The sequence below is a fragment of the Mytilus trossulus genome, chromosome 4 (assembly GCF_036588685.1).
Source record: "Mytilus trossulus isolate FHL-02 chromosome 4, PNRI_Mtr1.1.1.hap1, whole genome shotgun sequence".
Lineage (NCBI taxonomy): Eukaryota > Metazoa > Mollusca > Bivalvia > Mytilida > Mytilidae > Mytilus > Mytilus trossulus.
Genome location: NC_086376.1, coordinates 29369832 through 29514010, shown reverse-complemented (window position 1 = coordinate 29514010; position 144179 = coordinate 29369832). Strand labels below are relative to the sequence as shown.

At 32.6% G+C, this 144179-nt stretch overlaps 7 protein-coding genes and 1 long non-coding RNA gene across 13 annotated transcripts; 4 read left to right on the top strand and 4 right to left on the bottom strand.

Moving 5' to 3' along the window:
* Window positions 1-4634: 4634 nt before the first annotated feature.
* Window positions 4635-7211, bottom strand: LOC134716544 (uncharacterized). The gene has a single exon (XM_063579554.1). The coding sequence runs from the start codon at window positions 7209-7211 to the stop codon at window positions 4635-4637; it is 2577 nt and encodes an 858-aa protein (XP_063435624.1).
* LOC134716543 (uncharacterized) lies at window positions 7211-9730 on the bottom strand. Its single transcript, XM_063579553.1, has one exon. The coding sequence runs from the start codon at window positions 9728-9730 to the stop codon at window positions 7211-7213; it is 2520 nt and encodes an 839-aa protein (XP_063435623.1).
* Window positions 9731-12586: 2856 nt separating this feature from the next.
* Window positions 12587-31202, top strand: LOC134715058 (uncharacterized). Of its 4 annotated transcripts, none has more exons than XM_063576920.1 (5): window positions 12587-12772; window positions 16591-16682; window positions 18869-19032; window positions 27661-27735; window positions 28188-31202. In XM_063576920.1, the coding sequence occupies exons 2-5, from the start codon at window positions 16658-16660 to the stop codon at window positions 28956-28958; spliced, it is 1035 nt and encodes a 344-aa protein (XP_063432990.1). In that variant the 5' UTR covers window positions 12587-12772; window positions 16591-16657; the 3' UTR covers window positions 28959-31202. The 4 variants fall into 4 exon arrangements, with proteins under 4 accessions (XP_063432990.1, XP_063432991.1, XP_063432992.1 ...); XM_063576921.1 differs by having other exon boundaries at window positions 12587-12776; XM_063576922.1 differs by lacking the exon at window positions 12587-12772 and adding an exon at window positions 12836-13242.
* An 18592-nt stretch (window positions 31203-49794) lies between these two features.
* LOC134715057 (uncharacterized) lies at window positions 49795-55147 on the top strand. Its single transcript, XR_010106608.1, has 3 exons — window positions 49795-49967; window positions 54084-54178; window positions 55128-55147. It is a non-coding gene; the product is annotated as an uncharacterized LOC134715057 (long non-coding RNA).
* Window positions 55145-67572, top strand: LOC134715056 (uncharacterized). Its single transcript, XM_063576919.1, has 3 exons — window positions 55145-55282; window positions 58036-58122; window positions 62933-67572. The coding sequence occupies exon 3, from the start codon at window positions 62954-62956 to the stop codon at window positions 63617-63619; it is 666 nt and encodes a 221-aa protein (XP_063432989.1). The 5' UTR covers window positions 55145-55282; window positions 58036-58122; window positions 62933-62953; the 3' UTR covers window positions 63620-67572.
* Window positions 67573-72907: 5335 nt separating this feature from the next.
* LOC134715054 (non-lysosomal glucosylceramidase-like) lies at window positions 72908-100948 on the bottom strand. 2 transcript variants are annotated; one of them, XM_063576914.1, is made up of 18 exons: window positions 100728-100948; window positions 98154-98242; window positions 97174-97289; window positions 94756-94974; window positions 93839-94078; window positions 93386-93488; window positions 92209-92319; window positions 90342-90495; window positions 87760-87885; window positions 86884-87056; window positions 86402-86506; window positions 84260-84367; window positions 83140-83291; window positions 80007-80113; window positions 77825-77967; window positions 77293-77405; window positions 75934-76125; window positions 72908-74938 (listed from the first exon to the last, which is right to left on the bottom strand). In XM_063576914.1, the coding sequence occupies exons 1-18, from the start codon at window positions 100910-100912 to the stop codon at window positions 74741-74743; spliced, it is 2634 nt and encodes an 877-aa protein (XP_063432984.1). In that variant the 5' UTR covers window positions 100913-100948; the 3' UTR covers window positions 72908-74740. The 2 variants fall into 2 exon arrangements, with proteins under 2 accessions (XP_063432984.1, XP_063432986.1); XM_063576916.1 differs by lacking the exon at window positions 92209-92319.
* LOC134715055 (electron transfer flavoprotein subunit alpha, mitochondrial-like) lies at window positions 100947-120461 on the top strand. 2 transcript variants are annotated; one of them, XM_063576917.1, is made up of 10 exons: window positions 100947-101080; window positions 104484-104633; window positions 106306-106387; window positions 106756-106838; window positions 107703-107802; window positions 109173-109283; window positions 110388-110492; window positions 114867-115018; window positions 119075-119221; window positions 120250-120461. In XM_063576917.1, exons 1-10 carry the CDS (start codon window positions 101039-101041, stop codon window positions 120286-120288), a joined length of 1011 nt encoding a protein of 336 aa, XP_063432987.1. In that variant the 5' UTR covers window positions 100947-101038; the 3' UTR covers window positions 120289-120461. The 2 variants fall into 2 exon arrangements, with proteins under 2 accessions (XP_063432987.1, XP_063432988.1); XM_063576918.1 differs by lacking the exons at window positions 119075-119221; window positions 120250-120461 and adding an exon at window positions 118484-118549.
* Window positions 120462-123108: 2647 nt separating this feature from the next.
* On the bottom strand, window positions 123109-135810 carry LOC134715053 (F-box only protein 33-like). Its single transcript, XM_063576913.1, has 4 exons — window positions 135394-135810; window positions 132386-133074; window positions 131873-132030; window positions 123109-131135 (listed from the first exon to the last, which is right to left on the bottom strand). Exons 1-4 carry the CDS (start codon window positions 135777-135779, stop codon window positions 131004-131006), a joined length of 1365 nt encoding a protein of 454 aa, XP_063432983.1. The 5' UTR covers window positions 135780-135810; the 3' UTR covers window positions 123109-131003.
* Between the last annotated feature and the right edge of the window lie 8369 nt (window positions 135811-144179).

Sequence of the window (144179 nt, the reverse complement as noted above, 5' to 3'; positions counted from 1 at the left end):
AAGCAACACGACGGGTGCCACATGTGGAGCAGGATCTGCTTACCCTTCCGGAGCACCTGAGATCACCCCTAGTTTTTGGTGGGGTTCGTGTTGTTTATTCTTTAGTTTTCTATGTTGTGTCATGTGTACTATTGTTTTTCTGTTTGTCTTTTTCATTTTTAGCCATGGCGTTGTCAGTTTGTTTTAGATTTATGAGTTTCACTGTCCCTTTGGTATCTTTCGTCCCTCTTTTATTCTAAAAAAAACATCAGCTACCCTTACTTCAACGAATATATTCATTGCTATTGTTTAAGGTTCTTTTGAGTATACAACTCTTCAATTGTTTCGGTACTTATAATTTCTACATACTTGGATTTCAAATATTCTGCTATGAGTGTTACTGGTGAAGGTCAATCCAGAGAAGCTCTTCAGACGGATGAAATTTATGACGTGTTTTTTTTTTACAGTACTGAGTCGATACCTCTGCTAATAGTCTATCAGTCCACGGTGGTATGATCAGCTCAGTAGCAGATACTTAGGAACTGACGTGATTAAAAAAAAGTAAAATAAAAAAAGATACTGAATTCCGAGGAAAATTCAAAAAGGAAAGTCCCTGGTCATATGGCAAAATCAAAAGCTCAAACACATCAAACGAATGGATAGCAACTGTCATTTTCCTGACTTGGTACAAGCATTTTCTTATGTATGAAATGGTGGATAAAACCTGGTTTTATAACTAGCTAAACCTTTCACTTGTATTTACAACGATGTATAAACAAAAAAAAATGAAACATATACAAAAATTTTGAAATACTAAGACGTTACGCGCAATGTTAGTACCTCATTGGAAAATCGGTGTAGTTGGCAAGATGCAAGTCCGAAATATATAATTTTGTGATATCATATTCATAGCTATTGTACGTATTTTGAAAAATAAAGTTTTTTTCAAATAAAAACGAAAATAATAATTGTTGAAACTATGTTTTATGTTGCATGCGACAAGCTTCATTTTTGAAAATAGGCTATTTTTAGGCTGTCCCGCGTAACATATTTCATTTGTTGTAACCACTAAACTATGATTTTCGTCTAAACTATTTATTATTTTGAAAAACGGTTTTTTCCACTATTTAACAGAAAGATTCCTTCAGTCTTTTATGCATTTTTTATGACGTTATGATGACGTCATAGAAAAAAGAAGTGTTCCATAATACAAGGGCAAATCTGTCCCACGGGGGAAACAAATTTGGATTCCAGATTTGAGAATCAAAAAACATTTATCTAAAATGAAAAAGGTTAGTATTTGTATTTACTACATCAATGTTAATTTGCTTAATTTTATAAATTTAAAGACAAATATCCTGAAAAATGATATATGGTAATTTATGAGCGATTTTCCAAAGGCTTACAAGGTTGTCGCACCGCCATTATTTTACGTAAAAACGAACTCAACTCAAATTTACGTCAATTGTTCGCTTATCAGAGCTCTTATAAGGGAAGAATTTTATGATTTTTTAAAATGTTATTTTTCTTTATTTTTCAAAGACCTAAAATACATCAATTTTCAATAAGTAGTTGAAAAGCACCGTCGATTTTGCGGAGTCTTACAAGAATGTCGCACTGGCTTAAAAACAACGTTTCAGTCGAAGTTTTGGTTTGAACGTTACGAAATATTCGCGACGTTGTGTTACGCTTACATGTACGAACATCGCGCGTAGCGTCTAAGGCTTTTCTACCTCAGGGATAGATTACCGTAGCTTTATTTGGCAAATTGTTTAGGAATTTTGGTCCTCGGTGCTCTTCAACTTCGTGCTTTATTTAGCCTTTTTAACATTTTTTTAAGCGAACGTCACTGATGAGTCTGGCGTAAATATGAATTTTCAATCCGGGTATCTGTGATGAGTTTATTAACAACCACTGGGTCGATGCAACTGCTGGTGGAGATTTATTTCCCCGAGGGTATCAGAAGCTCTGTGTTGAATTGAGTTATCATTGATATGTTCGTTATCATAAATTAAGTGTGAACAAAATTTGTAATTTTTGAAATACTAAGTCTTTTCTACCTCAGGAATAGATTACCGTAGCTTAATTTGGCAAAACTTTTAGGAATTTCGGTCCTCGGTGCTCTTCAACTTCGTGCTTTATTTGGCCTTTTTAACATTTTTTTATTCCAACGTCACTGATGAGTCTTTTGCAGACGAAACGCGTGTCTGGCGTACATATGAAATTTCAATCCTGGTATCTGACTATCTGTGATGAGTTTATTTCAACCACTGGGTCGATGCCACTGCTGGTAGAGATTTATTTCCCCGAGGGTATCACCAGCCCAGGAGTCAGCACTTCTGTGTTGATTTGAGTTATCAATGATTTTTTCGTAATTATTAATTAAGTGTTAACAAAATTTTGAATTTTTGAAATACTAATTGGCTTTTTTACCCCATGAATAGATTACCTTGACTTTATTTGGCTAAACTTTAGGAATTTTGGTCCTCGGTGCTCTTCAACTTCGTGCTTTATTTGGCCTTTTTAACATTTTTTTAAGCGAACTTCACTGATGAGTCTTTTGCAGACGAAACGCGCGTCTGGCGTAAATATGAAATTTCAATCCGGGTATCTGTGATGAGTTTATTTACAACCACTGGGTCGATGCCACAGCTGGTTGAGATTTATCTCTCCGAGGGTATCACCAGCCTTGTAGTCAGCATTTCTGTGTTGACTTGAGTTATCATTGATATGTTCGTAATTCAAAGTATAAAATTATGCATGGAAGATTTATATGTATGCCATTTCGTACATATTGGAAGATTTATAACTATACCATTACGTACCACATAGAAGATTTATATATAACACATTGACGGGATGTATAAGTACAGAGCCACGACATACGTAAGAAAGAAATACAAAAAGGCGCGCGGGTTTTTCTGGGTGTATTTTCTCGCTTTTTCATATGGACAAAGCATATTAGCAAAAATGAAAGACAAGAATACGGAAATTTTATACTGAACAACCAGTAACACAATGACGGGAGTTATAAATATATATTTTACCACTGCATCGAGTGTGATACCATATTTATCCACTCGAGACAATTAAATGTAACAAGGAATCACAAAAATGCATAATATCATAAATGAAAGACAACACTACAAAAATTATCATACTTTTATTAGAACAATACCACTATAACGGGATGTATAAGTACAGAGCCATGTCAAATGGACACCATCAAAAGCAGACTTAACAGTTAATTTAATATTAATAAAGACAAATATAAGAATACCGTCTATAACACGTTATTAAAAGATGATAAACAATGTCAGTACCTATAATCTTTTCTTAAATACTATCGTGTATTGTTTTTGAAGTTGATACCGAATATTTATCAACAAGGTCTTGATTGGCTTCCGATGAACTTTTATAGAAAAGGACGAGACGTTCTTTGACATACCACTATTATATGTATAACTTTAACTCGACAACATAACCTATCCACTAGGACTGAATCCTGACACTGTTGTGTACATTGTGCAAATTTCACCTCTAACCCAGGATTTTATAAATACCCGGGAATTCTGAAAATAGCTCATTTTCACCCGGATTATCGAGCCTTCAGACTGATTTCGTTTTAATAACCATTGTAATATCGACAAATAAGGTGACTTTTGAAAGAATGTGCAAGTCAAATTACACCAGGACTGACAGCATTCAAAAATCTATAGACACTGGAACCCTTCCACAAAATTGACTCAACGCAAACATACCATGTGTTTTCAAAAAATGCGATAAACATGATGCTGAGAATTACAGACCTGTATTGTTAACATCAGTACCATGTAAGATCCTGGAACATATGATATGCAGACATATAATGAAACATCAAGAAAAACATAATGTGTTAACATCTTTAAACCATGGTTTTAGATCCGGTTATTCATGTGAAACCCAAATACTTGACAATATGAACGACTTCATGAAAGCATATGATGCCGGACTTTAAACAGAACAGTGAAATCTCAGAAAGACCACGACATACTTCAAGACAATCTTAAAAACCTAGAAGTATGGGCTGATAAATGGGGAATGAGGTTCAGCGCAAAATAATGCTACACCCTAAGCATCAGAAACAAGAGCCACAAATACTACAGTTTAAATGGACACATACAACAACAAGTCCACACATCAAACGTGTCAAAGAAAGCAAATTCAACACTAGGCTTTCTAAGAAGAAATTGAAATACTGCCCACAAGAATTCAAAAAAAAAAAACCAGCATGCATCTCGCTCGTCAGATCAACGATGGAATATGGAGTCATAGTATTGGACCCCTATCGTGAAGGAAACAAAAGTTCTAAGGTGTATATTTGTATTGCAGTAGCCACATTCATGTATAAAGTAACAACAACAAAAGAATGACGTTACAATTAAAGTTCCTTACCGACGTCCGCAGGACGTCACGTTAAAGTTCGTGGGTTTCTCAACATTCTCCGGGGCCGCAGAAAGTGTCTCAAATATACGGAATAAATTAAATGAATTGTTCTAGAACTGAATGAACTTTTACGAATAAATGAAATGAAATATTTCTTTTAAAATTAATGTCTCATATAAATTAAATAATTTAAATTTACTGTCACTTCACTTGAATATAATTGAAAAATGTCACTTTAAACACTCTCTGATTTTCTCTACGGCATCTGTCTTGGCTCTTCGCGGATATCTTTCCGTCTGTGTAGTAATTGAGTCGGATTCACAAATCTCCAAAGGATATAACTTGACAATTGGTCTGTTTAGTTTAGAGTTAGATGTTCGGACCGTCGCAGATCGCACAAGGTTATCGTTTCCGTATGTAAGTTCTTCAATAACACCGAGTTTCCAAGTCGTACGTGGAGAATTATCATCATATATCTGGACTACATCTCCTTGTTTTACACTTTGATTGTTATTTCCAGACACTCGGTGAAATTCACGTAAGGAGGTCAAATACTCGTATTTCCATCTTGCTAAAAATTGTTCAATAAGACGGAATCTCCTTTTCGCTTGATCATTCATAGTTTCGTGATTGGTTGTTAAATCGGCACTATAACTGTCTGTTTCATCTGTATATAATGGATACGGGAAAGATTTAATTTGTCTTCCATACAATAGATGCGACGGGGTAAGCGGCTCTGGATCGGCAATGTCCGACGATATATAGGTAAGCGGTCTATTGTTAAGGTTAGCTTCAATTTCCACCACTAATGTCTGTAACAGAGGTAAATCTATACATGCGCGTCCAAGAATCTTTTTTAGACAATTTTTAGTTAGTCCAACCAGTCTTTCCCAAAATCCGCCGTACCATGGAGCACGTTTTGGTATGAATTTCCATGTGGTTCCAAATTGGCACAATTTGTCATGTAAAGATTTAGAGTCCGTTAACTTACGTATTTCCTCCGCGGCGGCAACAAATGTTGTAGCATTGTCTGATATCATAACTCTGGGTATCGATTTTCTGCTTATGAATCTACGAAAAGCGAGCATGAACGATTTTTCAGTCATATCTGGAACTATTTCAAGATGAATAGCTCGAGTATTGGCACATGTAAACAAACATATATATACTTTTCGAAGTAGTCCATCGTCTCCTTTGATGTTAAGCGCACCACTGAAATCGACGCCTGATATAGTAAATGGTTCTTCGGACGATAATCTATCTTTTGGTAGAGGTGGAGGATCTGGTGCTTTGTATGCAACTCCTGTTACTTTTCGACAACTTACGCATTTTCGAATTACGCATCCAACTTCTTGTCGTGCTGAAGGTATCCAATATTTTTGCCTCAAATAAGTTACGGTAGCTCCTATGCCGGAATGTAAATTTTCAATGTGAATATCATTTATAAGTAGTTTTGTTAATCTATGCTTTGTTGGTATTAAAAACGGGAATTTTGCATTCTCTGGAAGTGGTGCGTTATTAATGCGTCCACCACATCGTATTAATCCGTCTTTGTCCAGATACAAACGTAATTGACGTATCAAACTATGCGTTGACTTTGTACATAGGCTTTCAAAAACATCACTGTATCTTTCGTGTTGCACAGCTTCAATTAACTTCATTGTTGCATTATGTATATCATGTGGTGTTAGATATGTTGTGGTCAGTCTTCTAGTATTAGGAGCTGTATTACGGCAGTTATCTATGAATTTCTGTACGTAACCTAAGATACGCGCGGTTTTGTTGAATGAATGGTATCTATCAACGTTGATTATGTTCAATACGTTGTTCTTCGTCCGTATAATGTCATCTTGCGTTTCTTGATTCTCATAGTCCTTACAAGTTGTGGTCATCACTTTATTGTCGATTTGAAACTCATTCGGCCATTGTTTCTCGTTTGTTAACCAGTCCGGACCATGCATCCATAGTTTGTTATTTTTCAATTGTTCATACGATAAACCACGTGATAATAAATCAGCAGGGTTGTGTTCTGTAGGGCAATATTTCCAGCTATGTTCACATGTGAGCTCTTTGATTTCGATAACTCTGTTTGCTATAAAGGTTTTAAGTTGCTTCCTTGAAGATATCCAGTGTAAAATAATTTGACTGTCGCTCCATAGTACACACTTTTTAACGTTCCGTAAACTTGACATTATATGTGACGTTAACCGTCCTCCGACTAATGCTGCCATAAGTTCAAGTTGTGGTATAGTCAACTTTTTCAAAGGTGCCACTCTATTTTTAGCCATGACAAAGTTAGACTCTTCCCCTTTTACTAAGTACGCACAAGCGCCGTACGCTACTGCGCTTGCATCGGTAAATACATGTAAGGTAGGTTCATCGGCAGTGTCCATATTTTCAAAGTAACGTCTCGAAAATTCAATCTCTGTGCATTTTTTCAAGTCTTGATCGATAGAATGCCACTGCGGTCTAATTGCATCAGGTATTTGTTCGTCCCACCCTAGTTTCTGTGTCCATAAATCCTGCAATAGTATCTTGCTGCTACGCACTGTAACTGGGCTTAGAATTCCAAGTGGGTCGTAGATTTTTGACGATCTTCTTAGTATTTCTCGTTTTGTGATTTGATAATCTGGTAGCATAGACAATGGTTTGAATCCAAAACTAAAACGGTCATCTTTGGTGTTCCATCGTAATCCTAAAACTTTAATACATTTATCTCCATCGTTAACGTTTTGAGATGTAGCTAAATCGTTAAGTGCTGTACAATTCGATGCCCATGAACGTAAGTTGAATCCACCTTTGGTCATCAGTGTTCTTGACTCTTCAATAGTTCAGTTGTGTTGTCGAAGCCTGCAATTATGTTGTCTACGTATAATCCATCTATGAGTGTTTCAGATGTATGACTAGACTGTTCACGTAAATGCTTTAATAAGGTCGCATTCAATATAAAAGGTGAACACGTTGCGCCGAATAGGATAGCTTTAAAGCGGTAAGTAATCAACTTTGATGTAGGGTCTGTTGAGTCCTTTAGCCAGAAAAATCTCGTCATATCTCTGTCTTTCTCGTCTAGCGTGATTTGAAGAAACGCCTTCTCTATATCGGTAACAACAGCATATCTATTCTCTCTAAATCGCATCAAAAGTGTTGATATGTCATTTAAGATCGGGGGTTCTTTGCGCAAACAATCATTCAGACTGGGCGTGTCTTGTGATCGACGACAGCTACAGTCATAAACAATACGGATGGGTGTCGTCGCTGAATCTTTCTTGACTGAATGGTGAGGGATATAATGCGCATGTTCTGTGCTTGTTGTTGGGTTGTCTATGCGTTCAATAAAACCTCTCTTTTCCTGGTCGTTTATAATCTCACCATATTTTCTAAGTAAAAACGGATCGTTGCTGAGTCTTCGTACTACATTTTCTGTTCTTCGTCTAGCTATGTCGATGTTGGACGGAAGTGGTTCATGGTCGTCTTTCCATGGAAGTTTTGCTGTGTATTTACAAGTATTGGCATCGTACGATATATTTGTAGATATGAAGTTTTCCAAATATTCTGCGTTTGATTTCTCCTTATTCTGTGGTGTTATTCCTAATGACTCGATTTTCCAGAAGTTTTCTAAATCATATTCCTCTTCTTTGTGTCCAATTAAAATGTTCATCATTGAAGTAGTTCCTTCTGTTGATTTCTGTGTCGGGCCGGATAGCAAATACCCTATTCTTGACTTGACTGCAGTTGGACCGTTGCCTCGTATTATCTTATCTTCCATGAAATCCCAATAATGGTCAGCGCCTATCAATAAATTTACGCAGAAAACGTCATGTCCTGAAAGCGGGTGTGCCAATTTTAATCCGCGCAAGTAAGGTAAGTTAGTTGTCTCGGTAGTATGTATCCGTATCGGTGAAGCTATTTCAGGAACAATGAGTATATTCAGCTGTATGCGGCTTCCGTCTTCCGTGAGTACAAATATGTCAGCGGTTTTCAAATGGCGTATTGATCCGTTACCTCCTCCAAATCCAGAAATTGATATGGCTTCTGTTCCGTTTTGTTTTAGTTCTAATTGCTCCGCTAGACTTTCTGTGATAAACGAGCGCTGAGCCCCTTCGTCGAATAGTATGTTTGCGTCCATACTGACTTGCGCGTTTGAGTGCACCGTAGCTATCGCGGTCTTGAGAAGTACTTGTGAATATGTAGTACAGTGCATTGCTGATGCGGTTTCGGCTATATCTTGCTTATCTGATGAAGCGGGTTTATTATCTTTATTGTTACGATTCGAAATACTGTTGCTAGAAACCGAAGACTGACTCTTATTTAAACAAATACTGGTATGATGTTTTCGTCCACATTGTTTACAAGTTCCTTTAGACTTACAATCTGTAACTCGGTGGTTGCCAAGACAATTAAAACAAGCTTTCTTTTGTTTAAGGATTTCTAGACGGGCTTTTTGGTCAACAATTTTCATACATGTATTAGGGCTATGAGACTCACCGCAATAAATACATGGTTTCCGCGTGTGAACGGCTACCTCACTTCTCTGTGGCTTTCTGTTATTGTTATTGTAGTTATTTTTTGTGTCAGTTTTTGCGAGGTATACTGTGCTATGCAATGTTTCATCTGATTCTAAATTAACTCTTTGTCCGGCTTCTAATATACTTATCTCATTAAATAAGTGTTGTCTGAGTTCATCAAGCGACCACTGTTTTAAACCATGTTCACGGGTAATATTCTCCTTAATTCTACTTGGTAATTTGTTGAGCATAATAGGTATAAGTAATGCACCATATGATTCCTGACTTTGACCTAGTGATTCTAGTCCTCTTATGAGCGTTTCTGACTTGTCATAAAATCTGCGGCATGATTGAACTGTACTATCGGGTGCGGGTAGAGCTAACAAAGTCTGCATGTACGTGTGCGTGATTTTTTGAGTCTGTCCAAATCGCTGGTGTAACAAATCTATTGCTTTACTGTAGTTTAAATTTGTGAGCGTAAAACCCGAAACTGTAGTCAAAGCCTCGTTTTGAAGTAGTGTTTTCAAATAGTTGAATTTCTGGGCGTCTGTTAATGAGGGATTACTGTGAATTGCTGTGTCGTAAGATTCCCAGAATGCTTGCCAATTAAGAATGTTGCCGTCGAATTTAGAAAGTTCTAACTTTGGTAATTTGTGAAATTGGTTGTTGCTGTTTGACATATGAGGAGCGTACATTAGTTGCGAATTGAACGATGCTGTTTGGTTTCTATTGACATCAAAACTCTGAGCTAAGGGGTTAAGTGAACTATCTGTTACTGGGAGTGAATAGCTACGGGCGGTTGGTTCTAGAAATTTACGCATTTTGCGTATTTTTGTCTCTAAAGTTATAGAATACTCATCTGAATCAGAAATTTCCACTTCAAGTTCCTCTTCCGATAATTCACTAATAATTTGATTGTTCAAGCCCTACACGGTCGTCAAGCGGCAAGTTTTATCACCATAGATTACAAGTCAAGAGAGGACGGATGTGTCTCCAAAATGCTTGCCCAACTGGAACTACAAGACCTCCAGACAAGACGAACAAGCCAGAAGTTAATATTTATGTACAAAGTGGTTGAGGGGCTGACTTCCGCTATTGAACCTGAGACGAACTTCTCAGAAAGGCACGTCCTAAGAGAAACATAACTGCCAAGAAATTTGAATATATCAAGCAACAAATATTGTGGAAAAGCAAGCAAAGAACAACTGTAAGTGTTTTGATATTCCACCAAGCAAAACACCACAATACTTAAACTCATTCTTTGTAAAGACAGTGATCGCGTTGAATCAACTATAGACGACACTGTTCTGAGTGGGCGCATTAAGCTAGAGAGCTTCAAATCTGCTCTTCTGGTCCGTCAATAAATCGGCGGCGCTCTCTCAAACCGTTGTATTAAAGCCAGTATTGGTATCGACAACGTATTCATACAGATACAGATACCATTCAGTGCATGGCTTCACTTGACAGCTTTTCAAATACACTGTTAATTAACAGCAGCACCGTACCAATTACCTTAGCTATAGGTCGTTAATTATTAGTATATTTGAAAATTATACCCAAGGGCCGACTGAGCAAGGACTATACATATATAGCCAGTCAATGTCGTTAATCAAAGAGCAAATTGCTTTGAGGGATACGATTGCCATTGTTTACATTGATACATGTATTAGTATTATTTTTAATAATAATTCAGCTAGATATAGGAAGATGTGGTGTGAGTGCCAATGAGACAACTCTCCATCCAAAGTAACTATTTTAAAAAGTAAACCATTATAGGTCAATGTACGGCCTTCAACACGGAGCCTTGGCTCACAACGAACAACAAGCTATAAAACTGCACGTTTAAAATACTCGTGAAATGTACTTTACGTAATCTGAATAGTTATTTAACTTTAAAAAAAGCCAATCCTCGATACAAGTGTATGAACAAAGTACTTATTGTGTTGTGTTTTTGTACTTTGAATTCCAAGTTGACTTTCCACAGCAGTCACTGAGAGTGAGAGAATGTATTTCACTTCGTACCTTATCAACTATTTTCTTACGTGAATTATAGGTGGAACCCCATTCCTAACTCTTTGGGTGAGTGAGCATGACTCCTTTTCGTACACATTCCTCTGTTTAAATTGCGATCGGTTTTAATATAATATGACGTCTATCGATAGAACGAGTTCATTTTTCTCGACGTATCGTCGTTTGACGAAAGTTACTTACGGAAGGGAGGCAACTCGAAGCGATAATATGGAGGATATAAAAAAGAAGATGTGGTATGATTGCCAATGAGACAACTATCCACAAAAGACCAAAATGACACAAACATTAACAATTATAGGTCACTGTACGGTCTTCAACAATGAGCAAAGCCCATACCGCAAATAGTGTATGGGGACATGTAATTGGAACACCCCCCCCCCTTTTGTCCTGGGTTATGACCCCCCTTTTTAAAATGGCTGGATCCGCCCCTGGGTGCATTGAAACAATGATATATATATAGTTTAAAAATTATTTTCAGTGCATATGTTTTGGCCAACTGTTTGATTTATATATAAAAAAAATAATCCCTAAATACTTTATATTCTGCTTGAAAAAGTGTGTACGCGTTATGGCCTGCGATTTTATTCGTCAGTGCAAGTATTAACCTGCATTTTAAATTTCATAGGTGACCCCATAGGTAGACAGGTATGCCCACTATATATATAAGTTCGTAAAACAAAAAGACGAGACTACTATAAATGCAATCGCATCCATACACTATACAGCTACTTTTGCATATGTACTATTTCTGTACTAAAAATTTGTAGTACTGGAAATTTACTTTTAATATTCAGTACTATTGTGTTACTCTAAAACTATTGTAATATGTAGGTAACTGTATTTTAAAGTACTTTATTTGTACTTGAAATTTAAGTACTACAAATTTTTGGTTACTACCGTTACATTTTCAGCATTTTGAAAGTTTTTCTATTTCAAATCTCTTAAAGTTATGATTTTCAAACATGGAATATTGTATTATTTCTGTACCGTGAATATTTAGTACAAATCAAGTACTGTAAAATACAAGTACCTAAGCCTGGCTATTTCAATAGTTTTAAAGTAAAGAAATAGTACTAAATATGAAAAGTAAATTTCCAGTACTGCATTTTTTAGTACAGAAATAGTACCAAAAGATAGAACATTTTTTGTATATAGTGTATTTCATCAGTTTACTGTTTTTAATATAAAAGAAGCAACTTTTATATTTGAATAATGGACGACTTTTAGTGTATACCAGAATAGTGTAAATAATGGTGATATCGATGGTCACATCCCCCAGAGCAGATAATTAATATCTCTTTTATAGTTTTAAAAGTTTTATCTTTTGAACATAATCCAGAGAATTTTAACCGTGTGAGTGATATTACATCGATTCTAGGATTGGTGGTTCTCCTGACATAGAAGGGAGTTGCAGTACAGGTAAACAGGTAGTACCTATGCACAAGTAGCTGTGTACGTTCTCGTGTCAATATCATCTGAATAGTTTCACATATAACGTATTTATTTGGTCAAAAGTCCATGATTGATAAATATTTTTGAATAAATAAAAAAAATATTTTTTACAGTTACATCTTCATATATTTTTATGATCTTTTTATATTGATACTGCGGTGCTCCTAAATATATGATGACATATAAATGAACCAAAACATATCGTTTCATTCCCCACTACCAATATAATCTAACTGCGAAAATAGTTTGTTTACATTTGTTTGTATCCTGTTTTAATAAAAACCTCGCACTCCTGTAGAGTAAAGTAGAAGAAAACGTCAGTACACATTGAGTTTACAGTAACAGTGGGATTTTAGACTAGAATGAAGTTTATTTGTGCAGTAAGTAAGTTTGTTTATAATTACAAAAATGTATCAAGGATAATCGATATCCCCTATTACATCACAAAGGCTTGTTAAGCAGGTCAGGAATAACCACCAAATGGTGGATTATACCTCAATTGACGTATAATCCACCAATTGAGGTATATTGGTATAGACCAATTGACGTATAACGCATTTTTTTGGTAATAAAATGCTAGTGTGAGATAGGAGCATGATTTTGCAACTTGCAACCTATTTTATTACCCTTATTGGGTCCTCCAAAAGTTTTAGTTTAGTCAAAGCCTGCTGCATCTCTTGAGAATGCATGAGTACAACAATTCTTTTGTTGAATCATTTGTACTATTGACCATGATTGACTCTTTATCATGAAAGTCAAGTATTAACAAAGAGCTCCATTCACCTGTTGAGTTGTACTCATGATCACATGACTGCAGACAGTAATGATGTCCATTGAAAGGTGATTACAGGTAAATTTGCCAATCAAGAATTGACAAGATAACAATAGAAGAAACTGGAAATACAATTATTGATTAAATGCAATATGTTATGTCACTATACTAAACTAGGAATGTTTGACAAGTTTTCATACCATAATACAGTTTTAACAAAACAATGCTCCATTTTAATGGAATAATTTGTTTTGAAAAACAAACAATTATACACCAATTGGTCTATACCATTATACCTCAATTGGTGGATTATACATCAATTGAGGTATAATCCAACAATTGTTGGTTATTCCTGACCTGTTAAGTGCCACTAAACAAGCCCTTGAGATGTTAAGAATGTGCAACGTGTCAGATACATGTAGAAAAGACAAAATTGTTAGTTTTTAATAGAAATCTGACAGCATGTTGTCATCAAACGTTTATAAGAATTGAAACCACTGTGGGTCAGACGAATCCGGGTCTGTTCGCTCCCATTCCTGTTCGCACCCACTCATGTTCGCCCCCTTTCACTTTCGCACCCTACATGTTCGCACCCAAAGTCTGTTCGCACCCTACATGTTCGCGCCCAATTTTAATTGCTTTTGGGTTTAATAACTTTGTAATCCAGTTTTGGCAAGTAGTATTCTTATAAGTATAATTGTTTTCGTTGTCTCAAAATAAAGTGATACAGCATTTTTTATTGAGTTGAATAAATCTTAAATATGTTTTGGATAGTGTATTGTTAAAAAAAAACTTTCTAAATAAAGTGAAATAATTCTGTTAAGGTTTTATTTTGTGTTGAATAACTCTTAATCATGTTTTGGTTAGTGTATTACTATAACTTTGTTTCATTGACTTGTTTCAAAATGGAGTGAGATTCTGACTATGTTTTTTGGTGTGCTGAATAAATTTTATCATGTTTGATCATGTTTTGGTTATAATAGTGTATTGCTATATATTTTATTGTTTCATTGTTTCAGATCAAAGGGACCAAGCTGTTAAAAACAGTTATCTTTTGTGTTTTTCATTTAAAATCTTCAATCTTCAACCTTTTACTCATACCAAGCTATAAATACATTCAGTATTTACACCAAAGCAATTTAAAACAACAATCATGATTTTGGAACGTGTAGAGTGCGAACAGACCTTGGGTGCGAACGTGCAGGGTGAGAACGTGTAGGGTGCAAAAGTATATTGGGCGAGAACGGACCTGATACCGTGTCAGACGAGGTTTTACTGGCGCTATCCTTGTCTGACCCACTATAAAATAACAAGCCCCTGTGATGCTGGCCTGAATTAAGAAATGCTCAATATTAACTTAAAACCTTAATTTAAGGTGGCTCGGGCCTACTCGAAGTTTCTATCAGAAGTGGCACATTTTTTGTTATATTCTTTACAGAAAGTAAATCAGATTGGTCCGAAAAAAATAGGGTGTCACGGACCATTTAAGCTCAAAATTTTACTGTAAACAGGTATGTAAAAGGGACCATTTTTTAATGAAATGATAGGGAAAATAGAGGTGTTGACATATTTTTATTGGAATATCAAAAAAACGTTCTGTGACAGTTGGTCCAAACTGTAAATTATTATGTAAAAAGCTGAACTATAGCTTCAAGAATGAGCAAAAAAAACAAATGTCACCGATAAGGGTAAAAAATTATTCTGCCTTAAAACCCAAATTTTGGCGGGAAAATGGTTGAAATGTCATTTTGACCCTTTAACAAATACGGATAATAAAGAAAATATTCTATTACACAATGATTTAACATTTCTAATCAATCAAAATAATTTTTTTATTTAAAAAAATTATATCAAATTTACGAAAAATACTTTTATAATTCATACCTGAAATTATGGGCAGTCAAATAGTCCTAAGCCACCTTAAACAGGCATTTAAATGATTTAAAAATGGTATAAAAGCACACATACATACCTGCCAACTGTCACTATTGGGGGAGGGGGGGGGGTATTTCTCCCCATGGAGGCTCCCAAATTGAATTTTTTAAAGAGCAATTATGTCCACAATTTTAACAATGAAATTGAGGAATATCACATAATATGTTTGAGGACTCACTGAAAAACTTTTATAAATGCAAGATTTTGGGTCAACTTGAGAATATTAAATCTAATAACACAGGTAAACTAAGATTTTATAGTAAAATGTGCTCATCATTTGACTTGAAAGCTTACTTAAGATTTGATATTAAAAAATATGATAGGTCACTGCTTACAAAAATTAGAATAAGTGCACATTCACTTGCAATTGAAACTGGGAGGTATAGCAAACCAAAAATTTTAGCAAGTGAAAGATACTGCAAACTTTGTAAAGATAAAGTGGAAGATGAAGTTCATTTTCTTTTACATTGTCCTCTATATAAAGACCTTCGAGAGAAGATTGATATTTTCAAAAACCTTAATAATGATGATGATATTAAATCAACGATCTATTTACTTAACCCAATAAATCTAGTTAACACCAGACAAATATGTAGTTATTTAAGTCAAGCTTTTGAAGCTCATAATAATAATCTAATGTCAGTTGGTCTACCATAAGTATAATACTATGTAATACTGTGATATTATATATAGTATTGGTACTTCAAATGTTTTCTTTATGTTGTATTTGCATAAATTGTCATGTTTAATGTGTTTATATCTTGGAATACGCATTGTATCATATGTGCTTTGTCCAATAAAATATTTGAATATAAAATTATGAAGAAACCAAAAAACAACATAACACTGTATTTGAAGGCCCCCTTGAAGGTATTTACGCCTCAAAAACTACTCTAGATCTGTGTACATACTTTCCTGTGCAGTTTAAGAAGTTTAAAAATCGGGCATCTACTATATATATATATAAAAGATTTTAAAGTTAAATGCATTTTGCATTTCAGAAAGATAGTTGCATTTAATACTGCCCACTGTTACACTCTTTAACTCACCCATAGTTGTGAAGATTTCTATTGAATGTCTATTGTCCATGCCAATACAGATCAATCAATACAATACAAACCAGTTGTTACCTGAGAGGGAGTGTCTCAAAGTTGCATCCAAACTCAATTCATTTTTAACTTCAACAGGTTCGAAATGCCAATTAGCACAAAAGATTTTATGATTTTAAAATATAAATTGCATTTAACTTTTATGTTTTATCTAGTGGATGCCAGGCCTTAAAACTTTTTAAACTGGATAGGCAAGTCTAAACTCAGAGTAATTATTGAGATGTAAATACAGCCATTTTTGTCTATTTGTAATGATGAACTTAAAGTAATTAAAAACATATTCAAATGCTGCATAGAATTATTTTTCTGAATATATGCGATCTTTTCTATATAAGATAAGACACCAGTCCAGAGAATTACATAACAGAGTTTTATTTTTCAGTATAAAAGATAACTGAATATTACACAAGTTGATATTGAAAAATCATATATAAGCTGATTTAGTTAAAATGGCAGACAGTTCCACCCAAGAGGGTAAGTACATGTATTATTAAGTATCCAAATATTATTACCACAGACAGCCACAGTTGTACTATTTTTATATGACCGCAAACAATTTTGCGGTCGTATATTGGTATCACATCGTTTTCGTCTTCATCCACGTCAGCGTCGTCCAAAGACGGATGGTTTCTGGATAATAACTTTAGTATAAGTAAATAGAAATCAATAGAATTTTAACACAGTGTTTATAACCAGAAAAGGGAGTTTGGGATTGACTTTGAGGGTTATGGTCCATGAGTGTTAGGAATTAGGGTCCCAAAGGGGCCCAAAACAAGCATTTATCTAGTGTCAGGACAATAAGTTGTGTATAAGTATTTCAATTGTTCTGTGATTGTACCACAATTAATACCATAAATAGAAGGTTGGGATATATTTTAAGGGTTATGTCTATGAATAAAGGGCCAAAAACAAGCATTTTTGTAGTTTCAAGACAATAAATTGGAGTTATCCAGAATGGTTGTTGAATCACCTAAAACCAATGATTTATGAAATCTTCTTTGAAAATTGAAGTTATCTTTTTTGTCCAGAATAATAGTTGAATCAACTTAAATCATTGCTATACAATATAGAATGCAAATTTCACTTTTACTAATAACTGATGAATTAAAGCAATCTTTACCATTCAGTGATTACAAGCACTTTGATTACCATTCAAGGGTTATGCCTCTTTACAAGTGGAAAAATTGGATGTGTTTTAGTTGATTTTAGTCTCTGATGCATGATTTTTTATTATTTTAAAATTGTTTTTGGCTTTTAATTATATAACTAGCTGTCAGTAACAGTGAGTACTCTCAAATCGTATTTTCTTGTTAATTCGACCTGTTGATACTGTTTATACTGCTGTTTTGTTATTTTATAATAATATGGAACTATTCTATATACCAGCTTTGGTTATTTGGAATATCTTCTAATTTTCACTTACTACATTTGTATAAATCTTCAAGATTTAACTGTATTATTAAAACCGGTTTTTGAACTTTGTTCAAAAGTGATAATTTTCGAAGGGTTAAATATTTTGCAGTGGTGTCTTGTTATGGCTTTGTTTGGACTTGTTTGTTTGCTTTTTGGCCTTGAATGTTTGTCCCTATTATTTTATAAACTGTGCATTTACATTCAGATATTGCAGATTAAATTTATTCGTTCATAGTGTATTAATTTACGTTTCCATTCAGAGCTCGTATTTGACCAAAATTATAGTGTTATGATTATCAACCGTTTGGGATTCATATCAATAACAGCAAATTTTAGAAATTAAAGGTACATAAATTAACAGCCTGTGATATGTGAGAACAAACAAATAGCATACACAAAACAAAATAAAATTGCACAGAGGGTCAAATACAATTTGTGTGATATATGATTTTGACAAATTATACTTATATACAACAAAATGACTCTATATTGGGTCTGTTGTTTTATAGTAATGAGTTGTTACATGTACATGTAGCCAACTTCCTTTTTGCTGATACTTTTAATTTTCAATATGTTTAAAATATCATCACACATATATCTCAGAAGGTTCTAAACAAAATGACTTTGTATTTTGTCAGCAGCTCAATAATAAGTAGTTATCAGATGGCTACTCAATGTACAAATGTATCTTAAAAACACTGAATTCTCGTTTCTGAATCTAATGATTCTGGGTTAAATTTCAAAACCGTACACCAGCACGTTGGGATTGGTTTAGAAAGTTATAAACAATGGACATTCAAACAATGTCATTACATTAATTTTGTTTTGATGTTCAAACAAAGAGATTTCCAATAGTTCTTTATATTTCAAAAAGTCGATTTACGAGTGGGGTTATACTTTGCTGATCACCATAAATATTCTTAGATATAGGAAGATGTGGTATGAGTGCCAATGAGACAACTGTCCATCCAATTACTAATTTATAAAAGTAAACCATTATAGGTCAAGTTACGGCCTTCAACACGGAGCATTGACTCACACCGAACTTGTTCACTTTGTCATTGACACGGCATGAACAGAAATCACATTTATTCGTAATAAATCAGTTGAAAATTCGTGATTATACATGTACATAATAATTTCATTAATATTCAAAAGTGATTTGTTATTGAATAGGTAGTTCAAACTAATTAGATAATTTCAGCAAACAATGTCAGACCAATGTAGCTTTTATTGTTGTCTTGCAGGTTCAGATAGGAAGGAAGTATTTCAGAGGTTTAAGATAATTGGTATTTTAGAAATGATATTTGGCAGTTCCTTACTGATTTGTGGAATAGTAGGTGCTGTATATGGAGATGGAGGATATTTTGGTCCTCCTTATTTTACTGGATCATTTATTACAGGTGTCTATGTAAGTACTTTTACAAAATATCCTATTTGTTTTTTTAGTAAAATATACTTTATTTGGTGATAGAGGAATTTTGGCCTGCCATTTCTTATTAGTTATTGTTTTTGGAAAGATTAGAATTTGTTCTAAATCTTTGCTTAGGCACTGGCCTCCCTATCAACAGGACAGGTTAGCTGCTGTTACTAAATGTATTCACGCTGAAATATAGTTCCCTATGGTTCTCATGTATGTGCACATAATACACATATGAACTAAAAAAAACTGGGTATATTATTGGAGCAGTTCATTCAAGAATGTATGTCATTAAGGTGTGTTGATGTGCATGCTTTTTTAAAAACATTTTGATTAGGTAAGTGGATATTGATTCAACTAGTATGATTGACAACTGTCATTATCACTAAACAATCAGAGACAAGGTGAACCTTTAATTACAATGCCCCACCTCCTAAACTGACAATCAAATTGACCACATTACCGATCAACCTCAGGCTTACATAATTATATAGACCACTCAATATGCATCTAATTCTTAATACACAAGTATTTGATCTCATAATTGAATACACAAATGTGTATATTCTTCAATTATGACACGCTCTTACCAGGACCAGTCTTCGATCTTACCACGTTTATACAGCAATAACGTCGACATCATGTTCCATGTAAGTACTGTCCATTCCTTCTAATTGTCATTAATACATAAAATTCTCGAAAACACCACAAACAAACCACCATAATCTACCAGAACTCGAGGGTTGTGTGGTAGGGTAGGGGTAGAGTCTGCGGGTCCTTTGATACGAATCATGATCCAGAAGAGATGTTGGATCAACCAATCCCACCTGAATCACAACTTATTGCTGATCAATCAAGAGCAAATGACGATATTTTATTGAGCAGTAGTGAGAATGATACAGATGTGTCAAGCATGGATGAGCTGTATGTTAGTCAAAATAACATACAGACAAAAAAACTTGAGAGCTTTTATATATTTAATGTGACAATGGGCATGGCTAGAGCTCTAAATGGTCGTATCATGAACGTAGTCCGGTCGTTATACGAGTGAAATAAAGATGGCATGATCGTAAATCTTGAACAGCGTAGCATAAACGTGATATAGTCGTAGTAGAAGCATTGTTGGGTTATGTGGTGAATGTGATTGTCGAAGTGAGGTCATACTAACGTCGATGTGAGATCGTAGTGCAATCTGTTGGGCAATACTAGTTCTAGTAATTGCAATTTCACTACGCTCTCGCTTTAGTGGTACAGCGATCTTTTGCGATCTTACCACGACTTTACTGTGCTCTTTATACGCTTCTACTACGACCTGATTTCGCCACGACCGCACCACGATTGTTTTGAACATATGTTAAGTTGGCCACGCTCTTCACGATTCTGAAGACCTCACCACAACCGTACGACGACCATACTGCAATCTACAGGATTGTTATACGATCGTCAAAATTTGCCTTTTTTCAGAGATCGTAGTGCGATCGACTCAGGCGCGTAGCTCCCTATACGCTAACATGCAGTTGCGTGCACATCGGTTCGGCATGCCAAAAAAATAAATATTGCAAAATTGCAAAATTATAAATTAAATTTTAAAGGAAACACATATGTTATCACTTTTTTAATTCATGAAATGTCATTAAATAACGGCATTTGATTTCAAAATAGAAGTTTTGTTGGAGATCATGCATGACAAAATCGGACGGTAACTTTTATCTTTTACACAATTTGAATTTGTTATACTCAGTCTAATACACGTAGTTTCGGAGTACATTTTACAGAGTACGGTTTATCTGTTTGAAATGAGAGTACCAATCGGCATTAGATTTATCAGAACCCTTCGATATCGTTGAAATTATGCCACGGCGATGTGTTCGACGGACTACCAGAGCCACTCATCCTGCAAACATGCCAAAACAGTATTGGAAAGTCTCATTATATTTTGCGTTTATAGACCATATGATAATGGAACTGGAGAGTGGAGTCGCGTCTGGTATTATCAGAAAATCGCTTCTTTGTGCCGTATCTGCTTCCTCGTGTCATAACAAACGAACAAATCTCAACATTGTCTGAGACATACAAAACTGACCTGGTATGTAATTTTGACGAATTCAATTGGGAGGTCGCTCGATGGCGAACACGTACACTGGTTTATAACATCTCGCGAGTGCTACCGTGGAAATTTATCAGTGTACTACGTCTGTTGAAATCAAATGTACGATCAACAATGAACAATCACATGTTATCATTGCTAGCATTACTGCATATTCATCGGGATTTCAGTATGAATATTGACAAATAAATAGAGAAGCTTGTTTCTGCCTAGACCCGAAGAGCAGATTTTGGACAATTTTGAGTAAATTCTGTATCAGAAAAATGTGTAGTTTATGTTTTCAATTACTAGTAACCATGATTTACTCTATCCAGAATCTTTATGAATAGTTTTACATTCATAAAATGTTTATAAATCCTATCTACATTAAGCTCGTCTTTCAACTGTCCTATGACTGAAAACCGGAAAAAAAACATTTTCCTGCATAAAAAGGTCCCTAATTTTTTCGTCTCGATCGGGTCGCGGTATTTGCTCCCACATCGTTTCTTTCTTGCTACGATTCTGATCGTGGCCTAGTGAGACTTGGGTATTTATTAGATTAAAATCCCCGTCACGCTAGACCACGATCGCACCTAGATTGCACCACGATGTAAATTAAATTCGGATCGTAGTCATGTCAGTAGCGGCATGAAATTGTACGTTTTCGTTGTTTTCACGATGCTACTATGTTCTTATTACGTGTCTATAACGATCCCGCTACAATTATATCACGGTTTCACCATGATTAATTTGCGACCTTGGTACCATTATCACTATCTACCATCACGTTCTTAATACTACAATACCACTATTCGTCCGATTGCAACACGAACTTACCATGTTCTACTGCGATTTATTATAGTACGCTCTTAACCAGTCGTGTTATGACATACCACGTTCATACCGCTATCTTACTACGCTCTCTGCAATAACGTCAACATCGTGTTCCATATATAAAAATGTTCCTTTCCCTTTACTTCTAATTAGTACGTAGATTTCTCGTTTACAACACAGTCATGCTACCAATATCTACCAGAACATACTGCAAGGTGATATACTTGTCACCCATAGCTAAATGTCTGAAAAGAGGGACGAAATATACCAGAGGGACAGTCAAACATATTAATCGAAAATTAACTGACAACGCCATGGCTAAAAATTAAAAAGACAAACAGAAAAACAATGGTACACATGACACAACATAGAAAACTAAAGAATTAGCAACACCCACCAAAAACTAAGAGTGATCTCAGGTGCTCCGGAAGGGTAAGCAGATCCTGCTCCACATGTGGCACCCGTCGTGTTGCTCATGTTATAACAAATCCGGTAAATAGTCTAATTCGATAGGTCACATTCATGAAAGGAAAGGGGATAGTTGTTACGACGTAAGGGACATATCCGATATCATCTGTAAAACGGTTATTCCATAACGATCAACATATTCGTGAAGACTTCCGTAAAATTTACGATGAGATGATTTCAACTTCGCCATTTGGAACTCTTGGTTTAATAGCTTCCTTGTGAGGAGCAACCCTCTATCACGAAAAGCATGATAGGAAATATAAGCACTGGAATATCGTATCAATTGGGCGATATGTACCCCATATGCAGGTGCTGCTGAAATGTTGCTACTTAGAAATAGAAAGTTCACAATTGGAAATTTGAAAACATCTCTTTTGTCGTAAAGTTTTGTTTTCAACCGACCCTCATTGTCAATTTCTAGATGTAAGTCAAGATATGAGGCCGACTTAAATGTATCTGTAGTATCCTTTTCTCTAGTTCGATGGAATAGATGCGTTCAACATAGTCACCAAATTTTGAATTATTTAGTGAGAGAACATCATTTATATAGCGAAAAGTAAAGTTAGAGGTTATAAATCCTTATCTTTCTTACTCAGAAGTTCATGTATGAAGTCAGCCTTATACTAATAAAGAAAAAAAGTCGAAAAGAATAGTTGCACAATTGGTGCCATTGGAATGCCGACAGTCTTGAAAAAAACGTAACAAGTATGTTGTCAATCAGGAAATCAAGCATCTTGATAATGCCAATTTCAGGGATTTTTTTGTTTGAATCAGAGTGATCTTTTTTAAAGAAGGATTTATTCCCCCTAAGACAAGATACTTGTATCTACGTTGGCCATTCTTTTTTATGAAACAAAGCAATATCAACTCTTTCATTTTTTTTTTTTAATTTAGGATGTGGAATACTTGTGTAAAGTGTAGAAAAGTCAAATGCTTCAATACTATTTCAAGATGAGAGAGAGTTAGATTGTATGTACTCTAAAAGATCTTTGGAATTTTTCAGTATCCACATCTGATTTACGCCACCTCTAGAATAGGCAGTTTTACAATAAATTTGAAGCCCGGCTTTATTTGCTGATAAAATAGATGTTCTTAAATTAGAAAGAGGTTTCATGGAGCACTTGGACGACCCAGCAATATAAAGGGGGGATAGGACCTTTATCGGGACTCCAGGATCGGGTGTTTTTACGCTCGGGATTTCGGGATTGAAACTTTCGGGACATCGGGATTTAAATCTATTAAATTCTGGACCTCGGGATTTCGTGTTCTTAAGCCCGGATTTCGGGATCAGGACCCCTCCTGTCCCCCCTCAATATACCGTTGTTTGTAGGGACACTTTTGTAGTTTAGGTATCCATACAGTGATGGAAGATCAAGTTCATCATCTTTGGTTGAAATTCCAAAGGAACATGGAACAGACCTATGATTATCCATGATTTCCTCTTTGGTAAGTGTCGTGATGGTATATTTGAGTTTCCAAGTGAATTGTCAATACCTGATTCGTTTATCAAACAGTCAATTAATGAGTTTTACACACAAAAACGATGTTGTTTTGGGCTTTATCTGCGGGGACAACAACCTATGTGTCATGGAAGTAGGATAAGTGTTTTGAAACATTTGGGTCTTTAAAGATTGACGTAGCATGGGCATTGATAGCCCCATTCAGTTTCAACGACCTCACAGCCTTATTCCATTTGGAAAGAGTGTCTACGTCTTCCCTCTCGCGCTAAGCCCATTGCCTGGCAGAATCCTCGACTGAATCCATCAAAATTTTGAGGTTGTATTTCCAATTGATGGATGTAGGCTAACGATATTTCGGACCTTTCGATAACACATTTCGCAGGGAAGTGTTATTGACAATGTTGAGGTCACCGGTATTAACGTGGCCAGCCGGGTTATATGTGAATTGGGAACTAGCACAAGTGCAATCAGGAGGTTATGACTTGCAGACGTCAATATTAAGATCCTGCAAAACGTGTTTGTAATTGAAAATTTTATTTGCAATACGTTTGATATAGATAAAAGAAATGATTGATACAGACTGATCCTTGAAAAAAGGAGGTATTTTCGACTGAACTAATTTATGATGAAGGATAATGCCTAAGTTGACGTCATCGAGACCTTTGTTGGGATAGGAAAGATTAAGAAAATATCTCTTCTCTTTTTCATCTTTTCCAATGCGGACTGGTTTTAAAAGTCTGTGACTTGCTATATCCGAAATGATAGCTGTAATTTTGTATTGGTTTGAATGAGGGTTTGTAACAGTGGTTTCCAAACATAAATTGAACAGAGAATGAAGTTTTGAAAGGGATAATGAATAAAGTTTCATGAGAATGTGCTGAATACCTAACGGCTGTTGTATAAATGGCAGCAAGTCATTAGTATAGACATCATGCAGAGTAGGTGATGTTTATTGACGATGACCGTAACTGCGTCTACGTCGAGGAGTAGAGTTGAAAATATTCATCACATTCACCGAGCAACACGAAGGACTAGATAGAATACCTACATGCATACCATCAATTTTGTCATTGCAACTATATGGTGTTGCAGTTCCCAGTTGTCTAATCCAGTAGTCCACTTTTTGTCTACGGAGAGGCGTTGCAAGATGAGGATTGTTAGTGCTGTTGTATATTTTTTTTTCAATAATGCCAACTGTCATAGAAACGATGGAATGATCAGGACGTGAGGCTGATTAAAATGCTGGTAAAGAATGTCGTTTGCAATGAGGTTAATGTCTGATTTATGACCGCACATACGTTTGTTTAGCCTTCCTTTCGTTTCACCATGTCTGATTTATGACCGCACATACGTTTGTTTAGCCTTCCTTTCGTTTCACCGACGTATACCGATCCGCAAAGGTTACACTCTAATCCGTAGACGACATTGAAAGTGATGGCAAGTTTACGACCAGGCAACAGGCCTCTTCTAAATAGAGAATCTGTATTCTAAATTCTTAGTTCAACTCTTAAGAAGTTCATCAACTGATCATAATGACCAAACTGGAGTCTCCTTCGGTTGATAACCAGAGACGAACACAACAGGACCTTCACTGTCTAATTTGTGTTTTGATCCATTTATACGTAATATAGTCGTAGTAGAAGCGTGGTTGATTCGCAATGATAACATGATGGTCGTAGTTACGTCGCTGTGAGATCGAAACAGTCTCTACTTTTAGAACTGCGCTTTTTGTACGCTCTCGCTACGATGATACAGCTACATTTGTGATCTTACCACGAGCTTACTGCACTCTAACTCTCCTTTTACTACGATCTGATTTCACCACGACCCTTACATAATAAAACTAAGCTTGTTGAAACTTACATTGTGTACTGATTAGGATTTCTAACCATTCATAGGGCCTAGGTGGCCGAGTGTCTAAGTAGTTTCTACTGTAATCACAGGCCACTCAACACTAAGGTTGTGAATTCTAACCCCCTTCTTGCGGCCGGGTGCACTCGACTCCTATCTTAATTGACTATGATTGTTCGTTTTCCTATCCAAGATCGGTAGTTTACTCTGGTCACTCCGGCTTCCTCCACCAATAAAAAATAGCCGCTACGAAATTGCCTAAGTGCGGTGCTTATAAGTGGCAATAAAAAAATCAACAACCAAAATCAATCAAATCAAACCATTCACTTACCTCATGTGTTCCTTGACAGGGGTCTAAGACAGATGATTCATTTAAAACAACCCTTGTATGACTTAATAAGGCCTAAAATAAAATATTGTTTGTTTCCCCAATCCCGACCGACCCTGCAAAAATGAACCTACTCATAAAATTTTATTGTCAAAACTAAGCCAAATATTATTTTATCAATTCTGATTTTCGGGCTTGCCGGATCATCCGATAATATTCAGGCTTTTGGGGAAAATAAAATTATTTACGTACCTACCTACCCACACCTGGCTTGTCAGGGTAGGGATTGGGGAAACACACAATATTTTAATTTAGGCCTAAGGTATAAAAATTATCTTAAAAGAGGCAAAATATACCAAGGTGACATTAGCATACCATTAAAACAATGAACCTATTATATACTTATTATATATTAGTTGACCTACAATACTTTACTTTTACAAATTGTGACTTGGAAGGAGAGTTTTCTCATTGGCACTCATGCCACATTTTCTTATATCATTCCCAGTATTGAATTCATGTTTACCCTGACATATAACTCTAACGATATGATGTTAATAATGTAGCTTTTTAAGATTATACCTCGGGACTTTATCGCAAGCTCCAATCCTTTGTCATGTTCAAGTTTTCTCAAATATTAAAAGAACGATGAATAGAAGATACACTTTAAAAAAGCCAATGTTTAATCATCACTTGTCCTTTGCCTGTTAATTTAAAAAAAAAGAATCTACGCTAAAAAATATAAGGCTAATTGGAAAAAAAACATAACCGCAATCTTCCTCTTTCTTAAGTTACTATTACTCTAAACACACATGGTCCAATCTTTAAACATATAAGGAACGAAAATTTGTGTGGTGATAGTATACATGTTATTTCATCAACAATTTAGATGTTAATGATTTTTTATACCCCACCTTCGATAGTAGAGAGGCATTATTATGTTTTCTGGTCTGTGCGTTAGTCCGTCTGTCCCGCTTCAGGTTAAAGCTTTTGGTAAAGGTAATTTTTGATGAAGTTAAAGTCCAGTCGACTTGAAACACATGTTCCTTATGATATGATCTTTCTAATTTTAAAACCAAACTAGAAGTTAACCAAACTAGACGTTTGTCCCCAATTTCACGGTCCACTGAACATTTAAATAGAAGTGCCAGTTTCAGGTTAAATTTTTTTGTTCAAGGTAGTTTTTGATGAAGTTGACGTCTAATCAACTTGAAACCTAGCACACATGTTCCCTATGGTATGATCGTTCAAAGTTTTATACCAAATTAGATTTTTACCCAATTTCACGGTCATTGAACATGGAAAATGATAGTGCGAATTGGGCATCCGGGTACTTTGGACACATTCTTGTTTATTAGTTTTTTTTAGAATTTTGTTTTTTTTCATTTATACTGAAGCATTGCCAATGAAAACATGGAGGCTTCATCAAATGTAACGAGATTTTGCATAGTTGTCAATCACATTATAAGATATTGTCTCTGTGTAAAGCAACCAAATTGAAACTCTATTTGATACATTAGTTGCGGGCAATGCATTTCTGTTGCTTTGATTTCAGTTTCACAAGGGCAAAACGATTTTTGTTTTATTTTCAGTTTCTACTGAAAGGGATGTTTTTCATTAACTTATACAAGAAAGGAACATCAGGTTCAACGGCTCTAGCTCAATTGGTATGTACTATTCTTATGTTTTAAAAGTGAAACAAAAAGCATCTTTTTGCGCTCTATTTACTTGAGTCCTTAAAACATTGAACACAAAGATTTAGCCTAAAAATGAAGCATATGACTGAAATATAATTAAAACTAAGACAAGTACAACACCTGATAGAATTTCAAGTTTCTGCATAATAGCACATTTAGAAAGCTTCAGCTGTTTATTATTTATAAGATTTTAACTTTTTAACAGGAAATTAATTACTTGGTTTAATTGTGACATATGATTTCATATTTCTTATTTTAGTGATTCTTATTTGTTTGTCATATGAGTTATCAGTAAAGATATATGTAGTAAATGTCAATGGTTTATAAGAGGTAATGATGAACATAAAACTGAAGACATAATTTTCTGTTAAAATAGTGTTTTTAATGGTTGATGTACAAGCGTTTTCCCTATTTTTTTTCAGTTATCTTGTAGTACAGCTATAATCATGTTTGGTTTCATGACGTGTCTTATGGGGATTATCTTTTCATCTATCTCGGGAGTTTTTTCAAGTTGCGATAGAAGCTGGTTCCCAGATTCAGACATAGCATGTAATTCTAATATAGGAAAGTATAGAAGTGTTGCTATACCTATTTTGATTCTTGTGATTCTTTGTGCAGTTTTGAACATATATACGCTTTTTTATTTATGCTCAAATCAAAGAAAATTTGGTGTAAATTTTCGTATGGGTAGAATGACCACTCAACAAATGGCAGTGAACAACCAAGTGCTAATGATGCAAAACCAGATGCTAATGCAACAAATGGCAGCTCAAGGGCAAGGTGGACATATAGCTGGTCAACACTATCCTGGTGCTCATATGGGAACAAACCCAATGGGAACTTATCCAATGGGACAAAATCCTGGCTATCCTATGGGTCCTGCTGCAGGCTATCCTATGGGTTCAGCTGCAGGTTTTACTATGGGTCCAACAACAGGCTATCAAATGGGTCCAACAATAGGTTATTCGATGGGTCCAACAACAGGTTATTCAATGGGTCCGACAGCAGGTTATCCAATGGGACCAGGTATTCCTCCTCCCGAGCAGCAGTTTCCTGGACCGTATCCACAACAAGAAGCTTCATACCCATCAGGACCAACTGGACTATCATCAGATGTTAAAATTGATATAAATCAGCCACCAGAACAGCCATCTGCTCCTCCACCATCTTATGATAGTGTCACTAAACAGTGAAACACAACATGAACATTTGCATTGTTTTAAAAAAAAACTAACTTTTGTATTTGATAATACTTATTAGAAATCACTTTGTTATAAATCACTGAAGCGTTTCAAGGAAATTAAAGTTAACACTGACATAAGAGGCAATTACAATAAGCAGTTTGGATAATTATAAACCTCAGTAAGAAACGCCATGAACCTTATTCTAGAGTTACAGCTAAAAATACATGAAGTATGAATTACAATTAACCAAATATTATTTCAGTGAGAGATACTATAAACATTATTTCAATTGGGAATACCTCAAACATAAGTTCAGTGAGAAATACCATTCATTCTAATGAGATATATCATTATCTTATTCCAATGAATTTTATTTATCGAAAAGTGAAAGGTGAAAATCAACATAGGTTGATTATTATTTATCCACATTTTGTTTGTACGTATAAGCTGTAGAGTTAAAATAAAAACACCTAGAGTTGCTATCCTTCTGTTGAAAGTCCTGACTTCATGATTAATAACGAATCATATTACTTGATAATTAATCATTTTTAAAACCTGTATGTCACAAGATATGCTTGTATCTATGTTTTATATGAAAGACTAATTTTATATACCCTACACAAGTAATGTTGACAAAGGAAAAGTAAAATAGCAAACATACCGAACTAGGAGGAACGTCCCCAAACAAATGTCAAGTTCAAACGCTCAAATACCATGGCATCAAACGAATGGATAATAACTACAATATTCCCGACTTGGTGCAGACGATAAATACTATGCAATAGAAGAAAAAAAATCAAACCACTATGTACATGAAAAAAACACTTTTAAAAGGATATGTTCATGTAAGAACCAGTTTTACATTAAATGAAAGGAATCTATGTTAGTTTGGTTCTTGACAATAGGATGGATCTAAATCTAGAATATAAAATATTTGTGTCTGATGTTTTCATTATTTTTTTTTTGGTTTCTCAATAACATGTTAAATAAATAAATTTCATATAAACTTTGATATAAAATGCATGCTAATGATGAAATATTTTAATTGCAATTATTTATTATATTTAGTGTTATAAACTTTTTTTATATCTCATATCATTTATATGTTATCAGTGCTATTATGAGTTTTAAGTTGCATTTACATACAAAAAAAATAATTTTCAGAATGCAGGTGAATTTTTCACTTTTTACTTTTAATGTACTCATAAATACATGATTTCGTCACTCATCCAATACACGTATCAGCTATATATATACTGCATATATTATATACTTATACTGCATATACTATATTATAAGCATTACTGCTCCAAAACAGCATTGCTTTCTACCACTTTCTAAGCTTTGTGTAGAATTTATATTTGAAGACAATGTATGGTTATTTCATGTTTCTTTTTGTTTAATGTACCTAAATAGCTCCAGAAATTTAAGATATGTTTTTATTATCGGGAAAATATAAACCAATAGTAGTATTTGTTTGTTATTGTTCCCGAAATCATCAATTTATTGCCTACTTTGTCCATTATTTGACCATTGAAATAATAAATGCTCACAAATATTTTTGAAAAAGTAATGAATCATGTAGGTTATTATGACCATATCCACTAACAACTTTGTAAATGCTGTTCTAGAAACTACCCTGAGGGCATATATATGAAAGTAAATGCAACAGTATAGATATCGATGACTTAGCTGAGGTCATTTTTTATTTTAAGGCTAAGCATGATGGATCCAGGATATCATTTTCATTTACTGGTAGCGCATATAACTTTGATAGATATGAAAAAAATACGGCTTTAACCAAAATATGCAGTTGCTATAGTATTAGGACACTTAATCTGGTTTTAAATTGTTTTTCATTTAGTTGAAATGGCTATATGTTGGATCTGTATAAAAATACAATGTGATTCAAGTACATACAATTTCGATGTTTTATGATAATTTATTTTTAAGAACATTTACAGATATGTTGTGAATTTACTGCATGAGACTTTCAATTATGATCTGTTTTTTTTTATTTGTTATATTCAAAGTGGAAAATTGTTCACTTGGCTTTTTGTTTTAAATGAATATCATTTGTTGTAAAAAAATTGTTATATATATTTACTTAATATACTAGACTTTCAAAATTTAGTATATACTTTTGAACGATATCTATACAAGACAGCTTACATTTGCAGGAAACCTTATCACTTTAACAGTTGCAGTATTTATACTGTTTTGAGTTTAATATAATAAATTGTATCAGTTTGATTTAACAAATCTTGCTTCAACCCATCTATGATAGCCATCTGTAAGACTACCTCTCCGGTAACTCCTGCTCCACTAAACTGACCACCACAAAGTTGCACAATCATGTTAGACTTAGTGGTGTAAACTATTTTGAGTTTCGTTTAAACAGTTTTTATTAACGAAAAATTATAACAATGAACAGACGATAGAAATTCTTTATGCGGTACATATGTATGAATTTATTGCCCAATTAGTACATGTTATATATACACGTACTATGAAAAAAGAACTATTCTAGAAGATAAACCACAACAAATCATACATATAAATGAAAAAAAAAGAAATATAACAAAAATATGGTTAAAAACTCAAATGAACCTACAACTTTATGAAAAAAAAATTCACAGTATGAAAAATGTTTTCACAGTATATAAAATATTTTCACAGTCTGAACCCAAATGTTACATAAAACCATATAAGTTAGCCACAGCGATAACAGTACAATTAAAAAAAAACAATAACAGATACCTATGAATAATTGTTTACTCTCTGAGTTTGAGGAAAAAAAGAGAAAAGAGAGTTAAAGAAAAACTCTTAAAACCTGCATGAGCCTAGGCTTCGGATGGAGACCGTACCTTGACCTATAATGGTTTACTTTTTTTTTTATTATAAATTGTGACTTTGATAGAGAATTATCTCATTTGCACTCATACCACATCATCCTATATCTATATAACCTTTATTAAAAGAACCTTAATGAAAAATAATTGAAGATATAATAATGTACCACAATTATTGCCCCCCCCCCGAAACATTAATCATATGGACAAGTCACAACTGCATCGTTAACACTATAATGTGTTCAATCAATTCCAGATTTATATGAAACTTCTATCAGGTTTTAATTAGCAGTATTTCGAGTCCAAAAACCAGTTTTGATCAATAATTTTAAGAGTTCGAAACATTTGTTAGATGGAAAATTGCATTGTTATCGCTCTCATTTGTTCAATTTTTGCCAGATTTTTATGAAACTCATGTGATAGGTTTATATGAGCGATGTGCTGGACCAGTTTGAAAATCAATTATCAACTATTTTAAAAAGAGTTATGCCCTTTGAAACAATAATTGCATGTAAAAAAATGTATTGTTTTTTTTTTTGGTTTTTTTTCTATTTAATATTTTTTTCCATACATAAGTTATACATTCATATTAATTACACAGATTGAGTTTGCGTATAAAATATTCACAATATTCTACAGTAAATAAAATACATTAATAAAAGTCCCCCAAAACACACTACAATCTACACAATAATTTACCTTTACTTATATAATTGGCATTTAATTTTTTGTACTTTTAACACCTGGATTACATTGTTATGTGTCGGTCAGTGGTTTTATAGGTCACATGCTCGACCTTGTAAATGCGTGTATTGTATATTTCTATCGTTGGATGTATTATGTTCTAAAAAGGAAAAGAAAGTAAGTACAAATTATTTCGTCACTTACTAATGTATAAGATTTATTATAAGTTTTATTTCAGCTGCAAAATTTTCTTTTTTGGATGATAATGATTTGTCCATAGATTCAATTAAACTTCCCAGTTCCCGTTTTGTATATGCTATCAATTGGCTGGAAGTAAAACTTTTAGACTGATATTTGATTATATTCCTACATTTCCAAATAATCCATTTAACTGTATTCATAATCGTATTAGTTATGACATTGTACTTTTTTTTGTAATCGTACATTCCTAGCATGATAAGTTCTTCGCTCAATGGAATATATACTGTGTTATTTAGTACATTATATGTTTTAAGCGCATCAAAAATGTGTTCCCAAACAACCATTATAATGTTACAGTTGTGAAAAAGGTGTGTGAGAGTTTCGTTTTCTGTTTTACAAAAATGGCATTTGCCATTATTTGATTTGCCCATTCTAAATAGTTTTTGCTCCGTATAGATAATGTTATGAACAATTTTCCAGCTAATTTGATTTGCTTTCCTAGAGGACATACTTTTATTTAAATTTATCCAAATCTTTTTCCACGGTAATTCCGAATTATACTGAATATTCCATTTTATTTGACAGTTTGGAACTATATCTAAATTTAACGAATATTGGATTAATTTCAAAGATATCTCACATGGGATTACTACTTTATTCTGTTTATCGTAAAATTCAAATGTATTTTTAATATAATAACCATTTTTGGGGGGTTCTGGATCAACGTGGACGTTTTTTAGTCTGTCCTTGAACAATTGAGGAATAGCTAATTTCAGCCTTGCCCATTCCGAGATCCAGTTTCTCTTATCTTTAAGAGTATTGTATATAAAGTTGTCGCTTTTGATGTTTTTCGTTTCTTCATCCCAAATATCTTTTATTGTATGAATTCCACTTTTTCCGAAGTTAGGGAAAAAAATAGGTTTTTTATTGTATTGAATTTTTATGTTTCCAAAAAGTTGTTGGTTTAGGATATCGTTTTTATTTATTGGATTTTGTATACTTAAAAATTTTGACCACGTTTTAATTAACTCAAGATAGTATTTTGGAAAATTTTCCATTTGCAATCCTCGTAAGTCCGAACACTTTGCTAAAAAATTATTACAATTATATTTGATATCAAACTTCTGTAGCCACCATTTGGCGATTGTGTTCCAGTTATCGGTTTTTGATCTTAAAATCTTTTGCATACTTTTGATTTGTTTGGATTTAATGAACGAATCTATATTGATCATACCAATCCCCCCTTCTTCTAACGGTAAGCAACACACGTCCCTTTTAATTAAATTTACTTTCCCTTCCCATATAAAATTCCACATGACATTGTTTATTTCTTTTTTATATTTTTCAGGTATACCTCGCATTTCGATTTCGAACCCTATTTTAGAAATGATCAATAATTTTAAAATTAAGACTCTGCCCTTCAATGTTAGGTCACGAGATTTCCAAACCTCAAGACACGCCTTAATCTTCTTTATTTTTTCTAACCATATAGCTTCTATATCAACACTATATCCATGCATGACTCCCAATGCTTTAATTGGTTCGCTAGACCACCTAATTTTTTTATATTTTGGTGTTTTATTTTTCCAACGACCCAAATATACCCCTACAGTCTTTTCATAATTTATCTTAGCACCCGATGCTTTCTCATATATTTCTAAAACCTTGAATGTTTCCTCTATTGATTCCTCTGTTCTATTAAAAAATTGTGTATCGTCTGCAAACATGTTAATCTTAACCTCTTTCTTTTCATTTTCTATGTCAGGGTGGGGTAAATTTATTCCTTGAATTTTCGGATTAGCCCTAATTGTGGCTGCCATCGGCTCTGCTTGTAAAATGTAAAGCATCGGCGATATTGGACAGCCCTGACGGATTGATCTAGAAATTGGGACGTATCTTGATTGAAAACCGTTAGTCATTAAACAAGTTTTAGCATTTAGTAACATTTTAACCCATTCCCGAAAATGTTCCCCAAATTGAAATTTTTCTAAACATGCATCTAACCATTCCCATTCTGCATAGTCAAAAGCTTTTGTTTGATCAAGAAAAAGGATTGATCCTTCCTCGTCTTCCATATCTATAAAATCGAAAATATCTTGCAGCATTCTATTAGAATCAAAAATATTTCTGCCCTTAACAAACCCTTTTTGATCTGTTTCTATAATTGATGGTAGAACTATTTTCAAACGTTCAGCCAGAATTTTTGAGCAAATTTTATAGTCTACATTTAATAATGTTATAGGTCGCCAGTTTTTAATATCCTCCCTCTCCCCACTTTTATATAATAGGCTTATCATTCCAAGTCTCTGCGATTCGGAAAGTGTTTTATCAAAAAAGGTTTCTTTTAATATTTGCGTAAGCTCATCCTGTATCAAAAACCAATATTCCTGATAAAATTCTGCAGTTATGCCATCTTCCCCTGGTGATTTATCCCTTTTCATTAATTTAATTGCTTTGAAAATTTCATCTTTTGTAATTTCACTATCACATAACCGTTTTTCTGCTTCAGATAGAGTTTTACTTACATTATATAGTAATTTTCCCCCAGCCTCTCTATTACAACCCCCCGAGGTAAAAAGTTTCTCATAATATTTTAATTGCTCGCCTAAGATTTCATTAATATTATTTTTGTATGTGCCATTTTCGGCTTTTATTTTTTACCATAGTTTTTCTTTTCCTCGTTTTTGTTCTAATCTGAAAAAATAATTTGTGGATTTTTCACCTTTTTCATACCAATTTATTTTTGATCTTATGCGTGCTGCTTCTGCTTTTTGTTCGTAATATTTATATATATCTTTTTTTAGTTTTTCAACCTCATTCAGATTTTTTTGTGTTCCATCATTTTCTAACAGATTTTCTAATTTATCTTCCCAATTTTTAACTTCATTTTCATTTAATCTAAGTTTCTTTGAAACCGTTATTGTTATGTCCTTTATTTTAGTTTTTGTTAAATCCCAGAACTCCTTTTTATCTTTAAAATTATTTATGTTAAGTTTCCAAGATTTCCAAAATGTTTCAAAAGTATTTTTGAAAAGGTCGGTTTTAATTATACTATTGTTCATTTTCCAGTAACCCGGGCCTCTTTCTGGTTCGACGATGTTCATAGTAATTGTTACGCCGTCGTGATCGCTGAAGGGAAAATAAACAATTTTTGCATTGTTTACTCTACAATCGATATTCTCACTGGTGAATATATAATCTATTCTCGAGTATGATTGACCCCTTGAAAATGTATATTGTTTTTTGTTTGGATATCTGAGACGCCAAATGTCCGTCAATTCATTTTTTTCAATGAAATTTTTTAGTTCATAATTTCCCGCATCTTCACGTTTGGGCATATGTTTTCTATCTAATTTCCTATTTAGACAACAATTAAAATCTCCCATAACGTAATTCACAATATCATTTTCTTTATCTATTTTTAACTTATTAAAGAAATGTTTTCTTTCTATGCCATTATTAGGGGCGTAGACATTAAAAATTCTAATAGTTTCGTTTGAGTCTAATTTGAATTCAACTATTAATTTCCTTCCCTCTGCATCTTTATATTTTTCAGTAATGTTTATATCTAAATTTGGTTTCACTAAAATTGCTACCCCTTTGGAAACGGAAGTCCCGTTACACCAAAAACTTAAACCTCCCCATTCTTTTTTTCCATTCATTTTCAACAAATTTTGTGCAATGAGTTTCTTGCAAACATATAAAATCAAAATTCTTTTTTTGACACCATTGAAATAATGCATTTCGTTTTGACTTATCTCCCATACCGTTTGCGTTTAATGAAACTAAACGAATAGACATACTTTATGGGGAAAATATATATTTATATTATTGTCTTCAAAATTCTGAATATTTAGTTTGCTATACAGTTCACCGATTTCATTTATGTTATACAACATAATAAAAGTCCAACCTATATTCAATATATTTACAATAAATGAATTTGCATGTACACTTGCAATGCATGTTTTTTTAGAGTTATCTCCCATACCATATATTTCATATATAATTATTATCTGCCTACTTATTTCACCAACAAATACACATATTTGTATCACTAACATAATACAGTTCAAAAATTTTCCAAAATATTTACAATAAATGCAAGATTTTGCATACACAATAATAGCATGTATTTTTTGTAAGTTTTTCATTATATGATAAAAATTTATAATAATATATTATATACATTTTACATAAAGTTCTCCATAAGCTCGTTTAAGGAATATGCCGGGATAATTTACTTAGAAACAGTTTCTTCCAAAGAAGAGTTTTGTCTTTTTGATTGCTGTTTCTCGCCTGATCCTGGTGTTGAAGCTGAACTTCGAGTTCTCTTTTTAAAAAATGTATTGTTAGCGCTCTCATGCATTCATTTCTTATCAGATTTTTTTAAACTTCTGTCATAGATTAAATTAGAAGTATCTTTGACAAAATAGTAAATTTGTGACGATCAATTATTTATGTCCTTTGGAAATATTGATTATATGGTAAATTGATAGACTAGAGCTGTTTAAGAAATCATTTCTTAAACTCCTTATGTTTTTATTGGTACACACAAATTACCATAAAGCATTAACCAATATAATACAACACTCAAATCATGAAATGGGAGTAGCCACTTGCAAAAGTCAAGTACTATTTTATTCAGATAATACAAACACGAATTAAGTTTATCTCAGTGAAAAATGTCTTGACTGCAATGATCCCCATGACTTTCATTACTACCAAACTACCCGTGCATGAAATTCTATCCTGTTTTCAATAACATATGGTGTCTTGTGTACTATTATTTGTGTTTGTCTTTTTATTTTCTGGCCAAACAGTCAAACTCATAAATCGAAAATAAACTGTCAACGCCATGGGTAGAAATGAAAAAAAAAAACCAGACAAACAAACAATCGGATACATGACACAACATAGAAAATTTAAGAATAAGCAACACGAACCCCACAAAAAAGAAGGGGATATCTCAGGTGCTCTAGACTTAAGAGACATGTGGCACTCGTCGTGCTGCTTATGTGATAAAAAAAACCCGGTAAATATTCTAATTTGGTAGGTCACATTCATGAAAGGAAAGGGGATTGAAGTTACAACGTTAGGAACATATCCGATGTCATTTGTGAAACGGTTATTCCATAAAGGTCAACCAACTCAGCAACCCTCTATCAAGAAAATCATGATAAGTAATGCAAGCACGGGAATATCGTATCCATTTGGAGATATTACCCGTATGCAAGTCCTGCTGGAATGTTGCTACTTAGAAATGGAAAGTTCACAATCGGACAGCTGAAATCATCTCTTTTGTCTTAAAGTTTTGTTTTCAACCGACCCTTAAAGTCAAAATATGGTACCGACTTAACTGTATTTGAAGTATACTTTATCTCTAGTTCGATAGGATAGATGAGTTCAACACAGTCAGCAAATTTTGAATTATTTAGTAAAAAAAACATCAGCTATATATTGGAAAGTAGAGTTAAAGGATATTGCTAACTTCTTGTCCTTCTTCGGAAGTTCCTGTATGAAGTCAGCCTCATGATAATAAAGAAACATGCCGACAGTCGGTTGAAAAAACACGTCCTCCGAACGTAAAAAATATGTTGTCAATCAAGAATTTAAGTGATTTAAGTGACAAATGATTTTCAAAGCAAGGTCCCCAAGGGGTCAGTGTGTCCTATACAAAAATAAAATGGCAAAGTCTTAAAAACTACATTAAAGACTATGAAAACACAGTGTGGTGAACTGCAATGAAATGAATAACATTTCTACCAAGTATAATTGTCAAATCAAAATTATATGATCAATATGGCCAACAAAATATGAAGACAACAATTCCTTAACTTATTCAACAAGTTTTAATGTTTAGAATAATAAAAAAAACACTAGCGTATTGGGTATAACTGTTTTATACTATTGTCAGTGGAAAGGGACTCTCATCGTATGTACATTTACTTGGACTCGTTTAGTATTCATACTCTTGATTCATATAGCACATATAGAAGACTGTTTTATAATAACTCTGAATTGCTGCTTGAATAGTTGATAGATAAAGGCAATACTTGTACACCGCTAGGTAGCAACAACAAAAAAAGAACTGAGAGAATAGCATGAACTCCAAAAGGAAAGAGACGATGTGTTTCAGCAGGATAAGAGTCCTACGTTGCATGAACATTACCTCATGCAAATCCGCACTTAAGTCAAAACTGTTTCGTTTACACTTTGCCAATGGCTAATAAATGATATTGATCTATATGATTTATGCGTTGCATATTTTAATGTGGAGATAATTTGTATAGTCTGTGCTTTTGTTTAATCATTTCCGTATCCTAATAATACAATATGTTTAATATCAAATTAGGTAAAATGACGTAATCAGTAATACAATATGGATTTTTTTGGAGAAAAAGTTTGTTTCCAGTTTTTTGGAGAAAAAATAATTTGTTTTTGACCCTGAGCAAAAAATGTTTGTTTCACCTTCAGCTGCCACTATATGTAACGAAAAAATCCATAGCCCCCCCCCCCCCCCCCCCCCCCTCGCCCGAAAATCAAATGGTTACTGCCTAAAGGAGAGATATATATTTTTTAAAAGTTTATTAGAGTATTTTATTAATCATTCATAACTTGTTGTCTAGTAAATGTTGTAATTGTCAATGTTATTCATACAAAATAATACACTAACATATATTAGGTAAACATGAAATTAACAAACAGAATAATTACCAGATTGAGATATATTCAATTACTTAACAAATACAATATATTTGTGATTTACTAATAATTCGATGTCATTTTTTGATGTCATTTTTAGTTGCTTACACTCACGTTATTATGAAGGATGTAAAGGATTGTCAAATTTACCACATCCCCTTGTGTAAAATATGTCATGTGGTGATGATAGGAAGAAGATGCTTTATTTCCATAAAATGGGCGCAGGAAGGAGCATAATATAATATCATTATAATGTTACTTTTTTTACATATATAATAAACAATACAGTATACAAAGTTACTAACACAAATAAGAAACAACAGTTTTCATATATCAGTATATTAGTATAAATATATGATGATATGTGTATTAACTGGCACAACAATGAAACAAAATAATAACAGCGTTTCGTTCCTCACTATATAACTAACTTAAACTCACAAGCAAGTTATAGAAGAAGTAAGTATAAAAGAGGGACCAAAGATACCAAAGGGACAGTCAAACTCGTAAATCTAAAACAAGCTGACAACGCCATGGCTAAAAATGAAAAAGACAAACAGAAAAACAATATTACACATGACACAACATAGAAAACTAAAGAAAAACAACACGAACCCCACCAAAAACTAGGGGTGATCTCAGGTGCTCCGGAAGGGTAAGCAGATCCTGCTCCACATGCGGCCCCCGTCGTGTTATTTATGTGATTACAAATCCGGTAAAAAGTCTAATTCGGTTGGTCAAATTCATGAAAGGGAAGGGGATTGTAGTTACGACGTAAGGAACATATCCGATATCATTTGTGAAACGGTTATTCCATAACGGTCAACCAACTCGTGATGGCGTCCGTAACATTTACGAAGGATTGATTTCAACTTCACCATTTGGAACTCTTGGTTTATTAGCTTCCTTGTGAGCAGTAACCCTCTATCAAGAAAATCATGATAGGAAATGCAAGCACGGGAATATCGTATCAATTGGGAGATATATACCCCGTATGCAGGTGCTGCTGGTATGTTGCTACTCAAAAATGGAAAGTTCACAATTGGAAAGCTGAAATCATCTCTTTTGTCGTAAAGTTTTGTCTTCAACCGACCCTCATTGTCAATTTCTAGATGTAAGTCAAGATATATAAACTGACACTACTATCACAGTGTAATTTCATACTATGCAAATAATCTAATGAAAAAGGGAGTTTATTGTGTTATATTTCATTTGCTGTTTTAGGATTCTGTGTCTTAGAGCAAAGTTCTGGTGACCAACAATTGTTAAAGGTAGGCTATTTTCAAAACTGTTTCGAATTTTTAACATGAATTATGCCTGCTTTTCGGTGCTCATTTACATCTTGTAACCTAATTTATTTGATAACCTTGTCTGTAAAAAATTGCACTTATATTAAAGTATGTCGATTACTTTTTCTCATCATTTTTTCAGACATTAAAATAATTTCATCAAATTAAAGGTAGTGGTGTTGAGCACATGCTTATATGGAATTTTGTGTAAGAATTTTGTCACATTTTTCGAGACGTGTTGACTAAGGGGACGAACATTTGATATTCGCGGTGGGGGGGGGGGGGGGACAGGAGAATTTGTTTTGGATCCGTTGTTTATTTTTGTAAACTAAGAGGACAGATTATTTTTTTTTTGCATTATTGAAGCAAGTTTTTTCATTTTCATTCAAGCAAGGGACTGATTATTTATTTTCACAACTATAATAATCGAAAACATACAATTTAAATTCTTTATTTATTATAAATAATACATGTATAGTCAAGTCATTATGTATCATTTAATCAGAAATAATCATCATCCTCTGCAGAAACGAATCTTCTACATTCCCAACTGCATATACCATATATACATGTATTGCATACATACAAAGTTTATTAAAAATATTAAAGTTTGGTCGTAATTAGCTTTTTTTTTCTTTTTTTTTTTAAGTATTGGGAAACATGTTTCGCAGAGCCGATATTTTATCCATTGAAGGCCCACGAAGCTATAAGCAAACGATGCAAAATGATGCTTTCTTGGTGTTCCCCAGACCCTTTCTTAATCTGAAAATGCGAGTTCTGTTTTAATAATTTTATGACAATATTTTGGTCTCAAAGGAGAATGTATATTTTCAGTGTAAGACTTAAGTTTCTAGAGACAACCTCAAAAGACCACTTTGCATGATAAAGCAAAAATGTAATTTACATAGTTATCTGTGGCTTCTGGTTTTTTTTTAAACTCGTGATCAAGTTAGTAACAAAATTACTAAATAATAAAAGGCATGCAACACTAACAGAATACCGAAGACCAATCAATGAACAATAGACACATAAATAAGAAACATTGATCCCGAAAAATCAGGAGCTACGTTTGAGGGAGAACAGAACTTACTTCTTGCAAGGCACTCGCCGTGAACACACTTTAATATGGAGACAAGCGTTTGGTTTTGAAATTTCCTACATGAGGCATTTGCCTCAATGTAGGTATGACCCTGTAATAAAAGTGAGGTAAGTGTGCCTGAGAAAATATACCTCAAGTTAAATGAAACCAATTTTCAAGCATTTCAAGGATATTTAAATAATATTATACTTTTATTATTAAAAGATTTTGGAAGTTATTCCCGATTTTTTGGTGGAAAAAAGATGACTTCATGAAGAATCTAGTGCCATCTCATACCTGCTGAGTTATTAATTTTCAATACATAACAAGTCAGGTAATTTATTTTCAAACTACCATAGAACAATTATTATAACATGTCTTCACAAACAAATAAAGAAAGAACGTAATTTTTTTCTTTACTGCTAAATGGTATATATTATTAGAAGATGTGAGCATCGTACCTTATTTTTTACTAGACATATGACATTAAAAAACGTTATCATAGGTACCAGGTTTATAATTTAGTACGCCAGACGCGCGTTTCGTCTACATAAGACTCATCAGTGACGCTCATATCAAAATATTTGTGTAAAGCCAAACAGGTAAATAGTTGAAGAGCATTGAGGATTCAAAATTCCAAAAAGTTGTGCCAAATACGGCTCAGGTAATCTATGCCTGGGATAAAAAAAAATCCTTAGTTTTCGAAAAATACAAAGTTTTGTAAACAGATCATTTATAAAAATGACCACATTATTGATATTCATGCCAACACCTGAAGTGTTGACTACTGGGCTGGTGATACCCTCGGGGACGAAACGTCCACCAGCAGTGGCATCGACCCAGTGGTGTAAAAATTATCAAAGGTATTAAACAGTGAAGTGACACATATTCAATACACTAACTAGTATGAATTTATTTGGTCTTTGACTGAAATTATAAAAACTCATTTTCAGTACATAAGATAACCAGATAACCTGATATTGTAAAAAAATAAGCTGATTTAGTTAGAATGGATTACAGTTCTACCCAACGTGTTAAGTCGTGCTTATTATAAATAGGATGAAAATCCTGTATGAAAAATGTTTATGATGTAACAAGCAAGGCTTTGTCAACTGATCTGGACTATTCTTATTATAACCCATTGCGGATCCAGGGGGGAGGGGGTCTGGGGGTTGGAACTCCCCTTTTTTTGCCGATCCATGCATTTGAATGGGGACATATAGTTGGAAACGGCCTTTGTCCTGGGTTGGGAACCCCCCTTTTAAAATAACTGAATCTTCCCCTGTTAAGCCTCTCTTTAAAATAAATTATTTTGTAATTTGTAAAGTATATAAAACAAAGATAAAAACATGAATAATGGTTCATCACAAGGGTGCAATTTTTATGACAAATAAAAGTATAGATGCTAAAATCATACAATAACGCGGGGCTACCGTCGTATTGAAACGTATAGCTTTCATTATTCATATGAGTGTAATTTAAAATCACCAAGATCATTCAAAAAGAGTCATGAGCTATACCATAGTCAATGAATTTGATTGTTATTATGATCTTATTTACAAATGACGACACATATGTTTCAATTGTCGTAACAAAACTCCCGTCCTGTTTTCCTCGAATGTAGCCTACCAAATAGACCGAATACGTGCTAACATGGATAACACAACGGGTGACACATGTGAAGTATAATATCCTTATCATTTCGAAGCATCTGAGATCACACAAAGTTGTGTGGGTATCGTGTTGCTCAGTATAAAACGAAATGCAACATTTTGAATTTCACGCATTAAATAAAACTCGTGTTATAATTCAACTCCAAAACTCCGTTCTACGGGGCGCCGAATGGGACTCTTGTGGTTTTGTACAAAATTCAATTCTGTCATAACAAAATCATTTTTGTCTTACAAAACTATGTGCTACAGACTTGTTTTTTGAGAACTTCAATTTTGTGATGACAAAATTCATTTGTGTAGACAAAATTCATTTTTGTCATGACAAAATTCGTTTTTGTAGACAAAAGTCATATTTGTCATGACAAAAGTCAATTTTGTCTAAAAGGTATGCAAATATGTTTGCATACAAAATTGACTTTTGTTACCTGATATGGAAATTAAATCACAAAAGTCAATTGTGTGAGGTAAGATTCAATTTTGTGAGACAAAATTGACTTTTGTGAGAAAAATTACTTTGGTGAGACAAAATTGACTTTTGTGAGACAAAATTGACTTTTGTGAGACAAAATTCAATTTTGTCAATTTTGTTGAGACAAAAGTCAATTTTGTTAATTTTGTTGGGACAAAAATCAATTTTGTCAATTTTGTTGAGACAAAAGTCAATTTTGTTAATTTTGTTGAGACAAAAGTCAATTTTGTTCAGACAAAAATCAATTTTGTTCAGACAAAAATCAATTTTGTCAATTTTGTTCAGACAAAAGTCATTTTGTCAATTTTGTTGAGACAAAAGTCATTTTGTCAATTTTGTTGAGACAAAAGTCAATTTTGTTAATTTTGTTGAGACAAAAAACAACTTTGTCAATTTTGTTGAGACAAAAGTCAATTTTGTTAATTTTGTTGAGACAAAAGTCAATTTGGTCAATTTTGTTGAGACAAAAGTCAATTTGGTCAATTTTGTTCAGACAAAAGTCAATTTGGTCAATTTTGTTCAGACAAAAGTCCATTTTGTCAATTTTGTTCAGACAAAAGTAAATTTTGTGACGACAAAATTCATTTTTGTGACGACAAAATTGACTTTCGTGAGACAAAAATCAATTTTGTCAATGTTGTTGAGACAAAATTCAATTTTGTCAATTTTGTTAAGACAAAATTCAATGTTGTCAATTTTGTTGAGACAAAATTCAATTTTGTCAATTTTGTTGAGACAAAAGTCAATTTTGTCTCACATTGGTCAATTTTGTCTCACAAAAGTCAATTTTGTCAGTTTTGTTGATCACATTGGTCAATTTTGTCTCACAAAAGTCAATTTTGTCAATTTTGTTGAGACAAAAGTCAATTTTGTCAATTTTGTTGAGACAAAAGTCAATTTTGTCAATTTTGTTGAGACAAAAGTCAATTTTGTGTAACAAAAGTCGATTTTGTATGTAAATTAGTTCACAGAAACCAAACTTAACTAATTTGAATACAGAATTGACTTTTGTCGCCCAATTTTCAAATTAGGTAAAAAAAGTCAAGTCTGTGTAACAAAAATGAATTTTGTCATGACTAAAGTGACTTTTGTCCGCTGAAAGATAATTTTGTATAACAAAATTTTAAATTTGTAGTATGATACAAATTTTGTTAAACTGAACTCATTTATGTTGAACAAAAGTCACTTTTGTCCGTACAAAATTGAATTTTGAGTACAAAACCACAAGAGTCCCATTCGGCGCCCCGTACGTTCGTCCTACAAACATGCGAAACGTTATTATTGCATATTTTTTCTGCTGCCAAATAGTGATGTTTTGCAACTCGTGAGTTCTTTTGATTTTTCTGCTATCAACCTACGGGTTGAAAAACTTTATGAACTTCTATTATATCTCTTGAAATCTCAGAAACTAGAATGAGCAGAAGCTCAATCCTGATGAGTTAAAAGTGGGTTAAGCATGCCAGCAAATGCAACTTTCCTCCCCTTTTCAATGAAATTTGCAATGAACAACATATACAGGAAACAAATTCATCGTATATCTTATTATAATCAATTGTTGAACTTTCATGATACCTGTAATAAATGTGAATTTTCAGAACATATTTCCAACTCATTAGATAATTTCAATGTCAATTCAATGCAGCTTTTATATTGTTTTCCAGTGGTTGAAGCAGAGAACATTATGGCAAAGCAAGTATTTCAGAGGTTAATGATATTTGGCGTTTTAGATGTTATACTTTCCTGTTCCTTACTGATCTGTGGGATAGTAGGAGCTATATATGGCAATAATGATGATGACTTTAGAGGTCTTCCATATTTTACTGGATCATTTATAACTGGTGCTTTTGTAAGTACTTTGTCTTTCATTTATATTTGTTTAAGTTACTTCTGCTAATTTTGACAAGCCGTTAAAAACTGTTTCGGGTAAGTGAAAGGTTTGGCCTATAATTGCTTTGTTCGACTTCATTTAAAATCGCGTGAATAGTTGTCGCATTGGCCATTGGCAATCATACTTCATCTTCTAACTTTTAAGTTCCACCTAGGAGGATTATGTTTTCCATTCTATGGATCCAAGCATTCGTTCTGCGTCTGTCCATCCGTTCGTCAGCCTTTAAGTCCGTCTCTTCCTCGTCATGTAAAAGTTTTAGGTGAACATGGTGTAGGTAGTTTTTAATGAATTTTGAAGTCAAGTCAATTGAAACTTAGTACACATGTTCACTAAGATTATTTTTTTCTATATTTATTCCAAATTAGAGTTAATCACTGTGAAACAAAGAAATATGTCAACAAAAAATAACATAACAGTTTTTTTTCTCCAATAACTAAGTAACTGTTAAAATAAAAACAAAATTATTTTGATTCAACTGTGTATAAAATGATAGTAAATGGCGGATTTTTGTTCAAGGTTTTGTTGTTTTTCTGACATTTTTGACATTGCACAGCGGTATAACTGTTTCTTTTTTTTAATATTCATCCCTTATTTCATTACTTTTGAGTTCACATTGTATCATAGATCAAATTTATTCCTTCACTGTATGTTCACTTGTGTTAATATGTCTTTGGATTGAGTTAAGCCATTTCAATTATTATTGTTTAGTGCGTCTTTCTATGTTGTAAAGTTACACTATTGTTTCGAATAAGGGTGAAGGTTTGGTACCATTTAAACGTTTAAACCCGCTGCAATTGTTTCCATCTGTCTTTAGTGAATTTGCTATAAGACGTGCTACGGTACTAGTCTGTCCAAATTCATGTATTTAGTTTTGATGTTTTATTTGTAATTCTCATTGGATTATGTCAAATGCCTTGACGTCTTTTCGGTTATTTTCATGTGTTATGTTAAAGAATATTAAAAACCGCCTTTATTTATTTGATTGGATTTGGTTCAACGTAATTTGTACGATGCATTTCGGTTGCAGTTTGATTCTGAATTAACCGGACATAGAATATACTAGGTAATTGTCTAATTGCTACCTCAGTATTGCAATTTTTAATGTTATTAAATGTAATATCAGTTTTTAGTACAAATATGATATTAAATCAATCCCAATTCTATCTTATTTTGACAGATAGTTTTATTCATTCAAATGTGACGTCATTTTTCATTTTTGATGTTCTGTTTTACAAATTAAAATGTGACGTCATTTAAAAAAAAATTAAATATGACGTCACTTGGCGTTGAGGTTTTGACTAATTCAAATGTGTCTATTTTTTGTGTTGGCTTTTGTCAGGTTATGTAATGTATTTCGGTTGTTTCCTGTAATTAGTTTTAAAATACTTCAGTTTTATCATGTATATCTTTTATATAGTCATTTTATAAATTTACTGTTTGCAAAAGTATAAATTATTCTAAATAATAGGGATGTTCTGGTACCTAACAAAAAATCCTGGCCGTTTTTGGCACAACTTTTTTGAACTTTTGGTCCTCGATGCTGTTCAACTTTGTACTTGTTTTTGGCTTTCAAACTTTTGTTTCTTGGCGTCACCAGTAAGTCTTGTGTGGACAAAATGCACTTCTGGCATATTAAATTTTAAACCTGTTGCCTTTTGTTAGCTATTATTCGTGTGGTTTTTTTGTAAATTGTGTTCTCCTATTTTATTCATATTGTAGTCCTGTGATGTTGTGTTGTCATTTTAATGTAATATTTCACATGACCATAACAGAGGAAGGTTTGGCTTGCAACAAACAACAAACCACCATTTTTTTCTTTATAAAATGTCATGTACCAAGTCAGGAATATGGTCATTGTTATATTACAGTTCGATTCTGTGTGTGTTGCATTTTAACGTTGTGTTTCTTTTGTGTCGTTACTGCTGGTGGAGATTTATTTCCCTGAGGGTATCACCAGCCCAGTAGTCAGCACTTGTGCTGACATGAATTATCATTGATATGGCTATATTTATAAATTTACTGTTCACAAAAGTTTGAAATTTTGAAATACGAAGGCTTTTCTACCTCAGGCATAGATTACCTTAGCTGTATTTGGCAAAACTTTTTGGAACTTTGGTCCTCAATGATCTTCAACTTCGTACTTTATTTGGCCTTATTTACTTTTTTGGATTCGAGCGTCACTGATGAGTCTTTTGTAGACGAAACGCGCGTCTGGCGTATATACAAAATTGAGTCCTGGTATCTATGTTGAGTTTATCTGTTTCCTCTTATATCTGAGTGTGAGTTCACATTATTATAAGACGTGTCACGGTACTTTTCTCTCCCAAATTCATGTATTTAGTTTTGATGTTATATTTGTTATTCGCATCGGAATTTGTCTAATGCTTAAATAAAAAAGAAGATGTGGTATGATTGCCAATGAGACAACTATCCACAAAAATCCAAAATGACACAGACATTAACAACTATAGGTCACCGTACAGCCTTCAACAATGAGCAAAGCCCATATCGCATAGACAGCTGTAAAAGGCCCCGATAAGATAATGTAAAACAATTCAAGGGAGAAAACTAATTAGTTCGTTTCTGTGTGTGTTACATTTTAAAGTTGTGTCGTCATTTTCTTGTATTTAATTATAAATAAACTCATCATAGATACCAGGACTAAATGCGTTTCCATCGGTTTTAGTTTATGACCCGGATTTGTTTTTGTCTATCGATTTATGAGTTTTAAACATCGGTATATACTGTTGCCTTTATTTTTAACACGTGACTTACTTTACATATACAGTGCAACCTGTTTAAAGTGACAGCTCAAAAGTGAGCAAAAAATGGTATCAAAAGACAGATGGTCTTCTAAAACAGATTAAGTCAATATGAAATGCACTTCTTTATGTTGCCCTCAATTTGTTGAATAATCAGTAAAACATGTTTTAGATTTGAAAGGCATTGGTCGGACAGGTCTCAATATATTACACAGATAAAATGTTTTACCCTAGAACACGGGTAAACAAATAAGTGAAAGGTTCATTACTTGAGACATAGGAATTCACGTGTTGTGTGAATACACATCGTTACCCATTTTTCCTGATACTTTTACTTTAAAATAAACTGAACATATCATATCAGCTTTCTATTGTTAAAAAGATATTTCACTTTTATGTTTCTTCAATCTACTCCTGATTTTCCGCGATTTTCATAATGCATTAATTTTTTTAAAAAAATTGATACTTTCAAACATAAGCCTATATTTCAAACTTTAATAAACATTTCATTCATTTTGAAAAATTATTTATTTGTATATTATGATAAAGTTTTTATTTATTTAATCTTCTTCCTTGAAAGTTTTGAATGAATGAGCCTCTGTCCGTTTAGATTTATAAGATTATTACAGGATCAAAATTTGCAAACTGTACTATTTTCCAAACGCTATTTTTTTTAAAAGCAAAAAATCCAAAACTTGGGTTTTTTTTAACTGAAGAAGTTGTTAAAGTTAATCTTTTATGATCAATAAATATCAGTCTTCATAGTAATCAAAGGTACCAGGATTATAATTTAGTACGCCAGACGCGCGTTTCATCTACATAAGACTCATCAGTGATGCTCATATCAAAATATGTATCAAGCCAAACAAGTACGAAGTTGAAGAGCATTGAGGATCCAAAATTCCAAGAAGTTGAGCCAAATACGCCTAAGGTAATCTATTCCGGGGATAAGAGAGTACTTTTTTTCCGATAAATTCAAAGTTTTGTAAACAGGAAATTTATAAAAATGCCCACATAATTTAGTTATTTGAGCAAGTCAGTTCTTTTTATATTCTTCTACAAAGATAGATACCAGTTTGGTTATTTTTAGAAAATTAAAACCCAACTTATTTATTTTTAGTTATTTTTGAAATTATTTAAAAAAATAAACAACTGTATTACCTGTTCTGTTTCAAGACCTTGAACCTTCGTTTCATTTTATCGAATTGCGCTCTATCAAGTTATTATTTAAAATTTAATAAACAAACAAGCCTATTATATTCAGGACAGGTAAAGACACATACAGGATCTTCCCAGTAGGACCACAAATCATATATCATGATCGTTAGTAGAGAGATAATATTTTTTATAGTGTGATTTCGTAATCTGACTTATGTGTTTTTGTGCAACTTGTCAATGATCTGATCTCAGAATCAAAGTAAGTATACTATTATTTTGGTTTATTATTTTGTGATTGTTTTCAGATATTGTTTCTTACCCATATAACATGTTGAACTACAGAAAATGCCTGACATTGAAGTGAAATGTGAATATACAAACCGGTAAAATACAGGCCAACTCATAGTAAGTTTAACAAGTAGATGTAGTATGATGACCATTTAGAATATTAACTGAAGACAATAGGAAGTGAATGAAAGCATCTGTAGATCAACTAACAACATTCAACAATGAACAAAAGCCTTACGGTATAATAAATTATAATAGAAATGTGTAACAACAAAATAATTGTTCCGGCGTGAAATTTATAACATTGTAATTTTTTACCTGAATATATATGTATATAAATGTGAAATAATCACAGGAACAAATTAAGCCAACATACACACGGCATAATTTTCATTTCAATCCTATCTCCTGTCGCTTATCAATCAATTTCAGACATATCTTGAATTTCAAAGCAGTCTCCCAGGACTAAAATCTATGACAAAGGAGACAATTGAAATTATCAATTTGCCCCACCTTAGTAGCAATCAATATTCTAACTTCATCTGCAGTTGGGATATACATTTTCCAACTCATTAGGTATTCAATATCTTCCAGCTGCTATTTAACAGAGGGACGAAAGATACCAAAGGGACAGTCAAACTCATAAATCTAAAACAAACTGACAACGCCATGGCTAAAAATGAAAAAGACAAACAGAAAAACAATAGTACACATGACGCAACATAGAAAACTAAAGAATAAACAACACGAACCCCACCAAAAACTAGGGGTGATCTCAGGTGCTCCGGAAGGGTAAGCAGATCCTGCTCCACATGCGGCACCCGTCGTGTTGCTTATGTGATTACAAATCCGGTAAATAGTCTAATTGGGTAGGATCAAATTCATGAAAGGGAAGGGGATTGTAGTTACGACGTAAGGAACATATCCGATATCATTTGTGAAACGGTTATTCCGTCACCATGCTCTGAGCAAAACGTTGATGAAACAGGGATATGTCAAAGAACGTCTCGTCCTTTTTCAAAGTTTATCGGTAGATACTAAGACCTTATTGATAAACTTTCCGTATCAACTTCACAAATAATACACGAGGCCCTTAATGTATAGATTCTGTATACTGTTGTTGTTTTTCGTCTAAATGACGTGTTATAGTATTCTTTTGGTAGCAATAAGTAGTGAGGAAAACATTTCAAAATTTGCCTTCATCAATTGGACCGATGAGTGGTCAAGCAATGAAAATACGGAGAGTCAAACAGAAAATATCCAATAAAACATGTAAAAAATAATCTTAATGATCTTATAAACCATCTTTGATCGCTTAATTAGTACTCAGTTGTCTAAAAATGAATTTTATTACACAATAACTTTCATATTTGAAAAATTCACCGGGCCCAAAATGCGAAACTAAGCTCTTAACTATGTATTGCTACCTTTACTTTTCAGTGCAAATTATTACTTTTACTGTTTATTCTTTTTTTTTTTTGGTAAACCCCATTTAACGCGGTTCCTTACCTATGATCCTGTCATTGTGTTATAGTGATATGGTAATGTGTTTTGTATTCTTGCCTTTCGTTTATGTTAATGTGCTTTGTCTATATTCCTTTTGGTCTTTAACTTTGCTTTTATAGTGATTCAGATTATAAAAAAATGTTGACGACTGTATCCCTTTTTTGGCATTTTTACCTTTTACGGCTGTTTGTGTTGGTCACACATCGTTGTCAATATAATGGAATTTTTTGCAAGTGAGGGTAAACCTAGCTTTAAAACAAAGTTAAATTATATTTGTTATGCATAATAAAATGCCTGTACCAAGTCAGGAATATGACATTCATGTTATTCATTCGTGTGATGTGTTTGAGCTTTTGATTTGGCTTTGATTAGAAACTTTCCGTTTTGAATTGTCCTCGCAGTTCGGTAAAAAAAAATTGTATTATCTGTTGCTTGTTCTTTGTTAAAAATCAAAACCTAAAACAAATCTACTAACTGGATAAAAAAATGTCATAATCTTGAGTCGGACTTGTTACAGACATTTCCTTATGTTAAAATTGCTTTATTTCAAGAGTTTTATAAATTTCAGGATAATCTGAACATTGATGGAGCTCCATAGCTATATATTTTAAGATATCCTCTAATACAAATTGGTTCCATCAGTATTTCAGAAACTCCACAATTTGATTTAAGGATATCCATATACGTTTTTATTCAAAATGTTCACTATGTTTTATCTACCTACTGTGAATCAACATCAAAACTGTAAGTAAATTACAATAAGGGAATCTCCAAAATAGCACAGAAGATCACCAACAAGACCAGTTCTAATAATAATTTTAAAAAAGTAATAACAACTAGAATTGCCATTGCAAGCAATAGCGGATGTCACCCTTCCCCCAATTGCCACTATGCAGCAGCCATTTCAAAATTGTTAAACAGTGAATGCACATATATATTCATGGCAAAATTACCTTTTTCTAAAAAAAATCAGTACATTCAGAGTGTTTTGAAAAATTTCACATTTCTGCTGTTTCCATGGCAACGGCAGCCATTCTGGAAATTCCAAAGTCAAAAGTCTCACTCAGACTTGCCAGTCTACAATCATATTAAGTTTCATCAATTTTGGAGCATTTTGAAATTTTTGAAATATTTGATCCTGTATCCATGGTAACAGAGTAGTTCCAATGATTGTCAAATCATTCAAAACCTGTATATAGTAGACAACTATATTGCATGGAAATTTGATGATTTTTAGTTCAAGCATACCAAAGTAATTCACCAAACCTGGATGTTTTGGGAGCATTTTGACGTTTTTGCATTGTTTCCATGGAAACGGCAGACATTTTGGAAATTCCAACGCCAAATTCCACATCTACCAAAGTTGCTCATCGTTATGTTAAAGTTTCCAAAAAATTGGAGCATTTTCATATTTTTGAAAATTTTTGTGTAGTTTCCATGGCAACATAGTAGTTCCAATGATTGTCAAAATTATCCAAAACCAGTGTATGGCCGGCACCTTCATTGTATTAAAATATAATGATTCTGAGTTTAAGCATCTCCAAATTATTCACCAAAAACAAAAACTGGATTTTTTCACAATTTTTCTGTTTCCATGGTAACGGCAGCCATTTTTTATTGTCTTGGACCCTACAGCAACCCGAAATTTTGTGTTCCACCTTACAGTGAACTATCATTAAGATTGGTTCTATTTAATTCCAAAAAAACTGCCGGACAAAATAGGTGGAAGTATAATAATAATACAGAAAAAGAAACAGAGGAAAAGCAATATGTCACCCGACATTGTCGATCGGGTGACATAAAAATACAATACTCCAAGGTGAATTGTAAAAGGGGAAGTCCGACCCATCTTCGCTAGCCAAGGGTTACGATCCACTCCCGCTCTCTTCACCCTTGACGGATTGAGATAAAATTTCGGAGACACAAGGTAAGGAATTTTATTGGTTGCAGTCAAAACTCGCTGCATCCAATCAAAATGCGCCTGTAACATGATCACGTGTAAATGTAGAAAGTGTTTGTAAACAATTGCCACGTGTTTTTTGTGCAACAAGCCTTTACATCCCTAAACATACGACTATATTTAGTGAAAACTTGAATGTTTTTAATCAACAAATGGAAGTTCCTGTGTATGTTTCATGCACAAATGCATGAATGTTGACGTATGCTTTCATTTCCGGCTTTACCAAGTGTGTAGCATCTAGACGCTACCGTGTTTTTACCTCCAAGCTGAAGAGTTCAAGTGCTACCATTGGTCAAGACTAATGTATTCGGAATTGGCGTGGTTTTTATCTTCCGATAGATGGCGCAACATTGTTATCACAAATGTTGGCTCAATCCGCCAAGGGTGAAGAGAGCGGGAGTGGATCGTAACCCTTGGCTAGCGAAGATGAGTCCGACCATAAGAACGACTGGAAAACAACTGGCATATTTCTTACTTTGTATAGTCATTATCCGAAGATACCAACTGTGTTATTTCTGACTTGGTACCTGCATTTTCAGGAGATACCAACCGTCATCTTAATCTTGAGATCAATAGCTACTCCTATGAATTATATGACAGAGTTCTTCTATTATTTTGTAGAAAAGATTTATATCTGATTATTACAAGAGCTGACATGAGATCGCAAAATAGATGAATTGATAAATGTAAAATGGATAATAGTCCTACGCAAGAAGGTATATACAACTAATTAAAATGTGACATGTTTATCTTTTACTCAGACTGTGACAGCTGTATCAAAAAATGTAAAAATAATAACCTCGACGTCTTGATATCCCAACTTTTACTTGATATGCCAAAACTAGAATGAAAATTGTTCATGAAGAGATTTGTCAGACAAATATTGTCAATATTTCATCTGATCTCAACTTATTTTTATGGTTTTTTGTTCAATGTTAATTTTTCACGATTCTGTTAATTTCATCAGATACGATAAACTACAGCAAAATAGAGTTAAAGTTATCTCTTTCGTGTGTAAGGAATAATTGTTAAATGTACACGTTTGTCTAGCAGTATTTATTTGTCGTTGATCTCATATTCATTATTCATTGATCACTTTTATGTTCTCCATGTTATGTCCGTTTGATCAGATACTACAAGCCACATCTCAACTTTATTAGTTTTCATACATAAATTTAGCTTAAAACATATTAAAATGATGTGGTATACTTTTTGAAAAGACAACTATAAAGAAGAGTTAAAATAAATTGGATCCATTAAAATCAACAATACGGCATTAAACTATGACAAAACCCCATACCATGTGTTGACATAAAAAAAAATATGAAACAATTCTTATAAGAGAACTAACGGTCTAATCTATAACGAAACATTTTATGGAAAATATGATTTTAATGATAACTTGGATGGTTTGGAGGGGAATTACAGTGAAATACTTTTATTTTCTTTATTAATTACAAGTTTTGAGAAACATATTGATGTTGTATTTGCTGCAATGAAAATTAAATTATGTATATTAGAAAAAGGTCAATTAAATTAAATTGTTAACTTACTGTACGTCATTACAATTTGCTATCCAGGCAACAATGGGAAATGGGAGTTATTCTTATTTTTTTTTATATGTTGTATAACAGCGAATAATTGGAATTGTATTTTTTTTTCAAGTGATTGAGGCAGAGAGAAAGCAAGTAGTCAAGAGTTTCATTATAGTTGGTTGTTTAGAAGCTATATTTTCAATTTCCTTACTGATTTGTGGTATATCAGGTGCTGTATATGGTAAAGGTGAATATTATGCAGGAGCATTTGTTGCTGGTGGCTTTGTTAGTAGTTCCTTAATGTACGAAATACTTCTTCTATTTCATATGGTATGCTTATCTTAACATTTTTAGGATTTTGTACTATTTTTGGCAATGTCTTTACAAAACAGTTTAATTATAAAACACATCCGTTTGATGTGATTAAGCTTTTGATTATGCCTTTAGGTTTATACGTGCTTTCCGTTTTGAATTTTCCTCGAAGTTCTGTATTTTTTCATTTTTTTACAATTTGCTTCTAGGTTTTGTTGGTTTTTTTTAGGGGGAGATTGCAACAAGAACCAATAGAAAAGGCAACAAAAGTATACCGATGTCCAATAGTCACAAATCGATTCAACGAAAACAAATCCGGAGTACTCTTTTCTTATATTTTTCAACTTTTCAAAAGGGCATTTACTCCTATAAATGTCATCAGATTGGTTTAAACTGATGTATCACATCTTTTTTGCTTTAAATAATGTCCGAAACATTCCGCTATGTTTTTATTTTTTAATTCTTTCAGTTAAAATGTTATAGCTATAACAAGCAAAGGTCAAAATATTGGGGTCAATTTAAAATCGGAGTTCATGGATCTTAATCAAAAGACCCCAAATCTATAATATATATGATTAAGAAGTTAGCATATCATACAGCTGATAAAAAAAAGAGGACAAAACGACTATAAAAAGTGTATTGATAATTCATGCTAGATGTGTAAAACATATTTTAGTCCATATTCACTCTTATATTATGAAATGTGTGTCTGTCATGTGTTCGTTGTCCCTGACCTCATTTTCAGATACTGCTTGAAGAAAATGTACATGTTTTGTCATGATAGGTATCTCACTCATTATTATGACTGTAAGACAACTGCGGAGAAGGATAGATTTTAATCCATAAATTATGCATGGTGGTAGAGAGATTTGTTAGAAAGAATAAATTGACTTCTTTTGGAAGCATCAGAAGAATGATTTTTTTAAATTTTTAACTAAATAAATTCATCATAGATACTAGGATTGTAATTTTATATTTGCTACAGACGCGCGTTTCGTCTTCAAAAGACTCATCATTGACGTTCGAATAAAAAACGTTAAGCCAAATAAAGTCCGAAGTTGAAGAGCATTGAGGACAAAAAAAAATCGTGAAGTTTGCCAAATACAGCTAAGGTAGTCTATTCCTGAGGAAGAAAAGCCTTTGTAAGTTTTGTAAACAATTAATTTATGATTATGCATTTCAATGATAATTCTCTCTCTCGTGTCAATAAGAGTAGATGACGGTTGATTTCCATTCGTTTGATGAGTTTGATATATTGATTTTGTCTTTTAATAAAAGGACTTTCTTTTTCGAATTATTGGTGTTTTTTTGGTTTTTGTTGCTATTTTCCTTTATATATCCGTTTTACATTATTAAGACAGCTGTCTGTAGTAACTCGTTTTCTTTCTGAATATTTTGTAAAAATAGAACATCTGCACTCAAATGTTCACTTAAAGCCAAAACACTTTGTACAAAAAGTTACTGTTTTTATCTTTTCTTTTTATCGCTTTTGTTCTGTTCTGTTGAAAAAAAAATCTTTTTAATGCTTGCTCCTATTTCATTTCACTAGAAGAATCAAAAAAATTTGATTGCCGAATCAAGAAAATTAGGATGTTACCAACTCCGTATTACAGGTTTTGAGAGTAATTTGCTTAACTCTATTTGAATCTCTGTAATTTTGCGATTTTGATTTTGCTCATGGCTGTGTTACATTTCGCACTTACTGAAAGGGAAAAACATATAATCTTGCGACATTAAGATAACATTTCAAATACTTTTTCCTCGTTGAGAAAGAAACTAACGGTTGATGCCGATGACCACATCTGGTGCAGCCTTGAATCTGACGCATCTGGAAAAAACATGTCTCCACTGTAACCTGGTGTTGTATTCTACCGTGGCAAATTACTAAGATGACATGTACTTTTCTTCGAAAATTGAAACTCGCTTGTTATTTTTCGGTATCCGAAAAGTGTTTAAAAGCTAAAAAGTCAACATAACCTGGATCTTGCACACAATGTCAGAGATATATTTTGGTACATCTTTGTGACCGGGTTATGTTTTGGTCACCAGCCATACATACACACATACAATAAACAAGACTATAAGTCTGCATCGATTCTGACTTTGGGCACTAGCACATTGTTGTCAATATAATGACACTGTATGCAGCTGTTATACAAGTGGGAACTTTAGCTAGCTATAAAACCAGCTTAACCCACTGTTTTCTACTTAATAAAATGCTTGCACAAAGTCAGGAATACGACAGTTTTTATTCATTCGTTTGATGTGTTTGAGCTTAAACCTTTTGACCATGCCATTTTGAGTTCAGTTTTTTGTGATTTTATGTTCAGTCTTGAAACTGGATAAAGAATGCCAATTTCTGCAGTGTTTTTCATTGATAAAGTACTCCCAGTTCTGCATTGTCATGAAACCTAACAAATAACTTTATAGCAATATTTAAAACCAACAGTAGTATACCGCTGCTCGAACGTCAGAAATCGATTGAGAAAAAATAAATTCTGGTTACAAACTTAAACCGAAGGAAACACATCAACTATATGAGGAAAAAAAACGATCCAACAAAAAATCAAACAACAATGCAACACACACTGAAACGAACTATAACCTAACAGCTGCCATTTTCCTGACTTGGTATAATCAAAATTAAAATTTCACATAATAGTTAATGTACCCTTAATAAAGTCATTTTACATAGGCTTCACCTTATTTTTTTGTTTTATTTTCAGTTTCTTCTAAAAGGAATATATTTTATCAACTTTTACTGGAAGGGAATATCAAGTAAAACAGATGATAATAGGGTCCTTTCACAACTGGTATGTTATATACTAATGAGAGATCCGGTATATACTAATGGTAGATCTTGTATGTAACAAACATATGAAAGGTCTTGTATGTAACAAACATATGAAAGTTCTTGTATGTATCGTAATACTAGGAGGTCTTGTTTTTAATATACTAATCGGAGATCTTTTATGTAGCATACTAATAGAGGTCTGGTATGTGACATACCTATCCGAGGTCTGGTAACGGCACATTAACGGGAGGTCACGAATGTATAATACTAATTAGAGGTCTGTTGTGTTATTTACAAAATAAATGACTAATGTGAAGTCAAGTATGTAACTTAAAGGATCTGGTAGGTAAAATCCTAACGGAAGGACTTGTATGTAACATACTAATGGAATGTCTGGTGTGTAACAAAATAACGGGATTTTCTGGCATGCAACATAGTAATCGATTGCCTTATAGCACATGTTAAGAGAAGGCAGAAAAAAAAGCTATTGACAGTCAGGTGACATTTATAAGATAAATTGATGAAATGTATAGCAATTATAGTTTCAACAGCTGCATTCTCCTTCTGATTCTTCTGGCATTAAGTTTTCGGCATTAAATGAATGAATTCAAATAATAACAAATAGTACTTTTCGTTTTAGTAAGTGTCATGACTGTGATTTTTCTTTGTTTGTATTATTATTTATCATAAATTCACGTGGAAAATGTCAATGGGATAAACTAAAATTTTATTGATATTGAATAAGGTGTATAGTATTCCCTCTGAAATAGCGTTTTTAATAAAAATTAAAAAAAGAAAAAAGAAAAAAAAATCCTCGACCTCATCTTCACGGTTCAATGCTCAATGTTAATATTTTCGTATTTTGGTCTGTTTTTCTTAGACCATAAGCTATTATTAACTATTTTGTTGCATATCAGGATTGTAAGCGGTACGTGTCTGCCTTGCATTTGACCTAATCATCATTTTCATGGTTCATTGGTAAATGTTTTTAGTGCATTGAATGATTGTAAGGTGAAAATGTATTTCTCATTCGGTTTATATGACATTAACCTCATTTTCTTGGATCATGTTACCATTTTGTAATAGTTGTAGTAAAGCTTTATATTTAGGACTATCAACATAATATCAAATGTCCAGTAGTCAGCACTCCGGTGTTGACATGAATATCAATTATATGGTCATTTTTATAAATTTTCTGTTTATAAAACTTTGAATTTTTCGAAAAACTAAGGATTTTCTTACCCCAGGAGTAGATTACCTTAGCCGTATTTGGCACAACTTTTTGGAATTTTGGGTCCTCAATGCTCTTCAACTTTGCATTTATTTGGCTTTTTTTAACTATTTTGATCTGAGCGTCACTGATGAGTCTTATGTAGACGAAACGCGCGTCTGGCGTATACAATTATAATCCTGGTACTTTTGATAACTATTTACACCACTGGGTCGATGCCACTGCTGGTGGACGTTTCGTCCCCGAGGGTATCACCAGCCCAGTAGTCAGCACTCCGGTGTTGACATGAATATCAATTATATGGTCATTTTTATAAATTTTCTGTTTATAAAACTTTGAATTTTTCGAAAAACTAAGGATTTTCTTACCCCAGGAGTAGATTACCTTAGCCGTATTTGGCACAACTTTTTGGAATTTTGGGTCCTCAATGCTCTTCAACTTTGCATTTATTTGGCTTTTTTTAACTATTTTGATCTGAGCGTCACTGATGAGTCTTATGTAGACGAAACGCGCGTCTGGCGTATACAATTATAATCCTGGTACTTTTGATAACTATTTACACCACTGGGTCGATGCCACTGCTGGTGACCGTTTCGTCCCCGAGGGTATCACCAGCCCAGTAGTCAGCACTCCGGTGTTGACATGAATATCAATTATATGGTCATTTTTATAAATTTTCTGTTTATAAAACTTTGAATTTTTCGAAAAACTAAGGATTTTCTTACCCCAGGAGTAGATTACCTTAGCCGTATTTGGCACAACTTTTTGGAATTTTGGGTTCTCAATGCTCTTCAACTTTGCATTTATTTGGCTTTTTTAACTATTTTGATCTGAGCGTCACTGATGAGTCTTATGTAGACGAAACGCGCGTTTGGCGTATACAATTATAATCCTGGTACTTTTGATAACTATTTACACCACTGGGTCGATGCCACTGCTGGTGGACGTTTCGTCCCCGAGGGTATCACCAGCCCAGTAGTCAGCACTCCGGTGTTGACATGAATATCAATTATATTGTCATTTTTATAAATTTTCTGTTTATAAAACTTTGAATTTTTCGAAAAACTAAGGATTTTCTTACCCCAGGAGTAGATTACCTTAACCGTATTTGGCACAACTTTTTGGAATTTTGGGTCCTCAATGCTCTTCAACTTTGCATTTATTTGGCTTTATTAACTATTTTGATCTGAGCGTCACTGATGAGTCTTATGTAGACGAAACGCGCGTATGGCGTATACAATTATAATCCTGGTACTTTTGATAACTATTTACACCACTGGGTCGATGCCACTGCTGGTGGACGTTTCGTCCCCGAGGGTATCACCAGCCCAGTAGTCAGCACTCCGGTGTTGACATGAATATCAATTATATGGTCATTTTTATAAATTTTCTGTTTATAAAACTTTGAATTTTTCGAAAAACTAAGGATTTTCTTACCCCAGGAGTAGATTACCTTAGCCGTATTTGGCACAACTTTTTGGAATTTTGGGTCCTCAATGCTCTTCAACTTTGCATTTATTTGGCTTTTTTAACTATTTTGATCTGAGCGTCACTGATGAGTCTTATGTAGACGAAACGCGCGTCTGGCGTATACAATTATAATCCTGGTACTTTTGATAACTATTTACACCACTGGGTCGATGCCACTGCTGGTGGACGTTTCGTCCCCGAGGGTATCACCAGCCCAGTAGTCAGCACTCCGGTGTTGACATGAATATCAATTATATGGTCATTTTTATAAATTTTCTGTTTATAAAACTTTGAATTTTTCGAAAAACTAAGGATTTTCTTACCCCAGGAGTAGATTACCTTAGCCGTATTTGGCACAACTTTTTGGAATTTTGGGTCCTCAATGCTCTTCAACTTTGCATTTATTTGGCTTTTTTAACTATTTTGATCTGAGCGTCACTGATGAGTCTTATGTAGACGAAACGCGCGTCTGGCGTATACAATTATAATCCTGGTACTTTTGATAACTATTTACACCACTGGGTCGATGCCACTGCTGGTGACCGTTTCGTCCCCGAGGGTATCACCAGCCCAGTAGTCAGCACTCCGGTGTTGACATGAATATCAATTATATGGTCATTTTTATAAATTTTCTGTTTATAAAACTTTGAATTTTTCGAAAAACTAAGGATTTTCTTACCCCAGGAGTAGATTACCTTAGCCGTATTTGGCACAACTTTTTGGAATTTTGGGTTCTCAATGCTCTTCAACTTTGCATTTATTTGGCTTTTTTAACTATTTTGATCTGAGCGTCACTGATGAGTCTTATGTAGACGAAACGTGCGTTTGGCGTATACAATTATAATCCTGGTACTTTTGATAACTATTTACACCACTGGGTCGATGCCACTGCTGGTGGACGTTTCGTCCCCGAGGGTATCACCAGCCCAGTAGTCAGCACTCCGGTGTTGACATGAATATCAATTATATTGTCATTTTTATAAATTTTCTGTTTATAAAACTTTGAATTTTTCGAAAAACTAAGGATTTTCTTACCCCAGGAGTAGATTACCTTAACCGTATTTGGCACAACTTTTTGGAATTTTGGGTCCTCAATGCTCTTCAACTTTGCATTTATTTGGCTTTATTAACTATTTTGATCTGAGCGTCACTGATGAGTCTTATGTAGACGAAACGCGCGTATGGCGTATACAATTATAATCCTGGTACTTTTGATAACTATTTACACCACTGGGTCGATGCCACTGCTGGTGGACGTTTCGTCCCCGAGGGTATCACCAGCCCAGTAGTCAGCACTCCGGTGTTGACATGAATATCAATTATATGGTCATTTTTATAAATTTTCTGTTTATAAAACTTTGAATTTTTCGAAAAACTAAGGATTTTCTTACCCCAGGAGTAGATTACCTTAGCCGTATTTGGCACAACTTTTTGGAATTTTGGGTCCTCAATGCTCTTCAACTTTGCATTTATTTGGCTTTTTTAACTATTTTGATCTGAGCGTCACTGATGAGTCTTATGTAGACGAAACGCGCGTCTGGCGTATACAATTATAATCCTGGTACTTTTGATAACTATTTACACCACTGGGTCGATGCCACTGCTGGTGGACGTTTCGTCCCCGAGGGTATCACCAGCCCAGTAGTCAGCACTCCGGTGTTGACATGAATATCAATTATATGGTCATTTTTATAAATTTTCTGTTTATAAAACTTTGAATTTTTCGAAAAACTAAGGATTTTCTTACCCCAGGAGTAGATTACCTTAGCCGTATTTGGCACAACTTTTTGGAATTTTGGGTCCTCAATGCTCTTCAACTTTGCATTTATTTGGCTTTTTTAACTATTTTGATCTGAGCGTCACTGATGAGTCTTATGTAGACGAAACGCGCGTCTGGCGTATACAATTATAATCCTGGTACTTTTGATAACTATTAGTAAAGAATGCGAGACATTTCAGCATGCGCACTCTTATTTTTTGTTTGTATTATTATTTATCATATAATGGTGTACAACTGACAAATGGCAATGGGATAGTCAAAAGAAACATTAAACTCAAAATTTGATCAAATCCACATTAGAATCAATATGTATATTGTTGCATTACAAGTGTTATTACTTTTTTTCAGTTACTATACAGTAATCCTATAATGATCTTTGGTTTCATGGCCTGCATTGTTGGGATCATCCTTACCTCTGTATCAGGAGCTTTTTCAAGTTGTGATAGAAGCTGGTTCCCAGATTCAGACAAAGCATGTGATTCGGATATAGGAAAGTATAGAAGTGTTGCTATACCTATATTAGTGTTTGTGCTTCTTTGTTTAGGTTTGAACATTTATACAGTATATTATGTATGTAAAAATCAATATAGATTTAGTAGGGAAAACTTCCCTAGTGGCAGAAGGACCTTTCGACAGATGTTAGGAGAAAACATGGCAGCTCAAGAGGAGGCAGGATATCAAGTAGATCAAAACTATTCTGGTGTTAAAATTGGAATAAGTCCTTACGCTGGGCCTGATTATCCAATAGGATCTAACCCCTCTGGCTATCCTATGGGCCCTGCTGAAGGATATTCTATTGGTTCAACAACAAGTTATCCCATTGGACCAATATCAGGCGATTCAAAGGGTCCAATCACAGGTTATTCAATGGGACCAGGTAGTTCTCCTCGAGAGCAGCAATTCCCTGGACCTTATCCAGCACCATCAGCTCCTCCGCCAACAATTGGACCATTAAATGTTAAAATTGATTTGAATCAGCCGCCAGAAGAGCCATCTGCTCCTCCACCATCTTATGAAAGTGTCACTAAACAGTGAGATACAACATGAACGTCTGTAGTGTTTACATGTAACTGTTGTATTTGATAATTCTTATAAGAAATCCCTGTTGTTAGAGGCTTAAGAACACTGTAGTAATTTCAAAGTTAAAAAAGTTTCCAATGGATTTTCAATCAAACCTTATTTTTAAGAAATAGTATAAACCTTATTTCAATGAAATATATCATAAACTTTCATTCGGTGAGAAATACCATCAACCTTGTTTCAATGAAAATTAACCTAAATCTTTGTACAATTAAAGCTATAATCAGTTTTATTTCAGAGAAATTTTCAAAGAGAAAGATCATAATTTTGATTTCAGTGAAAAATACAAATAATCCCGTTTCAGTGAGATTGACCAGCGTTATTTCAATATAAAAGACAGAAACCATATTTTAGTAAGAAATACCATAAACATTATTTCAGAGAGAAATGCGATAAATCTTACATCTGATAAAACATCATATACCATATGTCTATGAAAAATACCTTCAACCTTATCAAAGTGAAAAATAACATAACCCTTCTTTTAGTAAAAAACATAAATATTATGCCTTTGAAAAATGCCATGAACTATACTTTAGAGAGAAATGCCATAAAACTTATTTCAGTCAGAAATAACATAAAACCATTTTTGATGGAAATTAACATAAACCTTAGTTTAGCAGGGAATACCATGAATCTTATTTCGGTGATATAATATAAATATTTATCATATGTTTAGTAGTAAAACCAGAAGTTTTGCATATTTTATAAATAGCCTGCTGTTTAATCCATATCACGCAACTTTGATGCGCGACCTTAATCGATTGCCTTTATCACACCGGTCCCTACCATTTATCGCATACCCTTTATCACACCCCTACTTTTTTTTTTTACCTAAAGTCAGTTTTGTTTATTTCCTTAAGAAAAATTTTCCTCAAAATAGGTCAATTTTTTGAATGACGTCATTGTTTGTTATGTGACGTCACGAACGTCAAGATTTCATATTTGTTGGCACACTAAATGCAACTATAAAAAATACATAACACACAAATAAATACAATAATAAACAAAATATTTTTAAAACAACATCACGCAAATTGTAAGGTAACCCAGGTGATTCGGATAAGTAATTGAGCAGTTCTTTTGAGGCCTTTGAAACAAGACAAAAGTAGAACTGAATGTAACCCAGTGCTATGGATAAGAAAACAGTTCATATAATATAATACTCTTCTGTTGAAATATATGATAAAGCGTATAATACATGGCAAAATCCGTATCACATGCTGTGTCACCCTCGACCAATATCATCCCTCGGGCCTAAATGCCCTTGGGCTGATATTGATGTCTCGGGATGATACGACATATGATACGAATTTTGCCATGTATTATTCTCTATATATCATGGAGGAATATCATAAATCTGACTTCAGTGAATACATCACAAATTGTATGTCAATGGATAAAAATATATTATATAACTTAATGTAATTACAAGAATTTATGTCACCAATAATAAATCATGTTATTGAGTATGTTATTATAAGCTTGAATGTCAACTATAGTGAACAATTTGTTTTGGTATGTTATTATAAGCTTGAATGTCAACTATAGTGAACAATTTGTTTTGGTATGCTATTAAAGGCTTGCATGTCACCAATAATGAATCATGCTATATAGTATGTTATCACTAGCTTGTATGTCACCAATAATGAATCATGCTACATAGTATGTTATCATATACTTAGACTAAATAACATATGATTTTTACCGTATGATATTAGCATTAAACTAGTATTTTCCATATTTTTCGAATGAGTGCTTAGCGGGCTGATATGAAAAGTTTATCACATGCTTCGATTGTTATCACATGCCTTTCCGTAACGTTATCACATGGCATTCCGGTGATACTCGGCAAATTCCGGAAAATACACCTCAAAACTACTTTTTCAGTGAAAAAACATTACAAAGTAGTGTACAAAAAATTATTTGAATACTAGAAAGTATATGGTGTAAAATAATTAAATTAAATTAAAAAAAAATGAAATAAATGCATTTTTTAAAGTTTTTATGAAACATAATTTAAAAGCCCGTGAACTTTTTACTCCTTCAAAAGGATCAATATATGAATCTGTTATTTGTCTCTACTGTTGAAGCATATGATAAAAAGATCATAATATGTCATTTTTCATATCGCATGTATTATCAGCCCTCGGTCAATATCAGCCCTCGAGCCATGCGGCTCTTGGGCTGATATTGAACCTAGGGCTGATAATACATGCGATATGAAAAATGGCATGTAATAATCTGATATTATCACTAGCTTATATGTCACCAATAATGAATCATGCATAATGGTATGTTATCATTAGCTTGTATGTCACCAATAATGAATCATGCATAATGATATGTTATCATTAGTTTGTATGTCACCAATAACGAATCGAGTTATATGGTATGTTGTTATTATCTGGCATGTCACCAACATGCATCATGTTATTAAATATTTTATCATTAGCTTGTATGTCACCAATATTGAATCATGTTATTCAGTATGTCACCATGCAATAACGTGCTATTGATTTTTTAAAATATTTAATTCTTAATATATGATATTAACAATTTACTGTTATCCTCAGAGGTCAAGATCATTGTTAACTAGATGTCATCAAGTGCTTTCTTCGGGGGTCAAGTTGATTTTCAATTAGATGTCATTAATTTCTATCCTCGGGGTCAAGTTGATTGTCAAAAGATATGTCATACGTAACAATTCCAAAATATTGATTATTTTTACGATTAATACATTTTTTATTGTTCTCATTTCAAGTTTGTAATTTTGAAATGTGTTTATATGTTATAAATCGAATTTTAGAGTTTGCGAAATCTCCGTGGAAATGAATCTGGAAGTTAATGCTCCTTCAATTTAAGTGCCATAAAACAATTTCACTGAATAAAGGCATGTGATAGTTGTAGTAAAGCTTTATATTTAGGACTATCAACATAATATCAATTGTTAGTAAAGAATGCGAGACATTTCAGCGTGTGCTTTCTTGTTGTTTGATTGTAATAATATTCATCATATAATAATTACACTTGGCAAATAGCAATGGGACAGTTAAAATATACACTTAACTCGAGTTAATAACTATCTCATTGCCATAAAATTTGCCAATTTCACTAAATAAAGGCAACAGTAGTATACCGGTGTTGAAAAGTCATAAACCGATAAGCAAATTTCAGATTCATCTGACGAAAGATTTTTGACACTTTTTAAACACTTAAGTGTCTTTTTTATTTGATTCAATTAGTTTATTTGAAAGATTTTAAGTGATTTAGGCATTAAAAACGCTCCGACTCAAGCTGAAATATGAAAAATATATCAAATATGCCAAAAATGTAACTTTTCAGATGGTTTTGTCAAAACTGAAAGTTGCCGCATCTGTATTCATCCTCAACCTTTATATATGGTATGTATATCCATCAAACACAACTTAAATTTCAATATCAAGAATGAGCACAAATGCGGCCACTTTCATTTTAGACGGACACCGTCTAAAATTTAACTAAAATGCTTAAATTGTGAAGATTTCAGTAATTTAGCATGACTTAATGATGCTAGTACCCGATATGTGTGCATTTTATTGTCAAAACTAGCCCATATTTATGCAGCAGAAGCATTCTACTTTCCAATGAATAACTAAGAATTTACATTTTAATAGTTTTGCAAAACTGCTACATTTTGGGGCCAAAAAGGGGTCTTACTGGACCTACTCCTAGACATTTTTTCAATTTTTTTGTTAAAGATTTCCCTGTATTTATTATATGCGGAAGTATTATGTGATGTCGAACTTTTGAAGGAAATCATTGTTTCAATATCCAGGTTATAGAATTTTATATCATGCCTTTCAAACCTTGTGTATGTGTCTGTATATAAATAAAGGCAACAGTAGTATACTGTTGTTCAATAGTCATATTTTGATTAAGCGAAAGCAAAGCCAGGTCACAAATGAAAACCGGGACAAACAGTTAATCTATTAGACGAAAACAACGGAACAATAGAAACACTGAACTGCTACAAAAACATGCGCCAACGTTCATAGAAACGGACTTTTGATAAAAATTGTCATATTCCTGGTTTGGTACAGGAAATTTTAAAAAGAAATAGTTCAGTTGAACCTGGTTTTATGACAAGTCAAACCTCCCGGTTATAAAGCAATGTTAAAAAAAACCCGCTAAAATGACAACAGAGTGTGACAGGAATACAGTACAAATAAACATGAGAACACTTAGAATAGAGAAATACACAAATAAATAATATTCTCTGATTCTTCGTGAATTTATTCCTTTCTGCACCCATTGTATAAAAAAAAATAATCAACGTGTGGTTCGTTTGATCTCAGCTCATCATTGGCTGAATCCGATAATGAATTTTCTTACTTTCCTCTGAATTTCCTATTGTGAAGGAATGAAAAAAGGCGACCATGCCTGATGACGTTACATAGAAAGAACACATCTTTTTGCAGATCATTCGTAAAGAAGGAATAATTTTGTCTGCATATTGTTTGAAAAATCATTAGAGAAACAGATTCCACCACCAAATCTCGTGTAATACGACATTTATCCACTCTCTCAGTCTCGCAGGTTTTAAATTTGAAAATTTCGAGTCTCGAGTGGATAAATATCGTATCACACTAGATGCAATGGTAGAATCTATATTTATAGTACATTACAACAGAATAATAACAGACAACTGCCATTAGTTTACAGCAGTACTCGGTTTATTCAATGTAAATACTTTAGTTGAGCATTTGGTGTATTTCAATTGTTAAATATGAGGAGTATGCGCCATCATCCTAAACTTAGGACATATAAAATCAAAGTGATGGAAATCACTCATGGAAAGATTAGAAGAGTAATTTGAATAATTTCATATTAAGGTATGGTGAGGGAAAATGAAAATTAATAAAGCACTATTGCTGAAAATTGCATTAAAGGAGGTATATAGAAGGAAAAGTGCTTTTCTAGTATTAGGATAAAATGAACATGTTGCAAAAATTCTTCATCTTAGTAAATGTTCCAACTATCCTTGTAAGACATAAAATCTAGACCAACAGCTAAAAACTTTACAGTGTCAACGAAAATAATCTAAAAGTGTTTTTGTGGCATTTTGTAAGTTGAAACATAGGTTATATGACATTGAGGATTAAATATTGTAGAGTGCCTTTTGATCCATTTTTAAAGCTTTTTCAAGACAGGGCAATGAAAATGTACTTTTTCAAAATAAATTAAAAGAAAACTTATTTTATTGAAATGTGGATTCTTTCTTGATTGCAAAAGTATATATTCACTTCTTATAAAAATTCAAATGACGAAAATAGACATCCATTAATCCATTAATCCTTTATCTTTCACACATAATTTACAGAATCACTTTATGTAATGTAGATCAAAAGAAATAGGCAATAAATAAGTCTATCATCCTTTTATATATTAAACATCCAAATTAATATATACATTTGTGTATTCAATTATAAGGTCAAATATTTGTATATTGAACTGTATATTGATGGGTACGTATAATTATGTAAGACAGAGGTTGAAAGGTAATATGGTCAATTTGATGGACAGTTTAGGAGGTGGGGCATTGTAATTAAAGGTCTACCTTGTCTCTTATTGTTTGATGATAATCACAGTTGTCAATCATACTAGTAATGTATCAATACCTGATTACCAAATCAAAATGTTTTAAAAAATAAAGCCTGCACATCAACACACATTAATGACATACATTCTTGAATGAACTGCTCTAAAATTTACCCATTTTGTCAGTTTTTATGTGTATTGTGTGCACATACATGAGAACTATAGGGAACTATATTTCAGAGTGAATACATTTAGTAATAGTAGCTAACCTGTAACGTTGTTAGGAAGGCTAGTGCCTTAGTAAAGATTTAGAAAAAGTTCTAATCTTTCCAAAAAAATAAATGTTGGGTAAACATCAATGAGACAATGATATAAAACCAAATCAAGAATATAAAACAAAAAGAGTCTGCAGCCACTAAAACATCCAATCTTTTTTAATTGTGGTAATATATTCTTCAACCTTTCAACAAATTCATTCATAAATTAAGAAGAAATATTTGTAAAAGGGGTAGTTGAATAATGATCGTACCCATCGGACAAAGTAGTACTGAGACAACCAAGAAAAGCAAATACTTTGGTAAGCAAACTCAAAGCAACTAACATAAAGACAACAATCAATGAAAAATATCTATTTGGAAAGATCCAAGTAAAAAATAACAGTCAGTTAACTAATTTTATGTGAATGGATTCAAGCAATAAAAACAAGAATTGAACTAAAATTAGTGTTGATGGATGCAAGCAGAAAGCAACAAGAATGTGTCCCAGGTACACGGATTATAATTTTCTATGTTCAGTGGACCGTTAAAATGGTGTAAAAACTATCAGTTTAAAACTATTTGGATTGATCCAAGCCAAAACAACAATTAATGAACCATTTCTATTTAGATGGATCCAAGCCATAACAAACAAATTAACCATATCTAATTGGATGGATCCAAGACAAAAACAACAATCAATCGATCAATCAATCATATCTATTTGGATGGATTAAAGCAACGAGAAAAAAATCAATAAACACAGAAAGTAAATGAACTAAATGCAAGCAAAATAATTATTTCTTAACTCAGAAAAAAAGGCTTGAAAGAGCATGTTTCTCTCACCTTCGCTATGTGCATCTTCAACAATTAGAACTCTCCAACATTGTGGAATAGATTCGGTAAAATTGTCATTAAAGGAAATAACCCTAAAAAAAAGAAGGTTGTCAGCCATATTGGCTAAATTTTGATCTAAACATGCTCATCAGTTTTGCTTTTCAAGTTTCTCTTTATTATTATATTTTGGATAGCAAAAAAGAAAGAAAAAACAAATGGTTAAATTATATTTAAGGGATATAACTCTAATGAGGATTGTCTGACAGTTTTGGAGTTTTACACACATAAGGTAGATCTCATCATTTTGAACACTGTTATTTGTCAGCTTATTAATGGCAGTTTTCAAGATAGCGTTTTTTTTCATTTTATCCCCATGATGTATTTTTGTTGAGAGATAGGGTCATTGGACACAAATTTTAAACTAGATACCTGGTGATGATTGTGGTCTGATAAATTTGACTGATTAGTTTCAGAGAAGATTTTTGTACAAGTTAATGGAAGATGACAGATGACAAATAACATGTGATGAGAAAAGTTCAAAATCATCAACAAAACAAACCCTTTGTGTATGTGAGGTAAAGTATGCAACAAAACAAACCCTTTGTGTATGTGAGGCAAAGTATGCAACAAAACAAACCCTTTGTGTATGTGAGGCAAAGTATGCAACAAAACAAACTTAAAAAGAGAAAGTGTTTATTATTTATTTTGGAAAATATGAAAAATCACATTTTATTTATACTCAATAGTTATACATAAAAATTATAATTGATCAAAAGGTGTAATTTTTCAAATTCACATAAAGATATAATTGCAATTGAACAACAGCTGTATCTCATATTTCTGTTTAACACTAGGTTTCAAAGAGAAAACCATTTACAACTTTTTAACTTGTTTAAAAGTATTGGTTAGGATCAGGGCTCCAAAAATATTTTAAAAATTGTTTGAATCCAGTTTTAATCTTGTAAAATTTTGTACCAAAAGACAATCAAGTAATAATAATTTGGGCATCAAGTATAATAATTAACCTGAAAACGAAAATTGGGTACTTCGTTATAAATTGAGTAAACTAATGGTAACTCTTACATTGGTAGTTCTGTTAACTGACAATGCATTATTTTTACTGCAAACCGATGGAGCAGACTATCCATTGTACTACCACTAAAAAATATAGTTAACAAGAATGTGTCCATAGTAAACAGCGGATGCCTGACTCGTGCTATCATTTTCTATGTTCAGTGGACCATGAAATTGGGGTAATAACTCTACCGGTTATTTGGTATTAAAACAATTGGGGTAATAACTCTAATTCGGCATTAAAACAAGAAATATCATATCATAGAGAACATGTAAACTAACATTCAAGTTGATTGGACTTCAACTTCATCCAAAACGACCTTGGCAAAAAACTTTGACCTCAAGCCTGAAAGGCCAACCGACGGACAGTCACAGAACGAAAAACTTAATGCCCAAAAATGAAAACAAAGCACGGAAAATATTCTTGACTGAATCAAGGTGATTCACTTGATTTGTGACAACTCAACAATCTCCTCTTATGATTATCCATTTATATATTTTGTTTTGGTGGAATATTGCTGCCTTCTCATTGGATTAATAAAATGGTCCTTACTTTCAGAAAGGAAAGACATTTTGTAGATCTATAATACACAGAAATAAGGTGCAGGACTTGAAAATATGATACAAGACAACCAGGCAATGTAACAAAATTAAAAATCTAAACATATATCAACTATAATAAGATATATATAATAAATTGTATATAAACAAAGAAGAACAACAATAAGATTTTAATATTAATGTAATATTAAAGAGAAAAAAATGGAACGCTTGACTAGCAACATCATGAACAGATGAAATAAAACCACAGACCATGCAGTTTCATTAGGATGTGGATAATGTATATATCACTAAAGATTACGAAAAATAAGAATCAAAAGAATGTAGTACCTTGCAAAGACTAATGCATGAATTCTTATTTTAATATCAATGTTAACCCGTTATATAAAACTATTGGATCAAACATGTCAAAGAGACAACAACGGGGCCTATAAATGATCTCAAGTATTATGAGGTAGAGATATTGATAGCCCAGACAATTTATACTTTTACAATAAAACTTGAACATAAATATACATATTCGAGTTCATGTCCTCACTTCTTCCAAGCTTTCAAATTTATCAACAACTAAAATCAATTATTCATTTCAATAAGCTTTTCTACCTGTGTTGAAGGCTCATTGGTAGCTTTCTGCTGTTTTCTACTCTTAAGTTGGGATGTTGTCTCTTTGACACATTCCCTATTTCCATTCTCAATTTTATTTTCGATTAAATTTTTTCAGACACACTATCTTTTTCTATGTTCAGTGGACCATAGAATTGGTGTCAAAACTTTAATTTGGAATCGAAATTAGAAAGATCATATCATAGGGAACATGTGTACTATCTTTCAAATTGATGTAGCTTCAATTTCATTAAAAACTACCTTGACCAAAAACTTCAACCAAAACTTTAACCTGAACTTCTCACTATCATTTTCCATGTTCAGTGGTTCTCACTATCATTTTCCATGTTCAGTGGACTGTGAAATTGGGGTCAAAACTTTAATTTGGCATTAATATTAGAAAGATCATATCATGGGGAACATGTATACTAAGTTTCAAGTTGATTGGACTTCAACTTCATCAAAAAATAATTTGACCAAAAACTTTAACCTGAAGCGGGTTGAACAGACGGAGGGAGGGAGGCACAGACCAGAAAACATAATGCCCCTCTACTATCATAGGTGGGGCATAAAAATTGTTAAAAGGGCACTAGCTGTCAAATTCATGGGCACGGATTTGAATCAAATTCTCATATTTTATTTATAACAATGTAAAACATTCATCCAAGCTATCAAAAGTCTAAAGTAAATAGTTTTCAGAGCACAGGGTCGATAATATGTAGTTCCCTTTTGTGTGTATTTTAGTCTAGACTCCATCTAATTAACTATCGCGTTGACCTCAGATGACAATATAAGCGATGTAAACATAAATATAAATATAAATAGATAAAGCCAACTGTGCAATTGAATTTTTATAGGTCTGTTTAATTTATTTTATAGATTAAAAATATATGTTTCTCATTGTTTTTACCTGTATAGGAATTTATCTTTGTTTCACTTTCAATGTTGACATTCTTTTCCTTTAAATAACCAGTACACATACAATGCATGCATTTCCATCTCTAGTTAAGGGGTTTATTTCAAATTCACATGAATATGGATTTAATGAGGTTGAAATATTCACTTGCAAGTGAATAATTCATTACCAATGTTATTTAGCTTAATTTGACAAAACTGAAGCATTTTGTCTGCTAAAAGCTAATTATTATATCACTATTTCACTTCCATTATTGATTAAACAAAAACAAATCATACCTAAGATTTTTTATAAATCTCGTAGCTAGTGCCCCATTATTTATATGCTTTTAAACTACAATATTTTGGTGTAATACCCACAGTTTTCAAAGATACAACCTGATGTTTAAAGCATAGACCTGTGAGAAAATAATGTAAACAAAATATTCTTTAAAGCAATTTGATAGAAAACAAAAATTAAACAAAAAAAATATATATATTTTAAAAACACTATAACATAATAAACAACAATTTCTCTAACATTTACAATTTCTAATAATTGCACTTGTGTATATATGGAAGCTTAATTATCTTAACTATTTAATAAACATTTGTAAAAAAAAATAACATAATTATTAATAACAAATTACAGGCAATTACCTGACATACAGTATTAAATACCTGCCTACAATTTCATGTGAACATTTTGTGATTTTTGTCATGCCATTACTCTTTAACACATGAATCTGAATAAAATTGAATTCATTGAAACTATGTAAAAAAATTGTTGGTGGTGAAAGCTTGTACTGTGGATTGATTAATATTCCTTGGATACCAATTTTTGTGGGTTTCGTGGGTACAGGTGAAACACCAATTTAAATATTCAACGAAATACAAATTTCTATAAAGTTGTATCCAACCTTTGGCAGAACCCCAATAACAAATATCAACGAAAATGCAAAGTTTCTGCAATCCACAAAAATTGGTACCCATGAAAATAAATGAATCCACATTAACTGATTTATCTTATATATATCATGATAAATTTACTTGAACACTACATTGAGTGTATATAATAAGGAGATGTGGTATAATTGCCATTGAGACAACTATCCACCAGATAATTCAATAACATCTATGAATGTATTAATTTCAGCTGCATAAAATGAGATTTAACAAAAAAAACTTGTGTCTTGGAAAATAAAGCGTGTAAAATTTGAGCAATATGAACACAGAAAACTTTATAGCATCATTAAGTCCATATTGCACACATTCAAGACTTCATTAACTGTGGATGAAACTTTTCTAAAGCCCATTGCATGGCCCAAACACATAGTGGTCTCATATATCCCAGGGATCTGTAATTCCTGTCAAGCATGTAGGCCTCTGGTGTCTGGAATTGAAGACCATATGTTTCCCAGCATGTATGGTAAGCTCCCCATGCTGTTTGGAAGGCTTCATCTAACATACCCTGTAACAGATATCAATCAGATAATAGAAAATATACATTTGAAGTTCTGTAAATTTCTTTTAAATCTAAAATCCTTTACACCAAATTATATGGTTTAAGGGGAACTATAATGTAGCCATCCGGTCCACTTAGAAATAAAAGTTCTAGTAGTATGGTTTTGAGCCAGTTTGATATCCTGCATACAAGCAAAGATTTCCATTATATTATATTGACTTTTGCTCCATATAAACGCTCTATATAACATGCAGACTACATGGATTATATTTGTCAAAAAAGATTGTGACTTCTCATATATATGGGAAACACTAAATTTCATAAATAAAGATTGGTTAAAAACTGTAATAAAGCAAAGACTGTTAGACCAGTTTCTTAAGAATTGGAATTAACTAATCCAAAATTCATTAAAAGCTATTAACAAATAAAGATTGGTTAAAAACTATAATAAAGCAAAGACTGTTAGACCAGTTTTTTTCAGAATTAGAATTCGCTAATCCAAAACCATTAACAGCTATTAACTACAAAATTTTACAGAAAAGCTGGAAATATGTGGTATATTTCAGGAAGATTGAAAGACAATGCAACTACAGTGTTCTACCAACTCCATGATAATGTCCTATAAGAAATAATTATTCCACATTATAATATCACGGTAAGGATCAAATCTAATATCACTGCCCAGGCCATGTGAAAATTTCCAACAAGTCTATGGCTCCCATAAATTCTTTCTTAATTATTAACCCTCAACATCATTTACATCATAATTCTTGTCAATAACATTACACTATAAGTTTGAGTGAAAATGTACTTTGAAAGGTTTTACACTAGTAATTTTTGGGGCCCTTTATAGCTTGCTGTTTGGTGTGAGCCAAGGCTCAGTGTTAAAAGCCGTACCTTGACCTACAATGCTTTACTTTCATAAATTGTGACTTGGATGGAGAGTTGTCTCATTGGCACTCATATCGCATCTTCCTATATCTATTAAGACTATAACATACCTCCTGAATCATATTTGCAGCCAGGGCATAAGTGACTCCTACCCAGAATTCCTCACTTTGAACACTACTCATATCCATCTTCCCATCAGGCCTTGTTCCATTAATGGCTCCCATGTTACCATTCTCAAATCCCATTACATTATTTTTGAATATAGTCTTCAAGGCTGTCTTAACATGTGTTGGTGGGAAAATCTGAGTTAAATGAGAACTTATTTACTGTATATTAGAAATTATTGCTATGTTTTTATTATTGCAAAAAATGTGGCAGAGTTATAATTGTAACAATTAAAACTCACACTTTGAAAATTTTTATATGAATTACTGTAAATTAAGAAATTATTGCGAGTTTTTTGTTATTGTGAAAAATGCGACAGAGTTGTAAACGCAATAATTTAAACTCGCATTTTGAAATATTTTATATGAATTATACAGGATTTTTCTCAAAATCGTTAAATTTAAAATAGCATTTAAAAGTCTTAAATGACAAAATCGCAATATAAAATGCACACAATAATTTCTGAATTTACAATTAACAGGACTTTTCTCAATATTGCAAAAAATCAAAATTGCATTTTAGTCCAAATTGATGAATCGCAATAATAAAAATGCACACAATAATTTATGAATTTTACAGTATAAGGGGAAAATATTTACTATATAATGGTATTGTTTAAGGTATCCAGTGTAAACATTTGCTCAAATTATTTATTTGTTTTTCTCATTTGAATTGTTCTACATTTTTCACTTACAAACCTTTTATATCTGACTATATGCTACTGGGTTTTCTTAGTGTTAAAGGCTGTAGATAGTTGCCTATAACTGCTTACATTAACTTCATTTTACTCTGGTGGATAGTTGTCTTATTGGCTTTCATACCAATCTCCTTATTTTTTTGCCCCACTTAGGGGCAGTATGTTTTTTGGTCTGTGTGTCTGTTCGTACTTTCGTCCGTAAGTCCCGCGTCAGGTTAAAAATTTTGGTCCCGGTAGATTTTGATGAAGTTGAAGTCCAATCAATTTGAAACTTATTACACATATTCCCTATGATGTTATCTTTCTTATTTTAATGTCAAATTAGAGTTTTAACCTCAATTTCATGGTCCACTGAATATAGAAAATGATTGTGAGTGTGGTATATCCATGTTCTATGGATGCATTCTTGTTATGTTATAAAATGCAATTACTATCATAAACTTTGAAACTCTAAGTCAATATAGTTATTCAGAAGGTCTACAGTCTTGTCTTTACATCAGATCTAGGACGTTTTCTGAAATCAAGTTGCGAGATGTAAAAAACTACTTTCACTTTTATGTGGAGACAATCATATGTTTTTATATCTTATATTTTAATGTATTCTTACAGTTTCATCCTCCATGCCTGATGCCCTAAGAAACCAATGTCCAGCAAGCTGGTCAGCCATCACACTATCATCATGTCCACTGGTTGTACTTGAATCATAATTATAATAACTTCCTACAAAATAAAAATACTATCTTTATGACCACTAGTAGTATGGGAATCATGTTTATAGTAGCTTCCTACAAAATAACAACATAAAGAAATGTATTACAATCATTGGGAAATTGATATAAGTAGGCCCATGTTTTGCTTAAGGTTATCAGATTTACTAATAAGACAAGAAATAATTTGTAGACATGTATCTTGTAAAAATAATCATCAGGTTATAAACAACTTAAACAAATGATTCAAATTCCTCTAAACAGAAGAATGGAAAAATAATTTATACTGTCAGTAAAATAGGTAAACCTGAAAAAAGGAAACAGAGAATGTGTCAAAGAGACAACAACCCGGAAAACACCAATTGGACTTCAAGTGCTCAGATGTCAAATATTCAAAAATAAAATAAAATCCAAAGTTGTCATTAAACTTACCATTCCACAATTTTTTATCAAATGCTTCTTTGCCTTTATCTAATATTTCTGTATATTTCTTCACTTCCTCTGTATTACCCACAATATTACTGATTTCAATATACATCTTCAGGGCCGCTAGCCATAGACCTCCACAGTAAGCACTACAATATCAGTTATTGTTACAATGCAAATTTTAAAAAAATCAATGCTGCTGTAGTATCCCATGAGATGATGTATTAGGTCAGCAGTGGTGTATCCAAGGGGGAGGGAGGTTCTGGGGGTTGGAACTCCCCCTTTTTTGGACGATCAATGCATTTGAATAGGAGCATATAGTTAGTTCTTTACTCTGGGTTGGGAACCCCCACTTTTTAAAATGGCTGGATCTGCCCCTGGTTAGATGATGCCAGTGCATATTTAGGACAATTTATGTGAAAGGAGCATTAGTGTGATATTTTTTTATTGGATAGTTTGTGGATATACATAACTTATTGCAGAAATAACTTTGAATAAATCAAACGTTTTGCTAATAATTAGATAACACTTTATTTAACTCTCAGAGTTTTCCCAGCTTCTGTTTTAGACCTGAATGGTCATTACAGTGTTCAATAGAAATTATTATTGATTGTTCCTTGTCTAAGATGCAGGAAATCAATAACATTATTTTTCATTTATATGATGAAACTATCAATGATACATTTTTGTAGACATATAATACCTTATCTAATATCTGTCAGATAAATAAATTTAATAGATAGATAGAAAGATAGATAGTTTATTAACGTCTCACCATTAATATACACAATACAATATTTACATTTATTGTATAGCAATATAATATTTCCCACAGAGAGTAACCAAAAGTTAGCGTGCAATAAATTCCAATATTGCACTAGTGCAATAAATCTTAGAAATTCATGACGTCATCAACGACAAAATTTTAGTTTAAAACAATTTTTACTTTGAAATATTATATTGCTATACAATAAAAGGGTTGTTGCATGAATATTGGGGAATATTGTCCATTGTAGAACATAAATTGCACTCGCAAGCTCGTGCAATATAAAATTCTACTCCGAACAATATTCCACAATATTCATGCAATAACCCTATAATATCATTAAAACATAATTATATATTAATACCATTCTCAAAAGAATTATAACACCTTTTTGTCACCATATTCAGAGATTTAAATTTAATGAATCAACAAATTAAGACAGTGTGTAAAATCAAAGAGCCAGAGAAAATTAAATTCAAACAATGAAAGAAATCAAAATTCAAGAGAAATTAAATTTATATAATGTAAGAAATCAAAAATCATGAAAAATTAAATTCAGACAATTTCAGAAATAGAAAAATCTTGAGTGATTAATTTCAGACAATGAAAAAAATACTAATCTACAGAAACTTAATGCATTAATTGTCCATAGTAAAATTCAATGTAGTAATAATGGTTGATTTGAAAGAGTTTTTTTTGTGTAACCTTGGTCATTTCACTAACAAACATAGTCATATTCACCATATAAATAAACTATTAACTGATATTCATATGATGAAGACATACTCTTTCAATCAGTTTAATTGAGGTCTGGAGCTGGCATGACAGTTAACTGCTAGTAGTCTGTTGTTATTTATGTATTATTGTCATTTTGTTTATTTTCTTTTGTTAAATCTTCTGACATCGAACTCGGACTTCTCTTGAACTGAATTTTAATGTAGGTATTGTTATGTGTTTACTTTTCTACATTGGCTAGAGGTATAGCGGGAGGGTTGAGATCTCTTAAACATGTTTAACCCAGCCGCAATTAGGAGCCTCTGGCCTTTGTTAGTCTTGTATGATTTTTAATTATAGTTTCTTGTGTATAATTCTTCGTTAAGTATGATGTACATTATCACTAAACTTGTATTCATATCTTTAAAGGGGCCAGCTGAAGGACGCCTCCGGGTGCAAGAGTTTCTAGCTACATTGAAGACCCATTGGTGGCCTTCAGCTTTTGTCTGCTCTATGGTCTGGTTGTTGTCGCTTTGACACATTCCCCATTTCCTTTCTCAATTTTCTGAATGTAACTTTACTACTTTAAATACCAATGAAATCAATAGAGTACTTTACCATTATCAAATGTTTTATTTACAGGACAACGTGGCCAGTGTAGGAAATAGTACTACATTATATAAGAAGATAATTGTTTACTGAATGTACCTGACACCAGTCATTGTCCAAGCATCAAAGGTTTGGTCAGCATAACCTCCATTTTCTATCAGACCATCACCATCTGTATCCCATTGTCTAGCATGCTCCATCACAGCCTATACATATAAAAATACAATTGTTCATAGTGTAAACTGATCAACTTTGATACTGGTTCTAGAGGATAATTACTGTAACAAATTAGTTGTTGTTAATAGTATAAAAGTTTAATAAATAAAAAGATAAAAAAAAAAGTTGCAAAAATTCTTCCAAAGCACCAATATCATACATAGATATCCACTTACAAAACATGTGATATCATACATAGATATTAACTGACAAGACATGTGATATCATATATAAAATAAAAGGTAGTTGAGTTTTTGATACTGACTATATCATGTTGAATATCTAAAGAGCCTGTTAGGGCGAGTTAAGATATTCCACATGATATAGTCAGTATCAAAAACGAAACTACCTATTATTCTGTTTATCGGTAATTTTGACGTCACACATTCTTATGACGTCACACAAAGAATTGCCTAATATTTTCAGTGATACAGCAAGTACGTTGATACTCAAAAATATTAGGCAGTAAGATCAAAGGGAAAATATACCAATTACCGATAAACATAGATATCTACTGACAAGACATGTGATATAATACAAAGATATCCACTGACAAAACATGTGATATCATACATAGAATTCACTTAAAAGACATGCGGTATCATACATAGATATACACTGACAAGACATGTGATATCATACATATATATCTCCTGACAAGACATGTGATATCATATATACATATCAACTGACAAGACAAGTGATATCATACATAGATATCTACTTACAAGCCATGTGATATCATACATAGATATCCACTGCCAAGACATGTGATATCATACATAGATATCCACTGACAAGACATGCAATATCATACATAGATATCCACTTACAAGACCTGTGATATAATACATAGATATCCACTGACAAGACATGTGATATCGTACATAAATATCCACTGACAAGACATGTGATATCATACAAAGATATGCACTTACAAGACATGTGATATCATACAAAGATATCCACTGACAAGACATGTGATATCATACAAAGATATCCACTGACAAGACATGTGATATCATACATATATATCTCCTGACAAGACATGTGATATCATACATAGATATCCACTTACAAGACCTGTGATATAATACATAGATAGTCACTGACAAGACATGTGATATCATACATAGATATCCACTGACAAGACATGTGATATCATACATAGATATCTACTGACGAGACATGTGATATCATGCATAGATAACCATTAACAAGACATTTGATATCATACATAGATATCCACTTACAAGACATGTGATATCATACATATATATCCACTTAAAAGACATGTGATATCATACATAGATATCCAATTACAAGACATATGATATCATACATAGATATCCACTGACAAGACATCTGATATCATACATAGATATCTACTGACAAGACATCTGATATCATACATAGATATCCACTTACAAGACCTGTGATATAATGCATAGATATCCACTGACAAGACATGTGATATCATACATAGATATCCACTGACAAGACATGTGATATCATACATAGATATCTACTGTCAAGACATATGATATCATGCATTGATAACCATTAACAAGACATGTGATATCATACATAGATATCCACTGACAAGACATGTGATATCATACAAAGATATCCACTGACAAGACATGTGATATCATAGTGTAATTTCAAGAGAAATTCAATGGTTCTCTTAGTATCTTTTCTGCTCAAGACAAACCAAACCATTATGTGCAAAAGAATACACAATTTAAATAATTAAAAATTGTTCCAGGCAATTTTCTGAACAATTAACACACATACTTATTTTTCTGGAAATTTTTATTTGTAAAAAATTATCAGCTACTGTGGATTCATTTATTCTTGTAGGTATCAATTTTTGTGGATGGCTGAAAACTTACATATTAGTTGATATTTAATTTTGGTGTTTTTGCCAATCTCTGTATACAAAGTCTTTTGAAAATATGCTAATCGTTTAACATTTCAATTTGTGGTTCACCTGTACCCACAAAACCAATGAAACCTGCAGTATCCAATAATGATTGATATACAGTATCCAAATGAAATGAGAACCTACTTGACACACACGGTACATATCTAACTTGATACTGTGACAGGGTACACATCTTACTTGACACACAGGGTACATATATATCTTACTTGATATACAGGATACATATATTACTTGACACAGGATACACATCTTACTTGACACACATGGTACATATCTTACTTGACACAGGGTACACATCTTACTTGACACACAGGGTACATATCTTACTTGACACACATGATATATATCCTAATCACACAGGGTACATATCATACTTGACACACAGGGTACATAACTTACTTGGCACAGGGTACACATCTTACTTGACACACAGGGTACACATCTTACTTGACACACAGGGTACATATCTTACTTGACACACAGGGTACACATCTTACTTGACACAGAGTACACATCTTACTTGACACAGAGCACATATCTTACTTGACAAACAGGGTACACATCTTACTTGATACATGGTACATATTTTACTTGACACACAGGGTATACATCTTACTTGACACACAGGGTACATATCTTACTTGAAATACAGAATACATATCTTACTCGACACACAGAGTACATATCTTACCTGACACACAGGTTACATATCTTACTTGACACACAGAGTATACATCTTACTTAACACACAGGGTACATATCTTACTTGACACACAGGGTATACATCTTACTTGACACACAGAGTACATATCTTACTTGACACACAGGGTACATATCTTATTTGACACACAGGGTATACATCTTACATGACACACATGGTACATATCTTACTTGACACACAGACTACATATCTTACCTGACACACAGGGTACATATCACTTGACACACAGGGTATACATCTTACTTGACACACATGGTACATATCTTACTTGACATACAGGGTACATATCTTACTTGACATACAGGGTACATATCTTACTTACTTGACACATGGAGTACATATCTTACCTGACACACAGGGTACATATCTTTGAGATAATCAGTATCTTTTGTTTGACTATAATCCCTATAGGTCTGTAGGATAAACTTCAGATTTAAATCCTTCCAGTCATGTGTAGGGTGTACAATATAGGCATTTACTTTATCCCAGGGCTCATCTTCTGTAAAGGACAACGGTTAGCCATAAATGAAAATTCAAAGTATTATAGAAACAATTTGCTATCTAAAGAATGTATTTGTTCATCTTCTGTAATCAACAATGTTTCTCCATAAAAAGAAATTCAAAGTATAATAAAAACAATTTGCTATTTAAAAGATTGTATTAATTCCTTCATGAGATGACTAGCTATCCCTAAACTTGGGGATGTTTTCCATTGGACAGAGGTAATGCACTTGCTTGCATATAATGTTCTAACAAGACATAACTCAGGAACCATAAAAGTGTGTTGTGTGGTAATAAGCATTGCATATAATATTCATAACATTTGTTTGAGGCAAACTTAGTTAGAGAACAGAAACAAAACATCAGCATTTGTCAAGGGGCTTAACTCTAGATAGGTCTAGAAACGTAAACAAAGGTTAAAAAAGGTGACTCACCCAAATTCAAACTTGATCTGTGTTAAGTGGTAATAAGCAATGTTTAGAAGTTTCACAACATTTGGTTGGGGTGTACTTAAGTTAGAGAACAGAAATCAATTTTAGAATGCACGGACAAGGGTTAAAAAAACTAAAAATCAATGCTCACACTGCTACGATAATGATAAATAATTAAGTAACATAAATTTAAAATTTAAAAAAATAAGAAATACACCTTTCACATTTTCTTCAATTTTCTTCCCTACAATTTACAGCAAAATGCCTTGAGTGGGAAGGTAAAGGAAATATCTTTGGTAAGCTTGCTTGATAGCCGAACTGTGAAGTCATTATTGAACTAGGTATACTACCCTCCTTTAACATTAGACTAGTCAGACAGATGATTTCACAGTTCAGCTAGCAAGCAAACTAACAAATGATATTTACTTTACCTACACACTCAAGGTATTTTGCTGTAACATAGGGGTAACTCATTTACTTTATGCCTAGATTTTCTTTTTTATACTATTCAACTCCTAAAAAAGGAGTACTTTACCTGGATCTCCTAGATCATGTGGAACTGCATTTTTTGTTTTATAGATCCCTCGATTTCCTTCCATACAAAATACTATAGGAGTTGTGTCTTCGGACGCTACAGCTGTAGCTAAATGATAAATGATATAGCAAGATAACATGTATCAATCTTATCTCAATTTATATAAAATATATTGATTTTTATAAAAATTATATGATATATCTTTATGTTATGGATAACATATATAATAGAACTTTGTGGAATACCTCTAAAGGCTATAAATGCAAAACCTTTCCTTAACAGTCAAGTAAGCCACTAATACAGTATCTTTATCCATTCCATTAACACCATACAATATTAACTTAATACTTGTTTGAAATTCATAAATAGTTCTAAGGCAGCAACCATTTTATTTTCTGGGGGGGCTATGGATTTTTTTGGAAAAAAAAGTTTGTTACCAGTTTTTGGAGAAAAAAAATTTTGTTTTTGACCCTGAGAAAAAAAATTGTTTGTTTCCACCTCAGCTGCCACTGTATGTAATACTAAAATTGAAAGAATTCTTTTTTTCTCGACTTATTGCCATAAAAAGGGGGAAAACAATCCATAGCCCTCCCCCAGAAAATCAAATGGTTGCTGCCTAAAGATTAATCCTAGATGCTGAATTGATTTCAGAAATTGTCTTATTTTTGATTATTTGCAAAAATATGGAAATTTTATGGAAATGAGCTGCACTATGATGCTGATGCATATTGACTGCATTTAATCTAAGATAGGGATCACAGGTGGGTTGGTAGGGGTGAGGAGACATGATAGGGTGGGCCGGTATTTGCCCAAAATTTCTCTCATGTGCAAAAAGGGTCAAATTTGACATTTTTACATTCTTTTGCTCGACCAGGAAGTCCCAGGAATGCTAATAGATGCATCCAACTGTAGTTTGCATGTAGGGTGGACCCCAGTGAAAACATGAATCACAACGGTTTTTAGATCAGAGTGAAACTGATCTGGGTACACCAGTCTAAAGAAGGTCATTTGCACCAAAATTTAAAAAAAAAAAAACTTTTTTTTCAATTTATTACTTTAAGGTTCATCATAACCTTTTGGCTAAAATGGCCGTATTTACACCCCAAATTTACTCTGAGTACAGACTAACCTATACACCTGCAACAGTTTTAAGGGATGGCAGGAACTAGATATATAAATTTTAAATGCATTTTATGTTTCAGAAAATTATAAACTTTTCTAGATTTTGCTATCCATTTTTTTTCGTTCCTGCAGAAGGTGCAAAAAATAACTAAGTAGTGAAAACGATTGAGAAGCTCCCCTCGTATAATCAATGTTGTGAGTAGTATTGATTTAAATGGACAATAGATGGACAATAGACACCTGTTAACAATAGGTGATTTAACAGGTTTAAACTGTGTAACTGAGTGGACCGTATCAAATGAAACTCGGGTGTTTGTTTATTTTGCTATCTTCTGCAGACTGGAAAAAAATGCACATCAAAATGCAGGTAGGTTTTTAATTTTCTGAAACGTAGACTTCATATAACTTTTATATATCTAGTTCCTGCCATGCCTTAAAACTTTCCTGGATGTACCAGTTTGTCTGTACTCATAGTAATTTTTGAGGTGTAAACACGGCCATATTTTTCAATTCCTTATGATGAACCTTAACTGAACCTGCAACCGGAAGTAGTCGTAGCCTGGGCGTATTTTGATAATAAACATGATCAGTAGTGATATGCCGTCAAATTTACACTATTTGTCCAAGTTTCAGGCCTTATAATTTCATGCTTCAGAAAATGAAATTAAGCCCGTCCCTCCAAAGAATACACTTTTGTTCAATTTCAATTATCCAAGTCCATGTTTGGGCTCAAAATGAAAATTAAAAGTGAGAAAGAAGACAAATAATAGTGTCAGATTAAGGAAACATGTATAAACTTGGAATTAAATTGCATTGTGTTGACAACCAAATGTATGGAGCGCTATTGGTGCTAAATAATAGTATTTTAGGTACGGCCGTAATATTGAGCCCCACGCATGGTAAGGGTTAAAACTAATCTCAGTGTACAGAAAAGATAGATGAATCTTTGGCTCAAATATCATACACTAAATGTACTTTATAAATAGTATAACTTACCATATTAATTATACTATAACTCACCCATATCATACTGTATAGATAGTTGTATCTTTGGCCAGAGCATGATGAAGGCAAAGGAAGCATAATGGTGGACATCGTAGGTGTTAATCATTCTATACTCATGTCCTGTAATATATTACTATATGTATTTGTGCAATAATAAACATTAAGATTGATTTACAGATTATCTTATCTTCTAGATTTTTGCCATCAGTTGGCTTAATGCTTGCTAGTTTTAGTATACTGTGGATTCATTATTGTTATTTGTGGGATATCAATTTTCGTGGATTTCGTGGATACATTGGAACCACGAAATTAAATGTTCAACAAATACCAAATCTTATATAGGCTTGTATGCAAACTTTGGCAAAACAACGAAATCCAATATCCGCGAACATGTACGTTTTCCATAATCCACGAAAATTGGCACCAACGAAAATAAATGAATCCACAGTACCGGTACATATTGCTTACATTCTAACATGAACAGGTTTTCATTGTACCTTCTAGATAGCCAAATTTTCCATATTCTGTTATAACCTCTGGTTCGGTTGGACTGATCTTTCTCTGAATCTGTCCATCTTTCTCTTCAGCCATATCTAACCATAGAGAGCCACCATCACTTACAAAGTATAACTCATTAAATAAAGCTGATTTGTACCAGGATGGTAAGTTTCTGTAAGATAAAAGTATAACTAACAAATAAAGGCCATGAAGTAAGCTGGTTTCTAATCTATACAAAAAGAACAAAGTTCTGTTAGTATAATAAAATTTCAGTTCAGTGTCTGAAATCCTTCCTAATAAATCTTAATATTGTTCATGGATTACATTGCATGAATTTTAATTGTCTTTATAAAATGCACAAAACAAGAACTTCCCAAATGCACAGTTGTATTATCATTCGTTGGATAATAATTTTCATCGGTTTCATGGTGCAAGTGAACTACAAATTGAATGAAACTACGATTTTTTCATAGGCTTTGTATGCAGAGATTGGTAAAACCATGAAATCAAATGTCCACGAAAAAATTTTCAATCCACGAAAAATGTTATCAAAGAAAATAAATGAAACCACAGTATTCTACTTTTGCACACAATTTACTTATTATATTTTAATTTATCGTTGGTCATCTCAACAAGATTCATAGTCTTGCTTGAGCCAGTAAAACTAGTGAGAAACAACCAATAATAATCTGTTTATCACTAGTTTTACCTCTGAAAATCTTGTTAATTTCTTTGAAAAAGGCACACAAAACCTTAGTTTATAGTAATAATTTTTCATATCACTCTTCTGAGCTGAGAAAGAAAATCATCAGTCAGTAAGATCAAAGAAAAATTTCGTAAAATAGCAATAATTCTAGTTATTAAGAGTTACTTACTTATTTGATAAAATTGGGTTTTGCCATTCTTCGATCTTTGTTTCCCACATAGGATAGTTTTTCAGGGCATAACTACACAGCTTTGGACATGCATCACCAGAATTGCCAAACCAACGAGCATAGCGCCTGCAAAATCATACAATAATAACAATAAAAGGAACTGTGACATTTACAAAAGGTTTTATGATCTTTTATAATATTTTTTTTTATTAAGAAATTATGTTTAAATAGTATTTTAAAGCATATGAAATTTGTGCAATATTCTTAAGCTTCTTCAGTGTAAATGTTCCGAACCATATGAGTATTTAAACCATACGCGTATGGTCAGGGTAATTAACATGTTTACTTTAAATACTAAACTCTTCATAAGGTATGGTCATTCTAGTTGTCACATCATAATGAAAGACGATATCAAAGGTAATTTTTATTTTATCATGTTAAAATAATAACAATATCAACTAAATATCATTTTTAAACATAGAGTCTGGGATTCATAAAGGATATACACTATATGGTAATACCAGTATTTATCATATATTTAGTACAAAATACAGCTATTTTGTATATCTATTAAAGGTTCGTTTTTACAGTCTGTATCACCTACCCTGTATCGCATACCCCGTATCGCATACCTCGTATCGCATGGTAAAACCTGTATCGCATACCTTTTTTTTTTTTTTTTTTTTTTTTTTACATGAAGTCAGTTTTTTTTTTGCTCAAAATAGGTCAATTTTTTGAATGACGTCATTGTTTGGTATGTAACGTCACGAACGTCAAGTTTTCATATTGTATGTGACGTCACGAACATCAAATTTTCATATTTTTGGCACACTAAAAGCAACTATAAAAAATACAAAAATAAACAATTTTTTTTTAAAACAACAGCACGCAAATTGTAAGGTATCCCAGGTGCTTCGTATAAATAATTGAGCAGTTATTCTATGGCTTTGAAACAAGACAAAAGCAGAACTGAAGGTAACTTAGTGCTATGGATAAGAAAACAGTTCATATAATATATATTTGTATAGCAATATTATATTTCCCACAAAACGTAACCAAAAGTTAGCGTGCAATAAATTCTAATATTGCACTAGTGCAATAAATCTTCGAAATTCATGACGTCATCAACATTTAAATCTTAGTTTAAATCAATTTTTACTTTCAAATATTATATTGCTATACAATAAAAGGGTTATTGCATGAATATTGGGAAATATTGTCTCTCGTAGAACATATATTGCACTCGCAAGCTCGTGCAATATAAAATTTTACTCGGGACAATATTCCCGAATATTCATGCAATAACCCTATAATACCCTTCTGTTGAAATATATGATAAAGCGTATAATACATGGCAAAATCCGTATCACATGCCGTATCACCTTGACCAATATCATCCCTCGGGCCTAAAGGCCCTTGGGCTGATATTGATGTCTCTGGATGATACGACATATGATACGGATTTTGCCATGTATTATTCTCTATATAAAATACATTTAAATGATAATTGGCATTCTAAACAAGATTTTATGAAGCATAAATCTTTATCTAATCTGGGATGTAAAATAGCTATCCCATTCGGACTTTGTGTGTCAGTGAGAGATCACAATCAAGCCTCTGTCATCAGGGTGATCTTACACCACATGGGATAACTATTACTGAACGGCAAAATATAGACTTGGGAAGATTACTTCCAAACATACCTTAATGAACTGTTAAACAAGAAGACAACTGTTTTACTAACTGTCGAAAAAGTCGACAGGATGAAGAGTCTAATTGACACTTAAGAAGGACAGACATACACCTAGATTAACACAATAATTGAAAGACAAAGGGTTTTAACTTGTAACTGTGCTGTTTTGACTAGCCTTTTGATTATAAATTTTTGTGTAACTGTCATTGTCTTTTAAAAAAAAAAAAAATATTATATTAATGAAATGTTTCCAATGCATATTTGAAGAATTACCTATGTGATCCAAATACTCATATGGCCCTGTCCCTTAATAACCAAATGAGAGTATACTCATATGAATATACGCATTTAGTCATGACTATACACATATTGTCCAAATATTCATATGGTCCGGAATATAATCAAAACCCAAAACTCCTTAAATCATAACACTTAATACAAAGTTTCCAAGACAGTTTTACAACATAATTATATAATTGTATGTCTGTGTTTTTTAAATAAACTTTCAGAAAAAAACAACAGTAAATTAGGCCATTACATCAACTTCATTGGAGTATAACTAAGGAGTCTGGCCTCTCAATTTTCTTCGAGATATTTAAATGTTACAGCAACACCATACAAAACATCAATATCATGTCGCTAGGATGTTTCCACATCTGATCAGAAAATATAGCACTAGGAAATGTAGATATTCCTATCAATAAAGCGATAGGACAATTCCAATACAATAATTATAAAAGAGGGAAACAAATATGAATGGTCAATTGTCAGTACTTTAATTATCAATGGAAATAAGTAGAAAGCAATGACCTTTTGAAAATGCAAACAAAATTTAAGTCATAAGAAAACAAGATTTAACATGGAAATCTGATTCAAACTAATACATTACCTTAGATACTTATGTTTTCTAGCTTTGAAATGTATAACAGGCATGTCCCATGTGAGTGTAAATTCTAGATCTTTTTTGTCCCCTGGCTTAACTGTGGTATATAGACATACCGCTGTTCCTATTTCAGATCCTTTACCTGTTGAACCACTTCTTTCTGTAAGAGAAAATCAGAGATTTTTTTAAAAAATATAATACACTTGAATCATACTTATTTTAGTGCTACTTTCCTAATGCTTGCCGAGCACGTATAAATGTATGCTCATGCATCCAATAAAATTATTCAAGCTAAACCCTACCTATCTATTGATTGCAGATGTCAATCTTAATTACAATGCGTGAGAAAACATTTATACTAACAAAGGAAGCAAGCCAACCAAACCTTTAAACTACATGCATTAGGAAAATAGCTTTAACAACATCCAATTTAACCAGTTGCATTGCATTGATTTAGTCGTCATTTATGCTTAATTAAAAAAAAACATAAATTAAACAGTCATTTCTGCTTTTCTTTTTAAATTTAACTTCAAATGCATATGGAACAATATCCTAATAAAGGTAAACAAAACAAAAAGCATGCACATCCAGTCCCATAAAAGTATCTGTATACCCTCTCTAAGTAATAAATCAACAAAAACACATAATGAACAAACAAAACCTTTAAACAAATGTATGCTTTTTGGTATAAAATATGTAGTGCAGGTGCCACTCAATGTATTGATGGTAAATTTAATGGCAAATACATATAATTTTCTAAATTGAAATGTTTCATAATTTTCATGTTATGGCCTTTTAAAACAGACTATACAGTATGGGTTTTTATCATTGTTATGGCCTTTTAAAACAGACTATACAGTATGGGTTTTTTCTCATTGTTATAGACCATACAGTAGCCTACTGATGATGTTATAATTACTTTATTTGGTCTCCTCTTTTGGATAGAAATCTCATTGGCAATCATACTACAACTCCTTCATTTTAAAATTTTCAGTTTTTGTACTGTTTACAATGCAACTTCACTTACACACAATAGTGTCAGAAGCTCTAAAATATAAACTGTAAATTATGCAATTAATCTTAGCCAAGCCTCTCCTATAGAGTTACATGCAGTAACATACCAAATATCCAAAAGCTATAAATTAAGGGAACCACTTGCAAAGGCATGCAAGAACAGTACTTTACTTATTCATTGCCCTAGAAATACCTTCGTAAGACTTTTAAAATCATATTTGCGGACACCCATTGATATTTTTACTGCAAATTTAGTTTCCCAGGCGATGTCTAGTGAAGATAGGTAAACAGATATTTGTGACAGTGATACTACCAATGGATATCCACAAAGCTTATTCCAATGGAAAATGAAGAGATCTTTTAATTTTAGCCATAATTTAAAATTTAAAAAAAAGAAAATTCCTGCGAATGATGTTATCGTCTTTGGCCCCTACATAACATAAGTTTCAGGCAACAAAAGTAATCACAGAGTATTTTCTGTCTTCTTGTTAGTTTAAGAATGTAATAAATTTGATAAAAAGAAGATTTCTAGGTGCAAAATTTGAGTTTTTTTGCCTTAATGTTTTGAAAATTCACATGTCAATACAATTCCATGTTACAGACAGGGAGCTAGAAAATTAAACTTATTGTCATCCAATCAGAACCATTGATACAAATAATTGCATTAAAATTTTTAATGATTTAATCAAAGAGGACATAAATATGAATTGTGATAACAGACAATGCATGGCATTAAAAATAACTGCAGACATTAAGTTAGTTTTATATATTGTTACATGTGAACAGTGTTTTGGGGGACAGATTACAATAAACATCAACAATACAGTGTAAAGTACTGTTCTGGGATACATGTCCTTACCTTTAGACGGTAGGACAAGATTGAGTAGAAACTGTATAATATTCAGTAAAACCTTCAACATGACAGAGCAAAGTGTCTTACAATTAACTATGGGCTGATCTTTATTTTGATCTACAATTAAAAATGTGTGATGTAAGTCTAGTATGAAATACATGTGTTGCATGCCTTTCTTTTTCCATTAACATTTGTTCAAGTATGTTTCCATGATATGCTTAAATAACAAACTTTTGTATATCAACCAAGTGAAGTTATGGAGTGATTTGTGTTTTTTTATACAGTTTGTCTTAAATTAAATGTTTTCTTAGCAAATCAATATATCAATGCTAAATATATTATTGCATCAGGACCCATATCCATTATCCATGTCATTATCAATAACTACTGTGGATTCATTTATTTTCGTGGGTACCAATTTTTGTGGATTAAGGAAAACTTCCATGTTCATTGATATTTAATTTCATGCTTTTGTTGAATCTAAGAATAAGACTATATTACATTTGTCATTCGTTTGACATTTAATTTCATGGTTCACTTGTACCTATGAAATCCTGAAAAATTGGTTTCCCAACGAATATTAATGAATCTACAGTATCAGATTTTGCAACTTACTGAGCAAATTAATCATAATCTACCAGGAAACTTATTATGTCAGGCAGAAGTTATCTCCCTTTTTGAACATAATTACTGTTCATTGATTGAGGACATTTCGGTATGAAGTAAATGTGGGTGGTGGTTATTAAGAATCTTTTATTTTTAAGAAACATAAAATTCAAATTAAGAGACAGAAAACAACTTCTAAATCTATTTATCAAATATATTTAGAAGATTGACAGTTTGTGGCTCATTTGACAAGATTTTTTTATTCTTCTTGCTATATAGTTACATTAACATTAAAGTCCAGCTCTAGGGTGTAAAACTGACATTTGAGTAGTCCTTTATTTGCAAAACAGAATATTTCTAAGCAAACTTTCTGCTTAAGAAAATTTCACAAAAGGCTCAAAATTTCTGACAATAACTCATGATAATTTCTCATTCTTGAAATATAAAAAATGAAATAAACAACATGAACCACAGAACTATGTAAATTGGTGTCTGAAGAAATGTGACTTTGTATCTCAGTTATAAAACTAGCAGTACTAATGCTTTTTTTGTAGAATAATTGGTAAATATTGAATACCTGTCGATGATTTCAATTTTCCATCATCAGAGAGATCTTCCCATAAATCTTGTCCTGATCCTTTAGGATTGAACTGTGACTTTGTACTTACATCTACATCATTCTATAAATAGAAGAACAAATAATGGTTTTAAAAAAAATGCTAGAAAGTGAGCAAATAATTAGAAGAAAAACTAATCAAAGAATTGAAATGTCGAAAGATTTTGAGAGAAATACAAAGAAAGGAAACATTCGACCAACAATTCAAACAGTTACCATGATTAGCAAAAAATCCCAGAAAAAAACAAGATTAACCTTGTCACATATTTTGAATTTGAAGATGAATACACACACCTTTTAACAGTAATCTTTTCAACGCCATATAAACAAAATAAATGTATGTAAAGGCCTAATGGCATATGTACTTTTATCATATTGTCAGAATCAACAGTATTCAATATCATCAATTTACACCTTGAAAGCTCCAGCTATTCCATAGGTACATTTCATGTCTCGTATGTTCTGTCTGATCATCATTCCTGCAACCTTCTGCCCCTCAGCCTCACTTTCAAATGGTTCAGTCCAGTTTCCAGGGTTACAATCTTCCTTCACACCTCTCCCATTTTTAAAGGTAAATGTAATACTGACATCTAGTGAGTCTTGTCCCATATTTTCTACAGACCATACAAAGACTGCCATTGGAAAACTAGTATCCTAATTAAATACAATAAAAATAAACTGTAAATGTTTCAAACAGTATTTCTGTAAATTTCATATTATTTTTCAACATTTCATTAGTGCTCTGGTAGTAACATGATTACCTCATGTGCAGGTGGTTGTGTTTCTTATAAACTTTTTTTACCTTTTTTAAAAATAATTTGCCAAAATATAGTTTAAATCATGCATAAATTTCCCACAACTGTCAAATTCATGGTAATTTTTTTTTCAACCCTTTTTCCAATCATGTGACTATGATTTGGTGGTATTTACCTTATACATGTAATCTGGCTCTATATTGATAATTGTTGCTTGCTTATTTAATCCTCTCATAATAACAAATGATACAGAACATAAATAATTTTGCCTATTTCGTGTTACAAAAATGTGATTGAGTGTTGGTGTTTTAAAGACCATTTTTAGGGCCACTTTTGGGATATTTCATAGTGATTAGTTTTAATAGGTGTAGGAAGCCGAAGTGCTTTGAGAAAACCACCAAACTTCAATAAGAAAACTGAAATCCTAGTTAATTAAAATTGGAGTCAAGTGCAACCGCATGAGCGAGGTTTGAACTCACAACCTCAGTGTTGACTGGCTAGTGATTACAGAACTTAGTAGAATTACGTAGACCACATGGCCATCAAGGCCCCTAGGAAAATGTGTTAACAACCTACCTTGTAATCATTAGGGAAGACAGGTGATATTTGACGACAGGTAAGCTTAAGATTAAACTCAGGTATATCATATACAGTCCATGATCGGGGATAAAGTGCATGATATGTAGCATTCTGTCTTGGAAATCCCCATTCCCAGGATTTCAAGTGCTTCCCTTTTCCTCCTGTTAAGACTTTTTGGTAAACAGTTTTATTGTTCTTTCGTATACATAATATGAACTACAAAACAAAGATATAATACATGAAACAAACTATAATATAGAAATAAGACGATGAGACAATTATCTACAAAGGACATAGATGTAAACACCATATATATAGCCATCAACAATGAACAAAATCATTACCCTATGCTTTAAAACTAAAAAGGCTACAGGATAGAAAAAATTATAGGTTAATACCCTTTGCTTTCACAACAAAATTAACCTGTGTCTTAGGTGGTTGGTACCTACCATGCAGTTCTGGGCCCAAGTATAGAATACGTTTAAGTAGTTCCGGCAATATTCGAAATATCCATACGCCAATACTTTAAATATGTTTAGGCGCGCAACAATCTGAAGGCCTAGTTCCGGCAATAATCTAAATATTCATTCGCTGAAACATTAAATATGTTCTTGTGGGTCGGTGTTTTTGGGGGTTAACATAACTGCTGTTAATATGTCAATGTGGATAGGGACTAGCATGAGTTTGGATACTCAATTCAATAGTCAGCAAGTTTACAGGTCAGCAGGTCGACAGGTCAGCAGGTCAACAGGTCAGCAGGTCGATAGGTCAGCAGGTCGACAGGTCAGCAAGTCGACAGTTCAGCAGGTCGACAGGTAGACAGGTTAGCAGGTCGACAGGTCAGCAGGACAACAGGTCAGAAGATGTTTCATGTTATCCATAGATTATTAGTCATTAAGTCATGATGTTGTGTAGAGGGAAGGTTTGGTACTCAGTTAAATAGTCAGCAAGTCAACAGGTCAGCAGGTCGACAGGTCAGCAGGTCAGCAGGTCGACAGGTCAGCAGGTCGACAGGTCAGCAGGACGACAGGTCAGCAGGTCGACAGGTCAGCAGGTCGACAGGTTAGCAAGTCGACAGGTCAGCAGGTCGACAGGTCAGCAGGACGACAGGTCGACAGGTCAGCAGATGTTTCATGTTATCCATAGATTATTTGTCATTAAGTCAGGAATTTGTGTAAGGGGAAGTTGAGTACTCAAAAAGCGCCACTGTAAACTTAAAGAAAAAGTAATTGACGAGTTTTGTTTTGTTGAAATTTAATTTTTCCTCTCAAATAAAATATACAATCACTTCTTTTATATATTAGATGAAAAACTATAAATAGCTTATACTGTTATTGGATGTGTTGATGCTTATGTTTTTTTATCTGTAGAACTGTTTGCCTAAACTTTTAACAATTATAAAAAAAGAAATAGCTACATTTTCGACTTGTCGGACTGTCAATCAAGCTAATTGTTGACATGTCGCTGTCGACCTATCGACCTGTAGGCCTGTCGACCTGTCGACCTGTCAATCCCAACTTAATATGGCGATTAAACATAACTACAATCTTCAAATAATAAACCTGGAAAATAATTTAACTTGTATAAAAACCGATTTACTTCATTTGACTTAAATATAAGTCCGATGGTACTACAATTATGTAATTTGTATAAGAACCGATTTACTTCATTTGACTTAAATATAAGTCCGATGGTACTACAATCACGTATTCTATACTTGATCCCAGTTCTGTTGGCCATTAGGCTATAATGTTTTCTAATACTTTTGATGACTTTTTAACATGTTTAAATCTAGAAATCTTCCTTATACCAGAACTCACTATAATTACTTAACTAGGAAATTGAAGTAGCGCCATTCTTGGCATTTTATATTTTAGATAATTCTTATCTCCAGTATCTTGAACTAATGTGTGGTGAAATTACTACTTACCCCAGTAATAAAAAAGAATAAACCCATGATCAAATAGCCATAAAACTGAAGTCTAACACACAATTTATCATAGGTTCATATCTTAATGAATTTATGGTGAAAGTATAATTTTCCCATTTTCTCCACATCAAAATACCTTTCAAAAGTTGTGATACCAATTTTTGAAGGTTCAAATTCAGAGCTCCTTGGAAAAATTTCATACATGGTCAGAATTTGTAAAAATATATATCTTAAGTATAAAAAATTTAACAAGAAGTTGCTTAGCATTGAATGTGAAAAAAACATCACACAGTATGGAATGCTCACATGAAACCTGATATCAAATTTCTGAAATGTATTTCTTTAGAAAAATGTGACAGATCTTTTATGGAACAGACAGAAGGACACAGGGATGGCAAACACAAGTACAACTCTATACCCCTCTCGTTCAGTTGGGCATTGGTAGTTCATAAAGATTGCAGTTGTTACTATATATATATACTTACAGAATTTGCTGGAACAATTGTATGTTCATAAATCCCTGGAACCATCTGAAATCTACAAAATTCACCTCGGTAGCCACGACCAATGGTCCCACAACCTATACCACCTATTGGACAGCCTATAAAATATATAACAGTTTATCTTAAGAACTCTTCTTATAATCCATGAGTGGACCATGATAAACTTTTATTTCAGGTTTATTGTTAAACATTGAACAGTAAAATTTTGTGAAAAGTGATGGTATTTTTATTCATTTGTTTGCTGTCTCATTGACAAATATCTCACATTTTATTGAAACGTCACAAATATCTCACATGTTATTGAAACATCGCAAATATCTCACATGTTATTGAAACGTCACAAATATCTCACATGTTATTGAAACGTCACAAATATCTCACATGTTATTGAAACATCGCAAATATCTCACATGTTATTGAAACATCACAAATATCTCACATGTTATTGAAACGTCACAAATATCTCACATGTTATTGAAACGTCACAAATATCTCACATGTTATTGAAACGTCACAAAAGAGTTACCATGTTTGTTGACATAAAAACAGATCATCCAGAAGAATTTTGTTTCCACTCTGGGCAGTTAAACTTTAACTATTAAAGTTGATTGATGAGCCTCAAAAAAGGAAAAAAATCCTGTCAGACTTTTTTTTAGTGTATACATCCACCTTTAAAACTATTGGCTATACAAGTGTGGTCAGTTTTTATAAGTTTTGAAGGCAGGGTCTCTGAGGTGAACCACCAAGGAAAGCTTCAGTAGGAAAACTGAAAATCCTAGTCAATTAAGATTGGAGTTAAATGCAGATGCCACTTGTGTCGTTGAAACTCAATACATTAGAGCTGACAGACTAGTAAAACAGTAGATAAACTACTTAGATCACTCAACACCAAGACCCCTACATCAAATTTGATGCAGTGGTCAACTCAATTTTGTGATTCTATGTGTTCTGTTAATTCTTACCATAAATAGGCTTGTGTGTAACTTGATTTAGATGGTCTATAAACATTATTCTTCCCTGTCTTTTGTGCTTTATCCATACTTTCATATATCTGTAACAATCAACAAATATATCATGTACTTTGTATAAAAGTTTTAGGCTTTCTGACATTCAATGGCATTTTTCTGATAAAAAGATTTATTGTTGTTTTCTTAATGTCCAGTGGAAAATATTTCATGTTATGATTTTGTCTTGCATCATGCCATCTGCATGACCTGGAAATGACCTGCAGACCCATGAGGGTTGTTAGAAGAATTATTTAATCTTTGACATTCAGGGATTTTAGAACTAACGTATTGAAAAATACACTATCCAAGTTCAATAGACCACTTTCGAGTTCATCCGTCACCGGAAAAAAATCGTCAATTATACACGCCTTTATGCGTCCTTTACCAGTTAGAGGGGGTCGCCTGTATCCCTGCACTATTTACGTTTATCAAGCGTCTTAGTGATCGTCATTGTGCAGGATAAACTAGAAACAAAAGTTGTTCTGTAGGTACTTAATGACCATTCCCTAATAACAGCAATGCTGATTGTCAATTTTGAGAATTCAATTTGCCGAATAATTCGTACAATATTGAATTATAATTTTCCAACCACTCGCTCAACATTGGAATGGAAGTGACGACACCCCTAAACGCACAAATGACGTTCACTAAAACCAGAGTTTTTGACGGAAATGCATTGAACTCGAAAGTTGTCTATTGAATAGAGGCCATAATGAATTCATATGAAATTCAATAGACCACTTTCGAGTTCATCCGTCACCAGCAAAAAATCGTCAATTATGCACGCCTTTATGATGTCATTTACCAGATAGAGGGGGTCGCCTGTATCCCTGCACTATTTACATTCATCAAGCGTCTTAGTGATCGTCTTTGTGCAGGATAAACTAGAAATAATGGTTGCTCTGTAGGTACTTACTGACAATTCCCTAATGACAGTAGTGTTGATTGTCAATTTTGAGAATTCAATTTGCCAAATAATTCGTACAATATAGAATTATAGTTTTCCAACCACTCGCTCAACATTGGAATGGAAGTGACGACACCCCTAAACGCACAAATGACGTTCACTAAAACCAGAGTTTTTGACGGAAATGCATTGAACTCGAAAGTTGTCTATTGAATAGAGGCCATAATGAATTCATATGAAATTCAATAGACCACTTTCGAGTTCATCCGTCACCGGAAAAAAATCGTCAATTATACACGCCTTTATGCGTCCTTTACCAGTTAGAGGGGGTCGCCTGTATCCCTGCACTATTTACGTTTATCAAGCGTCTTAGTGATCGTCTTTGTGCAGGATAAACTAGAAATAATGGTTGCTCTGTAGGTACTTACTGACAATTCCCTAATGACAGTAGTGTTGATTGTCAATTTTGAGAATTCAATTTGCCAAATAATTCGTACAATATAGAATTATAGTTTTCCAACCACTCGCTCAACATTGGAAGGGAAGTGACGACGCCCCTAAACGCACAAATGACATTGATGAAGGCGCGTATAATTGACGAGTTTTTTCCGGTGACGGATGAACTCGAAAGTGGTCTATTGTTTGAATTTCATTGTGTTGTTTTGTTAAATGGTGTCTCTCTAACATGCCAGATAATGGTGCAAAAAGCACAAAATTATTGTGTGAAATGTTGTGTAGAAACGTATTTTTGTGATAAAAGGAAACAGTTTCTGCCAAAAGTATTAAATGATCCACTTAGAAAAAGACAAGATGCCATAATGATATAGGACAATATCATCAAGCATGATAAAAAAATGTGTGGAAAACTGAATATCTGAGTCAAAGGACCATAACTTTACACAAAAGTATCAGACAGGAACAAAATTTGACTTTTTTTTATCTGTTACTTAAATATCAAATCAATATCTTAATTGATCTTCAACATAATGTTCAAGCATGAAAAAAAAACCGTGGAAAACTGATTTGCTGGACTGACGGATGGACAGACGAACGGAGTGCAACCCCAAAGCCCTTCAACTACATTTGTAAGTATGTAGGGAACTAAAAGATTAATGTTATGTATGCCTTGGTATATTATGCATGTGCAACAGGGCCTTTCAATAAAGTACCTTGCCAGTCTTAATCCATCACCATTAACTGCAGTCCCACAAAGGAGAAACATATATATATATATATATATATATATACGAGTCTAAATTGAAAACTATGTTCAAACCTATATATATATATACCTTATCACTATTAGACTGGACATCCAAAAGATTCCTGTAAAATTTTTACATCATTAACTTTATAGAAAATATCAGACGACACAATTGAAAAGTGATTATTGTATGATGCAAAAGTCAAGCAGGGAAGAATATCGGATCATGTCTAAGCAGACATGAGGCATAGATTTGTAAATAGTGATTTAAGCTAGCCCATCATAAGGTGTATCCATGTATTCAAGAACTAGCAGGATGATTTTTAAATAAACTTGGAACATCCTGGTGAATTCTTTCCTATAACCTTGTTTAATACGGGGCATAATACAATGCCTGGTCACAATTTACAAACTTTACCTATAACTAAGGCCAATTAATTCAGGAATGTGGGTGAGTCTGGGTTTTACAAATGGATCACATTTATCCTTGCATTCATGTTCGAAGTTTACTCTCCAACCGAATTTGGGGACATTGGCAATGTCCTCTTTTGGTGTAGTTATGCTAGCTTCAGGGGAATGATCTATATGTTGAGGTTTTGGCATCTTGCACTTGAAGCAAGCAGGGAAGCAAGTCAGTCTTGACCAATACGGGTGTACTTTCTGTCCGCATTTGTTTTAATATTTCAACAATCCGCTCACTTCCGGAGTAAAAAATATTGTTGCATAAAAATGTTTTCGAGGTGCTGCAGAACAAAATTAGCTAATCAGACGGTAAAATAACGATAATACTTTTTTTTGAATATCATTTTAAAGAGTTATCTTTATTATTTGTGTATATATTTTTTTACAAAAAATGATAATACGTCACTTTGCAACTTTGACCTTTGGTTTCTGCAAAATTATCAGATTATATAAACCAAATATTCTATTTTAAAACCAGTCAATGTCCCACAAGAACAGTTTACAAACAATAGTTTTCATTTAATTATTACATGACATTAACTCAGAAATAAAAAATATATGCATATACCTTTATACAGCATGTAGACCGTACAATCATGTAGTGTTGGTGCACAGGGGTTTGTTACATGTAGGGTGCGAAAGTGAAAGGGGGCGAACATGAGTGGGTGCGAACTTGAATGGGTGCAACCGGACCCGGATTCTACAATTTCAGGGTTTACTATCCAAACGAAACCCGAAAAAATCATTTTCTCAGGGTTTGCTTGGGTAGCATACCCTGCAAGTTTTAACAAACCCATGTGGCTGGTATGATTATAGGGATTTTTACGCTTGTGTTGATTTATAGGTCATTTCTGGAATCATGTCTTTCACCCAATTGGATCGTCAATTTGTAGCGCCTTTATGATGTTATTTACCAGATAGAAGCCTGTATCCCTGCACTATTAAAAGTTTCCAGCACTTTCATAATCGTCATTCTGTAGAGTAGTATACATGGTATAGAAATAAGTTATGTTCCGTAAGTATGTAATCTTGATTCCTGTATGACTGAGGGAGGATGACCATCTTAGTAAATCTTGATAAGGAGTTATTGCCCTTCATAGTAAATTTTTAACCTTTTTTCTTATATTTTAGTATTCTTTTAAAAAATCTTCTCCTCTAAAACTACTGGGCAAAATTTAACCAAACTTGGCCACAATCATCATATTCAATGGGGTATCTAGTTTAAAAAATGTGTGGCTTGACTCTGCCAACCAACCAAGATGGCTGCCATGGCTAGAAATAGTACATTTTTTTTGTACATAGGGGTGATATGTAGATATCTGTAACAACAGCCTTAAGAGCAAATCTGGCATGTGTCAAATTGTTTATCTGGTCAATATCTATCTGCCCTGCAATTTTCAGACAAAACAGACAACCAGTTGTTGGGTTGCTGACCCAGAATTAATAGTTTTAAGGAAATTTTGCAGTTTTTGGTTATTATCTTGAATATTATTATAGATAGAGATAAACTGTAAACAGCAATAAGGTTCAGCATAGTAAGATCTACAAATAAGTCAACATGACCAAAATTGTCAGTTTACCCCTTAAGGAGTTAGTGCCCTTTATAGTCATTTTTTAACAATTTTCACAAGTTTTTGTAAATGTTTAGAAAATATTTTCTGCTGTAATTACTGGGCCAAGTTCATTATAGATAGAGTTAATTGTAGCAACAAGAATGTTCAGTAAAGTAAGATCTACAAACACATCACAATCACCAAAAACACAATTTTGTCATGAATTTATCTGTGTCCATTGTTTAATATGCACATAGACCAAGGTGAGAGATGGAGGCTCTTGAGAGCCTCTAGTTCTACTAAACGCAATGAAACAATATATAAAATGCTTTGCACGAAGTACAATGAACAATATGGCCAATCTCTATTATTTATGTTATTCGTTATCTTTGCTGTTATGATACTATTGTAGTTCAAAAATTTCATAATTCACATGGATATAGATAGGGTCATAAACCTCAAAGGCTACCTGGTAAACCATACGCTCTCATTGTTGTTGCATGTATGATATTTAATTACTATTTTAAAACAAAGAACTTTTTCTTCGTTTGATATGTAACTTAATTAAGAAATGCAATTTGCCACCCTGGAATTTTCAAATGAAGTCATTGAAGATCTTTTTCATTCTAATGTAACAACATTAAGAATTACGACTGATTTTAAAAGAAGAGTGTTTTTTTTATTCTTATGTAGTATATTAGTATGGTATATTCTTATCAGTAGTCAGTAGTTACATGTATGTCACAAGGTTGGCAAAAAAGCGGTCAATACTAGTATTGACCATGCCAGTGGTAAATACCGGTATTTACCGGGAAATACTGGGAAATACCGGCAAATACTGGGAAATACCGGCAAATACTGGTCGATTGAAATTTTGAGTGGTCATTACTATAAAAACCTCTATCTACTTGGTCAATTATAATTACAATTAATAATTAATTTATATAGAAGGTGTTCAAATCATTTTTAATTCTATTGTAAATTCAAGCAGGAATCTATATTGATTAATGTGAACAAAATATTATAGTTAAAGGATAATTTTTTTTTGTCCCTACTTCAAATTTTCATTTCCAGCATGAAGAAGGTTTTATCTCACAGTTAAATAGCTATAGACAGGAAATAATTTGTTGTTTAGGGGAGTCTTCAAATATCAATTTTATTACTTTCAACCCATGTACTGTCAACTTTTATTGGAGGCTGTTGTTTTAGAAATTAAATTTTCACACCTAGCAATGCCAGGTGATAGGTAAAAAGACCCATGTAACTTCATTTACCTGTAGTTTTATTTACCTTTAGTTTTAATTACCTGTAAAATCATACATTTTGAATAAAAATTCATATATTTAAACATGTTTAAATAAAATATAAATTTGTATATATATATATCATAAGTATGTTATATTATAATTCATAAAAACTAAATTTTAAATCAGTGACAGTAAGAATAAGTGTTATAGATGTATAAAACATATCAAATTCATTAATTTTATAAGCTGACACATTATATTTGACTTTTTATCAAGATTTTACTTCAATTATTAGTAGAAACAACCATGAAAATTTCAATTGACCAGTATTTGCCAGTATTGACCACTTGGGGAGTATTGTCCGGGGCGGTAAATACCGGTAAATACCACTGGTAAATACCGGGGGTGGTATTTACCGCCCAACCTTGGACTATGTCACAATGAACATCCCTCAAATATGTATGCAACAGATAACAGGGACAAACCCAGCAAGCTTTTTTTTGGTAGATAATTCTGTAGCTAATAAAATTATCAACCGGACAAAATTTTCAAATACTACATGTCATTTGCATGTAGGTCAACATAAAATTAAATGTAGCAGAAATTGTCTTCTGACACCTTTCAAGAGGTAATATTGCCCTTAGTGACGATTTTTTTTTGTACCCTATTGCATTTAAACTGATAGAGAGAAACTGTTATATGACCAGCAAGATATGATCAACAAAAAGGAGATTTTAGTCGTGAATAATAAAATTATTTTAGTCTACCATTTACCACTACAATTAAAATCCTGAAAATTGAAAAAAACTACAGCATACATTTTATATAATATACACAGGCTTGCTAATTTTTAATGAATATTTGTACTGTTTTAAACATGTATATGATATAATATGTGTTTTGTTCTTAAAGGTCTATTTATTTAGCCGGTATCAGAGTACATTGGTAATTGCTGAGCATGACAATCAAAAACTTATACCTATCACCCTGAATACAATAACAGCTGCCAATAAAATAGGAGGAGATATAACATGTTTGGTTGCTGGTACACAATGTTCAAAGGTATGTTTTTATACTTTCCGATCAACTGTTATTATGAAAAAATAAAATCCCACACTCTCAATACTTTATCAGTGCAATGTATAGACCTTATGTTGTGTATTTGTATTTTAAATAATAACAAAAAGATAACCAATTTGTTTTTATTGATAAATTTATTTGAATATATATTGATAAGGGAGAATCATAATGATGAAATTTGGGCTTAAGTCTGTTCAATTATTGCATTATCTTCATTGTTTAATCTGTGGCTGAAGGAATACAAATAAAATAGCTTTTTTAAACAGTTTATTTTGGCTTAAGTCTTTCTGTCAATTTAGTTTTTATCATGATACTACAGTAAAAGTTGTAAATCATGTTGCCGTATGATGCAAATCATGTTGCTGTTTGATTCAAACCATGTTGCCTTATGATGTAAATCATGTTGCAGTATGATGCAAATCATGTTGCCTTATGATGTAAATCATGTTGCCTTATGATGTAAATCATGTTGCCTTATGATGCAAATCATGTTGCCTTATGGTGCAAATCATGTTGCTGTTTGATTCAAACCATGTTGCCTTATGATGTAAATCATGTTGTCTTATGATGCAAATCATGTTGCTGTTTGATTCAAATCATGTTGCCGTATGATGCAAATCATGTTGCCTTATGATGTAAATCATGTTGCCTTATGATGTAAATCATGTTGCCTTATGATGCAAATCATGTTGCCTTATGATGTAAATCATGTTGCCTTATGATGTAAATCATGTTGCCTTATGATGTAAATCATGTTGCCTTATGATGCAAATCATGTTGCCTTATGATGTAAATCATGTTGCCTTATGATGTAAATCATGTTGCCTTATGATGCAAATCATGTTGCCTTATGATGCAAATCATGTTGCTGTTTGATTCAAACCATGTTGCTGTTTGATTCAAACCATGTTGCCTTTTGATGCAAATCGTGTTGCCGTATGATGCAAATCATGTTGCTGTTTGATTCAAACCATGTTGCCTTATGATGCAAATCATGTTGCTGTATGAAAATTTTCTTGAATACCAAATAACAAATGCTGACAGACTAATTCTAATTGAATTAATTAATGTTGATGATCGTAAATGACCCATTAGATAAGCAGATTACCTATAACACCAGCTTATGACACCTATTGTAACTGTGGATTAACTTAGGGTCGTAAACAAAGTCATAAGCTTGTAGCAAGGTAGAATTTTGTACAATTTATTTTCTCACTTTCACCAACTTAAAGTGTTCATCAACAATTATTAATTTTACCTTTACCATGTTTACAGTCATTTAATGAAATGAAAATCTTGACATGGAAAAATGATGGCGCCTGAAATTTTGCCAGCAACCATATTTTTTCGCCAGAGGAATTAGAAAAATCACAATTTGCATCATTGAAGAAGCCCAGCACAGTCCTTGTGAAGTAGTGTGATGATGCACATAAGATGTGTGTTCTACCACTATTCTCCTCTCTTTGGCAATTCATATGAAATTTGAAATTATTGATAGAACTATATATCACAATAGGTACACTTTTGTTTTGATAAATTCTAATTATAGCATTTTAGGTTCATGGTATTGAGATCCTGAGAGAACATAATCTATGTTATAGGAATATGTTATGGGTTTCCATTTATTTATTCTACACATTTTATATATGAACAGGTTGCAGAAGAGGTCAGTAAAATTCCAGGTGTCAGTAAGGTATTATTGGCAGACAATGAGGCATTTAAAGGATTTCTTCCAGGTAAATATAGCTTAATGATTTGAGACCAATAGTCATCTTCTTTTTTCAATTCTCAAGGATTTTAATATAAAAGTAAAGAAATAGTTTTGAAAAATTTAGAATTAACTGACTTTGATTAGTTAAAAGACTTCTATTGAAAACACAACTCATGGATTAAAGAAATACACTACTTTGAAGCAAAATCTGTTAATTGATAACTGATTACATAATACACTGTTGAATTCATGAACACATTCATATAGTTTCATCCATTCTTTTGTGTCTGCATTACATCTATTTATATTTACATGTAGGGTTTAAGTTGACTTGTTTGTATAACGTCTTTCATATCTCTGATTAACTATATATCATATGCTTCTTTTCTACAGAGTCATTAACACCTTTATTGTTAGCCACACAGAAACAGTTCAACTTTAGTCATATATTAGCTGGAGCAACAGCAATGGGAAAGGTAACAACACATTTGTGTCCTAGAATATGACTATTCACTGTCTTTAAAGGTTATCTTTATTGATTTATATGTTTCCTTGATTATTTATTTTTATAAAATTGTGATACACTGTAATATGAATTAAATTTTTTTTGCTGTTCTTTATATGATGACATAAAGAAGCATCCACATGCAACCTTTGTTGTCAAGGCCTATTTTACCAAGCTGCTTTTGAAGTTTGAAATATCACCGAAAACAGGTGCATATAGTACTAGGTATTGATTGTTGTATGTCTAATGACAAAGATTTTTTTATGCATATTTGGGACAATTGATCCAGTTTTGGTTAAAGATTGCATAAATGCAACCAAAACCTTATGGAACTGACTTGATATCAAAATCTTCCAAGACCTATCATTACCTTTTTGATAAACAAAATATAGTGCATTGATCATAATATTTTATACATCCTATCCATGAACATTTCAAAAAATTTATCGATGTAATATATGTTATGATATTCAAGGCACAAAATGATGTTACATTGTCAAGAAAATTACATAACTTTTGCAAGGTGCAGGAATCTAATATCTAAATGATGTCATTATTAACGTCATCTAAATTTTAAAATTGGAGTTATCTTCCTTTGTCAAGAATTGCTGTTAAATCAACTACATTTGTACAACCAATGCAATAATCAATTTGACTTCCCACTGATGAATTGAAGCAATCTTTACCATCCAGTGCTTACAAGCACCTTGATTATAAAGATGCATTGATGTTGATTTACATAAGGTTGATTGCTATCTAATGCAGCTAATATTATTACATTGTATTACATTGAACATGTCTGATTATGAATTAATATAACTATTCAATCTTATAGGGCCTGTTACCTCGGTTAGCTGCCAAACTTGATGTATCTCCTATCTCTGATATCATTGGTATAAAAGACAAAGACACTTTTATAAGAACTATTTATGCAGGTAAATTTATTCTTAATTTTTTAATCAACCTGATCATCATAGAAAGCACGAGTCATGAAACTGGTGTATAGATGTGAGAATGTATTGGTTTCCATGATGCTCACCAATGAAATAAGACTTAACATATAACATTGGAATAATACTGTATCATTGATGCTTGCAGTATCATTTTCACCTCAGGTTATAAATGTAAAGCTTGTATATGTAAAACTTGTTGATGGTTTTATCCAGAATGGCATACTGTCTTAGAATTTTTTTATTTTTACAAGGCATAGAAATTAGAATTAGGTAAAAATTCTCTGAAGCCTTAAAGTCTTGTTTCATTAAATTTCAGATGTTAAATTTCTGCAGAAATATAAAGATTGCATTGCTAAGAACATTAAGGCTTTATATGATCAGCAATATTTGTACATACAAAAGTTGTATACAAAGAGACAATGATATAATGTTATTATCTAAACACTAATTTTATTAAATAAGCTTGTTCAATATAAAATTCTACTTGGGACAATATTCCCCAATATTCATGCAATAACCCTTTTATTGTATGGCAATGTAATATTTGAAAGTAAAAATTGGTTTAAACTCAGATTTTGTCGTTGATGACGTCATGAATTTTGAAGATTTATTGCACTAGTGCAGTATTAGAATTTATTGCACGCTAACTTTTGGTTACTTTTAGTGGGAAATATTATACTGCTATGCAATGATTTAAATTCTTTGATTTGAATAAGAAACTTACTACCAATTAATACAAGAAGATGCAGAAATTCATATCCGAACTTGTCTTTTCACAATCATGGTGGAATTTTTTTATATACATTGTCAGAAGTAATTTCTGAATTCTCTTCCAAGTACTTAATCTTATGCATTAGATTTCATTTTATCTAGATAATATAAAGATATCAAGTTGTATTTTATGCACAATGATATGTCCGAGGTAAAGTACACTTAAGCATATGAAAATTGAGACCGTAATTGACCATCTTGTATTAGCCAATAGGTCAATATGACTTTTTCCATATTGGCCATGTCGGAGAAGTAATTTCTGATTTCTCTTCCAAGTACTTAATCTTATGCATTAAATTTCATTTTATATAGCAAATATAAAGATATCAAATTGTATTTTATGCACATTGATACGTCCGAGGTAAAGTATGCTTAAGCATTTGAAATTGGAGACTGGAATTGACCATCTTGTATTAGCCAAAAGGTCAATATGGCTTTTTCCATATTGGCCATGTTGGAGAAGAAATATTAAATCTTGGTTTATATTGACAGGGTAACATCATCAGTATTGCAATTGCTGATATATCTGTAACATTTTTGCTCATATCATTAAATATTATATATTTGTATATGTTCTGTAGGTAATGCCATCCAAACACTGAAATCTAAAGACAGTTTAAAGATAATATCTGTCAGAGGGACTGCCTTTGAAGCTGCTGCTTTAGAAGGAGGAAATGCTGCCTTAGAAAATGGTAAATATAGTGGATCATAAATGGTCTGCAAAGATGTGTGTGAAATTCTGAAATTAACGTAATAACTTGAAGTTTTTATGCAACAGCTGATCAACATATACCTTATGCATTTAAAGGCTTTATAAATTGATTGAATATATTTATTTTTCAATTGTTTTAAGTAAATCCTTTAAACAAAACATTAATTGTACAGCCTGGCAGTCAATATTGTAAAGTTAAACCAATTATGAGTTAAAAAAACTTTAATATTTTTATTATTTCTCGACTCTAAAAGGAGGGATTATACTAGTTTGCCTGTAAGGGTCTGTACCTGAATCCTTCTGCCAATAACTTATTTCTGTAAAAAAAATTTAAGCAACTGCAAGTTGTAGCTAGATATATGTCACCAAAACTTTGTCTAGTAATGCAATATCATGTGATATACTTTCAGTTCTTCCTATTTGCGAAAAACATTTGTTATACACATATATTAGAGCTCTTTTCATAATGCTAGCAAGTTTAAAGGTTTGGTTGATTTGATTGCTTTGTTTGTATAAATGTTTGCTCAAGCATTGTAATTATGATTGACATCTGAAAACTATGTAAGTAGGTGCTGTTAAACCTGTCTGTATAGGTAAATTTGATTATTTGATAGAGTCCAATCAACTTTGAATAAAATGTATATAAGTTTAAATCTGCCTATTTATACAGGGACTAAACTTGGGAATTTCAAGCTAGGAGCCCAGACCAGATATTTCATAATTAGAATCTATATGTTCAACTGAAATTTAACTGATAGTTTAGGGGCCCAGCTCAAAATCTAGGAGCCATGGGCGACTGAGCCCCCTTTAAGTTTGTCCCTGTTGTATTGTTTTCATACAGCAATACAAACAAAACATGCAAGCTGAACAAACTTTTACATTGCTAGCATTATGAAAAGAGCTGTAAAGTTTCATCAAATTTTTTAAACAACATTGAAGAGGAGTTTGATACGAGTGAGCAACATCTCAAAATTCATCTTATTAATTCATACGGAAAACCGTTTGATGATTTGTCACAGTTGCTTTTAAACTTAAATATCTTTTCATCATAGAATTATGGAACAAAAATATTTTTTTCATTTAGCACCAGATGCAGATGTTAAGAATGATGTGTCAGAGTATGTATCCCAAGAACTAAGTAAAAGTGATCGCCCAGAACTCACTGCAGCAAAAACAGTAATATCTGGAGGTAAAATTGTGTAATCATTGTTCAGTTGAAGAACAGATAACCCATATTGTATTTGTAAGATGTATCACATAGACATTAAAAAGAGGCAGGATTCAAGAACGGTCATTCCCTAAAAAAAGTTAAAAAAATGAAAATGTACTAAATAAACATGAATTTTATATCATTAAGGGGCCAGTCACTCATCAGTTTTATTTAAAAGCTGTCTTTTGTGTCCAAAAATATTTAACTTTTATTAGGCAGTTAAGCTGCCTTATGCCAGCACCCTGAATTTGTGTGCTACCCAATAATTGCTGAAATTACGTGCCATTGTTATCATCTAGCTGGCTACTTTATTATTTGTAACTTATTGGATAGTTTTTTTATACTTTTCATTCTGGATTACAAAAAATATGACCAGAAAAACCTTAAATGATCGTCGATTTTCCCAAAAGTTTTGAAGTTGCACATAGGAATTAGAGCACATTAGGAATTCTTATGTACATTATTATCCCCTGAGCTTTTGGCTAAGATGTCAAAGAACAAATGTATGAAATATCTAATCGCCGAAAATCTCTAAAGACAAGTAGTTCAGATTTTCCAAATTGCAAAATTCGTAGGAATATTGTTTGTCGTCAATACGTAGTCAACTACTTATTTAAGTTCAACTGATCACGCTGTTTGCAGCAATTTTGAATTTAAAAGAAGGCGAAATTTTCTTATCTTTTCAATTTGGATGCAGGGGTTCAAACTAGCGGTGGTCCAAGGTCTGCGACATTCCACTTTTGCAGTCGGACTTTCTACTTTGTTACGAGCTACGCACGACATGCCGGACGGACCTTCAAAGAATATAAAAACATAACTTTGCAAACATTTTTACCAAAGTTTCCTAATAAACGATCTCAAACTTATTTTCATCATTACTATTCATGACAGCGATGTTCAATTTGTTAAACCGCTAGCTTTATTCATAAAATCGCCGATAAATAATGTGTAAATCCGAGTAAAATCGTATTTCACTATCTGTCAAAACAACATTGAAACCAAAATGGCTGCCGGGAGATTACAATATCGGATCCGATTCCGGAATAAGGGTGATCCCAGATTTGGCTATCAGCTAAATAAATCCAGACTGACAGGTGACAAAATACATCTATGCATGGTAAATAAATATAAACACTAGAATTGAAAACAAAAAGACATACGTAAAAGAAAGAAAAAGCAGAAAATATTTTGTTCACCAATTTTAATGTGAAAATCCAATACGTTGTGACAACTTGGGACAGTTTATCTAACAATATATATGTTCCTGGTAACAGCATAATTTTTTGTTGGTAATGCATGTTAAATGCTTTTCAAGTTAAACATATTACTTGCAATATCAAGGGGTATTTTTTTCTTCTCAATTTTGATAGGTCAATTAAAATAGCTGGAAGTTTCATGTGGTATGATTGCCAATGAGACAACTAACCACAAGAGACAAAAATGACCAAAACTTGGTAACGGCCAAGATCTCCACCCCTTAACCATATATATTCATGTATGGGACAATATAACAAATCATATGAAATATAGGTGGAGTTCTTGGGGCCACTCTACCCCTTTCTGTTTGAGAATTTATAATGGTCGAGATCCACAATCTTAAACAATATATATATATTTATGTATGGGACAATATTACAAATCAAATGAATTATAAGGGGTCCCTATGGTCAATGTACACCCTCCTGTTTGAGAACTTGGAAGCATTCGAGATCATCACCCCTTAACCATATATACTCATGTATAATAAAATTGAGAATGGAAATGGGTAATGTGTCAAAGAGACAACAACCCGACCAAATAAAAAAACAACAGCAGAAGGTCACCAACAGGTCTCCAACGTAAGACTATATAACAAATCAAATGAAATATAGGGAAAGTCCCTGTTGTCACCCTACCCCTCATGAAGAAGAACTTTGAAACAGTTGGGATCCCCAACTCTAACTTAAATGAAATATAGGGGGAGTCCCTGCAGTCACCTGATTGAGAAATTGGAAACAGTCGAGATCCCCACCTTTAAATTAAACCATATATATTCATGTATGAGAACTAATCAAATGAAATATAGGGAGAGTCCTTAGAGTCACCCTACCCACTCCTGTTTGATAACTTTGAAACAGATGAGATCCCAACAGCACCCTCAGCCATATGTATTCATGTATTGGATAATATAACAAATCAAATGAAATATAGGGGAAGTCACTAGGGTCCCCCACCCCCTCCTGTTTAAAAACTTGATAACGGCCGAGATCCCCACCCATGAACCATATATATTCATATATGGGACAATATAAAAAATCAAATGAAAAATAGGGGTAGTCCCTAGGGTCACCCACACCCTCTTGTGTGTATTTTGAGAACTTGTAAAAGATTGAGATACCAACGCCTGAACCATATTCATTCCTGTTTGTCATTTCAAAAAAGATTGAATGACATACAAGATCAATCTCATAGGCGACACATATGCATATCACTTTGCTAGACCCTACCACCCGTCATTTTATTCCAAACTTAGACATCATGGACTTGGGGTGAAGGTGGAAGTCATTTACATTTACTAAGGACAGGTCAGTCAGACATCACCATTGATCCCTGTAGTAGTAAACATTTGTCTGATTTGTGTCTCATAACTTTTGTACTGTACAACACAAACTCAGTTTTCTTTCCATGCAGGGAAGCAAGTCCATTCATACTTTTACAAGCTCGTACTAAAGTCAACTTGAAGTACTAACAGTCAACCAATACAAACAATTACGATCAACTAGAAGAACTGCAATCATTGCAAATTTGTACCACTGCTGACTTGTGAAAGACTCATGACCATTAGTGGTCATGTGCGTTGCTATTGAAAACCTTGATAAAATATGAATTATTTGCCTTAATGATTAATTCATTAAATGAACATAAATGTACAATTATATATGAATGTTTAATGTTTGTTCTTTTAAATCTTTAAAAAAAGTAACATTGCCACAGTTTTCATAATTATGTTTGCCTTGGTTTTTGGTTAACTGCCTACAGTGCTTACAGCGCTTTGATTTTGTATCTTGAATACTGTTGAAATTCATGGAACAAAAAGCAAATGACTACTAGTAGTTAAATATAAGAGAGCTGATTCCAAAAAATTGCAATTTTTAACCGGATTTTTGTGACAAAAATAGCGGTTATTGATTTGGGGATGTACGGCGGCCGGGCAGTCAGGCGGCAACCAAATGTTGTCCGTGCATTTACTCCCAATTGTTGTCCGTGCATTTACTCATGAACCGTTCAACCAAAGCTTTTAAAATTTTAATATGTTGTTACTGACAACAAAATGAAGGTCAAGTTCAAGAATGGCGATTTTGACTTGTACCATTCAGGAGTTATGGTTCTTGAAAGATAGAAAAATTATGTTTCAAGTCGTGTCCGTGCATTCACTCATGAACCATTCAACCAAAGCTTTTTTAAAATTAAATATGTTGTTACTGACTAGAAAATGAAGGTCAAGTTCAAGAATGATGATTTTGACTTTTACCGTTCAGGAGTTATGGTTCTTGAAAGATAGAAAAAGATGTTTCCAGTCCTGTCCGTGCATTTACTCATGAACTGGTTCAACCAAAGCTTTTTGAAAATTTAATATGTTGTTACTGAAAACAAAATGAAGGTCAAGTTCAAGAATGATGATTTTGACTTTTACCATTCAAGAGTTATGGTTCTTGAAAGATTGAAAAAGTATGTTTACAGTTGTGTCTGTGCATTTACTAATGAACCGTTCAACCAAAGCTTTTCAAATTTTAATATGTTGTTACTGATGATAAAATGGAGGTCAAGTTTAATAATGTCGATTTTGAAAGATAGAAAAATGATGTTTCCAGTCGTGTCCGTGCATTCACTCATGAACCATTCAACCAAAGCTTTTTTTTAAATTTAATATGTGGTTACTGACTAGAAAATGAAGGTCAAGTTCAAGAATGATGATTTTGACTTTCACCGTTCAGGAGTTATGGTTCTTGAAAAATTAAAAAAAATGGTGTTTCCATTCATTTTGTTGCATTTACTCATGAACCATTCAACCTGAGCTCTTTCAAATTTTAAAATGCTGATACTGATGACAAAATGGAGGTCAAATTTGATATTGACGATTTTCACTTTCACCGTTTATCAATTATGGTTCTTGTGATATTGCCAGGACACAAATAAATGTTTATAAATCCGGTTTGCTGTCGTTGTGACAGCCTCTTGTATTTCCATTTGTTAAAATTTTGATTTCAGTTATCATGGTTATATACATGGAACATGAAACATGCTAATGTTAGATTTTCTCAGACAAAGTTTGTCCCTTTAATTATACTATATAATACTATGTACTTTTTACAGGTCGAGGGATGAAGAATGGTGAGAACTTTAAGATGTTGTATGATTTAGCAGATAAGATGGGAGCCGCTGTAGGGGCCTCCAGAGCCGCTGTAGATGCAGGCTTTGTTCCTAATGATATGCAAGTCGGACAAACAGGAAAAATAGTTGCTCCAGTAAGTATGAATATATAGACAATAACTGTCACTACAACTTTATATTATTCTAGGGTGAAATATCTTGGTTATTTGGTGGCCTTGGTGGTCAAGTGGTCCAAGTAGTTACCACTAGCCAGTCAACACTGAGGTTGTGAATTCCAACCCCACTTGTTCGTAAAATGCAAAAATTTTAAATGATTATCATGGTTTTTATAGACCGCAAATTTTGAAAAAATTTTCGTCGTATATTGCTATCACGTTGGCGTCGTCGTCGTCGTCCGAATACTTTTAGTTTTTGCATTCTAACTTTAGTAAAAGTGAATAGAAATCTATGAAATTTTAACACAAGGTTTATGACCATAAAAGGAAGGCTGGTATTGATTTTGGGAGTGTTGGTCCCAACATTTTAGGAATTAGGGGCCAAAACGGGCCCAAATAAGCATTTTCTTGGTTTTCGCACTATAACTTTAGTTTAAGTTAATAGAAATCTATGAAATTTTGACACAAGGTTTATGACCACAAAAGAAAGGTTGGGATTGATTTTGGGAGTTTTGGTTTCAACAGTTTAGGAATTAGGGGCCAAAAAAGGGCCCAAATAAGCATTATTCTTGGTTTTCGCACAATAACTTTAGTTAAAGTAAATAGAAATCAATGAAATTTAAACACAATGTTTATGACCACAAAAGGAAGGTTGGTATTGATTTTGGGAGTTTCGGTCCCAACAGTTTAGGAATTAGGGGCCAAAAAGGGACCCAAATAAACATTTTTCTTGGTTTTCGCACCATAGCGTTAGTATAAGTAAATAGAAATCTATGAAATTTAAACACAAGGTTTATGACTATAAAAGGAAGTTGGTATTGATTTTGGGAGTTTTGGTCCCAACAGTTAAGGAAAAAGTGGGCCCAAAGGGTCCAAAATTAAACTTTGTTTGATTTCATCAAAATTGAATAATTGGGGTTCTTTAATATGCTGAATCTAACTGTGTATGTAGATTCTTAATTTTTGGTCCCGTTTTCAAATTGGTCTACATTAAGGTCCAAAGGGTCCAAAATTAAACTTAGTTTGATTTTAACAAAAATTGAAACCTTGGGGTTCTTTGATATGCTGAATCTAAAAATGTACTTAGATTTTTGATTTTTGGCCCAGTTTTCAAGTTGGCCCAAATCGAGGTCCAAAATTAAACATTGTTTGATTTCATCAAAAATTGAATAATTGGGGTTCTTTGATATGCCAAATCTAACTGTGTATGTAGATTTTTAATTTTTGGTCCAGTTTTAAAATTGGTTTAAATTAAAGTGAAAAGGGTCCAAAATTAAACTAAGTTTGATTTTAACAAAAATTAAATTCTTGGGTCTCTTTGATATGCTGAATCTAAACATGTACTTAGATTTTTGATTATGGGCCCAGTTTTCAAGTTGGTCCAAATCAGGATCTAAAATTATTATATTAAGTATTGTGCAATAGCAAGTCTTTTCAATTGCACAGTATTGTGCAATGGCAAGAAATATCTAATTTCACAATATTGTGAAATAGCAAATTTTTTTTTAATTAAGAGTTATCTTTCTTTGTCCAATATAGTAAGCAAGAAATATCTGCAAGAATTTTTTTTAATTGGAGTTATCTTTCTTTGTCCAGAATCAACTTAAATCTTTGTTATATACAATATACAATGTATATTCACTTTTTCTACCAACTGATAAATTTAAATAATCTTTACCATTCAGTGATAACAAGCAGTTTTTTTACATCTTAATATTTTATGATGTTTTTAAATGAGTAGTAATTGTTGCAAACTTCATAAGAATATTTTAATTGAAATTAGTTTTGGAATAAGGGAAAGGGGGATGTAAATAAAAAATTGGGTTCAATTTTTCTCATTTGAAATTTCATAAATAAAAAGAAAATTTCTTCAAACATTTTTTTGAGAGGATTAATATTCAACAGCATAGTGAATTGCTCTAAGAGAAAACAAAAATTTTAAGTTCATTTGAATACATTCATTCTGTGTCAGAAACCTATGCTGTGTCAACTATTTAATCACAATCCAAATTTAGAGCGGAATCCAGCTTGAATGTTGTGTCCATACTTGCCCCAACCGTTCAGGGTTCAACCTCTGCGGTCGTATAAAGCTACGCCCTGCGGAGCATCTGGTTTTCACACTGTTTTACAGTTAATGATAATAAAAATAAAAAGATTTCCTGACATCTATGATTAATAATGAAACCTGTAGGTGAATTTCAGGAATCACTTGTAATTTGTGATTAAGTTGCAGGGGCGGATGCAGGAATTTTCGAAAGGGGGGGTGCTAACCCAGGGCAAAGGGGGGGTGCAAAACATATGTCCCGATACAAATGCATTGATCGGCAAAAATAAAGGGGGGTGCGCACCACCGGAACCCCCCCTCTGGATCCGCCACTGAGTTGAAGATAATAGTCATTTCGTTTTTCAAAATCAAATTTTAAGTCATTAAAATCTTTCAATTTTCAACTGTTGCATTCATGAAATAGTTTCACTGCAATCTCTTTCCAAGTTCTTTGATGACATGAATCTAGTATAAATTTAAGTTTGAAAAAAGAATCTTTACATTCTAGTTTTCATAAAATTACCAAAATTGTGTAAAAAAATTAAGAATCTTTGCTGTTGACAGCTATTTTGGCAAAAGAAATTCACATGTGTAGTTGAGGTAAAGAAGTTTGTACTTTTATGAAGAGTAGATTTCTAATTTTTTGATATTTCTAAAGGACGTTACTTTTGGGAAATTGAATTTGCTTAAAGAGAAAAACAAAAATTAGAACAGAGTATACATCTCCAGTTAATTTGACACTCACTTTTGAATTTGGGGTCAAATATTTCATGAACATTTTCACTCATTGAAGTATGACAACTCTAAAAAACAAATTAGAACCTACAGCTCACAAATTTGATTATGTTGCAAAGAACCCAAGTTAAGTTGACCTTACTTGCTACATGCAATGTGATATTGATATTACCTTATCAGTAGGGCCAAGTTCGGATGGATATCTAGAGTAGATGGGATTGACATGGTCATATATAACACCTGCTATGATTGGATATAGCTTTCCCGCCATTAACACTTAAGGAGCCCTGGGTTGTGGCAGGATAGTGATTGATTCAATATCCCAGATGTTATGATGTCGATCCAATCAAATTTGAATGTAATCATATTCAGAGAAGGGGCCTTGTACTTCCGGTAATCTAGAGACCTTACTCTTCAAAATTATTTACCGTTCATACAAAACTCTAGTCAGAACTCAAGTTCCATCCGAACTTGGCCATGGAAACTGAAATCCCCTATCTCTGTTTACAGGATCTATAATAGCAGTAGTTATATCTGGTACCTTATCAGTAGAAAACTGGAGTTATCTTTCGCTGTTTTGTTTACAGGATCTCTATCTAGCAGTAGTTTTATCTGGTACCTTATCAGTAGAAAACTGAAGTTATCTTTCTCTGTTTTGTTTACAGGATCTGTATGTAGCAGTAGTTATATCTGGTACCTTATCAGTAGAAAACTGAAGTTATCTTTCTCTGTTTTGTTTACAGGATCTGTATGTAGCAGTAGTTATATCTGGTACCTTATCAGTAGAAAACTGAAGTTATCTTTCGCTGTTTTGTTTACAGGATCTCTATGTAGCAGTAGTTATATCTGGTACCTTTAAGTTATCTTTCTCTGTTTTGTTTACAGGATCTCTATGTAGCAGTAGTTATATCTGGTACCTTTAAGTTATCTTTCTCTGTTTACAGGATCTCTATGTAGCAGTAGTTATATCTGGTACCTTTAAGTTATCTTTCTCTGTTAACAGGATCTCTATGTAGCAGTAGTTATATCTGGTACCTTTAAGTTATCTTTCTCTGTTAACAGGATCTATATGTAGCAGTAGTTATATCTGGTACCTTTAAGTTATCTTTCTCTGTTTTGTTTACAGGATCTCTATGTAGCAGCAGTTATATCTGGTACCTTTAAGTTATCTTTCTCTGTTTTGTTTATAGGATCTCTATGTAGCAGTAGGTATATATGGTTCCTTTAAGTTATCTTTTTTTCTGTTTTGTTTACAGGATCTGTATGTAGCAGTAGGTATATCTGGCGCCATACAACATTTAGCTGGAATGAAGGACAGTAAAGTTATTGTAGCTATCAACAAAGACCCAGAAGCACCAATATTTCAAGTAGCTGATTATGGATTAGTTCAGGACTTATTTAAGGTAATTTAAGTTTTTGTGTTTCTTATACTGTATGCAATAGGTCAACTATATTTGGTGTGTGAACATATTTTTGGAATAACATATATTTTTCACCTTCAACTTTTATTCATCTGAACTTTACCTCATTTTCTTGGATCATGTTAAGTTAATGTGATAGTTGTAGTAAAGCTATATATATCAGATTATTAACATAAAATAAATGGTAAGAAAAGAAGGCGAGACATATCAGAATATGCACTCTTGTTCAAAGAAGTTTTTCTAGCACACACCTTAGTATTTGGTAATAAACATTATCTAGGAGATTTTTGCTTCATTAGTCTTTTCAAACCAGTATGAAAGAGACAAAAGACACCAAAGAAGCATGTAAACTCACAAATCAAAAACAAACTGACAACTCCATGGCGTGAATCATTTTCAAAGCCTGATGAAAGAGGCAAAAGACACCAAAGAAGCATGTAAACTCACAAATCAAATTCAAACTGACAGGTCCATGGCGTGAATCATTTTCAAAGCTTGATGAAAGAGGCAAAAGACACCAAAGGAGCATGTAAACTCACAAATCAAATTCAAACTGACAGCTCCATGGTGTGAATCATTTTCAAAGCTTGATGAAAGAGGCAAAAGACACCAAATAAGCATGTAAACTCACAAATCAAATTCAAACTGACAGCTCCAGTGCCTAATAAAACTAACAGACGAAAGAACAGACTACAAAACATTTTTTCCATTTTGATCAAATTTGACATATATATATACATGGTTTGTATGTTTATTACTGGTACTCCTATTTATACCATTAAAATAACATAATTGACAGGTGTTTTACATTTATCTTCATCCAAACTGCTGAATATTTAAAATCCATATCTATCCTCTACTTCATGCAAATTAACTGTTAATGTTATATATGTATATATGTAAATTTCAATAGTGAAAATTGTTCCACAAAATCCCAGTTGTACATTGGAACCTTAGCACAAGGCAAATTTTATTCACACAATAAAATTTTTGTATGTTCTTAATTACAGGCTGTACCAGAAATGACAGACATTGTTGGAAAGAAATGAAAGAGGCGCTTTTGAAAACAATTGGACCAGTCTGAACCTGTCAAAATTAATGTTAATTTGTGATATATTAAAGATGATAGTAAATTATTGAGCATAAAACTTTATAAACAGATGGGACTTGTGTGTAACATATTTGTAAATGTCTATTGAATACATTAAATGTTTAAAATTTATTTTGTTTGTTTTTTGTCATTTTTCAGTTTCAAATAGTGGATTGTGATATATTTTTACTGGCTAAAACATTTATTAGGGAAATACTAGAGAAGATGGATATGTTGGTGCAAAGCTTTTGGTTGGTAAAAATCAATTGTATTTTTGTAATACTGTACAGGGACTAAACTTGGGAATTTCAAACTGGGAGCCCAGACCAGATATTTCATAATTATTTTCTATATGTTTAACTTATTTTTATCTGAAAGTTTAGGGGCCCAGCTCAAAATCTAGGAGCCATGTGTGACTGGGCTCCCTTTAAGTTTTTTCCCTGATACAACATGTGGTATCAGAGAAATGTATATAGCCAAGAAAACATTTATGTTGACCAATGATCAATAAAAATGAGGTAAACAGAATATAAATCCTTGCAGACTGACATGTACCCCTTACAATACTTCCAATCAACAAATATAGTTGACTTGTTGCTTTCACTATATGAGGGATACCTTTTACCACAAAAGCTTGACCTTCACACCATTGAAACATTAAATTACATTAAGGTCAGATGAACCCTTCCTAACAGACATGTAGACCTTTGAATGAATTTATATATTAAGAGTGCAAATGCTGAAATGCCAGTTTCTTTACTTACCATTGATATTATGTTGAAAGTCCTTAACATACAGCTTTACTACAACAATCACATAAACTTAAAATAATCTCTGAAAGTGAGGTCAAGGTCATATAAACCAAAATAGAAATACATGTACACCTTACAATCATTTAAAACACTTAGTATAGTTGACCTATTGCTTATAATTTCTAAGAAACAGTCTTAACTAAGAAAACTGAGCATTGACCAATGAACCATACTAGGGAGACAAATACAGCTTACAATCCTTCCAAACAACAAATATAGTTGACCTATTGCTTATAGTTGAAGAAAAACAGACCAAGGCACAAAAACTAAACACTGAGCATAGAACTATGAAAATGAGGTGAAGGTCAAATTAGACCTGCAAGACCAACATGTAGATCATTAAATATTTCCACATGTTCCATACACCAAATATAGTTGACCTATTACTTATAGTATAAGAAACTCAACTATAACCACAGAACCATGAAAATGAGGTCAAGGTCAGATGACAGCTGCAGTTTGGACATGTACACCTTATAATCATTCCATTCACCAAATTTAAATTCAGATATAGGATTAGTTGCTCGCAGTAACATCTTATTTTCTCTTGCGATACAATATTTTATTTTATTTAATTGTACATATTTCTTCAATTGAAACAATATATAAATACATGACATATAACATTGTTCCTCTTTTGCATCGTTTCTTTTTCCTCGGCTAATACCTCCAACCACTGTATGTACAATAAAAATAGAAGCAACTGCATAAATTCATATGTGAACAATTTCAATTCGACGTAACTGTGAGTACCTTCGATACTAATACATTTAAATGCCAATCTTTATATAGTACCATTAAACCCCACCCGTAAAATCCGCCAAAACTTTTCTCATGCCTTATGCACCTCACATCAAATTTATAAATAGTACATACTGTTACAAAAACAGGTATCTGAACTAGTGATACTAGTTCCCTTCTATAAATAATTGCTACAAATAGAAAACAGGAAAAACCCTATTTCAAACGAAATAAAATACATTTAGTCGGTCCTTTGAATACAGTATTAGAAAAACAGACCAAAACACAAAAACAAAACTATAACCACTGAACCATGAAAATGAAGTAAAAGTCAGATGATACGTTGTACCTGCCAGTTGGACATGTACATCTCATAATCATTCTATAAACCAAATATAGTAGACCTATTGCCTATAGTATACGATCTGTGGACTTGCTCTTAAAATCTTACCCTTGCTCACTGATCCATGAAATGATGTCAAGTGAAAACTGTCTGATTGGCATGAAGACCTTGCAAATGCAAGATACACACAAACCAAAATTTGAAAGGGGAAAATAAATGTAGAAATTAGTGATTCTGATGAGAGAATCATACCTACCTACATCCTTAATTGCCATGGTTCATTAGATAAGGTAAAGGCAAGTAGTTTGGTCTCCTCTTTTTTTTCTGCAATAGGTCAATTATTTATAGTGTACGGAACAATTCTAAAGTGTGTTAAAATGTCTGTCTGGCATGGTTCATATGACTTTGACCTCATTTTCATGGTTCATTGGTCAATTATAAGTTTTTCATATTTTTGTCACTTTTCCAGATACTTTAAGCAGTAGGTCAACTATATTTGGTGTATGGAATGATTGTTAGATGTATATGATTATCCTGCTGTGATCATATGACCTTGGTCTCATTTTCATGGTTCATTAGTTTGTGTTGATTTTATGATTTGATCCATTTCTCAGGTACTATGAGAGATAGGACCACTATTTAGTGAAATGAATCGTAAGATGTACTGGTACATGTCTGTTTTGGCATGGGTTATTGACCAAAACCTAGTTTTCATAGAGAATTGATAATGTTACATGTATATTATTGTGATACTTGTAGCTGAACCGTTATACTACAGTTTTTTAACATGAATTCAGTAAAACAGACAAGACACATGTCAGTGCATGGACTCGTCTGTTTATTGACAAGCAATCATGGCAGAAAAAAATAATAAACACAAATATGGAGCACAGATGCTCATCTTTATTGTACTTCAGATATCAACTTCCATAATATACATAAAATCATAAAACATTTCTTGTGTAACAATTCTACTTATAACAAGATAAAACAAACAAGTTGTTTCAAAGGCATGAGTCTTTAATGGACTTGACTTTGGCACTGTTATTTTAAACTGATATTAACTTGTATGTTTTTAAAACAAAACACAATACAATAGCTAAATAAACCATTTAATCTCTTCAGACCTTTTCTACATCAGTGGCCTACTACTCCTTTATTGAGTTATGATTACCCAAAATTTTATTTAGCACATTATCAATAAAGATTTATTGATTAGTTGTGCAAATACAATTTTCATTAAAGTATAATCATATCATAATGGATTTTTTTTTAGAATTTGTACTCAGTTTTTTGGGTCCTCCACCATAACACATTTGTACAGTACTGGGTTTCTAAACAATGCCTCTATGGTTGATGGTAAGAGTTTTGTAATGATATAACCATATCATGATGATGGACAATTTGCTTAGAATTTGAACTCAATTTTTTGGGTCCTCTGCCATAACATTTAATATTTGTACTGAACTGGGTTTCTCGCCCCTATAGTTGATGGTAAGAGAGATATAAATTGGTTGATGGTAAGAGAGATATAAACTGGTTTATTCAGCCAGTGTAAATGATAGCACCTGTCACCAGTGCCATATCTTGTCTGATGACTAGTTTATGACAGGATCTCACTTAATGAAAGACAGTTGGTATCCATTGCCAAGGTTCCTTAATAAGCACATAAACATTAGCTGTAACAGATATACACTATATATGTACCTATATATCATGAGACAGTCAATCATGGAATGTTTTAATCTTCATATCAATCAAGCTATATATGTTGGAATGTCACGTAGCTTATCAATTGTCTTATTTTCCAGGTTTTTAAATAAACATTAAATATATCTATACATTTTTGTAACTATATTGGCAATGATGTTCAAATCCAAAATATGTCCCCTTTTCGTACTTTGTCCTGCAAATGATTACAGAACAATCCCTTTTTATTGGTATAATTAATAGAGACAAAACTATATGATTTATATTTCCAGATCTTTCTGAAAGACAAATTAAGACGCATATATTAAGAAACTTTTCACTGATGTTTGTCCCTCTCATCCCTTTGAAAATCAAAAAGATGTCCAAACACTTATATTTTCAAAAATACTTCTTATGCTTGAATAAGAACCTATATCCATTGATGTGAAATTTTATGGCAACAAAGAGGCAAATTTTAGTGAATAAAAATTTCCTAGCTGTAAAATCACGTCTTACTTGGGTTATTTATGTAAATTAGATTGACTGTCACATGGGTCGGTGATGACTTCGTTTGAACACATTTTGGTATTAGAATGTTTTTACCACAAGTCCATCATGATTGATGTTATTTGGGTCTTTCTTAAAATCACACAATTGACATTATATTTTATACAATATGATCATTCTTACTTGGTTGTCAAAATATAGTATGATTATTCAATATGAAAAATTCTCAATACACTTGTTCATTTTTAAACAGTTATATATTTTACACTTTAAAACATATCTCATGTATATGCATTCACTTTGAAGAGACAGTTTGAGGAAGACGTCTTTTTTTTTTTAAAGTGAAATGATTATTTTATGTATGTATCTCTTCTTCATGAACTATAAAATATAACAAACTCTTTCCGTCTTGAGACGTTTGCATCAAATCTCCAATAACAATAATTTAAGAATAATCATACTATATTGATGAACAAGCCTATATTTTGTTGATTCATGGGTTGTCTCCCCAATGATGTTCTCAGCACCTTGTGCTCCTTTCTAGAGCATATTGGATACATCAAACAATTAAAGCATAAATAAAACAACTATATACACAACATTATTACACATAAGCATATATAACATCCAGGAAGGGATTTATTGGATAAAAATGGCATATTCCTGATATAACAGTTTCCCTGTACATTTTTTATATGATTGATTTCAAATGCCCTTATCTGATATTGGATAATTATTATCAGATGACAAAGATAAATATCATTCACAAAATGTTTTTAAAATGCACATACACAGTCTTTTTATTCCAACAATTATAAGTTTCACTATTTCTCTTCCAAAAAGTAAATAATATTCAAAGTGAACTCTGAAGGTTCTGAGCAAAAACATGACCTTCAAATGACATTCTCATTTTCACTTATACACTAATATATACATTTGTGGTGGAAGAAATAAAGTTTGGCAAATATCATGTATATATATGTTAATAAAACAGGTAATTACCAATTTAAAATGAAAGATATATCTTTAAAATTCTGTTATAAATTGATTAAGGAAATCTTGTTTACTAACATACTACAGAGGCAACAGTGCCAAATATTTCAGGAATATGAAGGACAAGATTACAGTTACCATAATCAGGTAATAAAAATGAGAAACAAGCATAGCAATACTACATAGCTATAGAGAGGAAAAAATAATTATTTGAAATATTCTTGACTTGGTATTATAAATACTTAGACAAACATGTTAGACTAATGTATTATCCAAATTAATGGTGTTTTTCACAGATGAGAACAATGAGTTTGACCTAAAATTTGACCTTATCTTTTTGAAAAAAATTGTGTTAGAAAAAAGTTTTGCAATCAATTAAACATAAGTATATTTAAAGGCAATACTATATTGTTTACAGGTCTTTTTAATAAATTAAATGACGTCAAGTGACTATTCAATGTTGTTTTTGATCCTATTTTTGTTCAAATGAGCTGAGCCCATTGATACTACATTAATTGAATGGTCGATTTAAAGATAATAACAAATATGTATACACACTATTTACACAACATTAAATAACATACATTCCACATATTTAGTTGTTCACATTTTAAAGTTTTGTCTAATTTTCCACCACATTAGTAAGTTAGTTTTTCTATAACTGATAGCTTACAACCTCTCACACAACATCTTCTTAAGGCTTCATAAATATTTCCTTATTTATCAAATCATCAGAAACTTGACTGTTCATGGTTTGTTATTATTCTCGTTATACATTGAATTTGTATTAGATAACAGTTAATCATTTCCACTCATTATAGCACAAGGCAAACTATTGAACAAACAAAAATTACAGCAAATTGTATCATAATACATCAAAATTTAAATTTCCTGAACTTAAGATTTCTTTTAAATGTATCAATAAGTAACTTTTCCGTATATTTATTTTCCATTGATCATCATTTAAATATTTATTGTATGCAAGTAGCTTTTTTCTAATTTTTAGTTTTTTTCAAACAAATAAGCATTATGACTTCAAAAATTGAGCATCAAAAAGCTATAAAAATAAAATATGTCTACATCAATGGAAAAATTATATGGTGAAGTAATAACTTAAGAACTGCTAGTTTGATTCATATGGCCATTTAAAATTATTCTTTCATCCATCTTTAATTTCCAATTCATCTGGACAATGTCAATATTTTTGTAAGAAAGTGTGTTTTTTTTACATACACTATCAATCTGTAATAATGGTTCTTACAAATAAACCTTTTACAGTCAAGTTTCTTCAGGATCTTAATCACAATTTTATTACAGACATCAGCAAATTGCATGATTGACCAAGGCATGTTTATAACATTTATATAAATTTCTATATATCACCCGTGTATGACATCACATCGTATCAAGTTTGTTACCCGTATTTATAATGATCTTATTTTGACATAATTTATTATATATGAAGGACTCAAATCCATGGTGGGTTCCAAATCTATGGCAGATTCCTAATCTGTGGTAAATGTGACGTCATGCCATCCCAAATGATGAAATCTATGGCAAGTTTTGTAATTTCCTAATCTATGGCGGATTTTTGTTGTTACCAAATCTATGGCAAGTTTTGTGCAAATGGAAAACAATCAGTACATGCTCGACCTATGAATTGTCTCAAGCAAGTGGAAAAATACGACAACGAGAGCATGTCTTTAAACATTTGTGAAATAAACATTCTATAATGGTCAACCCAAAAAAAACATAAATGAAAAATGCATAATTATTCATCGCGGGCATTGAACGGCACAGCACATCTAGTCTCTCTTTGGAATAGTAGGTCACATCTTCCTTTAAACCACCGGCAATTCTTTGTCAGGAAAATAAGTTTATTTTGAACGGTGTTCAAATCTATGAGTTCCGCCATCGTTAGCGGCGGCGAAGATTAATATGGCGTTATTCAATTGTGACGTTATACGGTACACTCTCCCCAAGATCTGCCCTAGATTAATTTGGAGTAAACAAAAATCTGCCATAGATTTGAGTTGTTTGGCGTTTGTAACGTTACATTTGCCATAGATTAGGAATCTGCCATAGATTTGGAACCCGCCATAGATTTGAGTCCTACATATATTTATCTATATATATCTATAACAAAAGCTATGAGTCTCTGTCAAGATATTAATGACAACAATAAATGTTACTATGGTAATTGTAAACATATATGAGATTCTTATAAGTAACCAACATACTAATGAGTTCCATATCAATATAATGGCATTTTCAATAGAATATTTTTCAGATCTTGTCACTAAAAAAAATTATTAATTAACAATTTTCATACTGATAAAAAATAGAAAATACCAAATATGTTATATTTTTTGTATTTAATATCATTTTTTTCATTTTCCTATTGCTGTGATTTAAATAATTGAATCAGATTTAATTTCAAATATCTTTCACAAAATTTTGGCGTTATTAAAAGTTGAGAGATATGGCCTACATATTCACATTACATGTTATTCTGAAAAGATTTTACGAACACATTTGAACTTCATTTGATATGTTCTTCATCTTTCTTCAGTAAAACTTTTGTACATACATGTTTAAATGGGACTGTTGAATATTTGAGATCATTTAAGGATGAGCCCCACATAAAGATCTTTGACAATGTAATACATGTATAAAGAAAGACTGTGGTAAAATTCAACTGACTTTGTGATTCATATATAACATGTGTGGATTCATATATAACACATGTGGATTCATATATAACATGTGTGGATTCATATATAAAACATGTGGATTCATATATAACATGTGTTGATTCATTATTATAACAAATATTGAAGAAAATTATTGTAACACTTCACTAACATTATCCCCTAATCTTTAACTTTCCAAAGAAATCAAAATATATAAGAAAAGAGAAAATCATATTTTTCTTTCTTTAAATAAAATTACACCAGAACTAACGTAGCTTTCTAAACCATCTTTATGAATAAAATGTTTCCTGATGCAGAAAAAAATAACCTAATTCCATAAAATAACCTAATATGGAATTTTCATGTCAACATTCAAGAGATTTCCAGCTTGTAGTAAATCTTCAATACACAATATTTGTTAAAATAATGAAGATTTCAGAATACACTGGTAATTGTCTATAATATAGAACAATAAAAATAAAACAACAAACTTAATAAAAATTAAACGTATATACATATTTACATCAAGTTGTTAAAACAACATATAGCAGTACTTTTAATATCAGGTTTTCAAAACTGTTAAGATTAAATATTTTCCCCAAAATTGTTGCACTCTTTCAACAAGTGTATATATCAATACTTTATTCTTTAAGCTTTGCCTACCTCTGTCAATTCTCTCTCTATATATAGACGTTTACAATGAAATAGTCTTAAATCCAACTACTAACATGAAACACTACTTGATGCTCCTACATTCAAACTTGCAATTGTATATTCTCAAGAAATGAACCCTGTCAGTAATGTGAATAAGAAATAATAAAGAAAATATCTCTGTAGTTTGAAAACCTGATATTTTTACGCCTTTAAAAATGCCCACTTTTATAATTTATACCAAAGGCTTGCTATATGAATGTGTTGGAACTTTTTGTAAAAATCAACAATATTTGGTCTCTTAGTGTACAACATGGACCAAAGTTAACAAGGATGTTTAAATAAATAACAAATTAAATAACAACATTGAGTTAAAAACTTAGATCTTGGTTTTTCTAAATTTTTATTTTTGATTGCACTTGTCCAAGGAAAACTGTAGCTAGTTCTTAACTTGCTGATTTAGCTACTTTTTCATGTTCACCTTAATTGTTGATGAAAGAAATGAAGGAAAATGTGTCAATTGAGCAGCAATTCACAAATAAGTCATATAGAAGACAACTTTGTATAGTTAACTGCACCTTTGATAACAAGGAATAAACTTCTTACAACGTTAATTGCAATTTTTTTCTCACACATATTAGAAATACACTTCAGTATGGAAAACATTGTGTAGAAATCACCTTATTATTCAAAAAGCTGCTTGAGGGCTAACATTAGAAGTCAATTCCATTTAAATGCTAGTCCTTTGGATTTTTTTGCAACATAAAAACGTGTTAGCTACCATGATTTAATATTTTTTCTCCTATAAAAAATTGAATAGGTTCAAATGGAAGCTAAAAATACATTAACCTAGTTCACGAATTAAACTTTAATATAAAGTCCTTCATTTGTTTCATCAAAGAATATCAATTAATACTACACAACAATGTAATTAAAATGCACTTTGATGGTGTTTAAAGTTGTAAAATTCTTCAAGCACATAAAATATAGCACAAAATTCACAACAACAGGATATATAGGAGTAAAACATCAGAATCTTCAGATTATAAAATAAAAATAATCCTTTGTGTCTTTATCCCACCATTTCTTGTGGTATTAAGATGTATCAACATATATTGCACTCAGATCTATTTCTATAATTGGCACGTATGGTTCTGTATCACATGACCTCAGACTTAAAGATCACAAAATGTCTATCACATTATTTTGATAACATGTCGTTTAAATATAATTTTAAAACTTTTGCCATATTCTAACATTCTTCATACTGATAAAAATTAAATAAATAGTATAAATATCAAAAGTTCTATGAGTCAACACTTATAAAGACTATTGGAATGATCTTTTAGTACAATAAATACGGCAAGACTTGACTAGAACTACATTAAACGTATAAGCACTATAATAGATGGTTAGCAAAATACTTTTTGATTCTGATGGTGTCCTTATATATGATTTTCATAAGATCAATAAACACTGACCAAAGTGAGAACAGCTATATAAGTTTAAACATGCAATTTTATAAATCATTTCTGATATTAAAAGGCTAAACTGAGAGGTATCAATAGATTTGACAACATAGTAACGATAATATAATTCCTATTTAGTATCAAAGTCTTAAAGTAATCCTCACAAAATAATGAGATAAAATTCACAAATTATTTTTTTTTCTTTGATTATACCTTGATTTCCTTAATCAGACTTCAGTGTGATGGTATAAAACTCTACTCAACAGTGTTATATAATTAACCACCAATGATATCCTTACATGTATGCATCTTTAATTTCAAGATTGTCATATTTCTTATAGCTTTGATAAACCTTTCCTACGAAAAATCAGTGTATGTTTAACTTTTGTCAGAACTATTTAAATTATTCATTAAGTTTATATAAATTTTAAATCACAATCTTTTCCATTTTAGTTTCTTTAATATATCTATGATTCAATATTATTTTAAATAGACAAACAATGATATTATTTGAAATCTAAAAGATAACTTTAACTTTTTTGTCTGAATAAAATATAAATGAAAAACTTGTCAACTAGAAGACATAGTTTTACAAACTGTTAATATTGGAATAGACAGACTTAAATATTCAAAATTGGAAAATTATACATACTGTTACAAAAGGCAGACATAAATATTCAAAATTGGAAAAAATATTTCATGTAATACAGATAAAGAGAAATTTTCCTAATTCAGCTATTCCAATGATATTTTCGTTAAGTGTTTGCTGTTGGTGGTCACTTTTGTTGCTGGTCAGACAGTAAGATCTCAATGTAGGCCAGTTCAGCGTCAGCTTGAGCATCAAATACTGCTAATGGTAGTTCATTATCGTCTTTCGGATACCAAGGCCACTGTAAGCTGTTGGACACCTGTGGAAAAGACAAAAGATATTTAAGAAAAACATTTTTTTTCCAGTGTTCATACATTTGTTTGTTACTACTTGGGCGATCTTATCGAAACAAATCAAACACTGTTTCAGCCATCACATTTTTAATTGTATAAAATAATTTCCAACCATAATGGATCTAAAACTGTCCTGTATACATGTGTAGCTGACAGTCTTTTATTGTGGTCAAGGGTACAAGTTTTTTACACCTCTTCTCTTGAGTTTTCACATCATTTGTTGGTACATGGTACATACATGTACATAGTTTAACACTGTCAATTATTAATACATTGCAAACAACTTACCAAGGCCACTTCATAAATATATTTGTATAATAGAATATTTTGTACATCAATTTGTGATTAACATCAATTCCTAAACCTAAAAATATGTGTTTACTAGGGAAAAGATGAACTTTGAAAATGATATTCAGTACATAGTTGTCCTTTGTTGATGTGGTTCATAAGTGATTCTGTTTTGTTTTTTTTTAGATTTTCCCTTGTGAATGGATTAAAACTAGTAACTTTTTGGGCCCTTTATAGCTTGCTGTTCTGTGTGAGCCAAGGTGTTGAAGACTGTATTTGACTGTATTTGACCTATGATGGTTTTTCTTATACAAATTGTGACTTGGATGAGTTGTCTCATTAGAACTCATACTACATCTTCTTATATTGGGTATGCTCCATGTGAGCATGAATTCTATAAACAATTGATACATACACTGAGTACAAAATCATCATCCACATAAGCATATCGAGCTGGTGTTTCTTCATCTTCATCCAAAGTGGCAATACATGACAGAGGTATATCAAATTTCTTCAACTGCTCACCACGAAGTCTGGCAATAGCCATTATATCATCATCCAAAATCTCATACCCTACAATACAGAACATATGGTTAAAAATTCAATATATGGTTAAATTATTCAATCTACTAGAAAGACATAAGAGATTTCAAGTTGAAATTTTCAACACATTTGGATCAAAACATTTAGGAATTAATATGTGGAACAAACATGTTTAACAGAACAATAATCTTTCAAACATGTGTCAAAGTAGTGAAAATAGTTTAAAGTCATATGAAACGAGTGACTGGTGAAAGAAATTTTAATCTAAAGATACTTTAGTTGTGTTTGTTAAAGTTTTGATAGATTGTCTTGTCTTGCATTAATCTTTAAAGGTGACAATGAAGTTAAAAATGTAAAAAAAATAATATCTTAATTGAAAACAAACCAAGCAAGGTAAATTCTTCAAGTTTGGTACATCTCCATGCCAACATAACAAATGTGTCTTCTTCCATGTGACTAAAGTAAGGAATAGGAAAGCCATCATTCAAACCATCAATGATGTAAATAGATCTCAGGGTATCTTTGTAATGGGATGAAAAATAATTGATGGCCGATGGATTGAGATCTGTACAGAACATTTGTCTAAAACATGTTAGAGGTAAGGCTGGCTGTAGGATGTCTAGGAGGCCTTGTACACCATCATAGGAATGAATCAGGTTGACAGTCACCTCCAGCTTTGGGCAGTTCTTCCTAACTGCTATCCATGAGTAGTTTGTTACTTTTTCATGCTCTGAGTCAATTCCATGAACGTTGACAACTAAGGTCTCTAGTTTGTTTTTACAGCCTGAACTAAATGCTGAGAGGAGTTCATTACTCATGTGATCATAGTCAACACTGAGATGTCTCAAGGCTGTGAATGTAAGGAATTGTGAGGCACTGAGATCAATAATACCATAGTTCTCTGAATCTTCTTTAATGCTGGCAATGTGCAGACTTTCTAACATACGTGAGCAGTTTCTTCCAAGTAGGTCAAGGATAATACTGGAATGTTCTAGTAACTCTTCTGCAAATCCCATGGAAAAGTGTTTGAGTTTTCTGCTGTTCTTAATAATACTTTCAATGCAGTCTAAAAACCTGAAAACAAGCCAAAGTACATGTATATAATATTTGTAGAAATTTTTAATTGACTAGATGATTTTTAAAAGTTTTGCCTTTTCTTTTTCTGCCCCCTCCATTATGAAGCTTCCTGGTGGTGTTATAGAGTTTTTAGTTGTTCCCCATATAAATTGATTCTTTCCACTTGCCTCTATCACCATATCATAACATGTATTTAAGATGCGCTATACATTTTTTGTATTCATGATATTCAGCAGCTGTTGGTAGTGCTATAAACAAAATTTTCTTAATTGATTCTTTTGATTTAAAATGATCACACAAATTTAAGGAAAATGAAACAACTTTTATCATATTTATAAAGAACAATATTTTTATTCTTAAATTTAAGTTTACATAGCCTGGTATACAATGTAGTGGGTCTCATTGGGTTCTACCGTTCTAAGGGTGACACGGGATTGCCAATTTTTTGTAAACATGACATGTGAAAGTCAAATTATTGTGTGAAGTCTAGCAGGACATGGGAAATTACAAAAAAATGAGAAATGCTTATGTGCATACTACAGTGTTCCAGCTAGGATTCCAAAAGGGCAGGGTGCCAATCCTGAAAAAGGACATTTAACGCGCGAAATGATAATATGAAAAGGGCATATTTTAATCAAAGATATTAATTTAACATTGTGTTTATTCGTTGAATCACAGGTTATACAAGAACAACATCATTAGCCCATATAGAACTCTATCTTTCTACTTTATAGGCTGAAAAACTTGTCAAGCAGCTTGTCACACAAGTTTTTTTATCATTGCTTGGCACAGTTGTAGCAGTATGTTTTAAAAGGTGACCTGTTTCATTCTGTTTCTTAATGGCAATACAGCACAAAACAGCTGTGCTCAGCAAATGCACAATTTTAGGATATATAGCAACAGTGAAAAATTGTATAAAAAATAGAGAATACAGAAAAAGATGACCAAAGCACCCTACCAACACTGCTACTAAGACCCTCTTTAACTTTTCCCATAACTCAAAATAAATACCTAAACATATATATTCTTAAGCAAGAAGTATGTAGACATATTTTAGAATATGTAAATGGGTTACTCAATGCTAGAAAAAAAATCAGATTGAGTTATCTTTCTTTATTCGGGTGTGCTCCTTCTTTGGAGGATTATAAACAGTAAGTAAATAGGATGTAAATAGGATCACAATATGGCGGCCGATTTTGTTATTTTCATATCAAAAATGAAGGCAGTCGATGACAAATACGTCTGAATTTTCTATTTATTTCACGGAAAACAAGTAAAACAATGTCTTCAACGAGTTTATTATGGTTTTCAACTTTCTGTCATTACGTTTCCTCCATGAAACTACGGTAAACATAGCAAATTGTGCCCAAGTTGTTATATGCACATTTCTTCAAAGATAATTGCCGACTGACCGATTCTATTTGAATGAATTAATGTTGATGATCATTAATGACCCATCCGATAAACGGATTACCTATAAACAACAGATTATGACACCAGTTGTAACTGTTGATTAGCTTGGGGTTGTAAACAAAGTCATAAACTTTTCCCCAGGTAAAATTTAGTAATTAGCGTATCATATCAATACGAACAAATTAATATACAATCCATCTTCAAAAAAGGCAGGGCGCCCTGGAAACTGTAAAAAGGGCACAGGGCGCCCTGGAAACTGTAAAAAGGGCACAGGGCGCTACTCGGGAAAGGGCGGGCGCCGCACCCTCTGAAAACGGCCTAGCTGGAACACTGATACTAGTTAGCGGGATATGGAAATCTGACAAAACAGTAAGCACGATCTGGGATCAGAACTCCCCAATTTTAATCTACACTGGGGATGTTTTTGGAAAAGTTCAACTAAATAACTGTAAGAGATGCCTAGCCATGTTTGGGGACTTGGTAAATTCTTTTTTTGTAGATGTACCTGGTACATTGTATGTAAGCAGCAAATACTACATATACCAATTCAGTGTTATTGTATATAAAAAGTTTGTTTTCCAACATATGGTCTGGTGGTGGTTCTCCTAGAAAGGAGGAATATGTGGAATTTATGGCCATTACTGGCATCTCGCATTATTCCCATTAAATTTAATCAAGGATTTGTATAGTAACTATACAAATCCTTGATTTAATGCAAAAAATGTTAAAAAAAAATGAATTTAAGTCATTTAAGTGTCACGATTTCAATAAGTTTATCAACATATGTACAAGCACGTGCTTGTGTTTACAGTTATGATCTATACTTAAAATACATTTGATTGGATGAATTACTATTTAAAGGTCACAGCTGGTATTTGTAAATATTTACGTCATGGCGCTTACCTGTCAATAAAATACGTCGATTGTGTATCAGGCCATTCAATGTGACAACTTGAAGGCAACAACGAAAAACTTGTGAGATTCTTATTTCCACAGAGAACATCTAAGATCTGTGAGCATTCGCGTACTTCTTTGTGGTTGTGGGAATCAAAATTTATAACCACTTGTCTGACGAATCTCCCACATCTGTCTGTCAAAAACTTCGTCCTCTGTCTGTCTGAATAACTTGTTCTAAAATTAATCTTCTGCCAAAATAAAGGATGAAATAGACAGTTCCTCCATCTTTTACAACTTGATGAAGCGTTCAGTCTGTCTTTGTGCGAAAGGTAGGATAAAATATCCACAATAAGGACACTGGGCAACGAGCTCCAGTTTGGTCTCGCTGCCATCTTCGAAACTTGCAAAATACGTCAGATCACGTGATATTATGTTTAGGTTACATTCGGAAGTATTCGGGTTTTATCAAAATAAATACACTTAAAAAATTACCGCGAAAATATGAAAAGATTTGTTTTAAAGAATTTATAAATCAATTCAAATCAAAAAATGTTATTGCTGTAAATTCCTATACAGAAATGATACCAACCGACATTTACAAAATACAAATACAAATACAAATACAAAAATAAACAAACAAACAAAACAAAAAAAACAAAAAAACAAACACATTTCTCAATGATAAAAGATACATATTTTATATTTAAATTGCTTGGAGGTGTTATTCATACAATATTGTTAGTTCAAGCTATTATAATCAGCTTTAATACTATAAAAGCTCTTTTAACAACATTATGTTGGCTTTAAATCGGAATGTTCAAATCATATCGCTTATTCCAGCTACACTTACACGGTACTAATGTCCGTAATATCTTTTGTTAATTAGATATGCGTGAACAAGATAAGTTTAGTTTCATTTTGAAAAGTAATGATACCGTATCATTACTTTTCAAAATGAAACTAAACTTATCTTGTTCACGCATATTTGATTAACAAAAGATGGAAATATATCACTTAAAATTACAAAAGAGTACATTTCTATTAAGTTCTTTATGCTTTATATTGAATGGGGAAATGGAACTCATCTTCAATTCCATTCTTACAAATTGGACAAATTCTCTGTTCTAAAGGTGTTCTAGTATATCTACAAACTTCTATTAGTAATTTACTATTACTAATTCTGATTTTTACCATTTTAGAAATAACACTTTTGTTAAGGTCCACAAGGACGTATATTAGTATGTTAGTTATACGTCCTTGAGGTCCAGTAGAAGATATTTTTCTAATTCAAAATTATTTTTAACTTTGCAATATGTTCTTATGTACAGTAGTTGTCGTTTGTTCATGTAATATATACGTGTTTCTCGTTTTTTTTTTTATATAGATTAGACCGTTGGTTTTCCCGTTTGAATGGTTTTACACTAGTAATTTTGGGGCCCTTTACAGCTTGTTGTTCGGTGTGAGCCAAGGCTCCGTGTTGAAGGCCGTACATTGACCTATAATGGTTTACTTTTTTATAAATTGTTATTTGGATGGAGAGTTGTCTCATTGGCACTCACACCACAGCTTCCTATATCTATTAGTTTATTACCAAGACTATTACCATTATGAGAGTCACAAAAAGAGCTTGTTTCCAGTATTTTATGAATTCCTCTTCTAATTTATTTTGAAATGAAAAAAGTGATTTTTTCTTTGACATAGTATTTCAGTTGTTTTTCCCAGACATGCTAAAAACCAAGTTCACCTAATAACACTTTTAATTTACTACAAAACCCATTAGGAAAGTTTAAGTTTTCATTGTATGCTTTCTTTACCATATACTCTCACTGTCCATATTAATGATATGATGCCAGAAGTTAAGTGTATTTTTAAGGGCTGACAATGTAAGTGGGAATAAACCTAATTCAGAAAGTACAGCTTTATTAACATCACCTTTATTTACACCCAATAAAGGTTTAGCAAATTTTATTTGAATTTTATTTGGACTGAAGTTTGCATAGTTTGACTCGATGGTAGTATTTTGTTTCACTAAACTAATAGTAGCCCAAACTTCACTGCTATATAACAGAATAGGTTAAACGCATGAATCAAAAAGCTTTACATTGTAAATGTGGAAGTAAATTCATCTTTTCAGAAAATAATAAAAGAATTTATTTTAGAAACGAACTATCTACTCATTTCTCATTAAATTCGCATCTTATTCAAAAGATTAAGAATCAAACACTGTATTTTAATTTTAAAGTCTTACTATGAAAATCCTTGCCACAATAGAATTATCAAAATAAACGGTGTCTTATAACTGAGCTGAGGCATGCACTTAGGGGACGACCATTTGGTTTTCTGGGGGGCGGGAGGATGTTGAAAATAAATAACTCAGCCTTGATAATCACAAAAATAAATGGTTTGTTCTGTGGTAGTTTGAAAATAAATTACCTGACTTGCAATGTTTCGAAAATAAAAACTCAGCAGGTATAATCGAAAGTATGAGATGGCACCAGATTCTTCATAAATTCAGCTTATTACCAAAAAAAAATCGTGAAACACTTCCCAACTTTTTTAACAATGAAAGTATAGTTTATTTAAATATACTTGAAATGTCTGAAAATTGGTTTAATTTAACTTGAGGTATATTGTCTCAGGAAACCACACCTCACTTTTATTTTAACAGGGCCGTAATAACATTGAGGCAAATGCCTCATGTAGGAAATTTTAAAACCAAACGCTTGCCTCCATATCAAATTGCGTTCACGGCGAGTGCCTTGCAACAAGCAAGTTCTGTTTTCCCGCAGACGTAGCCCTGATTTTCGGGAACAATGTTTCTTATTTATTTGTCTTTTGTTCATTGATTGCCCTTCTGATATTCTGTTAGTGTTACATTCCTTTGTGTTATCTATTAATTTTGTTATGAACTTGATCATAAGTTTAAAAAAAAAACCAGCAGCCACAGACTTAACTATGCGAATTCCATTTTTGCTTTAATTATCATGCACATTGGTCTTTTGATGTTGTCCCATGAATCTTAAGTCTTACACTGAATTTATACATTTTGCTTTGAGACCAAAATATGGTAAAAACTTGCATTTTCAGATTATAAAAGGGTATTCGGAACAACCAGAAATAATGATTTTGCATCATTTGTTCTATAGCTTCTTGGGCCTTTAGTGGCTCCAAAACCCTTCACAAAAACTTTGCGGCAAAATATGTTTGTCAATACTTTTAAAACAGGATAGTTACAACCAAACTTTAATACTATGAATGCAGTTGGGAATATAAAAGATTCATTTCTGCAGAGGATTATGATTAATTCTGATTAAATGCCACATAATGACTTGACTATACATGTACTATTATGATAAACAAATCAATTAAAAATTGTATGTTTTCGAATATCATAAATATAGTATGAAAATGAATCATCAGTCCCTTGCTTTAATGAAAATGAAAACTCTTGCTTTAATAGTGCAGAAAATGAATAATCTGTTCTCTTAGTTCAAAAAATAAATAACTGATCAAAAACAAATCCTCCTCCCCCTTATTGCATACATATAGATTCTTACATTGATACCAGTGGATTATCGGATTTATCCAATCGAGATAGTTAAATTATCAATTTTAAAGTTCGAGCCGCCTCGTCGAGTACTTTAAAATTTATAATTTAACTATCGAGATTGGATAAATCCGATAATCCACGAGTAACTATGTAAGAATCTGTTTCTCTAATGATTAAAAAGACATTTTCTTTTTTTGTTTACCGAAAATCCCCTTCGAGTGCCTTTCACATTGCACGAAGTTGTCAATTTCATTAACACCTGTTATCATATTTTGGTTAATCCAGTCAGCCAAAAAGGTCATGACCCTTAAAATCATCCAATGATCTTCTGAGATCACCAGCAACCACACGTTGATTAAATTTTTTTATACAATGGGTTCGAAAAGGGATAAATTTCCATAGAATTAGAGAAAGAGTATTTATCTCCCAATTGATACGATATTCTCGAGCTTGTATTTGAAATACAAGCTCGAGAATATCGAAATTTTCCTCTCCTTATTTCCTTGATAGATGGTTGTTGCTCACAAGGAAGCTATTCAACCAATATTTTCGAATGGTGAAGTTGAAAACGTCATTTCGTAAATTTGTAAATTACAGACGCCATCACCAGTTGGTTGACCTTTATGGATTATTCGTTTCACAATTGATACGGGATATGTTCCCTGTCGTAACTACAATCCTGTTCCCTTTTCACGAATATGACCTACAGAATAAGACTATTTATTTTATCGGGTGTGTTAGGCAGCAACCATTTGATTTTCGGGGGGGGGGGGGGGAGGGGGCTATGGTTTTTTTTGGAAAAAAAAGTTTGTTTCCAGGTTTTGGTGAAAAAAATAATTTGTTTCGGACCCTGAGAAAAAAAAATTGTTTGTTTCACCCTCAGCTGCCAGTATATGTAATGCTAAAATTGAAAGAAAAAAATTGTTTTCGGTTTGCAGAGAAAAAAAAACATAGCCCCCCCCCCCAGAAAATCAAATGGTTGCTGCCTTATAGAATGAGCAACATGACAGGTGCCACATGTAGAGCAGGATCTGCTTACCCTCCTGGAGCACATGACATCACCTCCAGTTTTTGGTGGGGTTCGTGTTGCTTAGTCTTTTGTTTTCTATGTTGTGTCTTGTGTGCTATTATTTGTCTGTTTGTCATTTTCATTTTAAGCCATAGAATTGTCAGATTATTTTCTATCTATAAGTTTGAATCTCCCTTTGGTATCTTTCGCCCCTCTTTTGTTGCCACTCTTTCAGGAACTTTATTGATTTCTAACATATTGCTAACATATTAAGTTTCAGAGTGCACACCCTAAAACATATTGCCTGCTTTACTTGTATTGATTGAATATATTCTGAAAGCCTTTAATATGAAGGATTTTACTCTGATATACACGAATCTGACCAGGCAGTCATATTCACCATGCAATCATTCAATACACCAAATATAGTTAACCTGTTGCTAACAGATAACAGACCGATACATAGACACAAAGAGGGTACGATACATAGACACAAGAGGGTACGCTGAAATTTCTAGCCTTCCTTACTAACAATTGATATTATGTTGATAGTCCTAATTATAAAGCTTTACTACAACTATCACATAAACTAAACATGATCCAAGGAATTGAGGTCAAGGTCAGAAAAACCAAATGAGAAATACAGGTACACCTAACAATCATTTAATACACTAAATATAGTTGACCTATTGCTATATTATAGTTTCAAAGAAACAGACTTAACCAAGAAAACTAAATATTGACCAATGAACCATGAAAATTAGGTCAAGGTCTGATGAAACATGCCAGACAGACATGTACACTTTACACTCAATCTATGCATCAAATATACAGTGTAGTTGACCTATTGCTTATAGTATCTAAGAAACAAACTTAATCATGAAAACTTAACACTGAGCAATGAACCATGACATTGAGATCAAGGTCAAATAAAACCTATGAGACTGACATGTACTTTGTAAAATATTTCCATACACCAAATATAGATATCAAAGATGACCTATTGCATATAGTATTAGAAAAAAAAGAAAAAAACTAAAACACTTTACTTTGACCACTGAACAATGGAAATTAGGTCAAGTACAATGGACATGTGACAGACGAAATATTTGTAACATAAGGCATTTATATACTAAGTAAGAAGCATCCAGGTCTTCCACCTTCTAAAATATGAGGCTTATGACTTGGCTGATGAGTTGTCTCATTGGCACTCATACCGCAGCTTTTTATATCTATTTATACTCTGGTTGACAACACTAGTCCACAGGTGCTTGAGGACAGGATCCTGTATGAGCCCCATATAGTCCCTCTCCCTTTTTTTTTTTTTATTCATAAATCTCAGATTTTTCGATATATATCACTTATTTGTACCATATATATACTAATGTACCATATGTATACTCTAAATATGCATGTTTACTATCAACGCTCTATAGTCGAGATTCACGTTGATAGTAAACATGCATATTTAGAGTATAAATATGGTATATTAGTATATATATATGGTACAAATAAGTGATATATATCGAAAAATCTGAGATTTATGAATATAAAAAAAAGGGGGGGAGGGACTATATGGGGCTCATACAGGATCCTGTCCTCAAGCACCTGTGCACTAGTCAAAAAAAATAATTTCAGACAGACATTTCCACCTTATAATCATTCCATATACCAAATACAGATGATGATCTATTATTGCTTATAGTTTCTGAGAAACATACCGAAAAGAAACTTGAACAATGAACCATAAATATGCTGCAGGATAGTAATCAACATCTCACATTCTGCAAATTTAAACACTGGCAAGACAAAAGCTATGCATGTACATAAATTAGGCTGTTAGTTTTCTCGTTTGAATTGTTTTACATTGTCAGTTCAGGGCCTTTTATAGCTGACTATGCGGTGAGGGCTTTGCTCATTGTTAAAGGCTGTACAGTGACCTTTAGTTGTTAATATCTGTGTTATTTTGGTCTCTTGTGGAGAGTTGTCTCAATGGCAATCATACCACATGCTTTTTTTTATATATACATAGCAATTCGTTTTGTATTTGTTTTGATGGAGGACTACACATCATTTGAGGTTCTCTATTTTCAGTAATCAAGTTTTATACAGGTTACTTCTGCTAAATTACAGAAAAAATGTTAGAAACGGAGTGCAATGCATACTTGCTGTTTAACAGTCAATCCTGTTGATTTGTTAGTGGATTTGCTGAGCCTGTCTTGGAGTAGATTGAAAAGGTATGCAATAGAGTCCTTTCCAAATCTACACCTCCTTGTAAGTTCATCATCATTCATTTAAATTGGTTAAATGCGAAATAGTTTCCTTATAAACTCTGTCCTTCATCGGTCTTGGTGGTACCATCATGAAAGCAGCCAATTTCTAATTATACCTTGGTTAAATGATTTCACGCTGCTACCTACCATTGTTAAATTTCACTCACATTAACAACATCATAACGGACCGTTAAAACTAACTATGAGATGAACAACAGGATTAACAAGACGTTAAATATTATCGATACGAAAGCAAAATTTAATGGAACATTAGTGCTAACGACAAGTAGTACAGGGTTTCCCGTACAGAAATAAACTCCATGGAGCCTGTGTGGCTCACATATTTTTATTTACAATTGATGCATGAAATAATGCAACCGTGATACTTTTGCTATAGTTTCAGAGAAAAAGTCAAAAACTGTTCCCGCTGTGTTCTATTTTTAGCCATGTTGATAGACAGGCAGGGTCATTGGACACATTTTTAAAAACTAAATACTCTTGTGCTTATTTGTGACCAAATTTATTTAAATTTGTCTCAGTTGTTTCTGGAAAAGACTTTTGTAAAAAAAACAAAAATTTACGAAAAATTGTAAAATTCAACTTTAAAGGGCAATAACTCCTTATGACGTCAATTGACCATTTTGAACATATTTGACTCATTTGAAGATCTTTATACTTATGCATGAATATCAATAATGTTGTAATTTTTTTTTCCAGTTTTCATAAGTTTGATTTTTTCGAAAAGCTAAGGATTTTCTTATTCCAGGCATAGATTACCGTATTTGGCACATCTCTTTGCTGAACATTATTGCTGTTTACAGTTTATCTTTATCAATATTAAAATTCAAAATTATAACCAAAAACAAGAATGTGTCCAAAGTACACGGATGCCCCACTCGCATTATCATTTTCCATGTTCAATGGACTGTGAAATTGGGTAAAAAATCTAGTTTGGCCTTAAAAGTCAACCAGATGCTCTGCAGGGCGTAGCTTTATACGACCGCAGAGGTTGAACCCTGAACGGTTGGGGCAAGTATGGACACAACATTCAAGCTGGATTCAGCTCTAAATTTGGATTGTGATTAAATAGTTGACACAGCATAGGTTTCTGACACAGAATGAATGTGTTCTAATGAACTTAAAATTTTTATTTTCTCTTAGAGCAATTCACTATGCTGTTGAATATTAATCCTCTCAAAAAAAAATTTGAAGAAATTTTCTTTTTATTTATGAGAAAAACTGAACCCAATTTTTTTAATCACATACCCCTTTTCCTTATTCCAAAACTAATCTCAATTAAAATTTCTAATGGAGTTTGCAACAATAACTACTCATTTAAATACATCATAAAATATTAAGATGTAAAAAAACTGCTTGTTATCACTGAATGGTAAAGATTATTTTAATTTATCAGTTGGTAGTAAAAAGTGAATATACATTGTATATTGTATATAACAAAGATTTAAGTTGATTCTGGACAAAGAAAGATAACTCCAATTAAAAAAAATTCTTGCTATTGCACAATATTGTGCAATTAGATATTTCTTGCTTACTATTCTGGACAAAGAAAGATAACTCTAATTAAAAAAAATTCTTGCTGTTTCACAATATTGTGCAATTAGATATTTCTTGACATTGCGCAATACTATGCAATTGAAAAGACTTGCTATTGCACAATACTTAATATAATAATTTAAGATCCTGATTTGGACCAACTTGAAAACTGGGCCCATAATCAAAAATCTAAGTACATGTTTGGATTCAGCATATCAAAGAACCCCAAGATTTCAATTTTTGTTAAAATCAAACTAAGTTTAATTTTGGACCCTTTGGACCTTAATGTAGACCAATTTGAAAACGGGACCAAAAGTTAAGAATCTACATATACAGTTGGATTCGGCATATCAAAGAACCCCAATTATTCAATTTTGAAACAAAGTTTAATTTTGGACCCTTTGGG

Coding starts and splice junctions, on each gene's coding strand:
- LOC134716544 (XM_063579554.1), bottom strand. CDS start 7,211: ATGACCAAAGGTGGATTCAACTTACGTTCATGGGCATCGAATTGTACA.
- LOC134716543 (XM_063579553.1), bottom strand. CDS start 9,730: ATGCGTAAATTTCTAGAACCAACCGCCCGTAGCTATTCACTCCCAGTA.
- LOC134715058 (XM_063576920.1), top strand. CDS start 16,658: ATGGCAGACAGTTCCACCCAAGAGG. Junction 16,683..18,868: donor AGACAGTTCCACCCAAGAGG/GTAAGTACATGT, acceptor GTTGTCTTGCAG/GTTCAGATAGGAAGGAAGTA. Junction 27,736..28,187: donor CAACGGCTCTAGCTCAATTG/GTATGTACTATT, acceptor ATTTTTTTTCAG/TTATCTTGTAGTACAGCTAT.
- LOC134715056 (XM_063576919.1), top strand. CDS start 62,954: ATGATCTTTGGTTTCATGGCCTGCATTGTTGGGATCATCCTTACCTCT.
- LOC134715054 (XM_063576914.1), bottom strand. CDS start 100,912: ATGCCAAAACCTCAACATATAGATCATTCCCCTGAAGCTAGCATAACT. Junction 94,975..97,173: donor CAATTGTTCCAGCAAATTCT/GTAAGTATATAT, acceptor TTTGTTTTGTAG/TTCATATTATGTATACGAAA. Junction 87,886..90,341: donor AGAAAACATAAGTATCTAAG/GTAATGTATTAG, acceptor ATGATTTTGCAG/GCGCTATGCTCGTTGGTTTG.
- LOC134715055 (XM_063576917.1), top strand. CDS start 101,039: ATGTTTTCGAGGTGCTGCAGAACAAAATTAGCTAATCAGACG. Junction 101,081..104,483: donor CAAAATTAGCTAATCAGACG/GTAAAATAACGA, acceptor TTGTTCTTAAAG/GTCTATTTATTTAGCCGGTA. Junction 110,493..114,866: donor AAAAACAGTAATATCTGGAG/GTAAAATTGTGT, acceptor TACTTTTTACAG/GTCGAGGGATGAAGAATGGT.
- LOC134715053 (XM_063576913.1), bottom strand. CDS start 135,779: ATGGCAGCGAGACCAAACTGGAGCTCGTTGCCCAGTGTCCTTATTGTG. Junction 133,075..135,393: donor TCGACGTATTTTATTGACAG/GTAAGCGCCATG, acceptor GCTTGTTTTCAG/GTTTTTAGACTGCATTGAAA. Junction 132,031..132,385: donor TGAAGAATTTACCTTGCTTG/GTTTGTTTTCAA, acceptor TCTGTATTGTAG/GGTATGAGATTTTGGATGAT.